The sequence below is a fragment of the Elephas maximus genome, chromosome 3, assembly GCF_024166365.1.
Source record: "Elephas maximus indicus isolate mEleMax1 chromosome 3, mEleMax1 primary haplotype, whole genome shotgun sequence".
NCBI classification, from domain to species: domain Eukaryota; kingdom Metazoa; phylum Chordata; class Mammalia; order Proboscidea; family Elephantidae; genus Elephas; species Elephas maximus.
This window is the reverse complement of record NC_064821.1, coordinates 89098124-89239408: the sequence shown is the minus strand read 5'-3', so window position 1 is coordinate 89239408 and position 141285 is coordinate 89098124. Positions and strand designations below refer to the sequence as shown.

General features: G+C 47.6%; 5 protein-coding genes across 15 annotated transcripts; 4 read left to right on the top strand and 1 right to left on the bottom strand.

Annotated features, from left to right (window-relative positions):
* The first annotated feature begins 21865 nt into the window (after positions 1 to 21865).
* On the top strand, positions 21866 to 32493 carry MOB3C (MOB kinase activator 3C). Of its 4 annotated transcripts, none has more exons than XM_049879199.1 (3): positions 21866 to 22001; positions 25606 to 26057; positions 29291 to 32493. In XM_049879199.1, exons 2-3 carry the CDS (start codon positions 25640 to 25642, stop codon positions 29551 to 29553), a joined length of 681 nt encoding a protein of 226 aa, XP_049735156.1. In that variant the 5' UTR covers positions 21866 to 22001; positions 25606 to 25639; the 3' UTR covers positions 29554 to 32493. The 4 variants fall into 4 exon arrangements, with proteins under 4 accessions (XP_049735156.1, XP_049735157.1, XP_049735154.1 ...); XM_049879200.1 differs by having other exon boundaries at positions 25603 to 26057; XM_049879198.1 differs by lacking the exon at positions 21866 to 22001 and adding an exon at positions 28650 to 28852 and having other exon boundaries at positions 22247 to 26057; positions 29291 to 29415.
* A 1517-nt stretch (positions 32494 to 34010) lies between these two features.
* On the top strand, positions 34011 to 89501 carry MKNK1 (MAPK interacting serine/threonine kinase 1). 7 transcript variants are annotated; one of them, XM_049879192.1, is made up of 15 exons: positions 34020 to 34116; positions 34553 to 34667; positions 36149 to 36385; positions 48382 to 48562; positions 62806 to 62907; positions 65531 to 65628; positions 70153 to 70232; positions 71808 to 71881; positions 74452 to 74556; positions 78875 to 78930; positions 81447 to 81542; positions 83100 to 83294; positions 85231 to 85395; positions 86611 to 86654; positions 88063 to 89501. In XM_049879192.1, the coding sequence occupies exons 5-15, from the start codon at positions 62808 to 62810 to the stop codon at positions 88304 to 88306; spliced, it is 1257 nt and encodes a 418-aa protein (XP_049735149.1). In that variant the 5' UTR covers positions 34020 to 34116; positions 34553 to 34667; positions 36149 to 36385; positions 48382 to 48562; positions 62806 to 62807; the 3' UTR covers positions 88307 to 89501. The 7 variants fall into 7 exon arrangements, with proteins under 7 accessions (XP_049735153.1, XP_049735147.1, XP_049735149.1 ...); XM_049879191.1 differs by lacking the exon at positions 36149 to 36385; XM_049879193.1 differs by lacking the exon at positions 34553 to 34667 and having other exon boundaries at positions 34027 to 34116.
* Positions 89502 to 94570: 5069 nt separating this feature from the next.
* KNCN (kinocilin) lies at positions 94571 to 100907 on the top strand. The gene is made up of 4 exons (XM_049875961.1): positions 94571 to 96116; positions 97266 to 97334; positions 98167 to 98241; positions 99112 to 100907. Exons 1-4 carry the CDS (start codon positions 95966 to 95968, stop codon positions 99189 to 99191), a joined length of 375 nt encoding a protein of 124 aa, XP_049731918.1. The 5' UTR covers positions 94571 to 95965; the 3' UTR covers positions 99192 to 100907.
* Positions 100908 to 110026: 9119 nt separating this feature from the next.
* Positions 110027 to 110560, top strand: TMEM275 (transmembrane protein 275). Its single transcript, XM_049876041.1, has one exon. The coding sequence runs from the start codon at positions 110027 to 110029 to the stop codon at positions 110558 to 110560; it is 534 nt and encodes a 177-aa protein (XP_049731998.1).
* Positions 110561 to 130413: 19853 nt separating this feature from the next.
* On the bottom strand, positions 130414 to 135688 carry DMBX1 (diencephalon/mesencephalon homeobox 1). 2 transcript variants are annotated; one of them, XM_049875960.1, is made up of 4 exons: positions 135526 to 135688; positions 132452 to 132630; positions 131822 to 132170; positions 130414 to 130865 (listed from the first exon to the last, which is right to left on the bottom strand). In XM_049875960.1, the coding sequence occupies exons 1-4, from the start codon at positions 135677 to 135679 to the stop codon at positions 130414 to 130416; spliced, it is 1134 nt and encodes a 377-aa protein (XP_049731917.1). In that variant the 5' UTR covers positions 135680 to 135688. The 2 variants fall into 2 exon arrangements, with proteins under 2 accessions (XP_049731917.1, XP_049731916.1); XM_049875959.1 differs by having other exon boundaries at positions 132452 to 132647; positions 135528 to 135679.
* Between the last annotated feature and the right edge of the window lie 5597 nt (positions 135689 to 141285).

Sequence of the window (141285 nt, the reverse complement as noted above, 5' to 3'; positions counted from 1 at the left end):
AGTAGAACTGCCCCATAGAGTTTCCAAGGAGCACCTGGCAGATTTGAACTGCTGACCTCTTGGTTAGCAGCCATAGCACTTAACCACTACGCCACCAGGGTTTCCACATTCCAACTAGAGAGTCAAAAATGCCCAAAAATTAGAGATCTTCCAAAGACTCTTACACCTCATCTTAGTGACATTGCCATGGAAACGGAGCCGGAACAGTGTTTATGTGATAACAGCTTACCCTAAAACAAAGCTTCTAGTCTGACCTTGGAGTTTCTGTTCCTTCAAACTGACCACACATAGATGGATAATTCTTCAAAAGAAACCCAATGCCTAAGGCAAGCTGATTTTTTACTAGTTTACCTAGACCATTCTTTGACTCCAAGGTGACTTTTAGGGGACCGTTTTCTTCAAGACTCAAGGTTCAAAAGGACACCTAAGGGCAATGGCCTAGTGGGTTACCCCAACCATGGATCCCAGAAATCTGGATTCCAGGAGAATTAAAACTGCTTCTCAGTGCTTTCTGTGCCAAGGGCTCCCGCCTGAGGTGGGTTGGGTCCAGGCAGCTGACGTTACTTCCTACAAAAGAAACGCAGGCCTTAGTTCACTCAGCCTTGGACAAAGCTGAGCTCTAATAGCAACTTCTTGAAAAAGCCCAAAATGCATCCTGATGCAGGTTCTAAGACAAACCAGAAAACAACTACTGGGAAATCACAGCCCATACTTGCTGAGTGCTTCAGACTCCACAAGGACCCACCCACTGCCTGGATTGCTGCTGCTTCTCTGCAGGGATACAATTTTCTCACCTCTCAGGTGAGGCCAAGATGGTACCTAGGGCGTCACCTCTCACAGGGAACTGTAGGGCAGAGTTTAGTGGAACCGTCCTCTCTTCCCCTTCCCTCTCTCCCTCTGAAAGTAAGGACAACTTAACTCTAGAAAGACAAACCTCCCTCCCTTGTAGGAAGAAATGAGAAAATACATCTCAAACACAGGCACATAGATGGGTCACTGAAGAGTATTTATTGTCATATTTATCATCGGGCCGATCCTTCCTCGTCCTGTGCCTCAGTTTTCCCACGTACTTCAAGGAGGTTAGTCTAAGTGATATCCAATGTGCCCTCCCTTCTGAGAGCCTTCTCACCCTGGCCCATTGCAGGCTAATGATCCTCTGTGGCCTCAGGTCTTCTGAGCTATGAAGTGGGACACCTGGAGCTGGTGGAAGTTTCTCAGAAGACTGAGGACTTTGTCATCATCGACACAGCAAGGGCAGGATCTGCATCTAGCCCATATACAGTGTCTGACACCTAATTAAAACAAACAAACCTGGTGCCATCGAGTCGATTCCGACTCTTAGCGACCCTATAGGACAGAGTGGAACTGCCCCACAGAGTTTCCAAGGAGCAGCTGGCGGATTTGAACTGCCAACCCTTTGGTTCGCAGCTGTAGCACTTAATCACTATGCCACCAGGGTAGTCCTCAATAAATACTGGATGAATGAATGAAATGGATGTGCTATCTCCACCATGCTGTCTCTCTCAGATGTTGAAACTATAATAATTTACTACTATTTAGATGACATCACCCCAGCTCTCTGGGAGGACTTCCATTTCACCCTACCCCACAAATGATATAGGAAACAGGCTCCTATAGAAAAAGGTTCTCGAATTTAGTGTGCTGTATAAATATCACCTGAGGAGCTCACTAAATAGCAGATTCCTGGGCTCACCCCCGAGATACTGAAACAGAATCTCCAAAAGTCCCAGAAATAAACCTTTTGTGTGTTTTCTTTATTAAACATTTTATTGTTGACATTTTCAAACATATACAAAAGTAGACCCAATAGTTTAATGAACTCCATATACCCATCACTCAGCTTCAAAAATTTTTTCAACATATGCCAATCTGATTTCGTTTATACACCACCTGCTTTCCCTCCAAATTCCAAACATCATATCATTTCATCCATACTTTGTTTTGTATCTCCAAAAAATAAATACATTTAAAAAATTCCTAAAATAATTAACAATAATTCCTTAATATTGTCAAATATCCAGTCAATATTCAGATTTGCCCAATTAGCTCATAATTTTTTTACTAGTTGATTTGTTCAAATCAGGATCCAAACAAGTTCCATACCATGCAATTGGTTGATTTGTCTCTTAAATCAGTTTTTAAAGAACTTTTTGAAATAATACTAGACTCACATAAAAAAAAAAAAAACTCACATAGAAGTTACAAAAATAATTCAGAGAGTTTCTGTGTATTTTTCACCTGGCTTCCCCCAATGATAACATCTTACATAACCCTAGTATAATTATCAAAACCAGACAATTGACGTTAGTACAATACTGTTAATTAAAACTACAGACCTTATTCACATTTCACCAGTTTTTATATGCACTCACTTATCATTCTTTTCCCTTTATATATAGTTCCATAAAAGTTTATCATATATAAAATTTACATAGAAAAACAAGAATGCTCCTTAGAAGTGAGGAAGGAAAGACTTCATCTTGCTTACTTTGGGTACATCATTAGGAAAGACCAATCACTAGAAAAAGACGTCATGTTTGGTAAGATAGAGAATCATTGAAAATGAAGGAAATCCTCAATGAGCTGGTTTGACACAATAGTCTCAACAACGGACTCAAACATACCAATGATTGTGAGGATGGAGCAGAGCCAGGCAATGTTTCATTCTGTTACATATAAGGTCACCATAAGTCGGAGCAGACTTGATGGTAACTATCTTAATTATCTAGTGCTGCTATAAGAGAGTAGGGCCCTGGTGGTGCAGTGGTTAAACGCTTGGCTGCTAACCAAAAGGTCAGCGGTTCAAATCCACTAGCCACTCCTTGGAAACTGTATGGGGCAGTTCTAATCTGTCCTATAGGGTGTCTATGAGTCAGAATCGACTCAATGGCAATGGATTTTTGGTTGACTATGAAAGAAATACCACAAGTGGATGGCTTTAAACAAAGAAAAATTTATTCTCTCACAGTTTAGGAGGCAAAAAGTCCAAATTCAGGATGCCTGCTCTAGGGGAAGGCTTTCTCTCTCTAATAGCTCTGGGAGAAGGTCCTTGTCATCAATCTACCCTGGTCTAAGAGCTTCTCAGCACAGGGACGCCAGGCCCAAACTACACACTCTACTCCTGTCTCTTCTTTCTTGGTGGTAGGAGGTCCTTCTCCTCTCTACTCAATACTCTCTTTTATATCTCAAAAGAGTTTGCTACAAAACACTACCTAATCCTGTAGATTATGTTCTGCCTCATTACCATCATAACCCAAAACAAACCCACTGCTGTCGAGTCAATTCCGACGCATAGCGACCCTAAAGGACAGAGTAGAGCTGCCTCATAGGATTTCCAAGGAGCAGCTGATAGATTCGAACTGCTGACCTTTTGGTTAGCAGCTGAGCTCTTAACCACTGTGCCACCAGGGCTCCTTTTAGAGGTTAGAATTTACAACACATAGGATTATCAGATCGCAAAATGGAGGACAACCATACAATACTGGGAATCATGGCCTAGCCAAGTTGACATACATATTTAGGGGACACAATTCAATCCATAACAGCAACTAACGACAACACTATAAGTTTGTATAACCACAATCGTGGTACAGAACTGTTAACCAAAGAAACTCTCTCGTGTTACCTCTTTATAGTCATGCCTTCCCCCACCTCCCCAACCCTAATACCTGGAAACCACTGATCCACTTTACATCACTATAATTTTGTCATTTCAAGAATGTTATATAAATGGAATCATATAGTATGTAACCTTTTAAGATTGGATTTTTTTTTCACTCAGCGTAATACCCTTGAGGCTTATTCAAGTTGTAGTGAGTATCAATAGTTTGTTCATTTTTGAGTAGTATTCCATTTTAAACCACTTTTAACCTATAGATTTTCCCTCCCCCTTTTATTTTCTTGCCATTTATTGTTGAGCCTTATAGAATTTTTCTCATTCTGGACTTTGCTGATTTCATCCCCCTAGTGTTTCACTTGTTCCATTCTATTCCCAGTACTTCCTGTAACTGCTAAGTAGAACTTGAGGCTTGGTCAGAATCAGATTGACAGGAACTCTGAAATGACCCTCCAACCCTGCTTGTGACTCAGGGAGGTGTTACTGAACACACTTGGAGAAACGATGCTGTGGAGGAAGGAAGAGAGAGCCATGGTGCCTGGAGCTGTCTGAGAGGCTTCCACAGGACAAAGGCTTTGGACTGGGTTAGTGCTCCAGACAGGCACCCCCAGAGGTTGAACTTGAGGCACTACAGCAGCAGAAGAGGAGTAGGATTGGAAAGAACTTTCTGTGCAGCCTTCTTGGAGGGTTCGATGGAAGGCTGAGCCTGGAATACTGGTGAAACCCCCCAGCTACCGCCTCTGCTCCTGGGGCACTCCTCAGCTGGGAGCTAACCCAAGCAATCAGAGGGTATTTGCCTGGAGGAGGGGATACCACCTATCAGGGTGGGCCATGTTGAGGGTCAGGTCAGGGGGCTGTGAAATTGCCCTAAGGCATTTTTACATACCGGGCTTTCACACACCCTTCAAAGGTCTCCTTCCCAAGATAGAAGACCCTAAACCTGGAGAGGTGAGGGAATGCCTGCATTCAGGGGTAGGAAAGTAAAAGGGGCCGCGGGGAGGACCTTGGAACAGAGAGCATTGGACTCTGGGGCTCTCAGAGTTAGGAAGGGACCATGTCTGCTTGCACATCTCCCCAGGGGTGAGTGTAACCTCTCCAGGCTGCATCCAGGCCCCATGGTTGAACAGCTCCGATATACCAAGTGTCTCCTCATATTGTCCTGGGTCTCTGCCCACTGCTCTCTAGGACCATGGAGAACAAGCTCAATCTCTCTTCTACACAAAAGCCTTCTCAGTGCATGAAGACAGCGTCTCCAAAATAGACTGGCCATAATCTTTTGCTGTTTACAAGGACTGTTACATATGATCCTCATAACACTTCTGTGGGGCAGATTTCTTTCCTCTATTTTAGAGAAGGAAAAATAAGCTTAGAGAGAATAAGTGTCATGTCCAAGGTCACACAGAATTTGAATGTACATCCTGTTCAACCTTTCAACCTTGTCTTCCCCTGTTATATTCCCTTGAACCTTGTCATCTTCAAGCTTAAGGAAGTTTAACCTCCATTTCTCTTACTGCCATAAGGATGTCCATGGCTCTGTCCTTGTTTTAGTCAGGGTTTTCTAGAGAAATAGAACCAGTAAGGTACACATGCGTGCGCACAAACACACACACATAGAGTCATCACGGGAGTTGGAATCAACGTGATGGCAACTGTCTTAGGCTAGGTTCTCTCAAGGAGCAAAACCAGTGAAGCGTATATATAAACATATATAGAGAGATTTATTTCAATGAAATGACTTATGCAATTGTGGAGGTTGACAAGTCCCAAATTCATGGGCCAGGCAGCAGGCTGGAGGCATCTCCTGACTCATGTGGTTGCAGGGGCTGGTGAACCCAAAATCTGTAGATCAGGTGGCAAGGTTGTGGGAGCTGGCAAATCCACAACCTCCAAGCCAGGCAGCAAGCTGAAGGATTCTCATGTCCCAGGAACCAGAGGTCAGAGGATGATACAACAAATTCAGGATCAAGAGAAAGCAAGCTCTGCCAGAATATTCCTTTTTATATCATGAATGTAGGCCACACACCCCAAGGAAACTCCTCTTCCAACTGATTGGCTGCTTACATCCAATCACAGAATGGGAGGTGATACCCGGTGTCTGCCAAACCACTGAGAATTGTAGCCTAGCCAAGTTGACACATAACATTAACCACAGCAAGTAATAGCATAATATAAGAAAGAAAGATTGAGATTTATTTTTTAAAAATTGGCTCACGCGGTTGTTGGGGGCTGGTAAGTCCAAAATCTGTAGGTCAGGCAACAGGCTGGAGATTCTTGCAATCTTGTGTCCCCAAATCAGTAAGTCAGATGATGGGAAGAGTGAAGAGTGGAGAACTTGCGGCAAGCTGTCTATTTATGGTATGAAGGCAGAATACACTCTATGGAAACTCCCTTTTTGCTCTTAAGGGCTTCAACTGATTGGATGAGGCCCATCACATTGTGGAGGGTAATCTGCTTTATTTAAAGCCAGCTGATTTAATCACATATAACTACTTCATAATAGCATAAAGACTAGTGTTTGGCCAAATAATGAGTACCATAGCTAAGCCAAGTGGACGCATAAAATTAACCATCACACTCATCCATGTGCCAGGTTGGAAGATCCAGGATGGGAGATCCTGCTTCCTGGGCAGGAAGGGAAAGGACCTGAAACAGACACTTGTTCAGGGAGAAATAGTGAGGAGAGGGTGGGCCATCAGACTGTAGCAGGTGCTGGCTGCCTGGTGGGGTCAGCTGGCGGTGTGGTAGTTTGTTGTGGGAGAAGTGTGCGGTCGAGGGCCTTTCCCAGCATAGGAGAGGCTGAGGAGTCCCCAGGGAGAAGACACAGTATCATTGGGTGCAGGCCTAACAGGGCAGGAAGCTGGCTCTGATAGGGCACTTAGAATGGTATGTATGGCTGGAAGATCCTTTTGTGGTACAGATAGAAAGATTGAGGCCCAGATAGGGGTAGAGACTTTCCCAGAGATAGGCAGCAGGACAGTGACAGAGTCAGGAAAGGAGCCCAGGTCCCCTGGCCCTGTATACCACCCCACTGCCACTCAGAGCTCCCGTAGGAGGTCATGAGCCTGATCCATGCAGTAGAAGAGGGTACATACTCTTTTAGGTCCTCACTGGCTCCTGGCTGGATATGTCTGTCTCCCTAGTACTCCTCCTTTTGCCAGGCTGCAGAAATGGGGCCCTTGTTTGAGCCCCTCCAGAGCAACTTGTCATTCTCAGGACATAGTAGTGGGTAGGGAACATGGCCTGTCCTGTGTAGGTGTTTAGTGCTATGGGGTTATAGGGTCCTGGCAGAGAGGCCAGGACTAACCTAAGGTCACACAGCTAACATGTAGCAAAGCCAAGCCCTTGTTCTCTAAGGTCTGGGTGTCTTCTTAACCCCAGGAGAGCCTCCTGGAAGAACACTGTCTCTAGCCTGTAAAGAGAGTGGCAGGAAGAGGATGCAAGTATTTGAGGGATCTGGGCTATCTTTTCGACAGCAGTGGATTGTAGTGGGTGGGCTATCTTTGGCCTTCCCCAACATTTCCCCCTGCCTTCCATCCCACCTGCCAGCCTGTCAGCTTGTATTGAGGCAGTCACCCAGGGACTCTGCAGGTGAGCTGGAACTTCTGAAGTCCCTTCAAAATGGATCGCCTACATTTCCCACAATGCAAGCTTCTGTGTTTTTTCTCTCTTCACAAGACAACTTCTGCCTATCCTGTAAAATCCAGCTCAGATATACAGAAATTGACCATGTCCAAAGCCACAGAGGAAATCACATCAAATTCTAAAGAATTTTACCACAGTGCCGCATAATCAGAAGCCAACAAGAAAATCATAAACCTCCCATAGTGTCATGGATTGAATTATGTCTCCCCAAAAATGTGTGTATCAGTTTGGCTGGGCCATGATTCCCGGTATTGTGTGATTTTCCTATATATTGTAAATCCTGCCTCTATGACGTTAATGCGGGAGGATGGGCGGCAGTTGTGTTAGTGAGGCAGGGCTCAATCTACAAGATTGGATTGTGTCTTGAGGCAATCTCTTGAGATATAAAAGAGAGAAGTGAGCATAGAGACAGGAGGACCTCAAACCACCAAGAAAGCAGTGCAGGGAGCAGAGCTTATCCTTTGGACCTGGGGTCCCTGTGCAGAGAAACTCCTAGCCTGGGGGAAGATTAATGAGAAGGTTGACAGAGAGAGAAAGCCTTCCTCTGGAGCTGACACCCTGAATTTGGACTTTTAGCCTACTTTACTGTGAGAAAATAAACTTCTCTTTGTTAAAGCCATCCACTTGTGGTGTTTCTGTTATAGCAGCACTAGATAACTAAGACACATAGGTTGAAAATCTAAAAAACACACTTCTAAATCATCCATGGGTTAGAGAGGAAATTATAAAATGTTTAGAGCTGAATGATAAGGAAAGTATAAGCAGTTCTTCTAAGTCATTTCCTCTAAAGTCAGCCCTGACCCCCACTGGGCCAAGGATCTTCCAATGTCCCTCTAGATGCACTCTTACCCTCCTCCACCTGCTCTAGGTCCCAGGAGGCCAACCTCCATGGACTATGACAACAGGTTCCCCTGTCCAGGCTGCTGACAGGATTCAGCCAATGGGGAAACCTGGCCAGATATCAGAACGGGGGAGAGTGAGGCCCTGTATTTACCCCCAATCCTTCCCTGTATGATTGCTGTGGGCTGCATGTGCCCTTGACCTTAGGCCACAGCTTTTGGTAGGCAGCCCTCTCCTCATAGCCTCTGCTTCCACCACTCCCTCCCCCTACTCCTCAGTTTAGAGGTGACAGCTACACACTGCTAGCACCAGATCCATGTGGTTTCCCTACGCCTTGAGTGAACCACTAGTTTTTTTTTCCATTGCCATCAAGTCAGTTCTGAATCATGGCAACCCTGTGTGTTACAGACTTGAACTGATCCATAGGGTTTTCTTGGCTATAATCTTTATGGAAGCATATCACCAGGCCTTTCTTCCACAATGCCACCGGATAGGTTCAAACCACCAACCTTTAGCTTAGTAGTCGAGCACAAACTGTTTATGCCATGCAGGGACCTTTAAATAATGCTTTCATTAAACTCTCCTCAAAATACCCAATTTGGGTGTTCCGTGTGTTTCCTGCAGGTAACCCCACTCTTACAAAGTGCTCAACCATTAATCCATAACCTCACTCTCACTTCTGGATGACTAACCTCTGACCTTGTGTGGTCTGTGAGTTTAGTATCCATCCATGCTGACCTCTCAGCTCCTGAGGTCAGCAACTGGGCTGGCTTTATCACCTGATCCCCTGCTCTCAGAATACAGAGTCATGGTTGATAAAGGAAATTGATTCCAAAACCAAACTTGTTGCCATTGAGTCATTCTGACTCATAGTGACCCTATATGACAGAATAGAACGGCCCCATAGGGTTTCCTAGGCTGTAATCTTTTTTTTTTTTTAATTGTGTTTTAGGTGAAAGTTTACAGTGCAAATTAGTTTCTCATTCAAAAATGTATACACAAATTGTTTTGTGACATTGATTTCAATCCCTACAATGTGTCAGCACTCTCCTTCTTTCTCTTTACACCCTGGGTTCCCCCTATCCATTCGTCCAGGTTTCCTGTCCCTTCCTGGCTTCTCATCCTTGCTTATGGACAGGTGTTGCCCATTTGGTTTGGTATACTTGATTGAACTAAGAATCACGTTCCTCACGTGTGTTATTGTTTGTTTTACAGGCCTGTCTAATTTTTGGCTGAAAAGTAGACTTCCGGAGTGGCTTCAGTTCTGAGTTAGCAAGGTGTCTGGGGGCCACGGTCTTGGGAGTTCCTCCAACTCTGTCAAAATTTTTTTCTACATTTTTCTGCCTCTCTGTGCGGAACCTTTTACTGTGATCTCTGTCAGAGCAGTAGGTGGTGGTAGCCTGGCATCATCTAGTTCTTCCGGACTCCAGCTGGTGGAGGCTGTCAAAATTGTGGTCCATTAATCCTTTGGATTGATGTTTTCCTTGTGTTTTTGGTTTTCTTCATTCTCCTTTGCTCTGAACATGATGGGACCAATAGATGTATTTTGGATGGCTGCTCCCAAGCTTTTAAGACCCCAGATGCTACTCACCAAAGTCGGATGTAGAACATTTTCTTTTGAATTATGTTATGCCAATTGACCTAGATGTCCCAATCTAGACCATGGTCCCCAGCCCTCAACCCCAGTAACTCAGCCCCTCAAAGTGTTTGAATGTGTCAAGTTGTGCTGACTTCCCTTGTATTGTCTTTCCTTCACCAAAGTTGGAGCCCTGGTGGCGCAGTGGTTAAGAGCTCAGCTGCTAACCAAAAAGTCAGCAGTTCGAATCCACCAGCTGCTCCTTGGAAACCCTATGGGGCAGTTCTACTCTGTCCTATAGGGTCGGTATGAGTTGGAATCAACTCGACAGCAATGGTTTTCATTTTTATTATTATTCTCTAGTTAGTAATTTCACCTCCCTTTCCCTCCCCTCTCTCATAACCGTCAAAGATTGTTTTTGTTTTTCTGTGTGTAAATCTTTTCTTGGGTTTTTATAATAGTAGTCTCATACAATATGTCCTTTTGTGATTGTCTTATTTCACTCAGCTTAATGCCCTCCAGATTCATCCAAGTCGTGAGATGTTTCAAGGATCCATCATTGTTCTATATTGTTTCATGGTATTCCATTGTGTGTATGGACGATAATTTGTTTACCCATTCATCTATTGATGGGCATTTAGGTTGTTTCCATCTTTTTCTGTTGTGAATAATGCTGCAGTGAACATGGGTGTGCATATGTCTATTAATGTGACAGCTCTTAGTTCTCTAGGATACATTCCGAGGTGTGGGATTGCTGGATCATGTGGTATTTCTATTTCTAGCTTTTTAAGGAGGCACCATATCATTTTCCATAGTGGCTGCACCATTTTACATTCCCACCAGCAGTGCATAAGAGTTCCAATCTCCCCACAACCTCTCCAACATTTGTTATTTTCTGTCTTTTTGATTAGTGCCAGTAATGTTGGAGTGAGATGGTATCCCATTGCAGTTTTGATTTATTTGCATTTCTCTAATGGCTAATTATCTCGAGCATTTCCTCATGTGCTTGTTAGCTGCCTCAATGTCTTCTTTGATGAAGTTTCTGTTCATATCCTTTGCCCATTTTTTAATTGATTATTTGTCTTTTTGTTATTAAGGTGTTGAAGTATTCTATAGGCTTTAGAGATTAGACCCTTGTTGGATACGACGAAGCCAAAATTTTTTTCCCAATCTCTAAGTTCTCTTTTGGTGAAGTCTTCTTATGAACATTGTTTAATTCTTTTTTGTTGTTGTTGTTCTTGGTGGTATGAGGTCCCCAAATCTCTGCTTACTTCCCTTTCTTTCTTTTTTCTTTTTATTTTTATTGTGCTTTAAGTGAAAGTTTACAAATCAAGTCATTCTCTCACACAAAAACTTCTATACACCTTGCTACATATTCCCAATTGCTCTCCCCCTAATGAGACATCCCGCTCCCTCCCTCCACTCTTCCTTTTCATGTCCATTTTGCCAGCTTCTAACCCCCTCTACCCTCTCATCTCTCCTCCAGGGAGGAGATGCCAACGTAGTCTCAAGTGTCCACCTGATCCAAGATGCTCACTCCTCACCAGCATCCATCTCCAACCAATTGTCCAGTCCAATCACTGACCGAAGAGTGGGCTTTCAGAATGGTTCCTGTCCTTGGCCAACAGAGGGTCTGGGGGCCACAACCACAGGGGTCCTTCTAGTCTCAGTCAGACCATTAAGTCTGGTCTTTTTACGAGAATTTGGGGTCTGCATCCCACTGCTCTCTTGCTCCCTCAGGGGATCTCTGTTGTGTTCCCTGTCAGGGCAATCATCAGTTGTAGCTGGGCACTATCTAGCTCTTCTGGTCTCAGGCTGACGTAGTCTCTGGTTTATGTGGCCCTTTCTGTCTCTTGGGCTCCTAATTACCTTGTGTCTTTGGTGTCCCTCATTCTCCTTTGATCCAGGTGGGTTGAGACCAATTGATGCATCTTAGATGGCCGCTTGCTAGCGTTTAAGACCACAGATGCCACTCTCCAAGGTGGAATGCTAAATGTTTTCTTAACAGATTTTATTATGCCAATTGACTTAGATGTCCCCTGAAACCATGGTCCCCAAACCCCCAACCCTGCTACACTGGCCTTCAAAGAATTCAGTATATTCAGGAAACTGCTTTTGGTTTAGTCCACTTGTGCTGACCTCGCCTGTATTGTGTGCTCTCTTTCCCATTGCATAAAGTAGTTCTTATCTACTATCTAATTAGTGAGTACCCCTCTCGCAATGCCCCTCACTCCCCGCTCTAGTAACCATCAAAGAATATTTTCTTCTCTGTTTAAACTATTTCTCCAGTTCTTATAATAGTGGTCTTATACAATATTTGTCCTTTTGCCACTGACTAATTTCACTCAGCATAATGCCATCCAGATTCCTCCATGTTATGAAATGTTTCACAGATTCATCACCATTCTTTATCGATGCATAGTATTCCATTGTGTGAATATAGCATAATTTATTTATCCTTTCGCCATTGATGAGCACCTTGGTTGCTTCCATCTTTTTGCTATCGTAAACAATGCTGCAATGAACACGGGTGTGCATGTATCTATTCGTGTAAAGGCTATTATTTCTCTAGGATATATTCCAAGGAGTGGGATTGCTGAATCATATGGTAGTTCTATTTCTAGCTTTTTAAGGAAGCACAAAATCGATTTCCAAAGTGGCTGTACCATTTGACATTCCCACCAGCAGTGTATAAGCGTTCCAGTCTCTCCACAGCCTCTCCAACATTTATTGTTTTGTGTTTTTTGTATCAGTGCCAGCCTTGTTGGAGTGAGATGAAATCTCATTGTAGTTTTGATCTGCATTTCTCTAATGGCTAATGATCGTGAACGTTTCCTCATGTATCTGTTAGCTACCTGAATGTCTTCTTTAGTGAAGTGCCCGTTCATATCTTTTGCCCATTTTTTAATTGGGTTATTTCTCTTTTTGTAGTTGAGTTTTTGCAGTATCATGTAGATTTTAGAGATCAGGCACTGAGCAGAAATGTCATAGCTAAAAACCTTTTCCCAGTCTGTAAGTGGTCTTTCTACTCTTTTGGTGAAGTCTTTGGATGAGCATAGGTGTTTGATTTTTAGGAGCTCCCAGTTATCTAGTTTTTCTTCTGCATTGTTAGTAATGTTTTGTATACAGTCTCCTAACATTGTCCTTATTTTTTCTTCCATGATCTTTATCGTTTTAGATTTTATATTTAGGTCTTTGATCCATTTTGAGCTCGTTTTTGTGAATGGAGTGAGGTATGAGTCTTGTTTCTTTTTTTTGCAGATGGATATCCAGTTATGTCAGCACCATTTGTTAAAAAGACTGTCTTTTCCCCATTAAACTGTTTCGTCAAATATCAACTGCTCATATTTGGATGGATTTATGTCTGGATTCTCAATTCTGCTCCATTGGTCTATGTATCTGTTGTTGTACAAGTACCAGACTGTTTTGACTACTGTAGCAGTACAATAGGTTCTAAAATTAGGCAGGGTAAGACCTCCCAATTTGTTCTTCCTTTTTAGTAATCCTTTACCTATCTGGGGCCTCTTTCCCTTCCATACGAAGTTGGTGATTTGTTTCTCCATGTCATTAAAGAATGTCATTAGAATTTGGATCAGAATTGCATTAAATGTATAGATTGCAGAAGTGTTTTGTAGTTTTCTTTGTATAAGTCTTTTACATCTCTGGTAAGATTTATCCCTAAGTATTTTATCTTCTTGGAGGCTACTGTAAATGGTATTGATTTGGTAATTTCCTCTTTGATGTTCTTTTTATTGGTATAGAGGAATCCAACCAATTTTTGTATGTTTATCTTGTACCCCAATGCTCTGCTGAACTCTTCTATTAGTTTCAGTAGTTTTCTTGAGGATTCCTTAAGGTTTTCTGTGTATAAGATCATGGCATCTGCAAATAGAGATAATTTTACTTCTTCTTGCCAATCTGGATGCCCTCTATTTCTTTATCTAGCTTAATTGATATAGCTAGGATCTCCAGCACAATGTTGAATAAGACAGGTGATAAAGGGCATCATTGTCTGATTTCCGATCTCAAGGGGCATGCTTTCAGGCTCTCTCCATTTAGGATGATGTTGGCTGTTGGGTTTGTATAACAAAAAAAACCAAACCCAGTGCCATCGAGTCGATTCCGACTCATAGCAACCCTATAGGACAGAGTAGAACTCCCCCATAGTGTTTCCAAGGAGCGCCTGGCGGATTCAAACTGCCAACGCTTTGGTTAGCAGCTGTAGCATTTAACCACTACGCTACCAGGGTTTCCTGGCTTTGTATAAATACCCTTTATTATGTTGAGGAATTTTCCTTCTATTCCTATTTTGCTGAGAGTTTTTATCATGAACGGGTGTTGAACTTTGTCAAATGCCTTTTCTGCATCAATTGGTAAAATCATGTGATTCTTTTTTTTAATTTATTTATGTGATTTAAAAAAACCCAGTGCCCTTGAATCACATTCATTGTTTTTCTAATATTGAACCATCCCTGCATACCTGGTATGAATCCCACTTGGTCATGGCGAATTATTTTTTTGATATGTTCTTGAATTCTATTGGCTAGAATTTTGTTGAGGATTTTTGCATCTAAGTTCATGAGGGATATAGGTCTGTAATTTTCTTTTTTCATGGTGTCTTTGCCTGGTTTTGGTATCAGGGATATGGTGGCTTCATAGAATGAGTTTGGGAGTATTCCATCCTTTGCTCTGCTCTGAAATACCTTCAGTAGTAGTGGTGTTAACTCTTCTCTGAAAGTTTTTTAGAACTCTGCAGTGAAGCCATCCAGGCCAGGGCTTTTTGTGTTAGGAGTTTTTTGATTACCTTTTCAACCTCTTCTTTTGTTATGGGTCTATTTAGTTGTTCTACCTCTGTTTTTCTTAGTTTAGGTAGGTAGTGTATTTCTAGGAATTCATCCATTTACTTCCAGGTTTTCAAATTGGTTAGAGTACAATTTTTCGTAATAATCTGATATGATTCTTTGAATTTCACTTGGGTCTGTTGTAATATCGCCCATCTCATTTCTTATTCAGATTATTTGCTTCCTCTTCTGTTTTTCTTTTGTGAGTTTGGCCAGTGGTTTCTCAATTTTGTTGATCTTTTCAAAGAACCAGCTTTTGGCCTTGTTAATTCTTTCAATTGTTTTTCTGTTTTCTATTTCATTTAGTTCTGCTCTAATTTTTATTATTTGTTTTCTTCTGGTGCCTGAGTGTTTCTTTTGTTGCTCTCTTTCTATTTGTTCAAGATCTAGGGATAATTCTTCGATTTTGGCCCTTTCTTGTTTTTGGGTGTGTGCACTTATTGATATAAATTGACCTCTGAGTACTGCTTTCGCGTTCCAAAGGTTCTGATAGGAAGTGTTTTCATTCTCATTGGATTCTCTGAATTTTGTTTATTTCATCCTTAATGTCTTCTATAATCTAGTCTTTTTTGAGCAGGGTATTGTTCAGTTTCCAAGTGTTTGATTTCTTTTCCCTGCTTTTTCTGTTATTGATTTCCATTTTTATGGCCTTATGGTCAGAGAAGATGCTTTATAATATTTCCATGTTTTGGATTCTGCTAAGGCTTGCTTTATGACCTAGTATGTGGTCTATTCTAGAGAATGTTCCATGTGCACTAGAAAGGAAAGTATACTTGGTTGCTGTTGGGTGGAGTGTTCTGTATATGTCTATGAGGTCAAGTTGGTTGATTGTGGCATTTAGGTCTCCCGTGTCTTTACTGACCTTCTTTCTGGATGTCCTGTCCTTCACCGAAAGTAATGTGTTGAAGTCTCCTACTATTATTGTGGAGCTGTCTATCTCACTTTTCAATGCTGATAGAGTTTGCTTTATGTATCTTGCAAGCCTCTCATTAAATGCATAAATATTTAATATGGTTATATCTTCTTGGTATATTGTCCCTGGATTTAACTTTAAAGTCTATTTTGTCAGAAATTGATATTGATATTGCTACTTCTGCTCTTTTTGCTTGATATATTTTTTTCCATCCTTTGAGTTTTTTTGGGTTTTTTTGAGTTTTAGTTTGTGTCTCTAAATCTAAGGTGTGTCTCTTGTAGGCAGCATATAGATGGATCATGTTTTTTAATCCATTCTGCCACTCTCTGTCTCTTTATTGGTGCATTTAGTCCATTTATATTCAGCGTAATTATGGATAGGTATGAATTTAGTGCTATCATTTTGATATCTTTTTTTGTGTGTTGTTGATGGTTTCTTTTTCCCACTTAATTTTATGTGCTGAGTAGATTATATATTGTCCTTTCCTCATATTTGTTGTTGTTGATTTTGTTTCTGCTGAGTCTCTATTTTTCTTTTTTTTGTATTTTATTTTGATGTGCAGGATAGTTTGTCTGCTTTGTGGTTACCTTATTATTTACCCCCATTTTTCTAAATTTAAACCTAAATTTTATTTCTTTGTATTGCCGTACCTTACTCTCCTCATGGAAGATCTATGACTACATTTCTTAGTCCCTCTTTATTGTTTTAATGTTGTCTTCTTTTATATAATAACATTGCTGTCACCCTGTTTTTAGCATTTTTTTTTCAATCTTGGTTTTTTTTTTGTTTTTTTTTCCCTGTTTGAATTGCCTTCTGATTGCTCTGCCCAGTGTTCTAGTCTTGGGTTGATACGTGATATTACTGATTTTCTAACCAAAGAACTCCCTTTAGTATTTCTTGTAGTTTTACTTTGGTTTTTACAAATACCCTAAACTTCTGTTTATCTGGAAATGTCCAAATTTCACTTTCATATTTAAGAGACAGTTTTGCTGGATATATGATTCTTGGCTGGCAGTTTTTTTCCTTCAATTTTTTAAATAAGTCATCCCATTGCCTTCTTGCCTGCATGGTTTCTACCGAGTAATCCGAGCTTATTTTTATTGACTCTCTTTTGTAGGTGACTTTTCGTTTATCCCTATCTGCTCTTAAAATTCTCTATTTATCTTTGGTTTTGGCAAGTTTGATTATAATACATCTTGGTGACTTTCTTTTAAGATCTACCTTACGTGGATTTCGATGAGCATCATGGATAGATATCTTCTCATCTTTCACGATATCAGGGAAGTTTTGTGCCAACAAATCTTCAACAATTCTCTGTGTATTTTCTGTCATCCCTCCATGTTCTGGTACCCCAATCACTCGTAGGTTATTTCTCTTGATAGAATCCCACATGATTCTTAGGGTTTCTTCAGTTTTTTTTAATTGTTTTATCTGATTTTTCTTCAAATATATTAGTGCCAAGTGATTTATCTTCAAGTTCTGAAATTCTGGCTTCTACCTGCTCAATTCTGCTCCTCTGACTTTCTATTGAGTTGTCTATTTCTGTAAATTTATTGTTAATCTTCTGAATTTCTGATTGCTGTCTATGGGTTTTTCCAGCTCATTAAATTTTCATTATGTTCCTGAATAATCTTTTTAATTTCTTCAATTGCTTTATCTGTGTGTTCCTTGGCTTGTTCTGCATATTGCCTCATTTTCTTCCTGATGTCTTGAAGGGTTCTGTATATTAATCATTTGTATTCTGCCTCTGGTAATTCCAGGAATGCACTTTCATCTAGAAGATTCCTTGATTCTTTGTTTTGAGAGCTTGTTGAGGTGGTCATGGTCTGTTTCTTTATGTGATTTGATATTGATTGTTGTCTCTGAGCCATCTATCAATAAGTTATTGTATTAGTTTATTTTACGTTTGCTTACTCTGTCGTAGTTTCTTGCTTTGTTTTGTTTTGATATGCCCAAATGGGTTGCTTAAGTGAGCTAGCTTGATTGCTTTTGCCTTTGGAGTTCTGATGTCCTGTCCCCACATGGCTAGAGCTGTTATCAGGTATATCAGTCTAGGAGTCCATTCACTTTTCTTATATGAATTCAGCTCAGGTGTCAGGTAGTTGATCATCAAGTGTGTGGTACAGGCTCTGTCCTGTAGTCTTAGAGGGTAGGGGTGATTGGTGTAGGTACCAGTATCTGGTTGCAGCAGGGGGTCACCCTCTGAAGAAGGCAGGGGGCTGACAAATATCCTCCACGTGCCTCTGAGGAAAGTGTGTCCCTGATCCCTAGAGCATACAGTTGGGTGAGTTCTGCAGAAGGACCATGGGCACCCAATGTTTCTAGTTGTAAGGACTGGGAGGTACCAGTTATCCCTGGACTCCTGTCGAGGGTGGCTGGGTGACCTGAGTGGAGCTACCAGTCGTTAGGCCCCTGATACATGTAGGTGAGGACCCTGTTTAATAGGCAAAGCAATGTCAAACATCAAACACCCACCTCTCCGCTGCACAGCTGAAATGGTTGGAGTCTGCCAACAAGGGCCTATTCTCCTGAAATAGGCCCACACAGGTCCATGCAGAGGGGAAATGTACTCAAAGTCCGGATCGTTTATGGCTGGACAGGAGCCGCTTCTGTCCTGAGCTCCCCCGGTTAGTGGAGCTGGAAAATTATCTTTTCCCCCAGTTGCAAATTTTTTCCTTCTCCAATGCTGGGAGGATGGCTCCAGGCGCTCAATAGGGCCTATCTCAGGCCCAGGGAATTCAACTGCTGAAGCCAGCTTGGGGGCGGGGTGGGGCGGGAGGCTGTAAAATATATGCAAGTACTTAGCTTTTGCTGAGAGCGCCATTCTTCTCTGGTTCCGGAGGTATGAGTAGGCTGTGTGGCTGGCTGCTTCTCCCTGAGGAAACTATGGCCGAAAGCTAGTAGCAGCGCGCCACCACCTGTCCTGGGAATGGTGCCTGAGGGCTCTGCGCGATTCAGGTCTGGTAACTCCTCTCCGCTTCTGGACCGTCTCTTCCTCCCCCTGCCCCTCAGTTCGTTTTCTGAGCTTGCCTTTGCTGCTCAGGGCTCCTAAAAAAAAAACAGGGCTCCTAGCTTGTCATAAATATACTCGTTTCACTTGTTTTTTGGGGTCTTTGTTGTAAAGAGGACTCACCAGAAGCATCTCTGTATTCCTCCATCTTGGCTCTGCCTCCACATTGTTTAATTTTTAGGAGCTCCCAGTTATCTAGTTTATCTTCTGGTGTTTGTACATTGTTAGTTATGGTTTGTATTGTATTTATGCCATGTATTAGGACCCCTAGTGTTGTCCCTACTTTTCTTCCATTATCTTTATTGTTGTAGGTTTTGTACTTAGGTCTTTGGAAGCCCTGGTGGCATAGGGGTTAAGTGCTATGGCTGCTAACCAAGAGGTCGCCAGTTCAAATCCACCAGGCACTCCTTGGAAACTCTATCGGGAAGTCAAAATCGACTCAATGGCAGTGGGTTTGGTTTGGGTTTTATTTAGGTCTTTGATCCATTTTGAGTTAGTTTTTGTGTATGGTGTGAGGTATGGGTCCTGTTTCATTTATTTATTTATAGACAGACATCCAGTTTTGTGAGAACCATTTGTTAAAAAGACTTTTCCCCATTTAATGGACTTTGGTTCTTTGTCAAAGATCAACTGACCATAGGTAGATGGATTTACGTCTGAGTTCTCAATTCTGTTCCATTGATCTATGTGTCTGTTATTGTATTAGTACCAGGTTGTTTTGACTGCCATGGCTGTATAGTAGGTTCTGAGATCAGGTAGTGTGAAGTCTCTTATTTTGTTCTTTTTTCTTCAATAATGCTTTGTTTATCCAGGACCTCTTTCTTTTCCATATAAAGGTGGTGATTAGTTTTTCCTTCTCATTAAAGAATGCTGTTCATATTTGAATTGGGATTGCATTATATCTGTAGGTTGCTTTGAGTAGACTTGACATTTTCACAGTGTTGAGTCTTCCTATCCATGAGCAAGGTATGTTTTTTCATTTATGTAGGTCTCTTTGGTTTCTTGCAATAATGTTTTCTAGTTTTCTTTGCTTAGGTCTTTTAAGTTCCTATAGGGTCACTATAAGCTGGAATTGACTTGACAGCAGTGAGTTTTACATCCATGGTTAGATTTATGCCTAAGTATTTTATCTTATTAGGGGCCATTGTAAGTGGTACTGTTTTCCTGATTTCCTTTTCAAAATTCTCATTGTTGGTGTGTAAGAATCCAACTGATTTTTGTATGTTCATCTTGTATCCTGTTACTGTGCTGAATCTATTAGTTCCAGTAGTTTTCTTGCGGAATCTTTGGAGTTCTCTATGTATAGGATTGTCTCATTGCAAATAGGGATACTTTTACTTCTTCTTTTCCAATTTGGATGCCCTTTATTTCTTTTTCTTGCCTAGGCTGTAATCTTTATAAGAGAAGATCACTATATATTTTCTCCCACGGAGCCACTGGTGGGTTTGATGCTTACCTTTTGGTTAGTAGCTGAGCACTTAACAGCTGTGCCACAGGGCTCCTTCCCATATACACTACAGCATCCGACTACTAGTTTATAGGTGACTAGGGGCAGAGCTAAGATTCACATATAAAAATGCAGAGAACTTTAGACTGGGGCCAAAATAGGTGCTCAGCAAAAGAATGGATCATCAGCTTTGAGAGCTTAGATTTTTAAGGATCAGGGTGATCTCATGCCATTAAGCAAACAGGAAGTCCAGACATAAGGGAAGCACGGTAAGGAACCTGTGCTATGGTTAGTGCCCCCCACCAACCCCCAGACTTCTCATTCTCCCACCTCCTTTCCTTCAGGATGGCTTCTGTAGCCAGCTTTCTTGCCTTAACCCTCCAGCCAAGAAAACCTCCAGTCTTCCCTTCCATTCAGGACAGAGCCAGCCAACTGATCCCTGGGCCTGGGGGTCACAGTGTACACTGAGTGCAGGGGTGGGTTATTTGCCTGCCCTCAGGGTAGGAACCCAGGTAGAAAAGTAGGGAGGGCAGATCAGGTCTTGAAGGGTTTGGATTTGGTTGGAAGGAAGGAGGGAAGAAGATATTCCAAAATGGGAATAGCCAGGACAAAAGCCTGAATATGGGAAATGGTGTGACTTTGAGTGAACAGGGCCCTGGGGAGAGGAGGGAGGAAGAAAAGTCTGGCAAGAAAACCCTATGGTGGTCTCTTACCATCTGGAGCAAAGGAAAGGAAACCAAAGACTCAAGGAAACAATAAGTCCAAAGAATGAATGAACCACAGCCTACGTGACCCAAGACCAGAAGAACTAGATGGTGCCCAGCTACCACTACCGACTGCTCTGACTTTAGAACAAAAAATCAAATTCACAAAAAAGACCAGACTTACTGGTGTGACAGAGACTGGAGCAACCCCCAAGGCTATGGCCCTAAGACATTCTTCTGAACTGGAACTGAAGCCATTCCCAGAGATCACCTTTCAGCCAAACCATAGACAGGCCCATAAAATAAACAATAACACCCGAGAGCAAGATACCTTAGAAAAATCAATTATAGGAGATCAAAAGGGCAACATTTGTCCGAAAGCAAAGATTAGAAGGCAGCAAGGGGTAGAAAACCAGGATAAAAGCAAACAGGGAATCCAGGAAGGAAATAGGGAGAGTGCTGACACATTATGGGGATTGAAACCAATGTCATGGAACACTTTATGTACAAACTATGGAATGGGAAATTAATTTGTGCCGTAAACTTTCACCTAATGCACAATAAAAAAAATTAAAAATAAAACCCTATGGGCAGTTCTACTCAGAAGTCTGTGATTCGAGCAGTCTTAGGGGCCAGTCGCCTCAGTGCTAGAGATGAGGCACTCAGCTCATGATGTCCAAGGCATTCATCCATCCACTCATTCTGGAAATGGGTATTGAGTACCTGCTGTGTGCCAGGCACTATGCCAGGAGCTGAGGGTTAGGAATGGACAGGGCAGACCCAATACCTCATTCAGCTCAGGGAAGTGAGACACATGATTCCAGGAGGGCAAGAAAAAGACCGTTTATCTAGTAGCTCTTTTGTTTCCGCTCCAGATGTTTTGTCACTTCATGTCCCTATCGCCCCCAAGAAGCTGCGCTTGTCCCCGCTTTGTCGTCCAGGAAGCTGAGGCTGACTCCTTGATAGTGCCCCCAAGGAGACACGAGAAGGCCTTCTGGTCAGTTAGTCCTTTGCCCAGAGAGAAGCTGGGAGCCAGATATAAAAACCAAAACCAAATCCGTTGCTGGGGAGTAGATTCTAATTCATAGCGACCCTGTACATGCTTTCCGGAAAGGCTGATGCGTGCGTGCGTTGTGTTGGAAGACGAAGGGGTTCCCATTTCTCCGCCCCCTCCCCGCCCCCTGGCCGCAGCGTGGCGGGGCCGGGATGGGCCGAGGCGGAGTCAACGTCGCCAAAGGGGTGGGAGGGCGTTTGCTGGGCCAGGCAGGGCGGCGGGCGGACCGGCTGGGGGACCGGCACTGACGACCGGCAGACAGAGGGCGACCCAGCGCGCTGGTGATGTGACCTCGTGGCCAGAGGAGGACTCGAATTGTCCCACCCCGGCGGACCCTGTGAGTGAGCGCCCGCACCCTTCTTCGCGCCCCCTGCGCCCCCGCTTCAGCCTTGCTTCCACTTTCATTTCCTGGGCTGCCCCAGTGTGGCACTGTCTCGAGGCGACCTCGGCCCGAAGGCAGTCTGGCCACAGTCCTCTGTCCGGGGTCTGTAGGGGAGTACTCCGAAAGTCAGGGTAGGGGGTGGCGGTGGGGGGCGTGTCCTCGGGAGCGGTAATGTTAGGCTAGCTCCTCTGGGTCCTAGGACCTGTCGGACCCTGACGCCTGGGCGGGGGAGGGAAGAGGTGGTGAGAGGGTCCCGTGGGAGATCGGGTGGCCGTGGGCGGAGGAGTCCCCCAGGGAAAAGCGTGGAGTCTCCGCCTATACCTTCTTCTTGGATCTCGGCCCGGTCCTGGGCGCCCACATCTCACAGCCCAGGCTGAATGCTGGGTTCTAACTGGGGCCATCCACTGGCCAAGACTCTGGGCCAGGACGAGGGAGTGGCAAGTGTGGCCCTGGAGGGGGTTAGTGTCAGAAGCACGGAGGGTCACCCTGTGGTGACCTTAGGGAAGCCCAGACGCCCATCTAGGAAGTGATCAAGTCACTGGCAACTCTAGGAATAAAAGAACACCCAGAAATAGAAACCAGGCTCAGAGGGGGACCAGCAGCAGTTCTGGGAGAGGAACAGAGGTTTGGTGAGGGACAAGAACTCACTTAGAGCGTGGGGGTGGGGGGAGGGGTGAGGGAAGAGAAGCTGCATGGATAGAAGGGCACCTGTGCTGCATCCACCCCCACCTGCCCCCAAATCTTACATATTCCTGGGAAGAAGACCAGGCCTCAACATTTCACAGCAGAAAGGTGGCCTATAACTCGATGGTCAGGGCATCCAAGTTGCTGTGGGAGTGGGGTGAGGAGGGATGAGGCTCAGTGTATTGGAGACACAGGAAGCAGTTTGGTCCCTTTGGTGGGGAAGATGCTTCCCCTTCCCTCCACTTACTTTCCTCGCCCCTTCTCCCCAGGTGACCAGCCCATGCAGGAAGATGGTCCCGTACTCATGAGACTGTGCCTTGTCCATCCTTGTCCCAGCTCTGCCTGTAACTTGTGTGACCTCAGGCTCTTCAGGTTCCCTTTCAGGGCTTCAGTCTCCCCTTCCGTGCAAGAAGTGGATTGGGCCAGCTGATTGCTCAGTGCTTTTCCAACTCTAAGATTCTAGGTTCAAAGTCTTCCTTGAAGCCTGAGCGTTGACTCTCCGCCAAGCCCTGACCTAGGTTCTGGTGCGGGGAGGCAGTGATGGCCAAAGAGCAGCCTCCCCTCAAAGGAAAGGAGATCTGGGCTCAGTAGAGGCACAGCCAGGCAGGTAACATTCAACCTGAAGAGTGTGTAGTCAGGCCAAGGAGTCAGAGGAAGAAAACATACAGAGACAGGAGAGTGTGCGATGTGTTCAGGGATCAGGAAGAATGCCAAGGTGGTTAGTGTAGCGAGGTGGGAAACAGGGCAGGAAGGGTAGGGTGAGGTGTTAAGTGCCAGAGTGAGGATTCGTTTGCAACTGTCAGTAAAAGGAATCACATAAAGGTGGGGAGCCCAGGAATCCCACCCAGCTGCTGTGTGAGTGATTTTGGAAGCACCTGCCACAAGCAGAGTTTAAAATGGAGGCTGCAAGTGAAGTGTGGAAATCTCCTCTTTGGTCAGAAAGCTCAGGTCTCACCCTGGGGACTTCTTCGGGGTGAGAAGTTAAGGAGGATGGATAAGATGACCTTTGGCATCTGTGGTTTTTATCAAGGTGACAAGATCCTGCTGGGAGACTCCCCAAATTACCTTTATTTTGCTTGATTGTCCCAATCCTGACCTGCCTGTTGTAAGTACAAGGAAGTACCTTGTTCCAAACATCTCCATCAGCTTAACTGGTACCTGGAGTGACACCCTCCTTTATGTGCTGTACCTTTGGTTAGCCCCAATTACAGGTTTTCCCCACTGTCCAAAAAGTAGAGCGTTCTATGAAACCTTTTGTAAGCTGAAATGGCATAAAGCAAAGAAGCAATTACCATTACATAATTTATATGGGAAAAAGTTTTGAACATTCCCAGACCCAAAAAATAACCTACCAAAGCATACCAAGTAACACATAAAACCTAAAATAACACTGACATATAGTAAAAGCAGGAATGCTGAGTGTAGTTCCCAGGGAAGGAGCTTGGTGATGCCACTCTCGCTGCGCTGCTCGGGGTGTGCGTAGCCTCTTTAATGACTTACAGCAAAACAAACGCTGAACGCTATTTCCACTTTTCACCTTTTTTCGTAAAAGCAAAAATCTTCATCAGATTTCTTTCAGTTAGCAAAAGCAGGTACTAATGTAGGTCCTTTGTAAAAGCGGAGTGGTGTAAATCAAACTTTCAACAAGTGGGGGATACCCGTATTGCCTTGTGCCCACCCTCCCTTCTTCGGTCCTTTCTTCAGTCCGCGCACTACCAGAGATATGAGGAAGAAAGATGCTCCAGAGTCAGCCAGTCAGTCTCAGACTTTGTGGCAGTATTTAAGCTCACTCTACGGTAAGGGTCAGGGCCAGAGTTCAGCCTGGGACCAGGGCTCAGAACTATATATACCCAGAGCCTCTACTCTGGCTTAGTGCTTATTGTGGGGTCAGGGTCAGTACACTCAGTTTGTGGCTAAATTCCAGTCTCGGCCAGTGGGTCTGCATTTCCCAGGAGCTCACAGGGGAGATTAGGTAACTACTCCAAGAGTCCCAGAAACATAGCTTCTATCTGAGTGACCCAAGATGCTGCATGGGCCAAATCCATGCCTGCTATAGGAGTCACCCAGCAAGTCAGTGGTAGAGCTAGGATTAGAACCCAGGACTACTGATTCCAAGGCTGGGACTCTGACTTCTGCTCCCAAAGTCTGTTATCCTTCAATTCTAAGACGCAAAGCAAATTTGTCTGAGCTCCAGTACCTGACACATAGTAGGTGCTCTAATGTCTACTAAGTGGTGAGTGAATGGGGTGGGGCCAGTGGCTTGTTGAGGTTTCGGGCTGAAGAGGTGGGTTTGGGGGGAAGAATTTCCAGCCACTGTCAGAGAAAGCAGAACCCTGCCACCCTCCCCTTCTGCTCCAGCACCGGCAGCCACTCTCTGAGATTGCTTAGCTGGCTACGTGAGGGCCCTTTCCTCTTTCAGGGTGAAAAAAGGAAAGGACATATTTGGTAGAAAAGTCCCTCTTGCTCCTTGGGAATCCCCGGTGGCTGGATGAACTACGGGATATCCCAGAGGAAGCTGAAGGTGTGGGGGGGGGGGGCACTCCCTCTCTCCCCAGCACAATGCAGCCCAGTTCTGCCAAACCACACTAGCTGGCTTATGGGGACCCCCAGAGGTCATCTCGTCCAAGCCCCTGCTCCTGGCAGTCCTACACTGAGCCTCTGCAGCCTCCCTAAGGGTCAGGAGCAAGTCTGACGAGCACCAGTTTGGAATCCAGGGCCAGCCATTTGTGAGACTGGATGAAAGCAGAGAGGAAACAAAACAAGATCAGAGGCACAGGATGCAAAAGTTGACCAAAGACTCAGGCAAGGGGGAAATGACTTGTTGGGAAATCCAAGCCCCTTTGGTTTTTCCTTCCCATGCCTTTGTCTCCAGCAGGTCAGTGCCCTGGACACCCAGCCCTAGTTGGGTCATGGCGCTGTGCCTGAAGCAGGTGTTCTCCAAAGACAAGACTTTTCGGCCCAGGAAGCGCTTCGAGCCCGGCACACAGCGCTTTGAGCTGTACAAGAAGGCACAGGCATCACTCAAGTCCGGCCTGGACCTGCGCAGTGTTGTGAGGCTGCCACCTGGTGAGAGCATCGATGACTGGATCGCAGTGCATGTCGTGGACTTCTTCAACCGCATCAACCTCATCTATGGCACCATGGCCGAGCACTGTAGTGAGACCAGCTGCCCAGTCATGGCAGGCGGGCCCCGCTATGAGTACCGCTGGCAAGATGAGCGCCAGTACCGGCGGCCAGCCAAGCTGTCAGCGCCACGCTATATGGCACTGCTCATGGACTGGATCGAGAGCCTCATCAACGATGAGGAAGTCTTTCCCACTCGTGTTGGTGAGCACCACCTGGCAAGCCCATTTCACAGATGTGGTATCTAGTTTGATAGGCAGTTCTGTGAAGGGGGACGTGATTTTGTAGAAGAAACTGAGGATTGTAGTGGTTAAGTGCCTTGCTTGAGCTAGGACTGCCTGACTCCCAATCTGGGGCTTTTCTTGTCCAAAGCTTGAGTGACTATCTAGGAGTCCCCCAGTACAGACACCCAGAAGGGGCAGGAGTTGAGTGGGCTGGGATGGTATCTCCACCTCACAATGAAGCTCTGAGGGCAGAATTTTTCCTTCTCAGATACAGGCCAGTGGCCTTTTCTTATCTCAGCTGGGCAGCCTGGGCAGGCGAGGAAGGGAGGGGAGGGGAGTGATGCCACCCTAGCTCTGCTTCCCCACCCCAGGGAGCAGGAGGAGGTGTCAGTCGAGGACTGAGCTGTGTTCATCACAGCTGCCCCACCTGTACACTGGGCCCCACCCTAACCAGGCCTCATGCTGATCCATAGTAAGGCTGTAGGAGGGGCTAGAATCAGAGATGGGTGGGGCAGGGTGGGCAAGCCCAGCGAGGAGAAGTCTGAATGCTGAGGGAAGCTGGGGACTGAGTCACAGGTCAATGCCCACAGCTCCTCCCGAGCCAGTGGCCTGCCATTTCCTGTACTGTCATGCCCAACAATGGGTACCTTCATTTTACATGGGAGGTAATTGAGGTTGAGAGAGGGAAAGTGGATTCAGAGCTAGAGCTCTGGTCTCTTGTTCAAGATGAGAAGGACCAGCCTGAGGAACCTAGGCTGGGCCTGGTAGGGCTCAAGGGCTCAAGAGCAGTGGAGTAGGGTGGACCAGGTATGGGCCTGAAGTGAGCTTTACTCCCTTCTAGCCTTAGCTTCCTGGGCCTGGGAGACCCCAGGTATCCATGATTTCATCCTGGGACAGCTCTGCCACAGCAAAGAAGGCATAGCCGCCAAGATTTCCACCTCGATAATGGGAGCTGTGCAGAAATTGTACTTTTTTTATGGATCCTGGAGCCTCCCATGGGCAGGAAAGCTGTACCATCTGTGACATTCATATCTGTTGTTGTTAGGTGCTGTTGAGTCAGTTCTGACTCATAGCGACCTTATGTGCAACAGAACGAAACACTGCCCGGCCCTGCACCGTCCTCACAATCACCTTTGTTATGTTTGAGCCTGTTGTTGCAGTCACTGTGTCAATCCATGTCGTTGAGGGTCTTCCTCTCTTTCATCGACCCTCTACTTTACCAAGCACAATGTCCTTCTCCAGGGACTGGTGCCCCCTCCCATGACATGTCCAAAGTATGTGAGACAAAGTCTCACCATCCTTGCCTTTAAGAAGAATTCTGGCTGTACTTCTTCCAAGACAGATGTGTTAGTTCTTTTGGCAGTCCATGGTATATTCAGTATTCTTCGCCAGCACCATAATTCAAAGGCGTCAATTTTCTTCAGTCTTCCTTATTCCCTGTTCAGCTTTCACGTGCATATGAAGTGATTGAAAACACCATGGCTTGGGTCAGGCATGCCTTAGTCCTTAAAACATTCATATCTGAGGGACTGAAATGTGGTGCAAAGAGGTTTTGAATCCTGTCTCCAGTCTTTACTGATTAACAGTTCTGTGACTTGGGGCAAGTGGTTATGTGCCTTGGTTTTATCACATCTAGAATAGCTATGGAAACCCTGATGGCATAGTGGTTAAGTGCTACGGCTGCTAACCAAAAAGTCAGCAGTTCGAATCCACCAGGCGCTCCTTGGAAACTCTACGGGGCAGTCCTACTCTGTCCTAAAAGGTCGCTATAAGTCGGAATTGACTCGACGGCACTGGGTTTGGTTTTTTTTTTTTTGTTTAGAATGGTTACGATTAAACCCATCAGCAGGATTGTTATAAGAATTAGAGTCAAAGATGCAGAGGGCCCAGCACAGGGCCTAGCTCATATGGAAGGCTCTTCATAAGTGTTATCGAATATTTGAAGGAATGAGGGGTATCTGAACTCTTTCTTGAAGAATGAATAATCTCAAGACTGGAGGTCTGAGGCCTGCTGTGTGAATGTTGAGAAGAGAAGGGACTCTGGATGGGGCTGGAGAGGGAAGGTCAGGGTCAGATCATGAAAGGCCTTGAGCAGGTATCGTGCAGCAGAGTTAGGACTTAATCTGGATAACCTTTAAAAAAAAAAAAATGGGCCCCATATGTTAATGAACTCCCCTTGGTTTCACATACAAGGATGTGATGTGAGCATACCTGCAGGTGTGCATATTTCTGGAGAGAGTGTTGGCCATTACTCTGATCATAGCTTAAGAAGGATTTATCAGTGCTCCCCGCCCCCCCCCACCACAAGGTTGCAAAGCCCTGCTTTAGGTGATAGGAAAATGTAGAAGATGGTTTGTATTTCAGTGGGGAAGAGGCACAGACGTGTGTTTCATTAAAAAAGAAAGTATGGGAGAAAGCAAACCACTATTTCTGTCTCCCAAAGGGAAGTGTGTTGAGAATTGGGTAAAGAGGCCATCTTGGGCAAAGCCTGTGTGTGGGTGGGCAAGGTTGGGCAGTGTTTCATCACCAGAATGCCAACTCCCTCCTTCTGCCCTCCGCAACCCCCTGCCAGGAGTTCCCTTCCCTAAGAACTTCCAGCAGGTCTGCACCAAGATCCTGACCCGCCTCTTCCGCGTCTTTGTCCATGTCTACATCCACCACTTCGACAGCATCCTCAGCATGGGGGCCGAGGCGCATGTCAACACCTGCTACAAGCACTTCTACTACTTCATCCAAGAGTTCAGTCTGGTGGATCAGCGGGAGTTGGAGCCTCTGGTGAGGCCAAACCCCCGCTGTCCCTCCGCACCTCCTCTACCTGGGCCAGCCTCTGTATGTTTTCAAGTCCAGAGCCTGCTTGCTTCAAGAAAGTCCCATATACAAGTTTCTGGCTCATATATTAAATAACATGGGTAAACTAGGGAAAGGCAATTTATTTAACTATAGATTCTCTACTTTCCTAAAGAACTTGGAGAGATTAGAAAAAAATTAACAATAGATCCTCTACTTTCGTAGAGAATTTATTCTAGTTTTACTTTACAAACCCAGATCTGCAGGCTGGAGTTCTGTGTGTGTTTAGTGGGGAGGATTCCCGGGGGAGTGCTGGTAGAGCGGGGGCAGAGTCAGGCAGAAGAACAGCTAAGCCCTGCAGTGTGGGAGGGGGTTGCCTGGAAGGTTGAGCTCTGACTAACCCCGCCCCACTTTGTATCTCTGCAGAGGGAGATGACAGAGCGGATCTGCCACTGAGCCCAGGCCTGGACATTGTTGGCTGTCAGATGGACCATCTGAACACAGTGTGGCCGGGGACCCTTAGGAGTCTGGTGCTAGAGGAACGTGAAGGTCCTGGGACTGCCTTCATACACCCAAAGCCCCTGGATTTCTGGTCCTCAGCAGTCTGCCCACATGTCCCTCTCACTACTTGTGAATGGAGAAGGAGGAAGGGCTTCAAGGTGGGCAATGAGAAGGAAAGGAGGAGTTAAACCTCTGGCAGTGAAGTCTGGGAGTAGGGTAGGCTAGAGGGTTTCTTCCCTGATGCTTGACCCCTCCATCGTGGTTCCCAAGCCCATTTTGGGTAATTGGATGTGACTAAGGTGATGATAAGAAAGGTGCAAGAGGGTGAGTACCCTGTGTGAGTGGGCACAGATGACAGTGAATGTTGTGTGTATGTGTGTGTGTGATTTTGACCCTTGGGTCACATAATACACCCTCCATAAATGTTAGATAAATGGTTGTATGAATGAATGAATTAATGAAGACTGGAATCGTCAAACCATGACCACTGTAGAAGTGATGGTAGGTCAGTATCCCTGCTTGGTGTAACTCACCATGTGTATAAGTACACAAATGTGGTTGTAGAAGTATCTCTATGTTTGAACTTTCCAGGCTACTGTCTTCTATCAGCATGAGTCCTAGGGAGCTAGGAGGAGGTGGAGCCTTGCCCTGATACCTAAACCTCTGGCCCACTACAGACACAGGTTCTGATTTTCTCAACCAGAGATGTTCATGAGCTTTCATTTTATTCATCCCTCTGTCTCCAGGAAGTCCTGATTATAAACAGCCTCCTGGGGGTTGGGGATGATCCCTCGGGTCCATAAAGGTCCCTTGGTCCTTAAATTGGGAATCATACACTCCAATATAGCTCCCAGAATCTACAGATCTGGCTCCCAGGATAATCACAAAATAATCCTCCAGCCCAAGTTGCCAATGGAAACTTGGGAAACTCCAGAGTCCTGTCACCCATCCTGGGGCATTGAGGAATAACATCGCTGGTGAATGGATTCTTCCAGGCCTGGGGAACCTATACCCCACAAGTACCTGCCTTCTTCCCAACCATGTCTAAGACATTCCAGCTGATTGGAGCTTAGATTACAGCCATCCACAAAGAGATTGGGATGTTCATTCAGCACTCCATTACTCTCACCCCCATGCCCAGAGCAACTGGTGGAGAAGCCAAGGCAGGAACATGGCCTTGCCATCCCAGAACCTCCATGCTGGGAGGCCAGGATGGAGAGCTAGAAGGGACCTGAGAATCATCCAGGCCCACTCTCCCAATGTACATAGGAGGAAACCCAAGGCCTCATAATGAGGCTTTCATGGAACTGGACTAGAAACCAGGGGTCCTGACTCCCAGCCCAGGACCTGTCAATTGCTGAATAGGAACATTAGATGCACATGGAAAGAGGGTTTTCTAGCCCTTCTCCAGGACACAACTGTTCTTGCTTTGAGCAAGAATTTCTAACCTAATACCAGAGTGCCCCACTACTCCTCAGGTCAGTTGGGGAGGTCTACTGAGCCAAATCTCCAAAATCATGTACCCAGAAGCTGCCTGCCCCCTAAGGAAACAGATGGGACTCCTGGGGCCAGCCTGCTGGTCCTGGGACTGCCGCCTCTGCTGCCTCCCGAGAAGTTCCCAAGGGAACTGTGCTGGCCTAGCAGCTTTGCCAGAGCCTCTGGAATGAGGGGGTCAGAGCTTCCCCCAGACTGTCTGTGGCTTGGAAGATGGATTCTAGGCTACGGCCAGAGCTGATTGTGGGGAGGGGGGCAGGGAAATCTATTTTTGTGAAACAGAGGGAAGATTTTATTGTATTTTTGGTAAAATAAAGGAGGCAAACTAAAGCGGCTGCTGGTGAGAATCTGTGGTCTCGGTGCCACATGGCTCCTGGGAAGGCTGTAAAAGGAGCCATGCCAGGATGGGGCAGGGAGGACTCTTTGTCCTGAGATCTGGGTCATGTGAGGGTTGCTAGTATGGTTGTATCTGGCCCAGCTCTACGGGTGGGGACACTGAGGTTTCTCCAGGGCTCTGGGACTTCTGGGCCAGGCTGGGCTAAGACCCTTGTGGAAGTGACAGCTGGCCCTTGCCTTCCTGAAGCTCAGACTGATGGGGGAGGTTTTTCCTTGTTTCAGCTCAGGTCATCTGGCACCAGCTGTCCTTGCCCTCCGCCTCTAGTCTGGGTGGTTTATTGGAGCTAATGGGTTAAGAGACAGGGAGGAAACACAGTCCCAATGCTAATCACAGCAGAGGAAGCTCTTCTCAAGAAACTGTTGAGTGCTGGCTGGAGCTCAAAGTCATAGTGGTAGGACATGGGACTGACTCCTGAGCTTGCTCCCCAGGAGTCTTTTCTTGGCTCAGGTCTTGCTGTTATTCCACTGCCTCTTACAAGCTGCCTGGACAGGAGTTGAAACAGCTTGGTTCTGAACAGTCAGCAAACGCCCACCTGGAGCCCTCCCCTCCACCTGTAATGGAGACAGCCTGGCTTTGTGCAAGAGTTCTCCTGGTAGGGAGGGACCTGGGTTCCAGTCCCAGTCCAGCCCTTGAGGTACCGTGGCAGCCCCCTTCTCCCTCTAAACCTCAATTATTCCATCTATTTCATGTTCAGGAGTGGGAGCAAAGGACTGATTGATCTCTAAGCCCTTTCATTACTTCCAGTCTGTGAGTCAGTCACGATAATAATAACAATAATAGCTAATGCTTACTGTGTTCCAACTATGTTTTGAGTGCTTGACATAGAATAGCTTGTTGAATCAAGTTTGTTTTGGGCCAGCTGCCTGGCTCCTCTCCAGATCCCCAGCACCCTCCTTTCACTTCTCCAGTATCTGAAAGGCCTTCCACTCTACTGCTCTTTTGTCTGGCTCACCAGAGGAGGCCTAGTCCTGCATTCTAAAAGATGGCTTTACTTGTACACCTCCTATGACAGGTCACTTACTACCTCCTCAAACATTGGACAGCTCAGACTGTTAGAAATTTCAGCCTTTGAACTCGTGGTTATTTTGAAACACCATGGCAGTAAGGGTCAATTTATCTCAGAGCTGTGTGGTCCAAGGCCTGTACCTTACATAGGAATGCCTGGGAATACATCAGGAAGCCTTCACAAAACTGCTTTGAAAGATTCAGAGAGGGATGCTTTAAAAAGAATAGACAGAGGTAGAGAGAAATGAAGGGAGAGAAGAGAGAGCTGAGGCTTCAGAGATGCAGAGCAAAGAGTCCCCCCGCCAAGCCAAAACCTGGCAGGAGAGAGTCCTGGGAAAGGCAATGTATTGAGGGTAGAGGGGCAGTGTGGTTGGGCAGCCAGGCTAGGGAAGGCATTGCTTCCTGTTGGCTAAGATCTGTAGAAATCTTTGAAGAAGGAACGAGGGTTCCATTCTTCCCACCCTGGGGCAGAGGATGCACTTGTTGAGTAAAGAATGCCCCACCACCCTTGGCCCCCAAGAACACTGCAGCCTCCTCATGGAGGTTTTCTGCTGCAATATTTTCACACCCCACTCAACCCCTGCACCAACAGAGCAGTAGAATCTGGCGAAGGGAGCCCTGAGCAGGCTGGAGCACCATCTGTTTTGGGAGGGCCCTCCTTGACCCTTCCCTCTTTGAGAATCACCCACAGCCCTCCTATCCAGTGTTAGCTGAACTTGGTTGCTGTGTGGGAAACAGCAACTTTATGAAACTGGATTGGAGTATAGGCCTGGGTGACTTAGGACCAGCTGTCGGTTGAGGCAGGGAAGAATAGGGAGGACAATGGGCCATCAAGGCCTCCAAGGACTTGAAGCTTTGATGGTCCTGGAAGATGATGGGCGGGAGAGGTCAGGATATACAGGGGTCTTCCGGCTGCCTGGGAGATTCTGTAAAGGACTGGACTAAGCACAGAAGTGTGGGAAGTATTCCCCCTCTCCAGCCTTCACTCAGGCTGGGAAATCTAGCGAATCATCCAGGCCTCCTTTCATCATACAGAAGACTGAGACCAGAAGGGCAAGGGAACAAATGTTTGTCAGGTGGAGAATTTCTAGCCAGACCCAGACAACAATCCTGAAACAGGCAGGGAAGGGATGTTTACTTCCATTTAACAAAAGAAGAAACTGACATTTTTAGTCAGGGCCTGAATTAAAATCCAAGTCGGCACTGTCATCCGCTCTTCACATCTGCAGCCCTGGGGAGGGACGAGGGCTGGTTGAGGTATTACTTTATTTGTAGTTGTTTCTCTCCAAGAAGTGAGCTTTTAAATTTTTTATTTTGAACTAATGAGGGCAATGCTTTGGCTCAAGGTGGAACACTCATGCGGAAATTATAGGCACTTGGATCTTTAAAGAAATTTTACAGGATTAGCCCCCCGTTTTAGAAAAGACTAGCAGCGTTTCCCCATATGTAAAAGGCATGCCCATATTCCTGGCATGCAGGAGCTCTCTGTAAATATTATTTACACCTGTCGCTGCCTGGCCACCTCCCTCTCAGCGTTTCCCTGGCAACCAGCCTCCGGACTCCGCAGAGACAGGATCAAAAGGAACTAAGCCCCACCCTTACATCAGCAATTTCCCCGCCCATTTCATCTCACTCCTGCGCAGTTTACTTAGCTTGGCTGTCTCGCCCCGCAGGAGTCATTAGGGCGCAGGCGCAGGCGCAGGCGCAGCCCCGCCCCGTCACGCCCCTCTGTGGTCGGGTCCTCCCCTCGGGTCTAGCACCGCCTCTTCCGCGTTCTGGGCAGAGCTATCTGCAAGTGGGGTTGCGCCCGACCGATCCCGCGGGGAGTCAGCTGTGGTGAAGGAGAGGCGGAAAGGTATCTCTCCGTGGAAAGTGGGGCCAGGGGTTTGTGAGTAAGTCTGTGTGCCCGGGACGGGCAATCAGGGCCTTCAGAGCGGCTCGAGGTCACGACCCGATTCTTTTGCGGAGGGACAGCCAAAGGGGACACTTCTTTAGGGTTCTTCTCAGGACTCCGTCTGTGAGGAAGTCAGAGCGCAGTGTGTGTCCTCCGTCGGGGCTCAGCCTGTGCCTAGGGTCGAGGTTTGGGTTGTGACAGGTCAGGGCTCGGTCCGTGTCCGAGGTTGGAGCTCAGTCAGTGGCTGGTTTGAGGCTCAGTCCCCACCAAGAATCAGGGTCCAGGCTATGGCTGGGACCCGTGTTCAGACAGCAGCAACATCATAGTTTTTCATTTGAGGCATTTACAATAATTTTATATTTTATTTTAAAGTTATCTGCTTTTATTTATTTTGCAGTATTTAAAATCTCCTACCACGCGCTAAAGGATCCTAGTGGCAGCAGTGGTTAAGCACTTGGGGGCCAACTGGAAGGTTGGCGGTTTGAACCCACCAGCCGCTCTGCAGGATAAAGGTGTGACAGTCTGCTTCAGTCTTGGAAACCCTGTGGGGCAGTTCTCTCTGTTACAGGGTGGCTATCTGTTTGACCATGTGCTGGTGACTGTACAGTGGGGAAAGGAATAGTGTCCCATGCAATCTCTGTTCTCAAGAGAACTTCCAGGCCAACTGTCATATGGTCAGTGGCAGATCAGAGTCCAGCACAGGTGACAGGAATGAAGTGTTGTTGGAGATGATTGGCGTTGGGGTATCTCACTTTTGCCACTTCCTATCAGTGTGTCAAGTCATTTCCCCTCTCAGAGCTTCAGTTTTTCCTCTGAAAAATGAACATAGTAGGGTCACTACGAAGGCTGAGTAGGATTACGTGTAAGTCAAGCAGTGTTGTGCTTGTCATGGAATGGGTGCTCGGTATGTGATAGCTGTGATTTCCAGGAACTAATAGATCATTTTGGACTGAGTACTCTAGAGAGGCCTTGGGGGAGTGGTTGATGTGGCTTGGGCTTTAAAGCCTGAGTGGGACTTACAGGTGGAACTGACTTTGCAGTATGGAAAGGGAACTGATACTCAGATTTACCAGGGCTTCAAACCAGTTCAGTTTGAACCTCTGCCGAGAATTTTTATTTCTACCCCCAGATATACTGAATCAGAATCTACATTTTAACAAGATCCCCAAGTGATTCTTAAGTATAACTTCCTGGGAACTTGTTAGAAATACAGGTTCTCAGCAGGGGTTCAAACCAGTTCAGATCCCTGCTACTTGCCCCTCTGTGTGTCAGGTACCCATGCTGGGCAGTTGGTAAGTATTGTCTCATTGAATCCTCAGCCATGAGCCAGGTGCATTTAGCCCACTACCTTTAACTTCAGCCCCTCTAAAGATATGAAAAGAATACCCAGGGTTGGGTTTTTATATGGAGTTGCGCCAGCTGGAGACTTTGGTGCACTCCCACCCTCTGCTGCTTCTTCTCCCTCAGTTCTTTCTTTCTGTGATCCAGAGGATTGGTTGGGTTCTTGGATTTGTCTGGAGGGCCTGTTACTCTAGTGCTCTAGCACTTTTTGTCGGTTGGGCCTGACAAGTGAGTACCTGTTAAGCTCAGACTGCATGAGCTAGACCATAGGAGAGAGGAGCTCTGAGAACAGGAGCTGTTGAATTCCAGCACTGCTTAGGAAGCCCATATGGTCTCCTGTTATGTGGTCCCATAGTAAAAGAGTAACTGGGTCCTTTTCTATCCTCTTCATGGGTGCCCATATGATCTTCTTGAAACAGTGATCTGATCATGTTATAACATTGAATAATCTCTGCTCAGAAACTTTGGGGTCTTCATTGCCCAGTATACAGAGTTTGGATTCATCAGCCTCGTAGACACATCTCCCCATGATCTGATCACAAACCTCTTTCCTGCCCTGTGTCCCTTTGTTTTTCAAGCCTGCACCCTGTGCCCCAGTCAAAATGAAACAAGTCTTTGTTCCTCAAACACACCCTGCATGTTCCTGTTCCAGCCTTTTTGGAGTTCCCTCCTCCTGCTCCTATGTGACCTGCCTGGTGAAGCTTCTCTGATTCCCATGCTGGATTAGTTGCTACCTTTCCATCTTCTGTAGCAGAAGCTGAACCTCGATCACAGAGCGTGGGGCCTGTTACCCCATATGTACTCTGAGTGCATTGATGGCATGGACCATACCTGTAGCATCTCTCCCCTGCCTGGAACATAGTCAGCGTCTGCAGCGTTTATTCAATGGGTCAGTGACATTTTTCATTTACTAACTTTGATCCTTGTTTTATGAGCTGGCCAGGTTTAGAGTGGGGCTTTGTGTTTCTCCTTTTTTCTATCTAAGGAGGGCCCTAGTTTAGATTAATGATATCCTGTTTACAGGCAAGAGAGTGCAGGAATTCTGCAGAAGACAGGATTCCTCTTTGCTGACATTATATTCAGGCTTCTGTCTTGCCTTTCGGTGAGTTTTATTGGGGTGGGCGAGAGAAGTGGTGCTCTGTTCAGAGACTATCACTGGTGTGATATAGTTCACCCAGGGGAAAGCTCACAGGTGGTTTACTAATCAATTGTTTTGCCCTTGGCCTTGGGAAACAGTGGTGCCTCCCATCTGGAGACCAGCAGCTAAGCATTCACATTTTTCCTTGCCAACAGCCTCAGCACATGGAACAGAAAGCTCTTTGTTGATCATAAACACATACATTGTTGAAGGTGGAACCATCTGATTCTACCACTTTCATTTTACAGGTGGGGAAAAGCCCAGAGAGGGGAAAGGACTTGATCAAGATTGCACAAGTTGTAGAGATAGCACTACAAGTGACACGTTCTGACTGTTTTTCCCAGTCTATTACATTGCTGATATCATTGTTGTTGTTGATCAGTGCCATTGAGTCGGTTTTGACTCATAGCGACCCTACGCACAACAGAACGAAACAGTGCCTGGTCCTGCGCCATCCTCATAATTGTTGCTGTGCTTGAGCCCATCGTTGCAGCCGCTGTGTCAGTCCATCTCATTGAGGGTCTTCCTCTTTTTCGCAGACCCTCCACCAAGCATGATGTCCTTCTCTAGGGACTGATGCCACCTGATGACATGTCCAAAGTATGTGACACGTGGTCTCGCCATACATGCTTCTAAGGAGCATTCTGGTTGTACTTCTTCCAAGACAGATTTGTTCGTTCTTTTGGCAGTCCATGTACATTCGGTATTCTTCACCAACTCACAATTAAAAGGCATCAATTCTTCTTCTGTCTTCTTTATTCATTTTCCAGCTTTCATATGCATATGAGACAATTGAAAACACCATGGCTTGGGTCAGGCACACTTAGGCTTCAAGGTGACATCTTTGCTTTTCAACACTTTAAAGAGTTCTATTGCAGCAGATTTACGCAATACAATGTATCTTTTGATTTCTTGACTGCTGCTTCCATGGGTGTTCATTGTGAATCCAAGTGAAATGAAATCCTTGACAACCTCAGTCTTCTCTCCATTTGTCATGATGTTGCTTATTGGTCCAGTTGTGAGGATTTTTGTTTTCTCTATGTTGAGGTGTAATCCATACTGAAGGCTCTGGTCCTTGATTTTCATCAGTAAGTGCTTCAAGTCCTCTTCACTTTCAGCAAGCAAGGTTCTGTCATCTGCATAACGCAGGTTGTTAATGAGTCTTCCACCAATCCTTATGCCCCGTTCTTCTTCATATAGTCCAGCTTCTCGGATTATTTGCTCAGCATACAGATTGAATAGGTATGGTGAAAGGATAAAACCCTGACTCACACCTTTCCTGACTTTAAACCACACAGCATCCCCTTGTTCTGTTCGAACTACTCTCTCGATATATGTACACATTCCTCATGAGCACAATAAAGTGTTCCAGAATTCCCATCTTCCACAGTGTTACCCATAATTTGTTATGATCCACACAGTCAAATGTCTTTGCATAGTCAATAAAACACAGGAACACCTTTCTGATATTCTCTGCTTTCAGCCAGGATCCATCTGACATCAGCAATAATATCCCTGGTTCCTCATCTTCTAAATCCAGCTTGAATTTCTGGCAATTCCCTGTCCATATACTGCTGCAGCCACTTTTAAATGATATTCAGCAAAAGTTTGCTTGCATGTGATATTAATGATATTGTTTGATAATTTCCACATTCAGCTGGATCACCTTTCTTGGAAATAGGCATAAATATGGATCTTTTCCAGTCGGTTGGCCAGGTAGCTGTCTTCCAAATTTCTTGGCATAGACCAGTGAGCACTTCCAGCGCTGCATCCATTTATTGAAACATCTCAATTGGTATTCCACCAATTCCCAGAGCCTTGTTTTTTGCAGCTCGAACTTCTTCCTTAGAAACCATCGGTTCCTGATCGTATATTGCCTCCTGAAAAGGTTGAATGTCGACCAATTCTTTTTGATATGGTGACTCTGTATATTCTTTCCATCTTCTTTTGATGCTTCCTGCATCATTTAATATTTTCCTCATAGAATCCTTCAGCATTGCAACTTGAGGCTTGAATTCTTTCTTCAGCTCTTTCAGCTTGAGAAATGCTGAGTGCATTTTTCCATTTTGGTTTTCTATCTCCAGGTCTTCGCACATGTCATCGTAATACTTTACTTTGTCTTTTCAAGCCACCATTTGAAATCTTCTGTCCAGCTCTTTTACTTCATCATTCTTTCCTTTTGGTTTAGCTACTGAACATTCAAGAGCAAGTTTCAGAGTCTCTTCTGTCATCCATTTAGGTCTTTTCTATTACATTCTTAATGTTATATCTAACATTTATTGAGTGATTACTATGTGCTGGACACTGTTTTGTTGCAGTGAAAATATATGCAACAAAACGCATACCAGTTCAACAATTTCTACATGTTATTCAATGACATTGATTACATTTTTCAAGTTGTGCAACCATTCTCACTATCTTTTCCCAAATTATTCTACACCGTTAATATAAACTCAACACCCCCTTAGCTGGAAACCCTGGTTGCATAGTGATTAAGTGCTACAGCTGTTAACGAAGAGATTGACAATTTGAATCCACCATGCGCTCCTTGGAAACTCTATGGGACAGTTCCACTCTGTCCTATAGGGTCACTACGAGTCAGAATTGACTTGATGGCACTGGGTTTGTTTTTTTTTTCTTCTTCTTCTTCTTCCCACCCCTGGTAACCACTGTCTTAGTTATCTCATACTGCTATAACAGAAATACCGCAAGTGGATGGCTTTAACAGAGATAAATTTTATTTCTTCACAGTAAAGTAGGTTAAAAGTCCAAATTCAGGGCGTCAGCACGAGGGGAAGGCTTTTTTTCTCTATAGGCTTTCTCATCGATCTTGCCCTGGACTAGGAGCTTCTCCAAGTAGGGACCCAAGATCCAAAGGATGCACTCTGCTCCTGGCACAGCTTTCCTGGTGGTATGAGATCCCTCTTCTCTGCTCACTTCCCTTTCCTTTTTATCTCTTGAGAGATAAAAGGAGGTGCAGGCCACACCCCAGGGAAACTCCCTTTACATTGGATCAGGGTTGTGACCTGGGTAAGGGTGTTACAATCCCACCCTAATCCCCTCTTACATAAAACTACAATCATAAAATGGAGGACAACCATACAATACTGGGAATCATGGCCTAACCAAGTTGACACGTTATTTTGGGGGGATACAATTCAATCCATGACAACGACTAATAATTTTTTTTTGTTTCTGTATGCTTGTTTATTTTATGTAAGTGGGAATTATACAGTGTTTTTCCTTTTACACTGACTTATTTTGCTCAGCATAATGTTTTTAGGGTTCATCCATGTTGTGGCATGCATCAGGACTTCATTTCTCTTTATGGCTGAGTAATATTCCATTGTATATACCCCATTTTGTTTATCCATGCATCTGTTGATGGAAATTTTGGTTGTTTCCACCTTTTGGCTATTGTGAAAAGTGCTGCAGTGAAAATTGGTGTACAGATTTCGGGGTATATACCTAGGATTGGGATTACTGGGCCATATGGTATGAGAACCGCCCAACTGTTTTCCACCAGACACTGTTTTAAGTGCTTTATATGTATCATCTCAAAACTCTATTTTATAGACATGAAAACTGAGACAGAGAGAAATTATTCAGATTTATTTTCTAATTCCACACACAGGTTTTTACTATAGCTTTAATGACAGTCATCTCCTCACCAGTGGTGGAACAGTTCCTTAAAAAAGCTTGCTCCTAGATCACTCTCTTCATGAGCAAGAGATGTCCTCTCAGCAATGTCTCACTGCATGCTGGAGAGATACCCCAAGAGGAGTCCAGGATATTGAAAATAGGTGAAGGAATGCAGAAGGCAACATGAATAACTAGTGGATCTTAGTTTAGGAGTCTTAATAAACCTCAAAAATTGTATGTATATCAAGTCAGGCAGTAAATACATGGTTTTAGAATAAACTCAGTCCAGAATCTTTCTGTAAAGATTCCCAGTCAAGAGTGGAAAGATTCAATTCAGTAAATATTCATTGAGCTCTTGCTGTGTACTGGTATTGAGGAGTATACACTGAGGAAAACAACACATTTCCTGCCCTCCTGTAAGTAATTGTCTTCTTAGAGCCTTCTCCCTGCAGTGTGGTTGGGAAAATAGGTAAGTACATAAATAACTGAAATCAGACTGACTAAGGTAAATGTAGTAAGGAATATAAACACAGTGGGAGTTTGGGAAAAGGAGAAATCAATCCCCACTCGACTAAAGGGGGTCTAGAGGAGAATTCCTGAAGGTAGAGAATTTATGCTGGGCCTTGGAGGAAGTTCATTCTTGGGAGAAGGAACAGCTTGAGCAATGGTGGCAATGCACAGGGGTGTATGGGGGTGGGGGTGGAGTTGGTGAGGAGGAGAGATAAACGGAAGTGGTGGATTGTGGTCAAAATGAAAAGAGAGGAGCGGGGAGAAGAATACCATTTATCAAGTGCCTGCTTTGTTTTGTGGCTTGCAGTATGCTAGGTGCTTTACACACTATAGTTTATTTAATCTTCACAATCCTTTAATATACGGATAGTTATCCCTTAGTTTAAGAAGCCTTGGTGGGTCAATGGTTAAGCGCTCAACTGCTAACCGAAAGGTCAGCGGTTCAAACCTACCAGTGGCTCCATGGGAGAAAAGACCTGGTAATCTGTTCCTGTAAAAATTATGGCCTAGGAAATCCTATGAGGCAGTTCAACTCTGTCATGTAGGGTCGCTATGAGTTGGAATCAACTCAGTGGCACAGAACAACAATCCCTTAGTATAAAGACGAAGAAACCAGATCTCAGAAAGACTATGGTGACTTGTTCAGGGTCATGCAGCTAGTAAGTGACAGAGCATAGTTCAAAGCTAGTAGAACCAGATTCAAAGGCCCATATTTGTTCCATTATGCAGCAGGGCTCCAAATTCCATGACTACGGCTGTGCTTACTCTGGCTGCAAGATGGAGGCTAGACTAGAGCAGAGAATGGGGACATCAATGAGGAGGCTATTGGAATAGTTCAGTTCAGGCTTAAACTGTGAACCATTGGTCTAATGTGGAAGCTGCCGGGTCTCGGTCTGCTTGATTGGTTTGATATGTGAGCTTTTTTGCAGCTCCTGCAGTACCATAAATCAGTATATTACCATCTTTAGCTAGTAGAATCTTAGAACCAGTTTACAGAGGCCGTTGGCACGCTTGTATTTCAGGCACAGGTTCTGATGGTAGATTGGCAGTTCATTGCTAAGTGTCTGCCTGGGGGGGTAGCTCCTTTGGCAGATACTGTCCCTTTGTTCTCATACCCTCATTCAACAAGAATCTATAATGGAGGAAGGAGCACTACACTTGGAGTCAAAAGGCTGGGATTCAAGTCCCAGTTCTGTTCATCATCATGTGTGAGTCCTCAATTGTAGCTGCTTTTCCTGTAATATAAGGGGGTATTTTGGTTCACTTCTGAGGTCTCTTCCTTGTTAATGTTGTATATTACTTTGTTCTTCTTGACCTGGGACAGTATAAGGAAGTGGCCAAGGCTGTAAACCTGGATTCAGAGAAACTAGGGTTTAAATTCTAGCCCTCTCATCCTTCTTACAGAGAAGCAGCAGTTAAGTTTATAGACTCTAGAGTTGGACTGCCTGAGTTTGAGTCCTGGCTTTGCCATTTGCTAGCTGTGTGACTTGGGCAAGTTATAGCACTTCCCCAAGTCTCAGTTTTGTCATCTGTAAATGGAGATATGAATATTACCTATCTCATAGGATTGTTATGGAGCCTGCCTGGTGGAAATGGTTAAGTGCTCGATCACCAACCAAAAACTGGTAGTCTGAATCCATCCAGAGGCACCTCAGAAGAAAGGCCTGGCAATCTACTTCCAAAAGATCACAGCCATTGAAAACCCTGTGGAGCTCAGTTGTACTCTGAAACACATGGAATCAACATGAGTCAGAATAACTCGATGGCACCTGGGTTTGTTTTTGGTTTAGAGTTGTTATGAGGACTGAGATAACATGTTAAATACTTGGCACAGTGCCTGGCACATAGTAGGTGCTCAGTGAATATTAGCTTTAATAGTAGTAATATTAACAATGAATATTAATGCCCAGTTAGGTATCATTTTGACAGAAAGTACATTTACGAGGGCTGTTTCCCCCACTGTTTTATTCTGATGCCCTTTCCTCTCTCTCTTTCCATTGCCCTACAGGGAAACTTTAAAATACCAGGTTCTTCCTTCACAGGGTTGTGAAGCATGATGTGACAGAAAGTGCATGTAGGAAAAGGGCTAAGAAAAAGTTAGTGACTCATTAAAAAACTTACCTGACTTGGGATCTCACCCACCTCTGGTAACCAGCAGTGAACAGGAACAGAACAGTGTATCTTATTCCCCTTTGCGCAGCCATTGACAAAAGTGCTAAGCAAAACTCCTCCAATCCGCTTGCCACAAAGTACAATAGCAGTATCTCTGGAAAAGTGGTGCCTGATTGGGTTCTTCTTTCTCCCCAGCTTAAGCCCCTCTGGCCTAAATTTAAGTCATTTCTTCTTGTTCCATTTTTCGTGAATGTGGAAAAGTTTCTTCTGATTATAAAAGGAGGATGAATCAAGATTTTCTCAGGAGAACCTTTTGTGTACTTAAAGCCAGAATCGAGTTAGGCCTTGTCTTCTCTTCCCCAGGCTAAAACAGCCTTAGTTTCTTTTACCTCATTCTTAAAACTTATTTTCCATTGCTTAGATCACATTCGTCATGCTTCTTTGCTTTCTCTTCAGTTTTGGAACCAAACCCACTGCCTTTGAGTTGATTCCAACTCATAGCGACCCTATGGGACAGAGCTCAGAACTTCCCCATAGGGCTTCTACAGCTGTAAATCTTTATGGAACAGACTGCCACATCTTTCTCCTGCGGAGCAGGTGGTGGGTTCCAACTGCCAACCTTTTGGTTAGAGCTGAGTGCTTTAACCAGTGCACCACCAGGGCTTCTTAGACTGTGCTCAGTCATCTTTTAAGTTTAAGGGAACTAAAGCAGTTTAAGGGAAGAATAACTTCAGGTGTTTTCATTCATTCAGTAAAGATTTACTGAGTGTTTACTCCTATGCCAGGCCCTGTGCTAAGTGTTGGGGACTTAGAGATGAATCAGCCTTCGTCTCCGCCTTGTCCTTAGCTCACAGTCTAGGGGCAGACGTGCAGTAAGATGTTATTGGTGCTGTGATAGAATTGTGCACAAGTGTGGAAAGCTGGAAATTGTTTAGGGTGATCGGTAGAAGAGGTCCACTTTAGCTGGACTGCCGGTTCAGGCTTCAGTACAGGAGTGGTAAGACATAATGCAGGTGTCTGGGCCCTGAGCGACAGGGGGTTGGTTATTCCAGAAGCAGTGGACACCCATTAGAGGTTTGGGAGCAAGGAAGTAACAGGCTATATCTGGCTTTTTGGACCAAGGATAGAGATTCCACAAGCCTTAGTCTAGTCTGTCCAACTGATGCTTCTCTGTCTTAAAAGTAATGTGGTGGATCCCTTGTTTTGGATACTTAGTTTTTTTGCTCTAAGACTTCTGTAGATGGTCTAGTTATTGAGCTCTGGAGAAATCTCATTCTTCATACGTCAGGGAATTTATGAGGAATTGAGAAAGAATTAGGGGGCCTGGCAGGGCCAGCCTATATAAGACCCAGCTGCAGGCCAGTCAGTGTAGGTTTGGTCTGGCCACATTCACCCTCCCCCAGCCCTATGCCAGGAAGAGGTTCAGGGATAAGAGAGAGCTCCAGGCTCCTCTGCGTGTTTGGTAAGGAATGCTAAGTGGGTTTTGGCAGTGTGAGACAGGAGTTCTTGCTGAGCAGGAGAAGTGGCACAATGAATTTGGGATGGTGCTAGAAGTAATCAGCCCTACCAGACACTTAGAATCCTGGGCCTCTGAATTCTTCCTCTCTGTACTTTGCTATCAGCTTTTTCCCTCCTGCTACCATTGTCCTTTGCTGAGTGGCCGGGCTGCTTTCAGAGCCACAGCTGATCTACAAGATGATCCACAAGCTAATAGCTACCATTTATTGAGTGCCTACCATATGCCAGGTACTGTGCCATGAGCTTTATATACATTATCTCATTTAGTTCTCACAGCAACCCTGTAATGTAGATGTCACCGCCCCTGTTTTATAGATGACACGGAAGCACAGAGAGGTTAAATATTATGTCCTAGGCCACCTCACTAGTAGATGGTAGGGCCAGGATCTGAATCTAGGCCTTAATAGCTTAAGAGGTCATGTGCATTCTACTTCCTCAGCATTCGAATGACTCTAAACAACAGAGTAGTACTCCATAAAACAAAAGTACAAAAGGTTTTCTGTGGTTTTTTATGATAGGTCAGTGGTTGGCAAACTATGGCCAATGGACCATACCCAGTTTGCCATCTGTTTTTTTATAGGGCCTATAAGCTAAGAGCAAACCCTGGTGGCGTAATGGTTAATAGCTATGGCTGCTAATCAAAGAGTCAGCAGTTCGAATCCATCAGGCACTCCTTGGAAACTCTATGGGGCAGGCAGTTCTATTCTGTCCTATAGGGTCGCTATGAGTCGGAATCGACTTGATGGCAACAGCTTTTTTTTTTGGTTATAAACTAAGAATGCTTTTTACATTTTTAAATGGTTAGGGGGAAAAAACCAAAAGATTAATATTTCATAACACATGAAAATTATATGAAACTCAGGTTCACTATCCATAAATAAAGCTTTATTGGAATATAGCAACCATCATTTGTTTACCTCTTATCTGTGGCTGCTTTCTGTCAACAAAGGCAGAAATGAGTAATTGTGACAGACTGTATGACATGCAAAGCCTAAAATATTTACTGTCTGGCTCTTTACAGAAAAAAATTTGCATGCCCTTACTATGGGAAACAAGAAGGGACCAAATGGAATTTAAACCTATGGAAAGACTAAAGGCAAAAAGCTCAAAGGGTCCAAGCTGTCCATGGAAGTATGGTGGCAGTAAGGAAAGGGATGTACCCTGAGCTTTCATGGGTCCTAGAGATAGTTCCATTAGGCCACAGAGATTTGTTTGGTAATGAAAATCACAGTAGGAAGGTCTAGTCTGTGCCAGGTGCTAAATTAGATGTTGGAAGTACAGATATGAAAAATATACGTTTCTGCCTTTGAGGAGCTTATGACCTAATGGGAGAACCACATAGACACGTGAATAGCGAGCTCTACGTGTTTGTAAAAATGGTGTCAGGGCATCGGACCTTCTTGTCTAAGTTCAGGAGGGGAAGGAACAAGAATCACCATCAGCATCAGCTCGTGGCTGATTCCTGGGAGGTAGAGGTCAAACATATCTCCACCCTCCAACATTTTTACCAGTCCGACACCAACTACCCCTACAGGGCACTCTACTTCTTTGATGGGTTTGATACTTTGTTGCAATGGCCACACAGAACTCAGAGTTATGGAGTTTATCAGGGATGTAACAGGTGACAGTTCAGAATCAGGAACCACTCAGGATACAGTTCTTCAATCCAGACAGCCTCTTCTCAGCCATGCCCATGGGCAGGCCTCTCTTTGGCCCTTGGCCCCTCAGCCTGTCCTTTGCCCTGCTGGGGCAAGTGTTACAAAGCTCTTTAGCTCCATCCATAAGTGCGCAGGGGCATCCCCCTCCGTCAGGAAGCCTCCTACTCAAAGGCAGTCAGCTTTCTCACTTGGTGGGTTGGCATGCCCACTGTAGCTGCCTAGCTCTGTGGGCCAGGAAGCCCACCGCGCCATCTTGCGTCAGTCTCCTGGTTCTGCTGCTGCCCCTTCCCTGCTGCTGCTTCTCGCTATCTTTTGCTATCTATGGTGTACAGCTCTCTCTCTCTCTCTCTGTCTCCTGGGTATAGGAGGTTCTCAGCACATGGACCCCAGGTCCAAAGGACGTGCTTCACTCCCATCTCTTCTTCTCGGTGGTAGTGAGGTCTCCTATTTCTGCCCCTGGGATGGCTCATCTTAAGCCTAGCGGGGTGGCAGAACTGACTGTCTTGGTCATCTAGTACTGCTACAACGAATACCACAAGTGGATGGCTTTAACAAAGAGAAGTTTATTCTCTCACAGTCTAGTAGGTTACAAGTCCAAATTCAGGGTGTCAGCTCCAGGGGAAGGCTTTCTCTCTCTGTCAGCTCTGGAGGAAGATTCCTTGTCATCAGTCTTCCCCTGGTTGAGGAGCTCCTCAGGCACAGGGAACCCAGGTCCAAAGGACGCACTCTGCTCCTAGTGCTGCTTTCTTGGTGGTTTGAGGTCCCCAACCCTCTGCTTGCTTCTGCTTTTATCTCTGAGAGATAAAAGGTGGTGCAGACCACACCCCAGGAAAACTCCCTTTACATTGGATAAGGGAGGTGACCTGGGTAAGGGTGGCGTTACAATCCCACCCTAATCCTTTTAACATAAAATTACAATCACAAAATGGAGGACAACCACACAACACTGGGAATCATGGCCTAACCAAATTGATACACACATTTTTTGAGGGACGTAATTCAATCCATGACACTGACCAATCCCCTCATTAGGGTTCCGTATACCTTTTTTGCATGGTTCTACCCCTACAAGGGTGCCATGCACCCTATTTGCATTATTAGCAAGCTGCCCAATCCTCTCGGTGGGCCACAAGCATCTTATTTGCATAGTTACACCCAATCATTTGGTGGACTTATAAGACCATGGCAAGAAAGTCCATGTAAAGGTGACCCATCACACCAAAGTGTTATAAATAGTGATGTACTGTGGGGTGGAGTAAATGCTGAGTGAAGTAGAAAAAAGAGTTGGGGGCTACTTTGCATGGGGAGCAATTTGCAATAAGCCTTGAAGGATAAATTGGAGTTATTATGCAAGAAACTACGTCCCAGATTGAGGGAACAGCGTGGTAACACCTGGCAGTGTGAGCATGTGGAGTTTATGAGGATGGCAGATGAAAGGATGTTAGAGATGACAGATTCTGTGACTGGGCAACTGGCAGGATGATGTAATCTGATAGAGAAGAAGAGAAATCAGAAGGAAAGAGGCAGTGGGTGAGGGCTGGGGGCAAGTCCAGTTTCAGAAATGTGATTTGAGGTAATGGTGAAACACATCTGACCTCCAGTTAGAAAGCCTTTTTAGAAATTTTGGCACAATGGTCCAGAATTCAGATTTAAGCTGCCTATTCAGGGCTTTTCCACTGGGAAAAGGGGAAGTACATATTTATTTCATAGAGAAGAAGTTGACAAAGCAACTTTGACATGTGATAGCTGGAGCCAAGGGATTAAAATAGCACACAGAAAATGAAGTCACCAGATTGAAAACTAGCAATAGTTATGCATTTGGCATAAAGCCCTGTTCCAATTCATGCAACTCACTGCTCTCAGCATCTACTTTATCTTTCTGGTTTTATTACTTCTTGCCTGTGAAACTTGGACCTGGCCACTAGTAGATGGAGCCAGAGCTCATTCATGTCTAAAAAACGTGGGCAGCAGAGAGGTTTCAGCTTTTGCCTTCTGCATGAGAGTCTCAAAGCGGACAGAGGTGTCCATCTCTGTCATTCAGGGCCAGTTTTGTCTTTTTGAGTCTGAAATTCCACAGTGGGAGCAGAATCTCAAAACTTTTACTCAAACTCTTGTTAAGTGATTTGAAACTTTAAAAATGCTCAAATGTCTGATTTGAAAGACTCGGGAAATCTGTGATTACCTTGCGTATATGTGCTTACTGGTGTAACACACAGGTTTGGGGAACACTTAAGTTGATATTTATCCTCTCTGGTCCTCTAAGAGAAGTCAGCATTTTTGTATCCTTTCTATTTCTACTTTTTGAAGAATACGCTGCCAGATATGATGAAGCAGAGGCAGATGAAAAACAGAAGAATATCTGCTACATACAGAGACCATTGAAACACTTCTGTAGCTGGAAGACACCAACCCCCGACAGAAGCATTATTTCATTTGGAATTTCAAGTTTATAGAACATTCATTTCCCAGAAGTTCAACGAACCTATAGGTAAGATTGGATGTACATTTTACTTTTCCTTTTAGATTGCTTCAAGTTGAAATTGACATATTTCCAGAGGAATGGAAGGGTCAGAGGTTGTTTAAGCAGGTCAAGGTTTTCAATATTTAGTTGGGCAGCTAGCATTAGCTGGGCTGCTTGGTGTGCCTAAAACAGTTGTATAGCAGGGAGGGAGGAGTACATTTCTATCAGAATAAAATTGCAGAGAGGGTCATAAGGAAAACCAGGTAGTAAGTAAAAGTATTTAATTACTTTTAATTACAAAGGTAAAACAACAACATTATAACAAAACAAAATATGACAAAAGTTTAGAAAGTAAAATCCTCGCACATGCCCAATCTCACTCTCCAGTGTAACCATTGTTAATAATTTGGAATATATCTCTTCAGGGTTTTGTTTTGTTTTTTTAACTTATATATATGACACATATGATAACATTTTGAAGTGTTCTGTGTTGCACATAACCTGAGATTTAGTCATGTCTGACAGGTTATAAATAATGTGCCATTTGTAGATTTGAGTCAGATGAGGGCTGGGTGAGAGTTGTTTTAACCTAATCTATGAGTCTGCACACTCCTTTGCTTCTGTTTATCACTCTTTGTCATCTGTAGCTTCCCAGTGGCACTGCTGTCTTCTCCTGCTTCCCATCCCCGAACCAGTTTTCCTTCCTTAATCCACCTCTTCTTTGATGGCAGTACTATTCTTATGGCCACCTGACTTTAGTTAATAAGCACGTACTTCATAGTGAGGTCTCCTTCTTTGCCTGGCCACATACTAGGCAGTAGAGTTTGAGAGAAGTTAGATACTGTCCCTTCTTTCAAGAAGGGTAGTAGTCTGTTTTCTCTACCATCTCTAGTCGTTTGGCAGGACTAGGACCAGTTCTGCCTCTGTGGCTCCATTCCCTTACTCTGACACCTCTCTCCTCTTTCTTTTCCTTCCTATCCCTGCTATCCTGCCTCAGTTATATGCCTTCCTTGCCTTCCTCCAGGCTCTTGCAGCAGCTTCACTCAGCCCTTTAGTCTCTCACCAGCCTCCAGCTTGTTCTGCACATCACAGCCAGATGGATGGCCCTAAACCATAGCCCCAGTCATCACAATGCCTCCCTACTGCCTATAGCAGTGGTTCACAGTGTGGGCTGCAGACTTGGGGAGCGGGGGTCCCTGAAGCCCTTTCAGGGGATCTGCAAGGTCAAAAGTATTTTCATTACAGTATTAAGATGTTGTTTGTTGTTACAAAGCAACGGTGGGCAAGTCAAGGCAGTGTCACCGAGCTGTACTAGTAGTCATTGTATTCTTCACTACAGTATATTCACCATTTTTTTTTAAATATACCATTTTCACTTAAGAATGTCCTTGATGAAGCTGTAAAAATTATTTGATTAAATCTCAGCCCTTCAGCACATATCTTTTTACTATTCTGTGTGACAAAATGGAAGTGCTCATAAAACATGCTGCATCCAAAGTACAGTGGTTATCTCAGGAAAAGTACTTGTGTCATTGTTTGAATTGTGAACTGAACTAGCTGCCGTTTTCATTTTTAAATAAAGAATGACTGATGGATAAACCATGGTTATTCATTCTTGAGTATTTAGCAGACATTTTCTTGAAAATGAAGGATATAAACCTATTGTACCAAGGGACACAAATGACAGCTGTCGTTGCCAATGATAAAAATTTGAGCTTTCAAGCAAAAATTAGAATTTTGAAAAATTTGTATCTGCCACTGTGAGCATGACAGCTTCCCAATACTTAAAGATTTTTCTGGTGAGATAGGTGGTTATATTAATGAATGTGATTTTTCAATATTTTTAATGAATTGTGCCAACATTTAGAAGATATCCACAATTAATTTTTCCAATATTTTCCATGTATCAATGCATTGTATTACAAAACTGTGCACAAGAAAAAGACCCATTCAAAGTACAAGATAGACCAATGGATTTTAATGTAACAGAGTATGCAGAGTTCATTGACATAGTTCCAGATTCCTTGCTGCAGACTTTTAAGATATTACCACTTGTTGAGTTTCGGTGTAGTATCAAAGAAGAATACCCACAGTTATCTGAAAAGGCTGTTAAAATATTCTTCTCTTCCCTACTACATATCTGTGTTATCCAGATTCTTCATATACTTCAACCAAAACAACCTATTTTGGCAGATTGAATTCAGAAACAAATATGAGAATCCAACTGTCCTCTATTAAGCCAGATAATTAGGGATTTGCAAAAATATAAAACAGTGCTATTTTTTGTTTTGTTTTGGAAAATAGTTATTTTTTATAAAAATATTGTTTACCTTAACGTGTAATGAGTTTATTGTTATTTTTAAGAAAGTTGATAAATACAAATTTAAGAATTTCTCTTTTGATTTTTAACAGTAAGTATTGATGAATATAACCCACATTTAAAAAAAAAATTCATTCACCTATGGTCAGCTGATCTTTGACAAAGGACAAAAGTTAATTAAATGGGGAAAAGACAGTATTTTCAACAAATAGTACTGGCGAAACTGAATGCCCATCTGTAGAAAAATGAAACAGGACCCATACCTCACACCATATACAAAAACTAACTCAAAATGGATCAAAGACCTGGATATAAAACCTAAAATGATAAAGATCATGGAAGAAAAAACAGGGACAATGCTAAGAGCCCTAATACATGGCATAGATACAATATAAATCATAACTAGTAATACAAAAACACCAGAAGAGAAACTAGATAACTTGGAGCTCCTAAAAATTAAACACTTAAGCTCATCAAAAGCCTTCACCAAAAGAGTAAAAAGAAAACCTGCGGACTGGGAAAAAAATTTTGGACTACGACATATCCAGCAAAGGTCTAATCTCTAAAATCTATAGAAAACTTCAACACCTCAACAACAAAAAGACAAATAATCAAATTAAAAAATGGGCAAAGAATATGAACAGAAACCTCACCAAAGAAAACATTCAGGCAGCTGACAAGCACATGAGGAAATCCTCTAGATCCTTAGCCATTAGAGAAATGCAAATCAAAACCTCAATGAGATACCATCTCATCCCAACGTTATTAGCACTAAAAAACAGAAAATAACATGTTGGAGAGGTTGTGGGGAGATTGGAACTCTTACGCACTGCTGGTGGGAATGTAAAATGGTACATCCACTATGGAAAATGATATGGTGCCTCCTTAAAAAGCTAGAAATAGAAATACCATATGATCCAGCAATCCCACTCCTAGGAATATATCCTAGAGAACTAAGAGCCGTCACACTAATAGACATATGCACACCCATGTTCACTGCAGCATTATTCACAATAGAAAAAGATGAAAACAACCTAAATGCCCATCAATAGATGAATGGGTAAACAAATTATGGTACATACACAATGGAATACCACGAAACAATAAAGAACAATGATGAATTCTTGAAACATCTCATGACTTGGATGAATCTGGAGGGCATTATGCTAGGTAAAATAAGTCAGTCACAAAAGGACAAATACTGTACGAGACCACTATTATAAAAACCAAAGAAAAGGCTTACACACACACACACACACACAAAATCTTTAATGGTAAGAAGGAAGGGGAGGTGAGGAGAGGAAATCACTAACTAGATAATAGACAAGTGTTAACTTTGGTGAAGGGAAAGGCAATACACAATACAGGGGAGGTCAGCACAGTTTGACCAAGGCGAAGCCATAGAAGCTTCCTAGACACATCTAAACACCTTGAGGGACCAAGTTGCTGGGGTTGAGGGCTGGGGACCATAGTCTCAGGAGGCATCTAGGTTAACTGGCATAATTGTTCATAAAGAAAAAGTCCTACATCCTACTTTGGTGAGTAGCATCTGGGGTCTTAAAAGCTTGTGAGTGGCCAGCTAAAATACATCTGTTGATCCTATCTTGTTTGGAGCAGAGAAGAATGAAGAAAACCAAAGACACAAGGAAAATAAAAGTCCAAAGGACTAATGGACCACATGAACCACAGCCTCTACTAGCCTGAGCCCAGAAGAACTGAATGGTGCCCGGCTACTACCACGAACCACTCTGACAGGGATCACAACAGAGGATCCCAGACAGAGCAGAAGAAAAATGAAGAACAAAATTCCAATTCACAAAAAAAGGCCAGACTTACTGGTCTGACAGTGACTGGAGGAGCCCCTAAGACTATGGCCCTGGACACCCTTCAAAGTCAGAACTGAAGCCACTCCTGAAGTCTACCTTTCAGCCAAAAATTAGACAGGTCTATTTTTTTTTATATAAAATAGAGTGTTGACACATTGGGAGGATTGGAACCAATGTCACAAAACAATTTGTGTATAAATTTTCAAATGAGAAACTAATATGTACTGTAAACTTCTACCTAAAACATAATAAATTTAAAAAATAAAAGAATTTGCCCCATGTACAACAGTATTAAGGGGTTCTAGTGGTTCACTGGCTAAGCACTCAGCTGCTAACCAAAAGATCAGCAGTTCAAACCCACCAGCCTCTCTGCAGGAGAAGGATGTGGCAGTCTGCTTGTGTAAAGATTATAGCTTTGTAAACCCTGGGGGCCAGTTCTGCTCTGTTACATGGGGTTGTTATGAGTCAAAAGTGACTGGACAGCAATGGGTCAGCGGGGTTCCAACAATATCATCAAGTTTATAGACCCTGGTACAAAAGTTTTAGGATTAGAGAGTGTAAAATGGCAGGACTTTTTTTTTACAAAATATATTTTTAAATAAATCCTTCCTCCTTTTTCTTCCAGATAAGATTCATGAAATTTTTTTTTAAAAAGTTTCTTTGGGTTCTTGGTAATTTTTAAGAGTGTAGGAATCCTGGGACCAAGAAGTTTGAGACCAATGGTATATAGGATGATATCCTGGCATTTAAGCCCTCATTCCCGAATGTTAATTCATTCCTTTACAGGTATTCAGTGAGTGCCTACTTTGTGTCAGGCTCTGTGCTAGCAAAGTGCTGGGAATTTAGACATGAAGGTGATGTAATTCCCTTCCTTAATGAATCTAATGAAGGAAAGAAACATAATCGGATAATCATAAGTGTTAGAATATGCACAAGATATGGGAACACAGAGGCGGAAAGAACTAACCCAATTGGACTTGAGGGGGAAGGTAGTCAAAGAAGACTTCCCAACGCAGATGAAGCCTGGTCTGAAAATTAGAGGTAACGATGTGGTGTTTGAAGAGAACTATGAGAGGAACCAAGTTTCTGAAGTATTATGTAATAGGCACAGGAGTGTTGGTTGTTGAGGCTGGAAGCAGAAAGGCGTTAGAATGCCTTGTAAATTGCATTAATGAGCTTGAGTGACCTGACCTCAGCCAGCTTTTTCAGGTATGTGTACTATACTCCTTATGCTAATCTAATCCTTTACTCTTGCTTGCTATTTAGCATACACTTACTTTTCCCCCCTCCAGGACCTTTCTTTTGTCGTTCCTTTCGTTTTTCGTCCAAAATTCCTTCTCCACATTTCCGCCTGGGAAAATCCTATCCAGTTCAGGGCCACCTCTTTTATGACGCTTTCCAAGATTTTTGAACTAAAAAGGATCTCTCCTTTCTCTGAGCTTCATAAACTTTATGCTCCTTTTAGGACAGTTATCACCCTACTTTGTGTGTACTTACATCAGCCTCCATACTAGACTGTAAGCTTTTTGAAGGTGGGCGTGCGTCTCATTCATCTTCCTTTAACTCCTCCTGAATTTTATGACCACCTATCAGCAATTATATTTCATGTTCCCAGGATATTTCTTGAAAAGTTATCTCCTGGATAAGGAGTTGAGTTTCCTCCATGTTCATCAGTTATCTCAGCCTAAATCTCTCTCCCTGGTTGTGAGCACATGTTTGGGGAAGGAATGAGCATATATTCTTATGTATAGTGTGTTGCTAATCAATCTGGAGCCCCTATTAATGAGAAGTTTCTTACCACACTAGCCTCTCATTAATTGGAAAAGGAGGTTTCCAAAGTCTTGGTTATTTTGCTTTGCGATCCACAGTAAACTGAAGCCAGGATCTCAGCTGCTTTGGCCCAGTGATGCCCTGAGTGCCCTGAACATCCCAACATTGATTCTGACTCCGTCCTCACTTGACGGATTTTCTTTCCTTCTCTGGGTACAGCCCAACTTGCCCGTGGCATCCTTGGTGGAGACTGGGAACAGAACCATCTCTCCTAGCCCATCACTTTGCTGCCCCAAGATCATCAGAATCTTGAAGTTTTGTCATAAGGCTCCTCTTGGCCAGTTAGAGGGGCTTTTGGTCCCATCTAGAGTAGAGAATCCCCCCAGTCCTGCCTATGCAGTTGTCAGTATGGCCAAGATGACCCAAGAAGTGGGGCCCAAAATAAGTACTGTGATTGGTCCCCAATTCCCAAGTGAGTTTCTTCAGTTTGGGCCAGGACCCTCAGAGTCAGAAGCCCATTCTGCAACTCCCTGGAACAGTTATTGGAGCAGCAAGCTTCTTTCCCCTGGTTGCTTGCTCTAAAGTGTGGCCTGGGGCCTGCTGAGCCATGCCAGCAAACTCCAGTAATGTTGCCTCATTGCACCTTCTCTCTTTGACTTCAAGATTTAAGGATATTCTGTCTGTGTTTTTCATATTGCTGTTTTGAATGGTTTGAGGATCCAGTATGCATCCTTCAAAAAGTTAAGAGGTGATGGCCCTTTCTTCATTTGGAGACAGGTTCCCCCTGCATACAGAGAAATATGTTTTTAGCTAAATGGGTTTTCAGGACACTATCACTCCAGGCATGGTTTTAGTGGCAACTCCTTAGACTGTGATCTGATTTTCAACTGGACAGGACCAAAAACTTGATTTGAGTAGTGTGTCCCTCAGGGAGACTGACCAGTGTGCAACCCCAATGCCAGCTTATTAATTTATCATAGAAATGGATGGGCTTAAGAAATAGGAGCAGTTTTTTTCCTTCATTTAAAAAAATTTTTCTTTAACTTTTATGCATGTTTGAAATTTTTCATGATAAACTATAGAGAGTAGTATAATGAATTCCCATGTATCTATCACCCAGATTGAACAATTATCAATTTTATGAGGACCAATCTTCTGTATGGACATTTTTTCCTAAGCCAGGGGTAGGGGACATGATAGAGGCCCCCCGGAGATACAGTGACGGTTGTGAAGGCTGCTTGTGAGCTCAGAATCAGAGTAGAGGGAGAAGATGAGCCTGAAGTCTAGACCCTTTGCCTCCTTGAAACTTACTATCCCAGCCTACGCTTTTGGGGTCTGTTGTGAATCACCATCCTGCTAGCATCCTAGCCAGCCTCAGGCTTCAAGTTTTCACTATAGTTGTGTGAGACACTGCAGTCTTCCTAACGCTGCCCAGCCTTACCGCACAAGGACTCGTGGGAAAAACCTGTGAAAAACTTCAGTCCCTTGGCATGACATTTACAGACAGATTGCCCTTTGGGCGAACTGATTTCACAAGTGTCTCCTTTCATCCATCATGTGTTAAATTTGACTATCTTCTGTTTGACAGTACCCTTTTCCTGACCTTGTCTCCTTGCCTCCCACATAGTAATGATACCATCAGAAACCAAATCAGCCAACAAATGAGTCAGGCAGAATAATGTAGCCTTATACTTTGATACCAGAACTGCCATGAAATAATGTGGTTGGACTTTGGTTTGTAGCTTATCTTTCATAAGATGGCAAAACAGAAACTACAAGTCTATCTCAGAGCAAGAAGAAGAGACTTCTGATAAATTAGAGTTTAGATTAATATAATAATGACAGTGTGGTAGTAATGCCCTTGTATTTATATCAGCTACAGCAGTATTGCCCAGCCTTTTTGACATCATAGCATATATAGGAAGTGATACTGTTCAGCACACTTGAGTGAACAGTGAGCCCAGGAACTAGAGGGCTGATGAGGGGATCAATATCTCATTCACAGCACATCAGCAGGGAAGCTCTGTGCTAAGGTTTCTAAATAAAAACATTCTTAGTGGTACGTGGCTGATTTTTACTGGCTACCCCCTTCTGCCTTTCACCATTAATGTTTAAATATAGTGGAATGGTTGAATCCTAAACCAGACTTAAATCCTAGCTTTGCCATTTACTAGCCCATGTGACTGTAGACAAATCACTTCATCTCTTTGTATCTCAGTTTCTTCATTTGTAAAATGTAGATAATAATTATACCTACCTCATAGAGTTGTAAAGAATAAAGAAGTTAGTGTACGTAAAAAGTAGTATTTTTGAAGTGCTTAGGACATTTCCTAGCATATAGCAAGGGCCATATAAATTTGTGTATACTATAACTGCTCCAGAGGCCTCTTCTCCTTCCCCCTCCTCATTTCTTTGACCTGATCTCCTCCCTCAGAAGTAAAGGCCCCACTTCTTTTCATTCCCTCAGTGTCCTTTCATTTTCTCAGCTCTGCATTTGTTTTGGGGCTGAGGAGACACTGAATTGGTAATTATAAACATCGGTTTGCTCTCGTTGATATTCCTTCCCTAGAAAGCTCTTGTGGCTGAGGGAAAATAACTTACAAGTTAGGAAGAAGAGAGGAGTGAGTCATAGACCCTGAAAAAAACTCAAGTGGTTGGGAGGAATATGAGCTAAGCTTGCAGAGCTGCGTTAGCCAGCAAAGTCATGTTGTTAGAGGGAAGGCTTATCTTTGTTATCATGTACAAGATGTCAGAGCTGGCAAGTTCTCTGTAGCCTCTATCAAATATAGATCTGGTGACTTTGGGGACAATGTGGTTCATAATACTTTATGGAGAAAAGGAACAGTTCTTTAAGAAGGTGGCCTTGGACCCACCTTGGTGGGAGAACAGTAGATGGGTGCTCGAAGTCGGCCCCTCCTCATCTGCTCTGTGAGTTCTCCAGGTCCCTCTCCCCATGCAGGAGCCAGATTGATTCTTGGATCTCTATCCTTAACACCTACTACACTTCTAGTACAATCAATACTTGTTAACTAGCAGGTTTTGCAAAGAAAGAGCATGTATCCCTGCCCTTATTTTAATGGAGAAAACAGGATAAACATATGCCTAGGAACAGAAACATTGATTATTACTGAGGATGATAACGATACTATGATGACGAGACTCTACTTATGATCTGCCCCTGCCTACCCCTTCAGCAGATTTGTCATCACTGCCCCACACAGACTCTGTGCTCCAGCCAGCCCAAACGATTTGCAATGACACTAACTGGCCATACTGCCTCTCCTTCAGGCCTTAGCACTTGCTCTTCCTCTGTCTGGGACATTCCCCAGCCCTCACCCTGGCCGGCTCCTACTCCTCCTTCAGGTGTCAGTGTAGGTGTCCCTTTCTCTAGTTACCAACTGGGTTAGATGCCACTTTTCCACACCACAACAGCTGGTACTACCCTGTCATGGCACTTGTCCTCCAGTGTTGAAGTTGTCTTACATGTCAGTAGATTTAAATTCCACAGGGGCAGACACTGTGTCTTCTCTTGTATTCTCACTGTCTCACACTGGTCAATTAGTATGTGCCCAGTAAATAGTTATTTGTTGAATGAATATGTCAGCAGTGCTTTCATGTCTAGTTTCTTATTTGCTCCTCACAATAGGAGCAAATGTGACATGGAAAGTCTAGCCCTTACTTTTTCTTTTTAATTGTGGTAAGTATATAGGTAACAGAGCATTTGCCATTTCTACAATCTTCACATGCAGAGTTCAGTGACATTAGTTATGTTCGTCATGTTGTTCAGCCATCACCATTAACCGTTCCCGAATTTTCCCATCACTCTTAACAGAAGCTCAGTGTTCCCTAAGTGTTGTATCTTCCTTTCTCTCTCCCTCTTACTCACCCCTGATAACCACTGATCAATTTTGGTCTCTATTCATTTGCTAGGCCTTACGCTTATTCTCATTTTATCTTTAAAGAAACTGATACTCAGAGAAGCTAAGCAACTTGGCCAAAGTTCATATAGGGGTGGAGAGCCAGGATTTAAACTTGAATTTATCAGGCTCAAATGTTCAGTGTATTTTTTGGTTTTGTTTTCACAAAGCATTGCCTTTTAGGAGCGCTAGTGGCACAGTGTTTAAGCACACAGCTGCTAACCAAAAGGTTGGTGGTTCGAATCCACCAGCCACTCCACGGAAGAAAGATGTGGCATTCTGCTTCCATAAAGATTACAGCCTTGGAAACCCTATGGGACAGTTCTGCTCTCTCCCTACAGGATCACTATGAGTCGGAATCAACTCAACGGCTTTGGGTTAATTGCCTTTTAAAAATAGGATTTAGAAAAAGATAAAAACAAAAACAGTATTTATTATTTTTCATGATCATAAAAATAATAAATTTCATTGTATACAATTTGGAGAATACTGAAAAATATAAAGAAGAAACTAAAATCACCCATTACACACAGAAAACTACTATAGATTAGAAATAGCCTGGACTTGAAAGGGCAGCATTGAGTTTGAATCGCAGTCAAACCAGTAACTAGATGTTTGACATTTGGTAGGCTATTTAACCTCTGAGCCTCAGTTTCCTCACATGAAATATGGCAAAAATATTCACCTTATGGGATTATTGCAAGAATTAGAGATAATGTATGTAAAATACCTAACTACATTGCCTAGCCCATAGTAGACACTCTTGAAAATTATAGCAGTATTAACGTTTTTGTGTATGTCCTTCCAATCTTCCTACTGTGTGTGTGTTCATGTGCACACGCATAAGTTTTTTGAATCATATTCATGTTAAGTACATTATGGTGCCCTCACAGTAAACCTGTGAGAGGGCAGGGCAGGTATTATCTTAAAACTTATAGATTAGGAAACTGAGACACTAAGAGACAAAGTAACTTGGCCTTGGTGATGTGTCTGGTAATATCTGAGTAGGACTTTGACCTTAGTCTCCAGATTCCAAGCCCAGTGTGCTCTCTATCAGCAGTCCTCTACAGCTCCTCCTCCACCTGTAGACACATGTGGGCTGCTGAGTGCTGAGCTGCTGAGCGCAGCCCAAGAGGGAGGCAAGGGCTGGAAGCAGCGGAAGTGCTGGGAGCCTCCAGAGAAGTTGGAGTCTGTCTGAAAGCTTAGAAGAAGTGTTCATTTCCTTCTGTGGAACAACAGACACGTGGCCTAGTCCTGTAGCCAGAGCCAGGCTCCTGGGCAGAAAGTTAGGGGTCTTTTAGGCCCTACAGCTTTTTTTGAGAGGGAGTTTGTCAGGGACTTCGTAGAACTGAAGTCTCTGCATTGTCTGCTTTACTCTGCATTGTCTGCAGGGCAAAGGTGTACCCACATGTCTTTCAGTGTGTGCACTAGGCACTTAAAGGCTGGTGTGACATGCAGTGTACCTAACACTTCATATGTGCTTCGTTTTGTATAATTTTCATCTCAGTGCACATCTTCTGGTGGCTGATATGTGTCTAACATCATGCCACAACTTGTGGGAGAGACAGAGGTGAACAGGGGACAGCCTGACCTTTAGGAACACTGGGGAGAGCTCAAGGCCAAATAAAATCAGTGCTTCTGATAGGTCTTGGGAGCAGAGGATGGAGCACTAGCCCTGGTTCTGCACAGTAATACCATATAGTTGCTTAAAGCCTAACTGGTTTCCAAAGTGTTTGCACAAACCTTGACTCATTTAGAGTTATCAGGGACCTTCAAAGGGGAGGGGACTTTTGAGCTGGGTTTTGATGGCTGAGAAGAATTCCTAGGCCCAGGGAAGTGGGTGGGCCAAGGTCCAGCTTGATTGTGGGACCTTGCACCCTGAGGAAGCATTTATCAAATGATTGCATGCATAAATGAATTAAGGTGCCGCAGACCCTACAAGTGGACTATGATGGGATAGTGTGTGTGGACAGGCTCCAGATGGGGAACTGTCAACCCCTGGGTAAGATTTTGACACCTTGCCCGCATCACTCCCTGCCTTCCATTGTAAACAGGAAAGTCAAAGCATGTTTCTTTCCTTCACTGTCTTCCTACCTTTTTCCTTCCTATTTTCAAAAACAACTCTCCGACAGCTCTGTTTCCAAGGAAAGCCTTAACCATTTGTCCCTTCTGGCACACCCTCTTCCATTGAACTCCATGCAGAATAGACCAGGTACTCTATCTTTGTGTGTGTGAAGCTATAAAATCTAATATTGAGTGTGCAGCCATGCCCAGAGGTATGCTTCTTCCACAAGAGGCTCCCCCAGCCCAGCTGTGGTAAAAAACCAAGTATAAATTGCCGCTAACAAGGCTTTCTAGCTAGAGTTGTAAGTATGTCTGTGTAACCTCTGTGAATTATAATGCCGCCAGCTCTCTTGCTGCTCCTCAACCTTGCCTGCCTTTTGGCTATTTAGCTTGTCCTTAGGCCCTCCATCAGATTGTGGACAGGGGAAGGAGAAAGAGAGGTGAAACCAAAATCTGTCCTCTGTGCTCAGCTTACAGTACCGATGGGAAAATAGATGGGGACGAGATCGACGCCAAACAGCAAACAAGGACAGGGCAAGCAGGATGGTACTGCTGGAGGGGGTTTTGGGCCACCTTCTTCTCAGCCTGCTGCTCCAACAGCCAGTGTCACCTCCCAGAGCTCCTGAAGATGAGTGACCCTGTGTTTTCTCTCTGTAGAATTTCTCACTGTGTTCAGCATTTGGGCAGCCTTTTTCATTTTAATTTAACTTGGCGAGGGGGTGTTTGGGTGCTGGTGTTTAGATATAATTATTAATATTCATAGGGTGTCGCAGTCCCCAGGTATATCTTGTCCTTGAAGCTGTTAGTTGGAGTAATACTTTGAGATTCTCTGTGGATTCCTTTTATCCATTTGTTTATCTGTTCTCTATTCTAAAGTATAATTGAAAATCTGTTGTAAGATCCCAAAAATGGAAGGAAGAATGCACCCAAATTAAGCTGTCAGACACTTGGCTGCTTAACTGTGCTTTCTGGGTTATGATGTTGAGAAGTGCCATTCTGGGTGCTTTCTCCTAACTGGCTGTTGTGTACTTGCTTCTGAGAACAGTGCATAGACATTTGTCTGTGTTCATCAATCTTCCTGGGCAGGCTTGCCATTTCTCTGATCGCGTTCAGCCATGGATGGCCCTCTGAGAAGAGTGTGGGTCTTTCCCCTCAATGGACAAAAAGCCAGCTTCCATTTTAAAATCTCTCAAAAAAAAAAAAAAAAATCCAGCAACCCAGAGCCTGTGTTTATTGAAGGTTGGTCGAAAAGTCTCTCACACTGAATGCCTCATCAGTGCTCGAGTGCCTCTATCTTAGAAGGATGTAAAGGTTTAATCACCCTGGTGGGGATTTAGACCCAGAGACTTCAGAGAAATCTTATTATTTCTAACTGCAGGCAAAGAGTATTAAGGCTCCACTCTGGATCAGGGGCATGACATGTTCTATAAGTAATTTATCTTTAACAGGGGAAGGCCCTTACTAGAGTGTCTTAGAAATAGCCCTATGATTGGGCGCTGGCTCATTATTCTTCCTTTTCTCTTTCCCCATATCAGCCTCCTGCTTATTCTTTCTGTTTGTACCTTTTCCTGCCCAATCTGTCCAGTGTCTGAATGTCTGCCTCACAAATACACCCTTTAAGATGGGGGGCCGTGTGCTTGCCAATGAGGGATAATAATGCTTTTGCAATAAGCAGCTTCATCCAACAGCTTGGCCTAGACCTGTCACCGACAACCTTCCGGGTGAGCACAATCTGCATCCTCTCAAATGAAGGTGTTGAGGAGGGAGAGAATTTTGGGGGCTCCACAGGGACTCAAGTCTGTGCTCTTGGACATGGTGTAATTTGGGGTCATTCTCAACCCATCTCCAGCCCTTATTGTTACTTTAACATAGACAGCCTCCACTGAAGGCCTTTGCATCCCTGTGCACATCCAGCATGTATTACTGAGTGTATGATTTCATCTCCATGAACCCCCCCACCCCTTCTTGCTTAGCTCCCTGGACCCTGCCTTTCTGGTGCTGAGGCTAGAGGATGTCACAGGTCGATTCTGCTTATGGATTTATTGTTCTATTTAGGGAATACAGTTTGTCTCATGGCAGATCTAAATCCATGTGCTAATGAGCTTGGTTAAAGCAGGCTTCTGCTAACCCAGCCAGTGCCGTATCGTCTTTTAATCTAGCCCACCTGTCTGAGTTCCTGTCCACTGTTAATGATCTCCTATAATGGTTTTGCCTTTAGTTTTGTCTCCTGGGTTAAAACAAATCAATAGTCCTCACTGATATTTAAAAACCATCAGTGTAAGGCTCCTAATTTCCTTTTTTTTTTTTTTCTGGGTAAACTTATAGCTTGACCAGTACCGTAATGGATCTCTTACATCTTGTCTTATTTCCCAGAGATGGGCAGCAGTGAGCCCTTTCCCATTGCAGAAAGCGACAAGAGGAAGAAGAAAAAGCGGAAGGTCCGGGCCACTGACTCCTTGCCAGGAAAGTTTGAAGGTTGGTTATGCAACTCTCCTAGATCTGGGCCTGTGGCCCCCCAAGTATGGCAGGAACATCCTGGTAGCCCATGGGGCTAGATCATAGGCTGAATCATCTGAGAGCCAGCTCATGGTTATCTCTGTGATATGTCATGAAGGGTAAGAGTTGAGAGGGTTTACACACAAGAGTGACACACAGAGAGAGATTGAAAGCAAACTCTCAGATGATGCACAGGCCTCCCTTGAATGACCTGACCACCTCATAGTGGGCAGAAAGACCAGTCTATCAGATGTGTACACGGAGTGAGATTGCCTGGTGTGTTTCGCTCCTTTTCATATGTGATCTTTCCCTCAGCTGTTCTGGAGGGGCTGCTGAGTGGTAGAACAACCATGTAAGAGAAGGGAAACCCACAAAAGGCCATGGCTACAAATGAAACTTTAATTTTCTACAAGGAAAGAATTTAACTCCTAAAGACTGCAACTACTTGGGCTGTATATGTTTGACTCTATTTTAAAGGGTGCATGTTGTACTCAGGGACACGATGTTGGATCACCAAACAATTTTGAACAGTGTGTGGGAGGCACCAGGCTCAGTGCCAGTCCTCTCATCACTGGGTATGTGATGGGGTGAAATTCACTGGGCACTTCTGCAAAGGCCTGAAGGATCAGTAGCTACTCCTAGGAGTAAAACGTCCCCCTTCATCTATTTTGTTTTCTTCATTGCGAGACGTGAAATAGCGTTCCCTCACAACCCCTTTCCATCATTGCAGATACATTAGTGAATTGTTTTGTAGAGTGGTTCTAACAACAAGCCCTTTATGAGTCAGCAATATCAGACCTCCAACCACCTATATATCCTGACATGTGTAAAGGGTTAATGCCAAAGTATCCATTGTGAGAGAAGCAAGTTATTTAAAATACTTGCAAACAACTGTGTGCCATCTGTTCTTACAAACAGCTGCAAGGCCAAGCCATGATGGAGCCAGGAAAGTACTTAGTGCAGGGTTGTGTTTTTTGTTTGTTTTATTTTGTTGTTACTGTTTGTTTTGTTTTGCTTTTGCCTTTGACTCAAACAGATAAGGGGGGCACGAAAGTCTCAAGGTTTTTAGAATAGTTTCCAAATCAACAGGTCTTGCTCTTTTCAATGAACATAAGAGAGCATTTCCTGTTATTCAAGGATGGCTTGTGCAATTACTGGGCTTCTCATGACTGATAAAATCTAGTTTCATAGATTTGCTCAGTCTGTGGGTTTAAATGCTAGGCTGCTCAAGAGGAAAAAGCTGAAGAATGGAGGCTGGGGAGGAGGAGCCCAGCTCGACAGAGGCCACAATGGACGTGTGGCTTCCTTTGGAAGGAGCTCAAAGAGCTCATGCTTAGTTGTGAGTTTTGGCAGGTCACCTCAATGTTGCTTTCAACCCAGGCGTATTACTCAGAATCACTCTGACTCAGTATCCTAAAAACCTCGAGGCTTCCGTTTGCGTCCTACTTCTGTCTCTTATTTCCTGTGGGTGACTTCTAGAAACTTCTCAAAAATCTCTAATCATTTCCATTGTATGTGGTATAAAATAAAACAGTATTTTATTCTCCTTTGTATCATCATTGTCCATTACAGAGCTTGGCACATAGCAGGTGTTCATTAAAGAGTAAATGAATGAATGATACCCCTTCAAATGACATCCCTTCTATTAGGATCTCCCAGATTTCTTGAGCAGATTTAATCTTTCCCTTCACTGCTTTTTTTTTGGTTTTGTTTTTTAACTGTATCTTGTCTCTCTCTGATGATACTTGCCACTGCCTGGTTTATTCTGGAGTCACTTGTGTATGTACCTGTCTTCCTTCCCCATTGGACTGTGGATTTTAGAGGGTAGCGACTTGTATTCGTTTCTTAGGGCTGCTATAACAAAGTACCACAATGTAGGTGACTTAAAACAACAGAAATTTATACCCATAGTTCTGGAAGCTAGAAGTCTGAATTCAGGATGTTGGCAGGGCCATATTCCCTCTAGAGGAAGCTCCTTCCTTGTCTCTTCCAGCTTCTGGTAGCCCCAAGCATTCCTTGGCTTGTGGCAGCCTAACTCTAATCTCTGCTGTCTTCACATGACCGTCTTGCCTCTGAGTCTGTCTGTGTCTCTCTCTTTTTATAAGGACACCAGTCTTATTAGATTAGGGCCTGCCCTAAAATGCATATGACCTCATTTTAACTTAACCAATTACATGTGCAAAGACCCTAGTTCCAAATAAAGTCACATTCATAGGTACTCGAGGTTAGAATTTGAACTTGTCTTTGTGGGGGACAACAATTCAACCCATAACAGAACTGTCTCATTCTTCACTCTGTCCCTATTATGAGCCAGTATGCTGTCTGGCACATAGTAGGTGTGCTGAATTGAAACTCTTTCATCTCATCTCTGAAATGAGAAATAGGATGCCTTCTTTGTGGTCTTATTGTTGGCAAACTGAGACCTGAGATGGCTGGCAAAGCTATAGGTCTCATTTTCACTGAGTGCCACAGAGTCATCGTGTGCCTGTTCTGCCCGTGTTGTTGTCAGGCCAGGGAAGCTGAGTGACAGAGCTCTTCTTTCCATCTTAGCTTGCAAAGGGGTGACTCATCTTGTTGTTCCTTTCATCCCTTTCACCTCTAGATGTATACAAGCTGACCTCCGAGTTGCTGGGAGAGGGAGCCTATGCCAAAGTTCAATGTGCCGTGAGTCTGCAGAATGGCAAAGAGTATGCTGTCAAAGTGAGTGTTTCATCCGGGGCCAGGCTTACTTTGCAAATAGCCATTCCTAGCTTGTCCTAAACAAATAAATTTTATTTCTGCAATACAATGGCTGAATAAGAATGGGGGCTCCAGAGCTGTATTAGCTAGATCCAAATCTTGATTTCTCTATTTCCTTGTCACTTCGGGCATGTTACTTAATCTCTCCTCCTTAGTTTCCTCATCTGTAAAATGGGTGTAATAATAGAACCTATGTAGAATTGTCACGAGGATTAAATAAATTAATATGTGCCCTGCTGGCACAGTGGTTAAGCATTCAGCAACTAACCAAAAGTACAGCAGTTTGAATCCACCAGCCACAACTTGGAAACCCTATGGGGCAGTTCTACTCTGTCCTGTAGAGTCGCTATGAGTCAGGATCAACTCAACAGCAGTGAGTTTTGTGGGTTAAAGTGCTTAGAACAGTGCCTGACCCTTAGTAAGTTACTGCTTCTTATTTTGGTAAATAAAGTGTCAGAGAGTAGGCAACTAGATTTGGAATTATGTTTGGAATAGCCGTTAACAATGGACTGAAATATACCAATGATCATGAAGATGGTATAGGGCCAGGTAATGTTTCATTCTGTTATACATAGAGTCATCATGAGTCGGAAATGACTTAATGGCAGCTAACAACAACAACCTGAATCTGTTTTGACAAACTGCTACCGTGAGCCTTTAGGCAAGTCACTGAACCTCCATGAGCCTTAGTTCCTACCTGTCTAAAATGAAGACAATAATACCTACCCTTCCTGTCTTTGGGGTGGTTATGAAAATCAAAATAAAACTGATAGACGTAGAAACATTTTACAAATTACAAAATCACAATACAAGTGATGAACATTACCATGATGATGAGGATAAAGACTGAAGTGACTGAGCTCTCAGCCTAGGGCAGGACATGTGCCTTTAATTACCACCATGGCCTCGGAGTAGTTCACTTAACCCCTCTACGCTTCCACTTGCCTGCTCTGCATGGAAGAAGGGCTGAATCTAGGGCAAGGCTTCTCAGAGTGTGGGTCCTACAGCAGCAACGTCAGCATCACCTGGGAATGTGTAGCAATGCAAATTAGGTGTCCCTACCCCTGACATGGAAACCCTGGTGGCGTAGTAGTTAAGAGCTATGGCTGCTAACCGAAAGGTTGGCAGTTCAAATCCACCAGGTGACATACTGAATCAGAAACTAGGGATGGAACCCAGCAGTATGAGTTTTAGAAGCAATCCAGGTGATTCTGATACTCAACTAAAGTTTGAGAACCACTGATGTGAGGCCATTTTAAACATTAGCATGTATCTGAATCACCTAGAGAGCTAGTAAAGCACACAGGAGATCCGGATTTCTTGATAGAGGAGAGGGCCTGCGTCTTTGTATTTTTACCAGCTTCCCCAGGTGATTGTGATACCCACTGAAGTTCAAGAACCACTGATCTAGAGCAAAGGTCTTAATTAAATCCAAGGGAACAATTTAAACTTATTTCAAATCTTCCACCTGAGCCACCAGATGTAAGGGCTGCCTCATACTGACAGGTCCAGCCAAGCTGGCTCATGAAAGAAGCGTTTTCTTGTCTTTTAACCTACTGTCCCAGTCCCAGCTGTGGATTATAACAGAGAAGACTTTTGATGGGCCATGTTTCTTTATGCTAGAGCGTTGCTTCACATGGTAACAAAAGAGCTACCTTGATTCCTTTTTAGAAATGGATGAGTATTAATTGTAAGTAATTTTTTAAAGTATGGCTAAAAGTGCTAAGTGTGTTAAAAACTACAAATATAAATTGATTTTCAAAGGTCTGAATACATTTATAGATAACAGATCTATTTCTTCAAGGTTGGTTCACAGAAGGAACACCTGGCCCTTCCTCCGTGCTCCTTGGCTTCATTGGGCAAACACTGGACCCTGGCTTGGCAATTCTTTTGTTTTGGCAGTTCTGCCCATGTCCCTTGTCTCCCTACTTGTTGAAAACTCCCTAGAGATGGGCTGCTTCTCCCAGCATGGCTCCACAGTGCTTTCTTTTATTAGGGCTTTCCCCACAAACATCCAACTGATGAATCTTAGAGTCTCAGAATTAGAATTGAATTTCAAGATAATCTGATCCGGAATTTCCTCTATAACTTCCTCAAATAGTTGTCCAGGTTCTCCTCTCACATCTTTAGTAGCCAGCGCACACTACCTTCTCAGAGAAACTATGCCATTGCTGGCTAGCTTGCCCGCTAGAAAGTTCTTTCTGACTTTGATCTGGGATGCTTGGTGAATGAATGAATTGAATAGCTTCTGTTCTTCACACTGCATTTCTCTGACTGTTCAGAAAATGAGTCAACAGCAGTTTACTAACAGACATGGACTTATTTGCACATATTCCTCACTTATCGACTATTTCATTATCTGAAATGTTGCATTTACGACAATAGTCAAAAAATCTATCCAACTATTTTGCACATTAATGAGGCTGCATGGCTGCAACAGCTGTGGCTGCGGAGCATCCCCACCCTTGATGAGGGTCTCCAGGTGGCCTCCGGGAAGCTGGGCTGCACTGCTTGCAACCTCTGCTCCCTCCTGCCAGCAGGGTGCTGCGTCCAGCTACTGCACAAGGCCACAGCCCCGGGGTGGATGCACAGGGAGCACGGAGCCAGCAGATGCCTACCAGTTCTGGGTTCCCAGCTCCTATGTGGCCAGAGGCCCTCAAAATCGCTATGGGGTGGGAAGGGATGAAAGAAAGAGGCATCAGAGAGGGTGTTTGGAAGAAATGCATGCAAGTTTAATGACATCTCAAAGTGAGCCTAACTGGGCCTGAAGCCTCTGCCTCAGTGGGGCCTGGTGTGTGTGGCCAGTTTCCCAGCAGCCTCGCAGGAATCTCCGAGCTTCAGTGACTCGCCAGGCCCACAGGGCTTGCAAAGGTGGAACTGGAGCCTTGGAGGCAGCTCCATGAGGGAAGCTTTAACCCAGCACAGGCAAAGGTAAAGTGGTGAAGCCATGGGTCTGCCAGTCACACAGCCCGGCTTTATCCAGCTTTGTCTCCTCCAAGCTTCCTCTGCAAAGGAATAATCCATAACTGGACTCGTCACAGTGATGAGCACATCATTAATCCTTAGCTGTTATTATTTCTATGATCGTATTTTCTAAGTAAAAAAAAAAAAATCAGAAAAATGGGTGGTCTGAAAGCCAGAAGAAAAAAAAAATCCTCCATTTTCACCTAATGCCAGTTTTTGTGTAACCACCTGGTTTTTGGAACCAAACCATGCCAGTTAGTGAGGAGTATCAAACCCAAAACCAAGCCTGTTGCCATCAAGTCGATGGCAACTCATAGCAACCCTATAGGACAGAGTAGAACTGTCCCATAGGGTTTCCAACGAGCAACTGATGGATTCAAACTGCTGACCTTTTGGTTAACAGCTGTGCTGTTAACCACTGTGCCACCAGGGTTCCAAGTGAGGAGTGGGTGTAGAAAATTAAAGTTGGTCATGGATGCTCCTGTGGCAGCATTATCAGAGCAGTTTGAAGTGTTCTACACAGCAGTCTTTGAACGCAGGAGCAGCATGAATCATTTGTTCTGCCTACTTTGCACTTGGGAGCTGTAAGACAGAGCCAGGCTCTGTAGAGGACTTGCCCACAGGCGCCACTTGCAATGGTTTTAGGTTCCCAGTGGGTCCATAGATCTTTCCAGAGTCATCCAGTCCCTGCATAAACCACCTGCTTATCTATCGGCTCATCCATTCATTCCTTCAGTCAGTATTTGCCAAGGACCTCCAAGTACAGGGTAGAGGAGGGGGTCAGCCCACAATAGGGTAGGAGGGACAAAGCTTCTAGGTGCTCTTAAGGGAAGCTGTATAGGGTATAAGCACATATAGGACAGCAAAGTCTTTGGTGTCAGCTCTGGGCCAGAATGCCAGCCGTGTCACTTATCAGAGCTGTGAGCAAAATGTGTAAACTCTTCCAATTTTTGGGGATGGTTGTAAGGGTTAACTGAGATGATACATGTAATGTAGTGTCCTGAATGCCCTTAATACAGTGTCTGCCAAAGAATAAGTTCTAAGAAGAAGAGGAGCTTACTTCTGCCTGGGGGAATTGTGGAGGTGGCATTTGAGATGGGCCTTAAAGCTTTAGTTCCTCTCCAACTGTGTCCGTCATCTGCCTTACTCTTCCTTCAGGAGAGGTTTTAAATTCTTCCTCTTAAGGCAGAAAGAAATACCCTTCAGGGACAGAATCTGGGTAGAGATAACTCTTTGTCTTGCTGGCTGCCTCAGTCTCCCCTGGGCAGCTGGGGGCAGCAGCCTCATAGATTTCCTTGGTGTTGTGCTTGGCCAGAGTCAAACAGGCCCAGCTGGACTGGAAAGCCCTCAGGCCAGTCTGTTGCTTTGTTGACAGTGTCTGTGTCACCGAGGCCTACTCCAGACTTCTGCTTGAAACTGGATTTGGACTGAATTTGGCCTTGCATTCTCCCAGAGGTCTCCTGCTGAGGGGGTGGTTCGAGGTCATGTGGGTGTACAGGACAGACTTTATTCTTCCCACAGATCATCGAAAAACAAGCAGGGCACAGTCGGAGTAGAGTATTTCGAGAGGTGGAGACTCTGTATCAGTGTCAAGGAAACAAGTGAGTATAGTGTTGGGTTACTTGCTGCTTCTCTAGGGGGGTGCTTGGCCACAGAAAAAGCAATTATTTCTTACCGTCTCCTGACCCCAGCATTTGGCTCTCACTCCTCCCATACAACTGCTTATAGCTCTTTCTGTCTTTCAGTGTTGAAAAGAGAAGGGGGGCGGGTGGGGGGTCGGGGTGGGAAACAGCAGCAAAGAAGCCTATCTTCTGTTTAGGCTGAAATAGTACAAATATCAATAATTCGGGCAAGTTAGAAGAGTGAATGATCTAAATCAGTGGCTGTTTGAGGAAAAATGGAGTTTTCTTTCTTTCAAGTGCCTGTGGTAGTTGCCTGGTAGAAATCCTTAGGGACCCGCTCTGGTAAATAGAGGATAATGAGAACTGTTAAGAATACTTGCTGCTGTTTTTACTGTTCCTAGCATGTTCACATTTGCACAGATACACTGAGGGTCCTAAGCCTTGATTTATATGCTTTGCTTAATAAGTGGGACAAGGTAATGTCTAGCCCTGTCTTAGTCCTCTCACCACCAACTCCAAATGAGTGGCTCTCCCACCGTGGCTGTAAATCAGGGTCACCTCTAAGACTCCGCTTCCCCCTCTCTCCCTGCATGGCCAGGTCAGCAGGGAGCCAGTGGCCTGGTATTGATAGCTTTGTCATTAAGCTCGGAGGATGGGGGCTGCTGTTGATTTAACTCCAGGCACTGCCTCTACAGTCTTCTTTCAAATGAGGCCATTTTGGCCATCTTATTTGGACGCCTTCACACTAGTAAAAGCCTGCTGTCTCCCAAAGTGGCAGCATTTTTTTATGAGGGACAGATTTTTATTTTCAACCCTGCAGCCTCTTAGTTCAGCATTAGAGACTCTACTTGGTTTATTTCGTTCTTTAAAAGAAAAAAAGCCCCCAACACCTCCAATATCCAAGCTGGTGGCTTCCCTACTGAGTTACAAGACGACCTTGTTGGCAGAGCACTGTAATACTCGGGCAGACAGAGAGTGCTCACCGGGGAAGGCCACAAGTGCTACAGTGGCCAGGAACGCGGCCGTTTCATTAAGCAGCGCTTAGCAGTTAGGGTCTAGCAGTGCCCACGTTAGGCCCCAAGTCTATTTGACAGATGTTTCCATTTTCTCCAGGCAATGTAAATACTGCCCCGTGATTTATGGGCAAGAGGGAGGGCAAGTAATTATTTGCTGCTTGCCTCCAGGACACACACCTACTATTCAGTGTTATTAGCCGCAATTGCTTCCAGTCGGCTGCAGATTTTATTCAGTTTAATGTGACCGGGACTTTTTTATAACTCTACCTAGTGGGTTTTAGGGTTGGGGTTTGACAGCACAGACTTGGTGAAAACACCAGAGACTAAACATTATGGAAAGATAAGGTGACCTGAATCTTGCTAACACCACTGGCTACTTCTCAAACATAGGTCTTTAATAAGCATTCTGATTTCAAGTTGATTTCTGCCCTACTACAGGGCATTGTATATATTTTTTGTTGTATATTTGTAAGTGGATGTTAATATATAATGCCCTTTCCCCCCTTTTTCCCTCTTCCCCTGTTTTTTCCTATTTAAGGAACATTTTGGAGCTGATTGAGTTCTTTGAAGATGACACAAGGTTTTACTTGGTCTTTGAGAAATTGCAAGGAGGTACTTACTGCTGAGTATGTGTTTGGACTTCTGATTAAGACCCAGGGTGGTGATCATCCATCATGAATCCCAGAGACTTCTAAAACGAGTCAAGCTAATAAAAAGGATGAAGGACTTAAAAACTGCCCTTGGTTTGGGAGAAGGGAGGCCGGAGGGGAGGATGATAATTAGCATTTTGCGGAGCTTAGAATGTCACCTGTGTGGGCATTCTATAAATGCTTTTTCATTATAATAGAAGTCATATATAGATACATTTAGTCACCAATTCATCAGTCCCCTATTTTGACATGTTCACTATTTAAATTAATTATGGGGTAGAAGATCTTACATATATTGTGAAAGCTAGAAAGGCTCACCAGAAGGAGGAGGGTCCCATTGTTTGGGATGCAGACCCAGGATAGAGAGATGGCCTGAGAATGTGCCACCCTTCCAGTGGAAAGATTCTACTCTTGACTACTACCACTGCTGCCATCACCCCACACACATGATCACTGGGATGTATATTTTAAGTTGCTCTTCTAACATGGAGAAGGGAATAGAGAACCACTTTGCCTCTCCATCACTCGCCCTACCCCAGGACACACTTGCAAGGCAAAGGTTGTGGGGGTGGGGGATGTCTAGAGCTGAGTAGAGGGCTACATGGAAGGGCTTGGTGGTTTAAGGTTTGTTCTTTAGAAACCAACAAAGCTAGGTTTAAGTCTAACTCCATCATTTATTAGCCATGTGACCTTGGGAAAATCATTTAACCTTTCCAAACAGGTTTTTTATCTGTAAAATAGGGATAATAATAGTACCTACCTCACTGGGTCCCTGCAAAGGTTAAATGAGACAATCCACGTGAAGTGTTTAGCACAGTGCCTGTGGGCACTACCAGTACCAGTACCAGTTGCCATCAAGTTGATTTCAACTCATGCAACCCCGTATGTGTCAGAGTAGAACTGTGCTCCATTGGGTTTCAGGCCTTTCTTCTGAGGTACCTCTGGGTGGGCTCAAACTACAAACCTTTTTGTTAGCAGCGAAGAGCGTTAACCATTTCAGTAAGCTGTTATTATTAAAATAATTGGGTGTGCCGGGTTTGCTATGAGTTGGAATGGACTGGATGGCAACAGGTTTTTTGGGGGGGGGCTATCTTAAATGTATGTAGAATATTACTCTCCTCCTTCCCTTTTAAAACAGGCTCACTATAGTAGAGCAAACTAGCAACCTGGTCAAGAGCCTTTTTTCTGAGAATGTACCCTAGCATGTTAAGGTCTTTTAATTGTTCAATCTAGTAAGTGAAATATCTTTGGCCATTCTTCCCTTTCCTCTCTCACCCCCTCCCCATGCCAAAAAACAGAGATAAGTAAGCATGTGCCATTTTTAGGACATAGAGATGACACCTTCAGCCTAGAAACACTGACTTCCAATAGTAAGTGTAGATCACATGGAGCCAAGCCGTATGTTCATGCCTCTGTCTGCCCCTGAATTACATGTTTGAAATGTTAGATGCAGTGGGGGATCGTCTGTAGGCATATCGCTTAGAGTGTAGCTCTCTTGAGGATAGACCCAGTGGGTTAAGAGAGCGTGGTTGACTCAGGGCAACCCAACCTCACAGCAGGCAGACCGCAAGTCCTACAGCTGGGAAGTCTGCACAGGCTCAGACTTACTCAGCTTAAGTCCAGGCTCCTCCACAGACTGGCAATGATCTTGGGCAAGTTGCTTAAAACATTCTTGGCTTCTCTTTCTCTATTTATAAAATAAGGGTAACTATACTACCCATTTTGTACAATTGTGGTAAGTGTAAGATTATTTAGAGAGTATCATGTAGTGCTTGACACATTGTAACTACTCAATAAATGTTAGCCATTTTTAATAAAAATGTTAACAATAAATGGGTAAATTTAGGGGAAAAAACAGCCCTTTTCCCTTTTTCCAGATGTTTACATATCTGGTGAAGGTGTGGTATTTCCATTTGAAGACTTGTGTCCTCTTTGACTCTGAGGTCAGAGGCAGATGAGGACATGTCCCTACAGAGAGCCCCCCTCAGCCCCTTGTGGATTCAGTTCTAGTTCCTTTTGATTTCAGAAGGCAAATTAGCACCAATGGCATTAGTGCTTTTTGGGCATTTAAATAGTTCTCTCTCCCTTCTGTACTCATCATATGTAGGTCCAGGAGATAGGAGTCCAGTTTTATTCAACAGACATTTGCTAGTACCTCCTCTGTGCCAGGCATTATACTTGGTGCTGGACAGTTGTTGTTGTTGTTAGGTGCTGTCAAGTCAATTCCAACTCATAGTGACCCCATGTGACAGAGTAGAACTGCCCCATAGGGTTTTCTTGGCTGTAATCTTTATGGAAGTAGATCGCCAGGTCTTTCTCCCACAGAGTCACTGGGTGGGTTCAAACCGCCAACCTTTCAGTAAGTAGTCGAGTGCTTAACTGTGCTACAGGGGCTCCTTGCTGGACAGTCAGTAGTAAATAAGCCTATGTCCCCACCCTCAGGAAGCTCCCAAACTTGTGTAAACTTAGCCTCTAAGAAGTTAGACTTACTAGAGCCTCACAAGTCTTTCCTGTGTCCTCTTTGTTCCCTAGGCTCCATCCTGACCCACATCCAGAGACAGAAGCACTTCAATGAGCGAGAAGCCAGCCGAGTGGTGCGGGATGTTGCTGTTGCCCTTGACTTCCTGCATACCAAAGGTGAACCATGACTTTTCCTTGGTGGGTGGGTTGGGCTAGCCAGCTGGACTGGGCTGACTGGCCAGCCTCTGGGTCCCAAGGCATAGGAGACAGGCCAGGCAAAGAGCTTAGTCCAGGAGATAGTACAGCTGGTATGCCTGCTTGACATTTGAACATGCCCACTCATGAGGGTGAAGGAACAGTCTAGGATGAGTCCTAGGCTTCTGGCTTGAATGTTAAGTAGATGGTAGAGCTGTTAACCAGGGTAGGGATACAGGAGGAAGAGCAGGAGGGAAAAGAATAAATTTCATGCTGGACAAGATATGGTGAGTATGTATATATGTGAATGTGGATGATACCCCTTTTTCCTAATGAAGTATGTAAAGCCTATGTGTAATACTACCATTCTATTATAAATATTTTAGTGTTATTCTTTCTAGTCTTTTTAAATACATCATTTGTGTCTCTTTTCAAAATTGGCAGATAATATACACGTAGTTGTATATCTTGCTCTTAATAAATGAAAAATGCATTTTTCTATTACCGTGGTAAGTCTGAGGTGTCGGTTGAATATCACTGTGGTAAAGAGCAGACTGCTATGGTTTGAATATACTTCAGTTTACAGTTCCATTCCAAGGACTGATTATTTAAGAACTTTTGTAGTGAATTAAATCTCTTTGCAAATTGTTTTTTTATTTCCATAAATATATTTGAATATTACGTACATTTTTTTTATTTGCTTAAGCTAACTGCAGTGCAGTGCCATGGAAGAAATGAATTCTGGCTTCACCTTTTTTCCAGCTGTCTCAGTAATAATGCCTACCCCATAGAGTCATGGTGAGAAGTAAGAGAGATAATAGCAACAGTTTTGAACACTATATAGCAGTTATCATGTGCTAGGCACTATTCTGGAGCCCTGGTGGCACAGCGGTTAAGAGCTCAGCTGCCAATGAAAAGGCTGGCAGATTGAATCTACCATTTGCTCCTTGGAAACCCTATGGGACAGCTGTACTCTGTCCTGTAGGGTCACTATGAGTCAGAATCGGCACAACAGCAATGAGTTTGGTTTTTTTTTTTTTTAGGCACTATTCTAAGCCTTTTATGTATATTAACTCACTTATGTAATTGTGTGTGCGTGTGTTTATATGTATAGCATAGATGGAGCATACGGAGCCCTGGTGGCATAATGGTTAAGCACTCAGCTGCTGACTGAAAGGTTGGCAGTTTGAATCCATCTAGCAGCTCTGCTGGAGAAAGACCTAGCAATCTGCTTCTGTAAAGATTACAATCAAGAAAACCCTTCAGGCCAGCATAGCAGGGGTGGGGATTTGGGGACCACGGTTTCAGGGGACATCTAAGTCAATTGGCATAATAAAATCTATTAAGAAAACATTCTGCATCCCACTTTGGGGAGTGGCATCTGGGGTCTTCAATGCTAGCAAGCGGCCATCTAAGATACATAAATTGGTCTCAACCCACCTGGAGCAAAGGAGAATGAAGAACACCAAAGGCAAAAGATAATTATGAGCCCAAGAGACAGAAAGGGCCACATAAAGCAGAGACTACATCAGCCTGAGACTAAAAGAACTAGATGGTGTCCAGCTACAACCGATCGACTGCCCTGACAGGGAACACAACAAAACCCCTGAGGGAGCAGGAGAACAGCGGGATGCAGGTCTCAAATTCTCATAAAAAGACCAGACTTAATGGTCTGACTGAGACTAGGAGAACCCTGGAGGTCATGGTCCCCAGACCTTCTGTTAGCCCAAGACAGGAACCTTTCCCAAAGCCAACTTTTCAGACAGGGATTGGACTGGACTATGGGATAGAAAATTATACTGGTGAAGAGTAAGCTTCTTGAATCAAGTAGACACATGAGACTATGTAAGCAGTTCCTGTCTGGAGGGGAGATGAGAAGGAAGAGGGAGACAGAAGCTGGCCTAATGGACACGAAAATAGAGCGTAGAGGAAAGGAGTGTGCTGTCTCATTAGGCGGAGAGCAACTAGGACTATATAGTAAGGCGTATATAAATTTTTATATGAGACACTGACTTGATTTGTAAACTTAAAGCACAATTAAAGAAAAGAAAACCCTTCAGGGCAGTTCTGCTTTGTCACATGGGGTCACTGTGATTCAAAATCAACTTGACGACACCCAACAACAACATAGATGATAGTGCCTGGCACATAGTGGTTCCTCGATAAATACTACTTCCTCCACTTTTATCCCCTACCAGATGGAAGGCATTTTTATTCCTTATATTAATTCCCTTGAAGAAAACCATTCTGTCTGGTGGGGAGTGGGGGGGAGGAAATAGCAATCTGTGACTTGGCTCCATTCCCTTGACTGTTGTGGATATTAGCCAGCCACATTGGTGGTAAGTGCTTAGGACTATTTGTAGGCCTGCAGTTTATACATCCCTCTTGGTGCCAGCAGCACAGCGTGGCAAAATGCAGGCTGGTGTGCATGTGTGGGGAGGCTCAGTGTCATTGATTCCTCCAGTGGCTGAAAAGAGATCTCCATATTGACAGTGCCCATGTTGGGGGCCTGACTTGCACCTGGGATGAAAATTCTTAGAAGGGGGGTGTCTGTACTTTCCACAGCATGATGAATAGCAGCAGTTCTGTTTCTGAAAGCTGGGATGCATGTAGGTAACACCTGCCTGACAGAGATTTACAACTGCTCCCCAAGCTGCCTCTGTAGATTGCAAAACTGGGTCACTCTTTTTACAAGGGCCATACCTTGGAAGGGGTAAAGACGGTTTTATTTTTTTTATATAAGAATGCACTAAAGGGAGTGAAGGCTGGTGGTGTCCTAGGAGTTCTGAAGTGCTTGTTAACATCTAGCTGGGCAGCTGCCCATGTGGCTAGAAGTTGGAGGGAATGAAAAACGATTTCCAGCTGAACTTGGTTGTTTTCTAAATAACTTCATGCTGGGAAGATGAATTGGGCAAGAATGGGTCAGCCCTGAAACAAGTTCCATACTTTTAAATACTGGACACACTGCCGCTTAACCTCTGGGAAATGAACCGGAGCAGCTCGATGGCTGATGTGCTCACACAGGCAGGCCCGTTATTACAGCATGGCTGTCTTGAGTTCTCGGGCTGGGGGACGAGTGGGCCATTGCCACCTATTTGGAGAGTAAGGCTCCACGTGTGGCTCGTGACCCTTCTGTGGGAACACTTGCTGTAATGGAAAATATCTTTCACTTTTAGTACAGTGAGCTGTAGCCCGACTCAATTTGTGCAGCCAGGGCTGAGTTGCTCTGGGTTCTCATTCAATTAGGTGACTGATGAAGTTACTTAGCCTGCCAGAGCTCAGGTTTTTCCTCTCGAGTGAAGTGCCGCAGGTGGGCTGAGCCTTCATCACCTAGTAGGAAATTAGAGGCTGCCTAATGTGATTATTGAGAGTTTCAGTAAAGCAGATTCTGCTTTTCCCCCCTACACTCGTTACCCTGAGAATCCTCTGTGCTTCCCAGGACTTCCAAGCAGTAGCCGTCTGGCTCTTGCTTGACACTCCAGCCCTTCTCTCTCTGCATTGTGCATTCTGCCGGAGGAAAGAGAAATGAGAGGTTTCTGAGTTGGCCTCCAGAATGCCATGGCCCTGTGAGTTGGTTCTTTGTCCCTGCTGTCTTCTAGAAGGTGGTGTTCCCCAGGTGCCATCTTGGCCAGGTCAGCAGCCTTTAACTCCTAGTCTCCTTCAGGAGAGAGGTCCTGGCCAAAAGGCAAGGGCGGCCTCTCTTAAGAACAGCACCCTGGGGCCACAGCAGCCTTTGCTTTGCTTCCGGTGAGGCTCTTGGCCACACAGAGCAGGCAAGAAGGGAACTGGACAAGCTTTGGGAGATTTGTTAGCTAACACTTGATCCCCTGAACATCCAGGGAGTCCCACTGAAAGAATTTTTTTTTTTAAATCAGCCACACAAGAAGAAATGAAGTAGAGCAGTCCAAGCCTCCTGAGAGGCTCTGAAACAAGGCACTAATTATTTCTGCGTTGCTGTTCCCTGCACTGACTTTGCAGAGCTCTTTGCTCTGCTTTGCATTAGGCTTTCTTACTCTTGTTGTCACTGCAGTGCTGAAAGGTAGGCTGGCTGGGATTCATTTAGCCCTTCTTATCCCTGCCATACTTCTAAAGCCCCCTCTTCAAAAGAACTTGCAGAATCAATTGTGCTTTTGGTCTGTGTGTCTGATTGCTTCTGCCTCCTGCAGCTCGTTGATTTTTTAATGTACCATAATTGGGAATTAATCTGCGAACAACAGCATTTGGAAAAAATTAATTGTGTGTGGAATGTTTGATAATTATGTGCATGTGTTAACCATTTCTTTGCCCCTTATCATTTCAGGCATTGCTCACCGTGATCTGAAGCCGGAAAATATATTGTGTGAGTCTACAGAAAAGGTACTTGGGGCCTGGTTTGGACCTTACAGTTTATACTGATTTGGGGAAGCCCACTTTGCTTTCAATAGACATGGTTGGTCGTCTTCTCAGCCTCAGATACCAACTTGAACTGTGTTATACCTAGTATGCAATGGTCCTGCGTTCTAAGTTGGGTAATCTTTGTCCCTTGCGCTTTATCGTCAGTGTTGTTAACTTAAGCCTGAGAGTTTGTAAACTACATGAGACCTGCACAAAATTAATGTTTTCCAATCCAATGCCCCCACCTTCAGAGCAGATGATGCGAGCCGCAAACAACTCAATTTCATATGAAGCATGTCTCTGCCTAAATGATGTTTATGTTATATATGCCAGCTGGAATAACTAGCAAATTCTTGAAAAGTATTTGTTTCCATTTTTATTTCCAAAGGTGACCATTAAAAAGAAAACATTCATGCTTGGTGTTAAACAAATGCAACCTATTTTAAACTTTTCCCTAACTCAGTCTACTAGTAAATGGAAATATTTGCATTTCCAAAGTGTGTATGAATTTGCCAAATTTGGGAACTGGTGGTTTGGGTGACCCATGTTCACGCCTCTGTGTTTGTGGACATGCTCGTGTGTGAGCACAGGTGACTTGGATTGGGCTAAACCGTCGCTGATAAATAAGGAATGGCTGTTAGCAAACATGTGAGTCAGCCTACTTCCTGCCCCTTTGTGGCGAATAGTAATGCATTAGTTCAAATAAGATCTTACGTCTTCCCATCAATGATTCTGGCACAGAACTTTATAAGTTATTAATAATAATTATAGTTAACCTCTGTTGAGTGTTTGCATTGTGCCAGGCACTGTGCTAAGAACCTTATTTCATTTGTTGTTGCTGTTATTAGGGGCCGTCAAGTTCAGTTTTGACTCATAGCAACTCCATGTACAAAAGAACAAAACACTGCCCGGCCCTGCGCCATCCTCACAGTCATTGCTATGTTTGTGCCCATTGTTTCAGCCACTGTGTCAATCCATCTCCTAGAGAGTCGTCTTCTTTTTTGCTGACTCTACTTTACCAGGCATGATGTCCTATTCCAGGGACTGGTCCGTCCTGATAACGTGTCCAAAGTATGTGAGATGAAGTCTCACCATTTCATTTCTAAGGAGCATTCTGGCTGTATTTCTTCCAAGACAGACTTGTTCATTCTTCTGACAGTCCATGGTATATTCAATATTCTTTGCCAACACCATAATTGAAAGGCATCTGTTCTTCTTTAGTCTTCCTTATTTTTTATTTCATTTAGTATTTATAAAATCTCATTGAGGTAGATACTATTATCCTCATTTTATAGATGAAGAAACCAAAGCTCAGAGAGATGAAGAAACTTGCTCAGGGTCACTCAGCTAGTAAGTAGTAGAGCCTAGATTAATACTAAGGTAGCCTGACCCCGTAACTCCATGGCTGCTCTGAACTCCCCTGTTACGGTGCTTCTGGTTTACAATGTACTTTGTTTCATTTAATCTTCATGGTACAGGTTTGTTGCCCTTTTTTACGACTGAAAAAACTAAAATTAAGAAAAGCGAGAAAGAAAGGAAGAGAAGTTGAGACTCTCCTAGACTGCCCTATGTGGGTAAATGGCTGACCCGGGACTCACAGAACCAGCCTTTTCATCCCCTTAAGCATACTCACTGTGCTGCTTCCACCATGTAGGACACTGTCATGCACACAACAGACTGCCAGCCTGGTCAGCACCAGATGTGAATCACCCTGGCTGTGGTCTCAGGCATGGCATCCAATTATGGTGGGTTTGGCTGCTATGTTACTCCACCTAGGGTGACCAACCATCCTAGTTTTCCCAGGACTGACGGGTTTCCAGGATGCAAGACTTTCAGTCCTAAAACCAACAAAGTCCCAGGCAAGCAAACCAGGACAAGTTGGTCACCCTACACCCCCTGAGGTGCCCAAAGGTTTTACTCAAAGTTCCCTTGTTCTCCACTGAATGAGGGACAAGAAATCAGGAGTACATATTAACTTCTCTAGCTTCTATGCTGCAACCTGTACCATCGTTTGCTGCCAAGTGTTCTGTCGGTTTACTACTTATTTTATATTAAGCTCAAAACAATCCAACAGAATAGTAGGGAAATAAGTAAAGGGTGGAGTTCCGGGTGATACAAACCGTTTAGGCACTCTGCTACTCGGTGAAGGTTAGTAGTTCAACCCCACTTGGAGATGCTTGAGAAGGCAGGCCTGGTGATCTGTTTGCAAAATGTCACAGCCTTGAGAAGGCTATGGAGCAGCTCTACTTGGCACACAAGGGTTTGCCATGAGTCGATGGCAACTAACAACAACAAGGAAAGAGCATGGAAAAGAGGACACATTAGGATAAATCCTCAGGTGATTTCTAGTTAACGCAAGGCAAATAAACACAACCTGATAGAAAAGGCTGGGCTTCAGTGTAACAGCCATACAACTATGCCCCCATTTAGTCCTGTCATCTCCTCATGCCCTTCAGTGTGTTGTATTTGTAACCTTTGGTTTCTGTCTTCCTTTTCAGGTGTCTCCAGTGAAAATCTGTGACTTTGACTTGGGTAGTGGGGTGAAACTGAACAACTCCTGCACCCCCATAACCACACCAGAGCTGACCACTCCAGTACGTATGGCTGGGCACATTGTGCCACTCCCTTCCAGGTGCCTGTACATTTGGAGTAGCCTCTGACCCAAAGCAGTGAAGTCCAGAACAGAGAGCTAAGGAAGGGGAAACCAAATATACCTGTACCATTTTCTGCTGCCTGGCTTGTCATTTGGCTCACTGCTTTGCATTAGCCCAGCAGAGCTAGTGCTTAGTTGCTAATGAAACTGACGTTAGAGTTTTTAGTTTTGGGTAGGTCTTCTCTGCTAATGAAGAGACAAAGGCTTGTATGTGTAGCACGAACTGAGCCCTGACTCCTGACCTAGGTAAAGACAGACACTACTCCCTCTCAGATGTGGGCACAGGGATAGCTCTGTGAGTCCCTTCCCACTGCTGATGTCATAGCATATCCATCTTTACTGATGAAGTTTGGGAGCTGTCCTTCCCCACAGTGGAGGATGGATAGTCTCTCTGCAGTGAGAATTGCGAGGCTTCGGGCTATATGCGTTAGGGTTGCTTGGCTAAGTTATCTGTTGCTTTCTGACTTCACATTTCACACCCAGATGGTGCTGTTGGGAGCTACTTCATAAGACATCTCTTGTACATACTTGATATCCTATAATTTTTATGATTCTTTTGAGATTTACATGCTTCATAAGTGAAATTTTCTATTAACCCTTTTCTAAGACATTCATTTAAATATGCCTATATTGTGTCTTATTCTAAGCAACACTATTAAGAGTGTTTCTGTATTAGCTTCTAATACACTGGGCTACCTTGTTCTCAAAGTCATTAGCTCTAATTGCCAATAACAAAGAAAATATCCTTTCTTCGATTACCATCTTCCCATCAAATTAGTTTTGTGTGTGTGTTGGTGAACCTGAAATAACATGGAGGGGAGCAAAAAAGAATTTGTTTTATTCCTATCAGCAGTTTTCTGTGCAAGTGGGAGGGAGGAATCCTGGATTCTGCCCTGGGGCTGCCACTGCTGTGCTTGGACAAATCCCTGTCCCATCCTAGACCTTGGTTTTTCCACCTATAGATGGTAGGGGGGATTGGATTTGTTCTAAGAGCTCTTCCAGCTTTGGTGGTCTTCTAAATTCTTACACTTCCTTGCTCTGAGCTAGCAGGGCAGTTTGATGGGACTTCACTTTAAGAAATCCTTGTTTTCTGACATTGGGTCTCCACAGATTCCCCTCCCAGAGTACATGTAAGGACTTGAACATTAAGTGTCTGTTTATAGAGAGCTGGGGCAAGGAGAGATTTCTGGAGCTTATTGACCAAGGGTATCTGCGTCCTGGAGAAGGACCTAAAAGATAAGGTGGCTTAGAACTGATCCTGTGGGTCATGAGGGATTATAGGACTCGGTTTACAGATGTTCACTTGGCCTATGTTTTCTCAGTGCTTCGGTGGTATCAAGTGAGCTCTCCGGCTGGCTTTCATGATAACTTCCTGCTCTATAACTCCACCCTCTTGTTCAGTTCCCATTATATTCTGCTCTTTGCCATCACCTCTCTTGTGACTAAGCCTCTCTTCTTCTTCTGCCTTTTCCCCCTCCCGCAACCTTGGCCCCCACAGTGTGGCTCTGCAGAATACATGGCCCCCGAGGTGGTGGAAGTCTTCACAGACGAGGCTACTTTTTATGACAAGCGCTGTGACCTGTGGAGCCTGGGTGTGGTCCTCTACATTATGCTGAGCGGCTACCCCCCCTTCGTAGGCCACTGCGGGGCAGACTGCGGCTGGGACCGGGGAGAGGTCTGCAAGGTGTGCCAGGTGAGCCCAGCCCCAGGGACCCACCCCCTTGGCCTTACTGAGAGGGTCAGTGTGGTTGTGGGGATGCCAAGCAGGACTGGCTTGGGGATTGTTCCTGGTCTGGGTGGAGTTTTATAATGCCCCTTTCCTCCCTTATCCAAGGGCAGTGATTCCAAGAGATAGTGGGAAAAGAGGAACGTAAGAACCAGGGATTGGAGGCCAAAACTACTAAAGGCCCTAAAGTGAAGGAAGAGTTCTTCCTAGCCCACTTTCCCATTCTACTGATGAGCACACCGAGGCAAGCCTCACCCCTGTGGCTCCTGGTATACAGGACAGAGCACTGGGCTATGAATGAGAAGATAGGGGCTCAAGCCCTGCTCTGCCACTGGCACTGGTGGGAGTTCACCTTTCTGGGCATCTGTTCCCTCATCTGCCAAAGTGGGTAACGATACCCATCCTATCAGTCTCTGAGAGCTGTTGGGAAGTTCTGTTGGAACACAGAGAGAGCCCTGCAGAGATGAGCAAGTGAGGAACTGGTCAGGGCAGCCATCCCAGCCAGGGGTCTAGCAGTCATTAGCCTGAGACCATTTCTCTGCTGGAGAACATTCCACTGTCTGCTTGACAGGGTCAGACATGTCACCTGCATGGACAAACTCCATTTTCTATTTTCTGAGCATACAAATTGAAATGGGAAACATGCTCGAGGCAGCTGGATAGTTGGTGTGAGAGGGCACCAGGTTGGGGTGAGACCCAGACTCTAGGCCCTGTACCAGCCACTCATGTCACCCCTGGCAAGTTCCTTCCCTTGTCTTTGTGGGAAGTGGACAAAGTGAGCTAGAGGTAGCTAGGATTTTGCTTATTGCAACAAGTGTTCACTGAGTGCTGGTTCTGGGCCAGACCCAGAGTTGGTCAGGCTGCCAGGGTGTGTGAGACATAATCTCTGCCCTCAAGGAACTCATGGCTTATGCAGGGACTCTCAGCTTCCACGCTACTGACATTGAAGACTGGATGATTCTTCATTGTGGGGGCTGGCTGTCCTGTGCATTAGAGGATGTTTAACAGCACCCCGGGCCTCTACCTACTAGATGCCCGTAGCTCCCCTGCCGGTTGTGACAACCAAAAGTGTCTCCAGACATTGCCATATGTCCCCTTGGGGGCAAAATCATCCGAACTGAGAACCACTGGTCTAGTGGGTGAAAAGGATAAGTAAATTGATAATTTCAATAGAACAAGGTAAAACAGAAAAGCTGTTCTCAGCTCAGCCTGATGTCAGGGGAGGATTGTTAGAGAAGATGATATCTAAGCTGAGTCTTAAAGGATGAGAAAAAGTTCCCTAGGGAGTCCCTGGGTGGTGCAAGTGGTTAAGTGCTGGACTACTAACTGAAAGTTTGGCAGTTCGAACCCACTCAGAGACTCCTCAGGAGACAGGCCGAGCGATCTGCTTCCAAAAAGTCAACAGCCTTGAAAACCCTATGAAACAGTTCTGCTCTGCACACATGGGGTTACCATGAGTCAAAACCGACTTGACAGCAACTAACAACAACAACAAAAGTTCCTTAGGGGAAGGAGGGAGGGAAGAAATAAAAGTGGAAGGGACAGGACAAACAAAGACATGGAGGTAGGAAACAGCTGGGCATGTGTGTGCAAGGAAGACCAGTGGAAGTGTGAGGCTGATGATGGTGGCAGGTGAGACTGAAGAGACTGCCAGGAGTCAGTTCCTGGGGGCCCTGTATGAAGGGCCAAAGTATCTGGGCTTTGTTCTGTATAGGTGATATTCCCCATTTAACCCTTTAGCATGGCCACCCTGGCCAGCCAAAGGTGTTCTGTGTAATAATGATTTAGCCACGAGCCGCAACTTCAACTGAGGTCTGTTGGATCCAGGGTGATCACACTGATGACAGGAACCTCCTGTCCGTGTCCTGGCCACTGAGACCTCAGAGGACTCTTCCTTCCCTAGAACAAGCTGTTTGAGAGCATCCAAGAAGGCAAGTATGAGTTTCCTGACAAGGACTGGGCGCATATCTCCAATGAGGCCAAAGACCTCATCTCCAAGCTCCTGGTTCGAGATGCAAAGCAGAGACTCAGCGCTGCCCAGGTTCTGCAGCATCCATGGGTGCAGGGGGTGAGTGACTCCAGGGAGGGGTGGCATTCCACCTCCACAGGCCTGCAGCATGGCCATGAGGAAGCTCTCACAGCAGCAGGTACTAAACACCAGCCCCGGTGGCTGACGTTGGGATAGCAGCTTCAGTCCCTATGTATGCAGAGTAAATCGACTACTAACTTAGTCCCAGACTGATCCCCTTTCGCAGGTCAGAGACCAAGCCCCTAGCTGACCCATGCCTCTCTTGAGTGAACAGAGACTTCTGGGGGTTTGGCACATACATCCCACTATTGACCAACACACAGCCCAGGAAGCAGTGTGGCATTGTCATTTGGGGCCTGTAGTACTATCCCCTTATGTAAAAATGTCATCCAGAAGCAAGGCCTTGCTACCTACTTGCTGTGTAACAGCATTGGGGACAAATAAGTTCTCCTCATGGTCCTGGGTGTCTGGGTACAGCTGGCCTGAAAGGCAAATGACAGTGCTTTCTCTCAGGCTAAGGATTCGGCCTTCACTAGAATCATTTTTGAAATCTTCCTTACTTAGTCATGATACCTGACTTCTGCCACTGCATGAGATCTGCCAGGCCCACCTGTGAGTGACTGTGTGTCCTTGATCTGCCAAGCCCTAGCCAGCTGCAGTGACCCAGCCAGTGGAAGGAGACGAGAAGTTGCTAGCCCCATGTTACAGACAGGGATCCAATCCAAGGCACAGAGTCTCTAAGTGGCTAAGAGTTACAGTCTTTAACTGAGCACCTGGCACATGCCAGATATTGGCAGTACAGGGATGAGTAAGACCCAGTCCTTGTCATCTAGTGGGGAGAGGTAGATAGGAATAAATGACACAATGGTGTAATGAATGCTTATAAAAAGCAGTGGAAGCACAAAGGGACAAGGATCTGCCTCTGCTTGAACTGGGGTAGGGGGGTGGCAGAGAAGGTGAAATTTCACCCGGGAAGTGACCTTTGAGTGGGGTCTTGAAGGATGATCAGGACTTTGCCAGGCAGAGGAGAGGGGGGCTGCCCATGCAGGGGGAGCTGTATTGAGGGCTGTGACTTCAGATCATACCTTTCTTGCTCTCTCCTTGGAAGGGCTGACCCTGCAGGCAAGCACCACCAAGTCCCCATTCTGGGCTGAGAGCCTGTAGCAACCTCCCCACTCTGTGCTGGCTTGGGTAGGGGCAGCTCTTGGAAGGAGGGAGCAGCGCTTACCCACACATCTGTCCTTCCCATTCTAGCAAGCTCCAGAAAGGGGACTCCCCACGCCGCAAGTCCTCCAGAGGTAAACTAAATGCAACCACACCCAATGTCCTTTCTGGGCTTTGACTTTCCCTCAAGCTCTCAGATGTGGTGCGGGTGGGGGTCAGGGAGCCCATCTCAATGCTCAGGCGTCATCCTCCTCAAGGGGCTCTTGGGCCCCCATTTCCCTACTGCACCCTTTCTCCCTCTACTGTATATCTACTTCCTCCCTTCTCTTCCTCCACCAGCATGGCTTCCCCTGCCCTCCAACACCTTTCAAACCCCTACTCGCACTGCTTATAAGAGAAATACCTGTTTTGCATATCCACTTGAATCCACAGAACTAGGCTTACCTATAACTGGAAGTCAGCGTTTACAGGCCGTAGACAGACCCTACCTTGGTCGTCTTCTGCAGCCACGTGTTGGTAAAAGTAGCAGGTGTCGGGAGCTCTATAAGGTTGCGGGACCAATTGTCACACATCCTAACAGATGTACAGTAATAGCAATGGCCACCAGGCACCAAATATTTGCCACATGCCAGACATGGTGCTAAGGGCTTTACAAATATCATATCCATAATTTTCATGATAAATTTAAAAGATAGGTACTACTATTATCCCCATTTTATAGATGAGAAAACAAGAATAAAGTTAACTTGCCCAAAGCCACACAGTAGCCTTGGGAACTGGACTTTAAACCTGGATCTGTTTGACTCTAGAGCCTTTTTAACAACTAGATTGTGTTCCTAGTGAGCACTGCTCTACTCCCAAAGCAGCCAGGGTTAAAGCACTGAGGGAAACCCCTTTGAGAACAAACCTCATGGCCAGTGTAGGAGTTACATGCAAAAGCCTCTCTTATACCTGTATAGTCTCAATTGATTTTGACCCAAGATACTTGTGCCCAGCTTGGGTTCCTACCTTATTCTGTAATAGTGCCTCTAGATCCCCCTGGCTAGTTTCAAACCTCAGATCCACCTTAGAAGATTTATTCAGCAAACCCAAAATGCCCGTTATATGCTAGCCATGGGCTGGGTTCTCCAGACACAGGCCTAAGACGTACAGCCCCTGCTCTTGGCGCTGCTGCCATGACGGGGAGAGGGATCTACACAGTGAGTCTGATCCGCTGTGGCCCTTGCTCCAGGAAAGTTATGTGCAGAGTTGTGGGAGCTCAGAGGAGAGGCTTCTGAATAGAAGGTGGCATTTGCCCCAACTGTGAAGTCCAGGACCGTTCTTGAGCCTGAGAAGCCATTCCCAAAGAAGCCAAGGCAGCCTTGGTGAAGTAAGATTACAAACTCAAGCAAGAACTACTTTGGAGAGAGTAGCTCACACTGGCTCTGAAAAATCTGGTAGGAGTCTAGAACTGCAGCAGCTAATGGGAGCATCCAGGAGCTGGCGTGGCTGACCCTGATTGAGTCCTGCCTCCTTCTCCTCTGTGCCTTTGCCCTGCCCCAGCAGAAATAGCAGCACCATGGACCTGACTCTCTTCGCTGCTGAGGCCATCGCCCTGAACCGCCAGCTGTCTCAGCACGAGGAAAACGAGAACCAGCTGGCTGAAGAGTCCGAGGCACTGGCTGAGGGCCTTTGCTTGGTGAAGCTTTCCCCTCCCTCCAAGTCACGCCTGGCCCGCCGGCGGGCCCTGGCCCAGGCAGGCCGCAGTGCAGATGCCAGACGGTGCCCAGCACCCACAGCACTCTGACCCACACAGTACCCCCTTCTAGGCCCTAGGTCTGTCAGGTATTACCCCTGGAAAGCTGTGAGGTCATTGTATGCAGAGCAAGCCAAGGGACCTTCTCTGTAGCCCCATTCAGGCCTTCCCCTCCACAAAGGCCCTGAGGTTCCCACCCAGCCCCCCAGTTCCCCAGGGTCCTTGAGGAAAAAGCTTTTTCGAAAGGGGTTGTCATTGAAAAGGAAAGCAATCACTTGTCACTTTGTATAATCACCAGTGGTGATGGGGACAGCTCTTTGCTAGGCTCCTGCCCACCTGCTCACTGCCTACAGATCCAGCGTGCTCTCCTGACGGCCAGTGGCTGGGGCTGCAGCCTTCAGGAAGCGAGCTTTGAGAAACGTCAGTTGACAGAGGCCGCCGATGTGTGCCTCTTCCCTTTCTGCACAGTCACCCTGCTCTGGCGGTCCTTGCCACCTTCCTCTGTCCTCCGGACAGACGTCCTGTTTGCCCGTCCTCTCCCTTGACTGAGCAGAGCCATCCCCCCAAGTCAGGGGAGGACAGGGAGCCTTCTGCATTAGGCAAACCAGAGCAGTCTTCCAGCCTGTAGCACAGAGAAGCATATAATCTTTCTTTGCCGTGACCGAAATGTGTCCCTCATTTATCATCCTCTTCCTTGTTTGTGGTTGCTGCTAAAGTCAGTATTATTTCATTTTAAAAGGGGTGGGGGGGGGTGTTTTTATTAAATTGTGCTTTTCCAGCGAAGATGGGACTTTAAATTCCCACTGCAAGCCCATAGACTTTCCAGAGTGTGTAATGGCTTGCTTTTCTTCCCTGAATGTCCGTGCGTTTGGGTTTTAATCTGCTTTTTCTTATTATTCTAACTGGTTTTAAGCTGTTACTATCATAGGCAACTGAGAGACAGTCCCAGTGTCAGCAGCAGCTGCAGTGCCCCTCAGGTATGGTATGGAGGTGGCACAGGCCTGGGCAGTTCAGTGGTGCTGGGTGCCTGCCTGATGTGGAGCCAGAGGAGAGGCCAGTCGGCCTGTGTCAGAGGCGGCCGCTGCCCTGGTCTAACACCATGGTGCCTATTGCCAGAGAACTTGAAGGTTCATCCATTGCCAAATAAGCCGAGCTTTTGAATTACATAAAGAAAATAGATTTGCACATGTCAGACAAATAGTGATGCTATTATATATTGTGTGTTTTAATAAAACTTTCAATTTTACCCATGGTACTCTTTTCTTCAGCTGTAGTCCTGAGAAGGACACAGGCCTTCTGGACTGGGGCTGAGTCCAGCCAGCTGGGAGAAGGCACCCCTTGTCAGGACCTTTAAAGGTAGCATCTCATTTGATCCACAAACAGGATGAAGGCAATAGCATTGCTTTGCTTTTTTAGGGGGAAGAAATTAATCAAACATTGATCAGTTACCTACTCTGCTCCACGACCCAAAGATGAGTCAGAACAGCCTCTGCTTTTCAGGACCCCCCATCAAATGAAAGAAGTGCTGTCAGCATCCATCACACCAACATCAAAAAGTGCTTTAGTAGATGTCCTCTGTATCTGCCTGGCCCATCCACCCCAAGCAGGAGCAAATGTGCCCTCTGCCCTCTGTCAGGAAGCACTGCTGAGGTTTGGCTGAAAACCTGTTGTGTGCCCAGGACTGTGCTTGTCTGCCAGAGTTGGCAACAAAGAAAAATGGTACCACATCCACAGCCTTCACGTACATCATGCAAAGGATTTTCGTGTGCGTTGTCCCATTTAATCCTCAGAGCCAGTCTGGAGAGGGCAGAGGGCGGCTGGATTGGGAAGGACCTTTATATGTTCCCAGAGAGGTGGCAAGGGTAGGTCTAAGGGTCCGGAGCTGACTGGGTGCTCCTGGGAGCTTTTCTTCCTGGAGAGAGAAGAGAGGGGAGATGGGGTTAGGGGCTCTTCAGTCTAGCTGCAGGGGATGGGCCAGGCTACCAGCTGTTTTATACCGGAATACTTGGCGTATTGAGGAGAACACACCTTTTGTTGAGAGTCTTGCTTTATGCTCACCCTCACATCCCTCCTTCATCTACCCGGTGCGGGATTAGCTAGAAAAGCAGGCCTTTTGCCCTGCGTCCCAGCCCCTGAGGGCCCAGAACCAGGGTATAAGTTCTACCTCCAGACGCCAGCCCCAACCTGGATCAGCTCTTGTCCAGCTTGGCCCCACAGGGATGTGACTTCGAGGGGCTTCCTGGAGCAAGCTGCCTCTACCCCTCACCCCTGGCCAGCCTGCAGCTGCAGCCCTGTCTCGTGTTTCCATGCCTTTGCTCAGGCTGCACCCTCTACCCTGCCCCCCTCCCACCCTGGTCTACTTGGCAGAGCCCTTCTCACTCTTCGTGGCCCTGCTTATGTACCACGCTGCCTGCTTTGGTTTTGTTTTTAACTAGCTTTATTGTGCACTTACTAAGTAACAGGTACTTTCTAAGACATTTACAGGCATCATCTCATTTAATTCTCACAGCAGTCCCATGAGATGGGTACTATTATACCACTTAACATGGAAACCCTAGTGGCATAATGGTTAAGTGCTATGCCTGCTAACCAAAAGGTCAGCAGTTCGAATCCACCAGAAGCTCCTTGTTAACTCTATGGGGCAGTTCTACTCTGTCCTATAGAGTGGCTATGAGTTGGAATCGACTCAAAGACAACAGGTTTTGGTGGTTTTAACATGAAAAAGCAGAGAAAGGAAGAATAACCTGCCCAAGGCAGTACATCTAGGAGTGGTGGAACAGGAATCCCTGACTAAGCCTGGGTAACCCCAGAGCCCCACTACCTGGGTTTAAATCCCAGCTTCACCACTAGGCTTTGCCAAGGCTGTGGGCTTTGGACAAGTCCTTAATCTTGAGGGTCTTGGTTTTCTCATAAATTGGGGGTGATAGTGCCTACCTCATGGTGCTGCTGTGAATTAATAAATGTTAAGTATTTAGAGCAGTTCTAGACACATGTAGTAAATGCTCAACAAATGTTAGCTATTATAATTTGTTATTTTTATTGTCTGCTTGGGAAGAATTATTCAATTCATGGTCCCATTGATGGATACGAGGTTTCTCCCTTTCTTTGCCTCAGAGAACCCACTACAGAAGGGCTTATGTGTTGCGGAGATGGACCTGGGGCTTTCAAGGTGGGCCAGGCCACAGGCTCTCTGCAGGATCCACCTGCTGACAGGCTGCCCTGGCCTTCTGGGTTGGAGTTCCTGTCCCAGAGGGGCAGCTGTGGTACCAGGGGAAGAGCCTGAAGTTGGGGACCAGGGCCCTGGGTTCTAGCCCTGCCTCTGCCACTATTTGCTAGGTGACCTTGGGAAGTCCCTAGCCCTTTCTGAGCCCCAGGGCGTGTGCCTGGCTCTGCTGGTAGGGGCAGATGTGTCAGACACCGGGACCTCAGAGCCCCTTCCAGACATGGAAACCGGAACTGTGGAAGCCAGTTCCCCAGCTCTAGGGCTGATGCTTGGGTGGGCCTTAGAAGGAGAGAGCTGGTCCCAGCCAACCGAGCATCTCAGGCCTCTTTTCTCAGAATCCAGTTAGCTGGCCATGGCCCCAGCCCCAGTCCTGGTTCAGCCAGACCCTGAGGACTCATGGGCATGAGGATTATCCAGTCTTTCTCCCTCAACATGTCCACCTGCCTAAGCTCTGGACCCTCCTCCCTCCTGGCTGACTGCCCCTCCCCCGACCCAGCTCCATGACTGTCAGGGCCTTGGTCCCATGACAACTGTCCAGCTGCTTCAGGTCTGGAGGGGGCCGAAAGAACAAATCCCCCCAAGGCTGGCCCTCTTGTTACTATGGTAGCCGTTGCCTTAGAAGCTGCTTCCCTGATTTCAGTTTCCAAACAGTCCAGGAAAGCTTCTCGTCCCCCCAGGGGGTTGGTGAATGAATCACACTCTTTTCCAGAGTTCTGACCCCTTGCGGAAAATAAACAGGACTAAATCAAGCTGGAGCCTTTTCTCCCACTCTTCCTCCCCACCCCCACGCCACATTTTGCTCTGGTGCCTCTGAGAAGGAGAGAGCATGAGCACACACTCCAGCCCTTCCTGCACAAGGAGACAAAGAGGAGCAATCTTGTGGTGGAACTCAGAAATGTGCCCTGGCCTGGCTGCCCCTGACCCAAGCCACACCTGAGTCCCATAGCCTCCAGAAGCTCCCAGGCTTCAGCAAAGGGGACCAGATGCTTGTGAGGGGTGGGGAGTGAATGAGGGTGCTCAGGCTCTAGTGCCTTGGGCTTCTGTTTCAGAGAGAGGAAGGCCCTTGAACTCATTTACCTATTATAGCAAGCACATCACCCAAGGACAAACATGTGTCTTCTTTTTCATAGTTGATAGAGCCCAAATCCATGTTGAGGAAAGAATTGGTAAATTTCCTCTCTAAATTTATAATCCATGGAGGAGCAGGCATCCAAAAAAAAAGTTTTAATAGCCCTTAATGATTCTCTCAGAGCCCTGGTGCCACAGTGGTTAAGAGCTACGGCAAGCTATGGCTGCTACCTAAAATCTCGGCATTTGGAATCCACCAGCCACTTCTTGGAAACCCTATGGGCCAGTTCTACTCAGTCCTATACGGTTGCTATGAGTTGGAATCAACTCGACAGCAACAGGCTTTTGGTTTTTGTTTTAATGATGCTTTCTTTGTCGTGGGCTTGCTTGGCTGATTCTTTTGAATACATGTCTCCCTCTGATGGTGGGGTTGCCAATTACTCCCACCTCAAGACAAGGCAGAAATGCGGGGCAGAGATGTACTAGAGTACTCCTAGCTGAGAAGGAAATCTGGACACCTAGGTTCCATCAAGGACTCTGGGGGAATCTCTCTACCTCCCCATGTCTCAGTTTCCCCATCTGCTCAATAAAGAAGCTGGGATGGCTTGTGGTTCTGTGATTTTCTAACTCTTAAAGGCTTATGTGTCTTTCCTCCAGATTCCCTCCCCTGACTCTGTGCTCTGAGAGATTTACAATGTCAAAGGAAAACTCTAATTTAGAATTTGGTCTCCATTTTTTGGAGGTCAGTGTGATCTTCCAGAATCCACGCAGATATCCCCAAATTCAGCCTCTGCCACCCCCATCCCCATTCACCAGATGAGGAAAGCAGGGTTTAGTGCAGTAGAATTGGCTTGTCCAAGTCCCACATTGTGTAGGTTGCTTGATACCATGGCTCGGAGGAGCCTCTGTCTTGCTGCTGGTGTGGGAGAGCTGCCCTCAACCCTAGATGTTGAAAGGGGCCTGCACAAGCCTTGCCCTCCGTCTAGTCCAGAGTTATACAAACACTTAATGGGGATAGAGAGCGCTGTGGAGGGTGTTTAGATTCCCAAAGCCCAACATCTCGGGAACATGTTTTCATGGACAATTATTTTGGCGATTCCTTCTAAAACTAGTCAACAGAGGATCAATTACGTGTGACAAGACATGGGCTGTCATTTGATGCCTAATTAGAGGAATAATCAGACCTCGTTCTGGCAGGAGGCATGGGGGATATTGGCAGCAGGCAGCTGTAGCTAGGGAATGCCCCACTCCAGGGGCTTCTTTTGGGGGGCCAGGAACATGGCCCAAGGGCCCATCCATGCTCTACAGTCACCGTTCTCTCCAGATACCTTCTGGGTTCACTGCTGTCCTCACCCGGGCCTCTCTCCAGCTTCCTGGCAATGCCATCCTTCAGCTGAAGCTCAGCTCAGGTGACCATGGCCTTCTTAGGCCCCCACCACACCCAAGGAAAGCCTCTTGTTAGAGACAGAGGCTCCGTGGTGCCTGCAGCCCTCCTCTTTGCTGACTGAGGTGGCTGTGCAGGTCCCAGCCCTCCCTTGAGCTCTGTCCTTATGTCCACAGGCCAACTGTGTTCTCTGGTCCTCTCCAGCTGTGATATCCTATGGAACTCAGAGGCCTCCTCAAACACTCCCTGAAGTTGCCCACGAGGGGCTCACAGCCTACAGGGGGAATAGAGAAAACAAGGCCAGAATGTAGGCACTTAGAGCGGGGGCCTGGGAGCAATGGTGGCAGCCCTGCCACTCAGGGTGACCAGGGAAGGCTTCACAGAGCTGGGGCTGGCCAAGCAGGGTCCTGGGGATGAGGAGGTATTCTCCAGGCTGTAGGGGCCAGGCAGCCACTCAGAGCAGGGAGGGCAGCAGAGGAAAGGGGAGGGGTAAGGGTTTAGGGGGAGCAGTTTGGAGGGAGGTGGAAGCAGAAGACGCTGAGGCTGGCTATGTCAGACTGCAGATGTGGTGGGGAGCAAGGGTGAGCCAGGAAGAGGCCAGTGGGGCAGGTGAGAGGACTCTGGGCAGGGGTCTCCGGGAACTGTGCCTAAGCACAGGACTAGGGCTAACCCATATTCTAGGACTGGGGAGACCCTATTCTGCACAGGGCTAGAGAATGCAACTAATGATCAACGCTGGAACTAGGGGCAGAGACAGGGCTCAGGGCTGGCTGGGTTGGATTACCACTGCTGGATCCTGCAAGTGGGTCGAATAGGCTGGATTAGAGGTGCTCCATCCAGGAGGCCAAGAGTCTCCTTCGCCTGGCCTCCCAACACCCACCCTGCCAACTACCCTTCCCAACCCTTCCCAGTACCTATTTTCCTCCTGCTCCATGCTCACCACCACCACTGCACTTCCCTGTCAGCCCCTAGCCAGGGATCGGAGGTGGGGTGGGGAGAGCTGGGATCTCAACCCACTGGCTGCTAAAAGGGGAGCAGCTACCAAGCCTACCTGAGGAGGAGTGGGTCTCCTGAGATCAAGTCTCAAACCAGGACCCTCAGCCCTGCCTGGGAGCCCAGAGGTTGACAGGATGGTGGAATATGGGAGGCAGACAGGGAGAGGTATGAGCAGCGGTACAGAGTGGACCAGATACTCTTTCGGTCCCAGTCTCTGTTCCATTTCTTGAGCATTATCTATGTCTCCTTCCACGTCTCAATCTCCGAGTCCCCAAGCACAGGACCCAGGTGTACCTCCAGGCCAGGTGTGAGAACACAGCAGAGTGAGTACTGACCACGTGACCAGAAAGTTTCCTCACATCCCTGGCCTCTGGACCCCATTTGAAGGCACTAGCTCATCCTGCCCCTCAGGAACCAACAGTGGAACCTAGGCTGGCTGCCCCAGCGGGCCTCCAGGACCCAGGCAGCAGCTCACATTGCAACCTCATGAATAACTCAGTACCTCCCTGCTGCCTACAGCTATGAGGAGCCTTGTCCCCTGGACCACCACTCCTCCTCCACCCCTCCCACCTCAACACTTTAAACTTTAATTGGCCAATGCTCAGTGGCAACTGAGCAGGCTCTAGAGAGCAGAGACAGGATGTTCTGGGCAGGGGGAGCTTGGTCTGAGCTCTCCTGGGAGGAGGCTGACAGGGGAGCACCCTGTGGGGAAGGCCCAGCTCCCCAGAACTCTGGGAGCCAAGGTAGAAATGTGGCCAGGCAGGAACCCCAAGAGTGACCTGCACCTTGAGAGGTCTTTAGGGGAGGAAGAGTAGGCTGAGGGTGATCTGGTCAAGGTGGGGCTGGTAGGCCCCTAGAGAGCTGTGGGATAGGGTTACAGATAAACCCAAGGGTTACCAGCCCAGACAGAATCTTACTGCCCAGAAACTCCCACCCTGAAGGTGAAGCTCCAACAAAGGGACATCCAAGAGGACAGACCTCTAGGACTTGTCTGGGGACAGGACCCACTGGCTGGAGGTGGTGCCCTGGGCAAGCTTGCATGGACATCCCCATCAGCAGCAGAGACTTCCGCTGCCTGCAGCTGGCCTGTGTGGCCCTCGGCCTGGTGGCCGGCAGCATCATCATTGGTGTCTCTGTGTCCAAAGCTGCAGCTGCCATGGGTGGTGTCTTCATTGGCGCGGCTGGTCTGGGTGAGTGAGTGCTGGGCTGGGCTGGGCTAGGGAGGAGGAGATGCTGGAGAGGGACAGGGGCATGGTTAAGTGACCAAGAAATGGAAGAAGGGCTGGGTCACCAGGCATTGAGTTGGGGGGAATGGGAGGTAGATGTGTGAGTGAGGCAGTCATCAGGGACACAGGGAGGGAGAGGAAGGTTGGGGTGAAATTCCTTGTCATGGGCTGCTGGGTGAGGGGCTGTGGAGGAGGGAGCTGGATGTCACACTCCTCTCTGGATCCTCCCCCTCCGGCATCTCAGCCCCCAAGCTCCAGACTCTTGGGTTTGTGATGAGATTCACAAGCCTGTTTGGGATGGAGGTCATGGGGGTCAGGTAAAAGGTGACAGAGTCCCCGGTGGGACCCTCTGGGCCAAGATGGAATCCAACTCACAGAAAGTTTTCTTTCCCTGTTTGTCTCAGCGGCAGATTTGCCTGGCCAGCCATCTGTCCATCTGTCTAGGCCAGTCCCACTGATATCCTCACAATGATGCTGAGCTCCGTCCCTCACCCCACCCTACCACCACGGGCCAAAAGCAAAATCAGAGGCTCCAGGCTGAGTGGGCTCTGGGCATCTGTCCCTGTGAATCCCAGCCAAGGGCCACAGGCACTTGGGTCTGGAGTCAAAGTGGGAGTGGACAGGACAGGGCCCACTCTTCTGCCACCCCCTCCCCAGATCTGGGTGGGGAGGAGTATGCTGAGGAGCCCTCAGCCTAACTGCAGTCCTGTCCTGGGGGCCCCAGAGGAGGGTGGGGCAGGGAAGAGTTGGTGGTGATAGTGTCAGCTGTGCCCATTGCTTGCCGGCTGAGAGGGAAAGGAAACCAATCTTCACCTGGGCAGGGTGAGCCAGGAACCTGGGGCCCCCTCAGATCGGCACTGCACCTCCAACTCTTCCTGGGACTGGGTGTTGGGACCAGGAACAGAAGGCCCTGGACAACCTCTAAGGCACAGGGGCCACAGGGAGCTGCACCACACACTCACGTGCTGACATTTACACACCCACAGACCCAGTCCTGCACACTTGTGCTCCTCCCATGCATGTCCAAAGCACCCCCAGGCTCACATCCCACCACAGCCTCCCGTACCTCATAGCGACTCCCATCACAGAACCTCTCTTTGTCCCTCTTCTCAGGGCTCCTCCTATTCTCCTACCCCTTCCTGAAGGCTCGGTTCAACCTGGACCACATCCTGCCTGCAATAGGTGAGTCTTCTCCCTGCCCCCAGCAGACCCTCTGCCAAGGACTGGGCAAGACACTTTGTGTTATGTCTGTGACCCACTATGCAGCCGAGCCAAGCCCACATGTGTGATTTCCCCTGGCTGTGTGTGCTGGAGAGAGAGAGAGAGAGAGAGAGAGAGAGAGAGAGAGAGAGAGAGAGAGAGAGAGAGAGAGAGAGAGAGAGAGAGAGAGTGTGTGTGTGTGTGTGTGTGTGTGTGTGTGTGTGTGTGTGTGTGTGTGTGTGTGTGTGTGTGTGTGTGTGTGTGTGTCCCTTGAGAGATTCTCCATCTCCCTCAAAGCCCCCAAGATCTCCGGATAACCTTCTTCATTCCTGAGCCCCCACATAGACCCTCTGTGTCTCCATCTCCCCTAAGACCACTGGAAACTTGTATAGCTTCCCCACTTTATCTCAGTTCCCCACATAGACTCCCATCCCCATCAATCTGTGGGGTTTTATGTATCCATAAGTTCTCCCCAGGCGCTCCTTGGAAACCCTATGGGGCAGTTCTACTCTGTCCTATAGGGTCACTATGAGTCGGAATTGACTCGATGGCAATGGTTTTGTTTTTTTTTTTTAAAGTTCTCCCCAGGACCCTCACCTCCTTTAAAACCCTGCCATCTTCTCCTTCAGGAGGCCATTTCCTCCCCCCCAAACCCAAAATGATCAGCCCACATCATGTGGGGGAACCTAAGGGAATTTAGTAAGAGCAAAGACAGCAGCAGGGATGGAGATTAGAGAGCAGGAAAGACTTCTTTTGGGCTTGATTTGGGAATAACTTGGTAACCAGGGGACTTGGTGGGGGGCTTATCCTGCAGGGAGCCTGAGAATCCACCCCCATCCAAGGCCAGACCATAGGGAGGGAGGATCCAGCGCCAATGGCAATAAGGAGGGTAAGTGCCAGAAATTCCAGTCCATCTTTCATGTTCCCTCTCTGGCTGAGCAGCACCGAGGTACCCAGGGAAAAGACTTGGGGATGCAGAAGGGGCTTCCCCAATCTCAGGGATTCAGCATAGTTGGGTAGTTCTTCCATGTGTTTAATCAAAACCCTTCTTGCTCCAAGCTGACCTGATTTCCTCTTGTTGGTCCTCAAGTCTTCTCTATCATGCCTGACATGGACTCTGGGGCACAGGGCACCTCACTGCCTCTTCCCCTCCCCTAGGTCCCATGCCCCAGTTTATTTTCCCACTAACCTCTTCCATTGTGGAATTTGAGTCTCCGAGCTGGTACATGAAACTGAGTATCTTCTTGATCCCCCATCCCCACATACTGGAAAATTCCAGGGCAGGAGTTTCTCAAAGGTGACCTCAGCCCACAGTTTCTGCTGCCAGTGGCAGGATGCCTAATACTCAGCAAGAGGTCCCATTCCAGACACCATTCTAAGCACTTTACAGATATCAGCTCATTTAAATCTCACAGCAACCATACGACGAGATACTAGAATTAGCCCCATTTTATAAGTGGAACAACTGAGGCACAGATTAAGGAAAATGCCCACAATCACACAGCTAGGAAGTGGTGGAGCCAGAACTGAAACCCAGGCAGTCGGCCCCAGCGTCTTGCCTCTAAGCCCCACACTATGCTGCTTCACCTCTTGAAGGGCTGTTTTGTCCATCCAAATCTCCTTATACTGGGTTGGCCTTCTCTCCCCCATTCTATCCCAGCTCTGCTCTGGGGTTACCAGGCACTCCCACTCCCTCTGACCCCAACAACTGTATGGGGATCTGTCTACTCTGTCAGCCCCTGTCCTGGTCTCTCCCCAGGAACCCGCAGCAGCCTATCCACCGTAAGCAGGGCCCTGGAGAAGCTGAAGCCAGGGGGCCAGGGCACTGAGGAGGGCTGAAGAGGGCTGAGGGGCTGGGTCCTTGCCCCCTGCCCTCCTACCCTGCCTGCCATCCCACTTCAGAGCCCTCCAGTTAGAAGATCCAAACCAGAAGTGAACCAAGTCCTGGAGAAGCCAGATGAAGCCAAGACTCTTCTGAATGGACTCCGTGTGGCAAGGGGCAGAGCCTGACATGGGTGTCCCAGGAGGCCCCACAGGGCTCCCTTGTTTCAGGCTCTTCACCTAGTTTTTTTCTCTGGACTGCAGCCCAGCTTCCTTCCCTTTTTGATCTACTGAATGGTTTCTTTGGAATTTGGGGCCATGGGCCCTGTCGACAACCAGGAATGCCCAAGTCCCTTGCTTCATCTTGGCCACAGAAGTGGACCACAGACCCACAAAGACCACAGATAGGGGCCCTAGCTGAGCCCCTCAGTACCCCCTGGCCCTGGGTCTCTAGAACTCACCAGATAGAGGGCTGGACCAGATTCCACAATATCAAAAACTCCCTGGCAATTCCTCGGGGACAGACAGCAGCATTGAACATGATGGGGCATGTCCTTGAGGGGCTCCTGGTCCCAGAGGAGAGAGACTCACAGAGGGGCAGTCACAAACAAAATGACCACTGCTGTGACAGGGGGCAGACAGCACAGGAGCCCAGATGAGGCACCTGACTGGCCTGGGGTCAAGGAGTCTTCCAGAAGGTGGTGACTCCTGAGCTGAGCCCTACCCTGAGGCTCTTGATGTTTAACTCCACCATGTGAGGCTTTTTGTGATCCGGCTCCCCCAAGACCTCCAGCCCTCCCTCTTCTCCCCTATCCTCTCCCTGCTCCCTGAACAATCTAAACATGTTCCACCCTCCAAGCCTTTGCTGTGTTTTCCTGGAGGGCCTACCTCGCTCCTTTCTATCAAAATTCCCCATTTTTAAAGGTCCAGTTCCAAGAATCCCCTTAACTGCAGTGCTTTCCTTGTCGGCTTTGGCAGCCTGTGTCACCTGTTCTCCTGACACCCTCTAGGCATAGAGATATGGAGACTATTTTTCACAAAACAGTTATTAAGCACCTACTGCCTGTTGGCTCTTTTCCAGTCCCTAGCACAGGGCACAGCACTGGTAGGTGCTCAATAAATATTAGTGGCATAAATTGCATGGAAAAACAATTCCCTAAGCTTTCCCTGGAGAGCCACTTCAAGGTCTCGTCGGGGTTTGGGGCAGAGGAGGACCTGGCCCAGGTGTGTGTGGGTGTGCAGTAAACGTTGTTCCTCTCCCCACCCTGCTCCTCATACACCTGCATCTCAAGGTGGAGCAGAGCTGGTTGACCTCTACAGAGAGAACTGCTCCATGTGGCCTCTGCCCTGGTTTGGTAAGCAGAAGACAAGCTAGGAATAGTCTCATTCTTCATGATCAGTGTAGATGGCACCTCCTCTTGGACACCTCCCCTGACTTTGCTGCTCCCACAGCCTCAGGACTTCCCTCTGTCACAGCACAAATCACTCTGAGTGGCTGTCATCTATTTCCCCTTTCAAATGTGGGGACACAGGGCTGGGCCCTCAGAAGGCACTCAGTGAATGCTGGAAAACCAGACCAAGAGTGGAAGAGATCATCTCACTGTTCAGATGGAAAAGCAGAGTCCCTGCTGGTAAAAGGACTCATGCAAGTCCCACAGTGAAAGGCCGTGTTCCAGGGACGTGCTCTCTCACTTCTGAGCACCTCCAGAACCCTCTGATATTTCAGCACAGGAGGGTGATTCAAGCAGGGACAGTTCCTTGGACCCGGCTCTTCCAGTGGCATATTCCATGAATAAAATCAGTTAACTGCCCTGCTGTGACACCTGCATTGTGGCTGCGCCTGGCCCTGGGCTGGATACTGAGAACCCAGCAGTGACACAAACGTGGAAAGGGTTCTAGGCAGCCTCCTTAAAGTCACATCCCTGCTGGACCAGCCTGGAGGAGGACTGAAAAAGAGTCTGGAACTGAAGACTCACATCCTGATTCTGCCCCCACAGGGGCTGGGGCAAGAAGCTGTGGGGTCTTGAGCCTCAGTTTCCTCATCTGCAAACTGGGGATGATTGTAGCACCTCCCTCACAGGGCCACTGTCAGGATAAAGTGCCTGGCACATAGATCAGAGGGTTCATGAATGAATGAGTAAATGAATGGAGAGATTGGAGATACTCTTTCAACTGAACTCCTCCAGGGTCTGCAGAGTCACCACTTTGGAATCCCACCCCAGTCCTCTCTAACATAGTCCAACCTTCTGCCTACCACTCCTTCCCCATCCCTCACCCCAACACACTTTTAAAATCCCACCATGAGATAGAGCCAATTCCCTATAAAGGGCTTCCAGCCACATCCTTTCTAGGGTGTAGGACTGATGAAGGTTGAGGACTGAGTGCTGAAAACAAACCCCATCCCTGGGGAAATCTCCTTGCACACCACCCCCCCCCACCCTGCCCCATCTCCACCTCCAGGGAAGTGAGGAATCCCTTGAGGCTGAAGGCAGGGCTAGCCCGACCTACGCCCCTCGAGACGAGTTACAACGAATCATCCGGACTTGTCAATTCCAGGCTGGAGACTGTACGGGCCGGCGAGGAGTTATATGCAAGGGTGCTCGAAAGCCGGAAAACCTAGAGGAGAGAAGGGGAGAAGGGCGGTGCGGAGCTGGAACCCGGAGGATACTTAGAACGCCACTCCTCCAGGCTAAAGAGGAGCCGAGGCTCTGCCACAGACGTCCAGAGAGAGGCAGGGGCTGCGGTGGGGGGCGGCTCCGAACAGGCTCTCCCCAGGCTCTGGCCGTCTCCCGCCCGCACAGCCCCGAGGGACGGGGCCGGTGTGGGGGTGGCTCAGAAAAAGCCACAGCAGGTCTGCGCGTCTCCCCCAGGCGCCCATCGCGGGCACCGCCCCCCTCCCTGCCCTTGGCGCAGCGACAGGCAGCCCCGCGCGGCTGCCCCAACCTCTCAGCCTGATCCGGGATCTCCAAGCGGCTCAGCCCACCGACCCCGCCAAGGAGGACAACCCCTCCCGCCGCAGCCCACCTCCCCACCTCCCTGCATCCTCGAAGTTGGCGGAGAGTGAGGGGGTCTGGCTCTCGGGCGCTCGCCTGGCTACAGTGCTGTCGCCGAATCTTTTCCTCCGGCTAGCCCAGGGTGCTCAGAAGTGTCAGCCGGGTCAGGACAGGCAGGGAAGTGTTCACCTTCCTCAGGCAAGTGGAAGCTACAGGAGTCTGGGGCGGGGGACGTGGGTGGTGGCTGGGGGAAGGGGGAGCGGGACGGGTTGGAGGAAAGGGGAAGAGAGGGAGAAGGCGGATGAGAAGGGGATGCTTTAAGGAATGGAGGAGAGAGTGCTTAGCCCAGCTCTGAACTCAGTGGGTAAAAGCGTAGTGCCAAGACAAGGAGTCAGGGACCTGTAGCCTTGAGACAGAGTTCTCAGTAACCAAAGAGGAGGACAGAGAGGAAACAGGGGAAGAGGAAACACAGCCTGGAGTGGCTGCCTTGGGCACCTTCTTCTCTACTTTAATCCCTGACCCTCTTTGACTCAGTAAGAATCTGCCTTAGAGTTCACCTCCAGTCACCACCCAGCTAGCCACACCCTCCCCAAGGCCCAAAGTGTGGAGGGAATTAGAAAGAAGTGGGCTCTGAGCAGCCAAGAGACAGAGGTAAAGCCAGAAAGGCAGGAGACAGACATGGACCCCTCTGATTAACTCCTCCCCCCACCAAAAACCCACTTCCGCTAGTCGATTTTGTCTCATAGTGACCCTATAGGACAGAGTAGAGCTGTCCCATAGGGTTTCCAAGGAACAGCTGGTGGATTTGAGCTGCTGACGTTTTGGTTAGCAGCAACCGAGCTCTTAACCACTGCACCACCAAGGCTCCCCATCCTCCCCTTCCCCCAACCATTTATTTAATGTTATTCAGTGAGCACTTGGGAAGAATCAAGCACTCCATTGGAGATACAGCAATAAATAAGGTAGACAGAATCCTGGTCCTCAAGGAAGACTTCAGGGGATGCAGACCTGAATACAGGGAGTCACAGTGCTGTTAGGGAGTAAGGAGGTTGGGGACCCTGGTTTGGGAAGTTAAGGAAGGCTTCCTGAAGGAAATTGTGCCTCAGCTGCAACCTGCAAGTTGAACTGGAGTTAGCCAGATGAAGATAAAGTAGACACATGATTCAAGCACCAAATTACCAGTTGCCGTCATTTCTGACTCATGGTGACCACATGTGTGCCAGAATAGAACTGTGCACTATAGGGTTTCAATGGCTGATTTTTTGGAGGATCACTAGGCCTTTCTTCTGAGGCACCTCTGGGTAAACTTGAGCCTCCAACCTTTCTGTTAGCAGCCAAGTGCATTAACTATTTGTACCACCCAGAGACTCCTGTTCAGGCACAGGGAGCAGCATGTTCACTGGACCACTCTTGCTGAGTTCAGCTCAACTAGAGCAAAATACAAAGGGGGCCACCAGGAGGAAGCCAGGGTGGGACATCAGCAATAGGGAGCCAAGGAGAGTTTTTAACCTGTAGGGAGAGATGACCTGGCATGCAGGGCAGGGTATAGCAGTAGGACTAGAGAGAAAGGGATGGATTCTAGAGATACTTAGAGGGAAGAATCTTCAGGACTTGGTGATGGATTTGAAGTGTGGAGGGAGGCCTGAGGGAGAGGAAGGAGAGAAGGATGAATCCCAGGTTTCTGGCTTGGGAGTCTGGGCTTTGTGGGGGAAGATGGAGATTAAGATTCCTATTTCTAAGAGGAAGAGAGTATTTCCAGGCAGGAGGGTTCCCCAGGGCCAAGCCTGTGGAGAGGTCCGGTGAGCTAAGGACAGAACAGTGTTCAATGAACTCAGCGACAGCAAGCAGCTGGTGGCCTTAATGAGAAAAGAATCAGTAGCATGATGGGCCAGATGCCAGACTGGAGTGGTTTGGCTCTTGAGAAGGAAATGAAGCGGGGAGCGTAGACAGCTCTTTCAGGAAGGGAAGAGAGTATTAGCTGAGGCAGTTGCGGGGTTGGTTGAAGGAAAGGTTTTAAGTTGGGAGGGGCATGAGTATGTACAGGAGGAGGTGTTATCACTATAAGGGGTGGTAAGCACTGACTGGGAAGAGGGAGGTTTCTGGGGAGCCTTGAGGGCCCCAGTGATGCTGGAGGTATGGAGGCACAGGGCCCCGCTGCCCAGGTGGTTATGCCTACTAGGCTTAGCAATTTGGGCATAGACTTGGAGGAGGCAGAAAGCTAAATGAGTGCAAGGCTGAGGTTTTGCTGGGCAGCTTTGGCAGAAAGGCAAAAGGACAAGTTAAGGGTGTTGCAAGACAGTAACTGAAGTTAGACAGTGTGGGTCTCTGATGGATGCAGGGAGAAGCAGAGGCAAGAGGCTGATGGGGAAAATATAGAGTTCCAGGGATTTCGTGGTGTCAGAGAACAGTTACAGCAAGAGGCCATGTGGAGTTGTGATGAAGAGCACAGAATACATATAGCCTAGGTTTGAATCCCACCCCTGCCTTGGGCAAGTCATTTTACCCCTCTGGGCCTCTGTTCCCTCATCTGTAAAATGGGGATGGGTAATAGCATCTGCCTGACAGGGTTGTTGTGGGGTTTAAATGAGTTAATAGATATAAAGGGCTTAGAAGTGTTTGGCACATAGTAGGTGCTGTGCGAGTGTTTGAATCGTAGTGCAATGGGCTTATAGTCGAGAGTGGGATGTCTGAGTTTCTCAGAGGGAGTGGTTGAAGGCAATGACAAGAACGATTAGGTCCCAGGTGTGGTGGAGGGGAGGGGTAGCTGAGGTGGAATGGAGGAGTTGGGCATTGAAAATAAGGAGTCAAGGTACCAAGAGGGCAGAGAGGGTTGGGTGGTTGTGCACAAGATGCTGAGGTCCCTTGGGGGAGGCAGGACTTAAGCCGAGGAGAAAGTGGAGCTCATAGCAAAGCCTTGGAAAGAGGAGGGACAAGAGGGGCAGTTCCCACTCCAGCCAGTCTAAAGTCCACTCCCTCTGCCCCTCCTGCTGGCTCCAGACTGAGACTGGAGACCCAGGTCTGGCCACAGATATGACCCCTGCTGGGAGCTGTGGTCTGCGGAGGCTGGTGGGCAGATCTGAGAGCCCCAGGGAAGACTAGAAGGGAACGCCTTTGCTAGATGGATGCCAGGGAAGTCTGATGAGCGCAATGTGATCTCTGCAGAGATTGCCGCTGAGCTTTGTGTTGCTGGGACCCTCAGCTGTGCCTGAAGTCAGAGTCTACAGGGTCTGCAGAGACCAGCTAGACCAAACTCCCATTTTATAGATGGCAAAATTGAATCTCCAGGCATGGAGACCTGTTTCAAATGAGAGGGCACCATCAGGGTGTCAGGCAGAGGGGCATGAGGGCTGAACTCATATTCTCCTTATCCCTCAATGAGGTCTCCTTCTCATCTCACTACCAAAGCATGTCCCCTCCACCCCTCACTCCCAGGCAGTGAGAAGCCTCCAGAGGTTCCTCTGCTGGGCAGCAGCTCATCTCCATCAGATAGGCAGGCATCTGAGAGTGTCTCTGTGTATCTGTCTGTCTATGTGGTAAGCTGTGTCTGCAACACTCAGTGTGTAGTGTGCCAGTGTTTGCATTTCTGGGTATGTCTAGTAAGAGTGTGTGTCTGTGTTTGCCCACGCATGCATACTCAGGGATGAGGATGATGGGGCCCAAGAGTCAGACAGAGGAGCTGGGAAGCTACCTTTGGGCTTCATCTTCAAGCCTTATTTCTAGCTTAGGGGATGAGTGTGTGTGTGTGTGTGCACAAATAATACAGCCACCACCTTGTCCCTGCTTCACACCTGGGGTGGGGAAGGGCTGTGGGACTTGCTAGGTTGGGGTAGTGGCAGTTCTTTGGGCTCAGGAGAAGCAGGATCAGTTGGCAGACACAGAGCTTCCAGGGTAGTGAATAAGTCCCAGCAGGCATTGAGTAATGGTGATGCGGAAGGTTCCCTGAGAGTGGGGGTGCTAGTGGAGAGGGGAGGGTGTTGGGGAAAGAGAGGGCACTGGGGCTGGGGGGGGACCTGGGGAGCAGAGGGGTTCCCAGTTAGGGGTGAGAGCTCAGAGGGAGCAAAGGAGGGCATTGCTCACATATGGAGGACAGTGGACTGGGACCAGTGACTGGTGTCTGGACCAGCAGCTGCAGCCCCCTCCCCCAGAGGCTCTTGGGCCCTTGGAGTAGGGACTTTGGGCCAGGAGGCCCATCAGCTGCCCCCATCAAGCTACTGCTTTTGTGTAATTTAAACACCCTGAAACTGTGGATTAGGTGGGGTGGGATAGGCTACTTGGAGGGGTTTTAGGAGACCTCCCTCCCCAGGAGCTCCTGCCTCCACTACTGAGAACCACCGCCCTTGAGCCCCATGCTTGTTGCTGATTCCCCAGATAATAATCAATTGTTAGGTTTTTTAACAATCAAACATCTGTATACCTTCCAGTAAGCAGAAATTCTGGTGAAGCAGAAACAACATGGGCTTTTCAGTCTGACAGAGCTGGGTTCGAATTCCAGCTTTACCTATTATAGCTGAGTAAACCAAAGCAAGTCCCTTCACCTCTCTAAGCCTCAGTTTCCTTGCTGTGAACTGGGGACAGGACTGCCCAGCACAGTGTTGTAGTGAGGATTAAATGTGTTAGCATAGGGAAGTGCTTAGCATAGAGTCAGTGTTCAATACAAGTACCTATAACCCCACACAGCAGGCAACTTCTTATGGAAATAGCTTAATCCCAACCCAAAGCAAAGAATTTGGGCATCTCAATGAGCAAGTATAGCAATTATTACATATAAATGTACTATTTTATGAGGCCATTTGATATATTGACAATTATGCTTGAGCAAGTTCCCATTTCCATTGTCACAAACCTCAGGTAGTTGAAGATGGACAAGGGACCTCAAGTTTAACAAGGGACCTCAGTTTGGGGACAATAATCTGGTTAAACTCCTCTCTTTACACTCAGGCAGCTGAGGCCCAGAAAGGAGTCCTAGCCTTCCCTAGTTGCCCAACCAGACCAAGGTCAAGAACCCTGATCATCTGAAACCCAAATTCTTCTGACCTAGACTCACAAATGGAGACCTCACGTGCTTCCCTGCCAGAGGTAAAGCAGCAGGGAGAGTGAACTGCCTGGCCAGGGTCATGGGCAGCTGAATGGCACTGGTCAGAGCCATGGCTAGGTGGGGGAAGGCATGGTTTTAGTCTGGCTCAGCCACAGACTCCCTCCATGACCTTCTCCACCCCAAGCCTCAGTTTCCCCCATCTGTAAATGGAGGGATTGGCCTAGGTAACCTCTACAGGCTCAGCAGCTTGGAGTTCTCATTAAAGTGAAGGAAGGTCTCTTCCAGCTCTAAGAACTCAAGATTCAGAACAATGACCTTCCCTCCTGCTCAAGCAGTGAGATTGAGGGCTGGGCTTGGACTGAAGTGGGAAGGGGTTGGAGGGTTTGGATTAGCAATAGCTCAACTTGGAGGGTCCTGCTTTAGTAATTAAATATTCCAGCCTGGATGTGACGTATGTCTTAATCCATTGGCCAGAACTAGTCACATGGTCCCACCTAATCACAAAGTGTCCAGGAAGTGCAAACTTACCAAATGTGTCCAGAAGAAGGGAGAACCAAAAATATTTAGTGAAAAGCACTGACGACACCCCACAACAGAGCTAGCCAGAACACAACCAAACAGGACCGACCACTGCAACAGCGGTAACTGGAAGGCCAGTCTCCCAGATGAAAATGGTGGTGCGAGTTGAGTTGCAACAGCTGGATCACCTCAACTGACCTCACCCCTGCATGCCCCGGATCCCAGCTAACCAGGAAATAAGCCTACCTTTAGTCCTTTCTCTGCCAGGGTAGAGACTCTGGGAGTTGTTTTTCTTAAAGATTCAGCTCTGGCTCCCGGGAGCAGATAAGAATCATTCATTGACTGTTAGCACCTGAGAGGGGAGAGCCTGAGCAGGAATTTGCTTTCCTTGAACTGACTGTGATAAACCAAGGAAGGGGCAAAGTGAGTTTACCTTTCTGGAGAGACCTCGAAGACACACCCTGATCTCCTGTGCTGTTTAACCTTTGAACAATGTAAGTTACAGGAGCTTACTACGGGGGCTCTGAGGAGAGTCCTGTGGTTCAGTCATTGAACAAACATTTATTCAGGCACTGCACTAGGTTCATAGCGTAAGAACCAAGCCTTTGGGGTCAGGACACCAAGCTCCAAATTCTGACACCACCACTGCCATTGAGTGGTCTTGGGTGAGTTTATTTAACCTTTTAGTACATCAATTTCATCATCCAGAAGGTGGGAATATAATAAAACCAAGACCAAATCAAACCTATTGCCATCTAGTTGATTCTGACTCATGGTGGCCCTGTGTATGCAGAGTAGAAGCACTTCCTTTGGCTGAAGGCATTCAATTCTCATTATGCCCTGTGGGGCAGGTGCTATTATTAGCTCCACATTCCAGGTGATAACACTGAAGCATAGGGAGTCAGGGTATTTGTCCAGGTCACTCCCTGTTCTTCACTCTGCATGTTCTGCCTCCACCTGTGGTACCATCTGACTTCTCCCCGCCCATCTTCACTCCAGGCCCTTTCTGACTTGTTTTCACAATTCTAGCACAGTCCAATAGCTATGATCTCATCTTTTGAGGGCCTTTATACCTTTGATTTCATGTTATAGAACAGAATCCTCCATAGAAGCCATAAATCTCTAGACTCTTAATTATGTTACCCTTGCTTCTGCATGCATTCCCAGAATTCTAGAATCCAGATCCCAGAACCAGATACAACTACAGAATCCTAGAAAGGAACTCTAATACCCAGGTTCAACGGTAGAATCCTGGGCGTTGGGAGTGGGCTTGGAATCTAAAATAATAGAATGTTCAGGCTAGAAAGGGGCCCAGGGACCTTGGGTCTGCTCCAGCCCAACCCAGTCCATGTGAGTGCTGCCTCCTCTCCATGGCCACTCACAGCATCAGGAGCTCCTCACCCCCAGGTGGTCACTCACTCTAGGGCCTCATTTGATGTTTTGGAAAGTGAATGTCACTGCTGTGCCGACTGGAGCCTAGTGTGAGGATGCCTAGGCCAGGCAGCAGGTCACTTAGGTACTGGTCCTTGCACTGGGCAAATTGCTGGACCCTCTGAGCTTGTTTCCGCCTCTGAACAAGGAGGGCTGGACCAGATGGTCTCTAAGGCCTCTCCAATTGGGGGAGAAAACCAAACCAAACCCATTACCATGGAGTCAATTCCAACTCATAGCCACCCTATAGAACAAAATAGAACTGACCCCTAGGGTTTCCAAAGAGCAGCTGGTGGATTCCAACTGCTGACTTTTTGGTTAGCAGCCAAGCTCTTAACCACTTCACCACCAGGGCTCCAAACTGAGGGAGAGGGTTGTCTAAATCCCCAAAGCTGCCTCCTGCCCACTCTCTAATTAGGGCAACTGCTGCTGCTGCTGCTGCTGAGGGTCATTTAATGAGCACCTAGAATTGGCTAGACACTGTGTTGAGCACTTTACAGCCATTCACTGGGTTAATGTAATTAGCCTAGGAAGGCTTCCTGGAGGCGAGGGGCTGAAGGGCTGTGTCTGACAAGAGGACTAGAAGAAGTGGGGAGGGTCAGAGGATGTGCAGGTTAGCCAGGAGGGACTCCAGGGACTGCGTGGGGAAACAATGGGCAGATTCTGCCCATCTTGGGTGGGCTCTTGCTTCCCAGAGGAAGGGGACAGGCCTAGGTGACCTCTGCTCTCACAGGCACTGAACAGAGTCAGGCCCTGCTGACTCCTCCCTCTTGCTCTGTGCCCGCAGGAGAACTGTGAGCCCTGCCCGTGGCAGGTGGGCTAGTCGGGGCCGGCAGCAGGAGGGAGCTTGATGCGCGCCTGGCGTCCCCAGGCTGATGCCGCCCCCAGAGAAGAGCGCGGGCCCCTCATCATCCGCCCCCGCGGGCCGCGCTCTGGGTCGGCTGCAGGGGCTGCCGTCGCCGGCGCTGTGCTGCGCCTGCGGTCTGTGCGTGCTGCTGGCCGGCGTGAACGTGACGCTGGTGGGAGCCTTCGCCTCCTTCCTGCCTGGGCACAACGTGCCACTCATCATGGGGCCGGCGCTGCTGGTACTAGCGCTCGGCTTCTTTGCTGCCTGCTGCGTATGTAGCCGCCGGGGTCCCGCGGCCGGTGCGCGCTCGGCGGCGGCCGCCGGCAGGAGTCAGGGCGGCGGCCGCGCCGGGCCTGTGGCTCTGGAGATGGAGAGTAGCGAGCGCACGGCGCAGGACACCACCGCGGTGCAGCTGAGCCCGGCCGCTTCGGCTGCGTCCTCTGGTCGCTCCAGCCCCGGCCCCGGCCCCTTCGCCGTGGAAGCCCCGGCTCCCGCTGCTGTCTACGCACCGCGCTCCGAAGGGGTCCAGCTCAACCTGCCCCGGGAGCGGACCACCCCTTAGCGGACCAGACCCGCTGGTCCTGGTTTTCCCAACTGGGTTCCCTCCCTCCGTCCAGTGCCATTCAAGCCAACCAAGGAAAAAAAAAAATTTTTTTTTCTTTTATAAAGCTCCCGCGCTGGGCACAAATGGCCCCATTTGTTCTCTCTCCAAAACTTCTGGCGGGGGGCGGGGGGGAGAATGTGGTGATGGTGTTGGGGCACACCCCTGTAGGAGGGAGCAGAGTCTTGGCCCCTCAGATGGGGCCTACTGGGCCGTACTTCACCTCTACCCCCAGGTTTGAGGAAGCTGGGTCTCTGGACCTTTGAGCCCTGAGGGGGCCCTCCACTCCAATGATATTTGGGCACTGTGAACCCAGAAGCATCTACTTGGAGAGGGGCTAACTATCAGCAAAGCCTGGGCCCCTATGGAGAAGGGGAAAGGGGGAGGAAGGAGGAATGTCGGCCTGGGCTATTGCCCCTTTTGGCACACTGAAAGGCCCTCAGCTCCCCCCACCCCAACATCTCCACTCTCCTTGCCTCTACTCCTTGACCTTTTGGGATTTATTTGGGAGAGGGTCTGCCTTGAGCCAGGGTAGCCCCTAGGGCAGAGCTGGATAGAGTGCATCTCACCATTTCTGCCTGACTGGTCGCAGCAGGAGCTGAGACTGGGCTCAGGCTTCTCAAAACCCGAAAAGAAAATCGGTGTGATTGTCACTGCCAACAGCGCCGCCAATGCCCACCCATGCCAGTGCTACAATGTGCGTTCCTGCTGTGCTTCCATCCTCAATAAAGCACCTTTGGGGTCAGTCCTCTGCGGTGGTGCAGGCTGGGGGAACGGGCTCTCTGGGGTCTCCAGATGAGCACCCTGGATTCTGGGGCCCTCCCAGCCCGTGGCCAAGTGCTTCAACATTCTAGCACCAGCCCATCTTGGAAACCTAGAAGGGATCCTAGGGAAGAAGAGTGTGTGACTGTGAACAAAAGACTGTATCTGAGACTTTGCGTGCCTGTGAATGTCTGTGGGAACAGGTGTGTCAGATGAATATATGAATGTGACTATGGGTGACTGCCTGGGTACCTGGATGAGTGGGGAGTGTGGGGGTATTTGGGTGACACTATGTCTGAGATCACACATGCATGAGGGAGTGTGTGGGGGGGAAGGAGATGTAGTGGTTAAGGGTGGGTCACCCACTGGGGTTGGTGATGGAAGAAGGGCTTCCAGGGCTGTGCAGCACCCAGACCTCTCTCCTGGACTGGCTGGGCTTGCAGGGTATGGGCTGAGCCTGTGTCTGTCCAGGTGGGTGGGGTATCTGGTGGGAGATGGGGGTACACTGCAGGAGGAAACTAAGGGACTGAGCCCAGCCCCTCCCCTCCCTGCAGAGACCCAGGCGAGCAATGCCCAGGGACAGTGGCATACACTGGGCTCGACTCCCTGCCCATCCACCCCTGGCTCCATCAGCCTCTCTTTCTCTTTCCAGGGTGGGCTCTGCTGCTCTTGTGCCACAGCCTGGACACTTCCTGCCAGCCTTGGGGCTCTGTCTCCCTCCTCTGCCCCCATCTCTGCCCCTCCTAATGTCCCCCCACAATCAACCTGGAGAGGAGGAAATCCATCTCAGTAGGTGCAGAGCAGATCATCATTAATTTGTGTGAATTGATGGACCTAACCTTTGAAGCATCCAGCCCATGGAGCCAATGGCCTCTTCTCAGAGCATCTCTCCACCGTGTGTGTGTGCGCACGCGCGTGTGTGTGCGTGCACGTGTGTGCATGTGTGCGTGTGTTCACATGTGTGCCTGTGTGCGCGTGTGTGTGCAGACTCCAGTCCTATCTCTCCTGGTTCTTTGGTCTGCAGCCTCAGACGCCACCTGCTGCCCTGGTGGAGTAGGAGACAAGAGGGGCCACAGCCAATGCTGCCTTGGGGTATGGTCTGTGCCACCCTTCTCCTACCACCTCCTTGGGAGGACCCACCGCCTCCTTGGGAGAAAAAGGCACCCCATATTCTAGTCCTGAAACACTAGGCCCAGTCCAAATCCCTCTTCCACCTGCTGGCAGATTACTGAAATTACACCATCATGACTCCTTTCTCCTTCCCTCCATATGACCCAGAAGACTTCCAGATCCTGTTCTAGAAGACTAGCTGCTGGCAAGGAAGAGGAATATGTGATAAAGGCTAGAGGTAGTGGCCCACGGAGCCAGGGTGTGCGTGAGTAGACTGAGTGTGTGTGAGTAGACTGAGTGTGTGTGTGTGTGTGCATGCGCGTGTGCGGAGGAAGGTGTTGGCTCCATGAAGCTCCTTCCGCTGCCACCCCCCTGCACCATATCTCTGCCATACAGGGGGGCCTCTCCCCTCACACCCCTGCCTGGACGGGCCCCTCTAGGGTAGCATGGCCATCTAGGAGCCGGCAAGGCCTGAGAGCCACGTCACTGTGCTGCACTGAGGCTGGAGAACGTGCTCTTGTCCCCACATCTCGGTAGGCTCCTCCCCAAGGCTCTGAGGATCGAGGCACCGGGGTCTGCCATCAGAGGTCCAGGACTGCAGTGGAGGACACACAGCTAGTCCTGTGAAAGGAGGGCAGCTCCCCAGTGCCTGGGGGAGCTCTGGGGTGACACAGTGAGCCTACCTCCTAGAGGGAGCTACTGCTAGGCCTGTGCAAGGGACCCACTAAAGGGCTGGGAACTCAGGTCCCCTTCCACTCTTCCCATTAGGAGAAATAAGGGCAGTTGCTTAGAACCATTTTTTGCTAATTATTTCAACAAATAATCCCTGAACCCTACTATGTACCAGGCACTGGGAATATGGTGGTGAGCAAGCCCTCATGGAGTATACATTCTACTTGGGGCAGATAGGTAATAAATAAGCAAACAAGACAAAAAAAAATTGCTCTAGTGAGCAATGCTGTGCAGGAAATTACCATAGGAAGGTATGATAGAGGGCCTTAGTGGTTAGAGAACTCTTCTTTGGGGAAGTGACAAGCTGAGCTCTGAATGACAAGAATCAATGACGCACAGGCCTAGAGCAAGAACAGTTTTTAAATTTTTATTTTGTTGTTGAGAATATACAGAGCAAATCATACACCAATTCAACAGTTTCTACATGTGCTATTCAGTGACATTGATTACATTCTTCGAGTTGTGCAACAATTCTCACCCTCCTTTTCTGAGTTGTCCCTCCTCCATTAGCATAAACTCACTGCCCCGAAGGAAGGTTCTTGTCTAATCTTTCCAGTTGCTGTTGTCAATTTGATCCCATATGTATAGTTTTTAAAAGAGCATAATGCTCAAGGCAGACCTTTTTTTCTAGTTAAGCTAAACTATTGTTTGGCTTTAAGAAGACTTCAGGGATATTTTTGGTTTAAGGTTTAAAGATTATCTCAGGGCAATAGTTTCAGGGTTTCATCCAGCCTCCAAGGCTCTGGGAAGTCTGAAGTCCATGAGAATTTGAAATTTTGTTCTTCATTTTCCCCTTTTGGTCAGGATTCTTCCATAGAATCTTTGATCAAAATGTTCACAGGGCAAGAATATTTCAGACTCAGGAAACAGCCAGGTGAGAATGAACTTTGCTTGTTTGGGGAGCAGAAATAAGGGTCACAGAGATGGGTAAGAGGTGAAGTTGGAGACATAGAGGTGGGAGGAGGGCATTCAGATCATGTAAAGTTTGGTAAGCCAGGGTGAGGAGTTGGGGTTTTATTCTCAGTGAGATGGGAGCCACTGGAGGGTTTTAAGCGGGAAAGTGACATGGTCTGATCCATGTTTGTTAAGATCGCTTTGCCTGCTGTGTGGAAAATGGACTGTTGAGGAGCAGGAAGGAAAACAAGGGGTGGGTTAGGAGATTTCTGCCATGAGATGTGGCAGGACTGGGACTAGGCTGGTGGCTGTGGAACGGACAGATTCTATACCTGTTTTCAAGGTATAATGGACAGGTCTCCCTGTTGAGGAAATTTAGGCGGAGTGAAAGAGAGGAATCCTGGAGGAAGTTCTAGAATTTCGGTTTGAGCCCCTGGGTTTATGGTGGAGGAATGGGTTTTGGGGGAAAAGTACAGGTCCTGGCAGGGCGGAAGTCCTGTCAGCCCAGTGGAGCTGTCCTGAGGGAGCTGGAGCCACAGCATGAGATCTGGAGAGAGGAAAGCATTGGGGATGCAGATCGAGGAGCCATTAGCATGTGGATGGTGGTTAAGCCATGGGCTCAAATGAGGCTTTTGAGGAGGGATGTACACAGAGAACCGAGAACCTAGAGTAGTCTAACCTTTGAATCTAGCAAAGAGATGGGGGCCCAAGTTATCCAGTTCTGAACCTCGCCCAACCTTCTTCTGATACCAAGACCTTTCTGATGAGAGATGTGGACTAGAAGATGGGGATTAGGGAGAAGTAAGTGGAATATGAGCTCTAAGAGGTTGGGACTTCTGTTTTGTTCACTGCTGTACCGTTAGTTCCTTGCACAGTGCCTGGTACAAGGTAGGTACTCAATAAATATTTGTCGAACGAATGAATGAATAAAAGGGGTGAATCTCATCACACAGCTGAGACTCCAGGTCCCCAGTAACAGGGATTTATCAAGATGCCTGACTCTGGGCAAGAAAAAAAAGAAGCTCGTTCTGTGTATGGAAGAAACAAGTTCATCTTTGAATTCTCTAGATGGGAGGTCTTCACAGAGTTCCCCTAGCCAATTCCTTGGTTTTCTACTTCTTTGGAGGAGGGGTAGTCATGGGAAAGTGGGAGGGTCTGGGAGGAGCAGGAATGTAGAGCTGGCTAGATGGGTGTCAATGGATCGTCTGAGAGCCAGGCTCCCAGAGCAGGGATGGCTAGATGAGCTGAGGAATTGGATCTGCTAAGGAGTGCCAGCAGAGGGCACCCTGGGCACATGGCAGGGGATAGAGGCGGCTCAGATTGCACTATTTTGCCTCTTCTCCTCTGAGACAGGGCTTCAAAGCCAGTTGTTTGTATAATGAATCAGAATCTACATTTTAGCAAAATCCCTGGGTGATTCTTACTACAACTTCTAGGAAACTTTTTAGAAATGCAAATTCTCAGCAGGGAACTTGTTAGAAATGCAAATTCTCAGCAGGGGTTTAAAGCCCTGCTTTGAGGGCCCAGGCTCTGGGGGAATACAGTGGGTGACAGTGAAGTCATTCAAATTTACTAACCTCCAATCCTGGAGACTGACCTTATCACAGAGGGAGCCCTGACCCTGGACAGAGACTGAGCCTTTATCAAGGTCATCGACAAGTCCTGAGTCTGGTCGTAGACTGAACCCTGACCTTGATCATAGACTGAGCTTGACCCTGGTTACTCTCTGAGTTCTGGCCCTACCTGGTCCTATACTGAGCCCTGACCTTTATCACAAACTGAGCTCTGACCTTGCTCTATATACTGACCCCTGATCCTGATCTTAGACTGAGCCCTGATCCTGGTCCACACCCTGATCCTGATCTTAGGCTGAGCTCTGACCCCAGTCCATAAACTGAACCCTGACCTTTGTCATAGATTGAACCCCAGCTTGAACACAGACTGAGCCCTGACCTTGATCATAAACTGAGTCCCAACTCTGGGAACAGACAACCTGACCCTGGTCATTGAGTCCTGACTGTTCACAGACTGAGTCTGACCCTGGTTACAGACAAAGCCCTGAATCTGGCCCCAGACTGAACCCTGACCCTTGACAAAGACAGAGCCTTTATCTTGGCCACAGGCTGAGCCTTGATGCCTAAGACTTGCACCCCCTCTACCACCCTTTGACATAAGGACCTTCCAGATGAGGCTCCTGTGTCACCACAAGGTTCAGCCCCAGAAGGAAGTAACTCCTGAAACAACTTTTATGGGGAGAAAGAATACTGGGTCTCTGAATGATCCTGAAACTCCTAGTCATCGGACCCCTGAGAGGCCAGGCAGAGAAAGGCTGGTTATAGACTATCCAGGACATGAGGGAGGAAGGGTAGCTGGCCTTCTCCAGGTATCCCTGAAGCTCCAGGGGTGGGGCCTTTCTGCTGCCTGTCTATGTGGGAGGTCTTCAAACTGGGAGCATCTTCAATCTGCACTTCTGACTCCCATGGAAACTTGAGCAGGTCCCTTCTGCTCACTGGACTGTACTCCCCTCCTTGTTACCTTTCGGGGAAAGTGAGGAGGAGGTGGCATTCTGTGTGAAGAGAGTGGGCCCAGGCCATGACTGAGTCCCCCTGTGCAGTGGCAAGAAGAGAAGACCCTTCACTCTGGGAGCTCACTTTGCCTGGCAAGAAAAAGTGAACTGTGCTCAAGCGTGGCACTAGCCAGGCCTCAGGTTGGCAGCGGGCGCTGAGACAGGAGAAACGAGGAGGAGGAGGTGTGGCTCAGGAAGCAGGAAGCCTAGGTCACAGCAGTCTCTATATTCCTGAGGTCTGGTGTATGAGAGGGGCAGAAGGTCCCCAGAGGATCACAGGGCCCCTTCCCAGGGAACATTGACCAATTCCGTTTCTGCCTCACCCAGGGTTCAGCCCTGGTGCTTTGCCTCTGGGGGTCCAAGCTGACCTCTGCCAGGCACATGGGCCTCCTGCTCACCTTGAGAGGCACTGAGAGCAGGGGTGGGGTGAGGGGTGGGGGTGAGCCAGGCAGGAGCTGGGGCGGGGGAGGGGGTGGCTCCAGTCAAAAAACGCTGACGACGAAGACAATGAGCTCTCCGAGACTGAGGCAACTCATTTGGTCCCGGCCACGCTTTATTAAATTCTCATAAACCTGTCAGGGGGGACAGGGCTCGCTTCAGTTTACCTCATTAGCCCGACACAATGACAGTGGGGGGGGGATAGAGGGAGGGGGTGGCAAGGGGAGGCCTGTGCGCAGCACTGAGAACCGAGCCAGCCGGGAAGATAATTGAATTAAGTGGCTTTTGTTAATGGTTTTTAAGACTCCGAAGTGTAAATAACATTTAGGAGCTTTCTTTTAATGGGCTGGGGTTTTAGAGACCCCGGGAGCATAGAGGAGGCCCTGCTCAGTCCGACCCTTCTCCTTGACCCCAAAGGAGGTTGGGAGGGGAGGGCCTGCATTGAAGTTAGACTGAAGGGGATTGAGGGGACTTCCCCAAGGGGTGGGTAAGGACACTTCGGAGCCAAAGAAGGTAAGACAACTTCCTTGTGGGTCTTGGAACAAAGAGAGAACATAAAGGCAGGGAGCTGACTGCAATGCCCTGTCCAGTCCTGGAATGTCACCATTGGACAACATGGTCAGGGATGTCTCTGGGATGTTTCTGGAGGCATGACTTGGGAGTGTTCAGGGACCTGGCCTACTGGGGTGACCAGTGTCCATCAGTCCCCATGGACAGGCCAGGGAGAGTAGAAGGCGAAGCCTCTAAGGTTCTGACTTCATTGCTGGGTCACTACCCTGGGAGGTAGTGTGCTCCACATCACAGGATGTGTGGGAAGGCTGTGAGTTGGGGTTTTCAGCCTGCTAGCAGTGTGGTGTAGACTAGACCCCAGGCTTCCTGAAGGAGACTGGTCTTGAGCTGAGCTATGAGATGAACCTGCAGATGGGGGTGGGGAGCTCACTTCTCTGGGGGCACAGGGCCTAGGGGAGCTGTGTGCAAGGGAGCAAGGCCTAGACAGAAGCTGTCTTAGAATCCCTGCCCAACTTCCCTCCATGACAGCTTCCTCCCTTTCTGTAGACTTGACCAGGACCTGGAGTTGTTTGGGTTGGAGGTGAAGGGATCTGGGCCAGGTACCCAGGGGCTGAAAGTGGGATGGGCCACGGCTGCCCCAAGGCCAGCCCACAAAGGGTTAAGGCGCTAATCGCCCTGCATGCGACAAAGGGAAGTGGGTTTTCTGATCCAGAAAGGATCAGTCCCCAGGACGCCCCATCAGGCCTTTCAGCGTGAAATTACACCCCAGCAGGGGTGCTCCCCCTCCCCCAACACACACACACACACACACACAACTCGCCTAGGCCTGGCATGGGATTAGGGCCCAGAGTCACCAATTTAATAGATCCCACCTCCCCTGCCTGCCCTCCTCTCCCGAGCAGTCTTCAGTCCTGCCTCTAGGCCTGGGCTGTCTCTTGTTGCCTCACCGTCTGTCCACCCGCTGTTAGTCTGTCCGCCCGGCTGGTCGATCTGTGTGGTTATCTCTGGCCTCACTCTTGGTCTAGTCATACTATCTGTCTCTTCCGCTGAACCCAAATCCCAGCCATGCACTGAGCTCTGGACCCTACTCTCTAGCTTCTGCATAATCTTTAATTAGCCCCTAAAATATTTCTTTTATTGTTTACCTATTTATCTCCCCACAAGCACATAAAGTCCTTGGAAGCAGGAACTCTGTCTTGCTCAGCACTGTATCCCCATTGCCTGGGATGTATCTGCTACATAGATGGTGTTCAGTAAACATTAGTTGACTGAGCCCTCTCCCACCCACCTCACGAAGACCCAGGTGTGGCCCCTAAACTCCAGACATTGGTGCTCAGGGCTAAGAGGAAGGAGCCCATGCCAAGATAAGACCATGTCCTCTGGAAAGGGCAAGGGGCTGTGGTATGGTCTCCATCTCAGGCCCAACTTTATCCCTTAAGGATGCCATGAATAAGACAGGACAGAGAAGGGGGAGGCCCTTCACGGCCAGAGGGTGCTCACTCGCCCATGGGTTCCATCCCAGGAGACCATCTCACCCCATTCCCTCAGGCCACTGCTGGGCGTTTTCTAAGCGAGTGCCTCTAAGCCCCATTTGCACCCACAGCCTAGGAAGAATCCTGAGTGGAGCAGTTGAGGAGACTAGGGGGTGGAAGTCACATGGAAGAGAAAACCCAGAAACAGAGGCTGTCTGAGGCAGGCAGCTTATGTAGACTACCCTCTCCAACCTCTACATAGAAAACAGAGGCCAAGAGCTAGGGCCAACCCAAAGCCACACTGCATGACTATGGCAAAGCAGAATAGCAACCAGAGAGCTTGTCCCTAACACCATACTCCTCCAATCCAATTCCACGAGTATGGTATTGACTGAACACTGGCTCTGAGCCAGGCTCTGTGCCATGCCAATTCCTGCATGGGGAGCTCACCACCTGGTAGTAGATAAGACCTGTACCAGGTAGCCAAGGAGCTGTCCAGAGAGGAAAGAGGCATCCTCCTTCCCTGGAGTAATCAGGTAAGGCTTCCTGGAGGGGGTGGCCTGTGGATAGATTCTAAAGGGTGAATAGACTTTCCTAAGGAAGAGGGACTGGCAGGAGCAAATACGTGATCTAGTTTGGTTGGACGTCCAGGACAGTGTGAATAGCCATGTTCTGTGTGGGCCCCAGGCTAGGTTAGGCCTAACGGGAAGGCTACTGGGTGGCAGGTTTCAGCTCAATATGAGGAAGAACTTCCCAACAGTCAGAATTGAAGTTGGCTGCCCTGAAAGGTAGTGAGCTCCCTGTCCCTGCAAGTTTGTGGCAGAGGCTACATGTTAGTGACTCCTGCCCTAGATTGAGGCTGAACTAGAGACCCCTAAGAATGTCTAGTCTGAGAACCTGTAGCAAGAATCCTCAGACCATCAGCAGGCCTCACCCTCCACTAGGCAGCCTCCTACCTCCATCCTTGTCCACTCCCCTGGGCTCGGCAGGATCCCAGTGACTCCACTGGGGAAGAGTGGGGTGGGGAGGCAGGCAGAACCACTTTTGCAGTTCCAGCTACTCAAGGTCCTGCTAGTGTACCTGCAGCTCCTACCCTGTTCAGTTCGGGGGACTTAAGTCAGGGTCGGCATTTGCCTTTGAGCCCAAGTCCAAGCTCCAACTTCCAAACAGGGACTGAGGCTCAGAGAGGACATTTTCCAGTATCACACAGCAAGAGGCAAGCTGGGTGCTTTCTCTAGGTGGCTTCTCAAGAGCAGATTGAAAGTAAGCTTGCATGAGAGAAGTCTTTCAGGCCATCTTGCTCACCCTGCTTCCAGAGGGGCTGTGTATTCTGGGTGGGGGCCCCAGGGGCAGAGGGATGCCTGCCCCTTCTAAAATAACCCCAGTCTACATCATCCTGAGACCAGAAGAACTAGATGGTGCCTGGCCACAACCGATGACTGCCCTGACAGGGAGCAAAACAGAGAACCCCTGAGGGAGCAGGAGAGCAGTGAGATGCAGACCCCAGATTCTCATAAAAAGACCAGACTTAATGGTCTGAATGAGACTAGAAGAATCCCGGCAGTCATGGTCCCCAAACCTTCTGTTGGTCCAGGACAGGAACCAACCCCAAAGACAACTCATCAGACATGGAAGGGACTGGACAATGGGTTGGAGAGAGATGCTGATGAAGAGTGAGCTACTTGTATCAGGTGGACACTTGAGACTGTGTTGGCATCTCCCGTCTGGAGGGGAGATGGGAGGGTAGAGGGGGTTAGAAGCTGGCAAAACAGTCACGAAAGGAGAGACTGGAAGGAGGGAGCAGGCTGACTCATTGGGGGAGAGTAAATGGGAGTATGTAGTAAGGTGTATATAAATTTATATGTGACAGACTGACTTGATTTGTAAACTTTCACTTAAAGCACAATAAAAATTATTTAAAAAAACAATAATAACCCCAGTCTCCCTTTCATCTCTCCTCTGCTGTCAGGCATCCACCTCAGCCTAACCTGGATTCTCCCTAAGGCATTGGAGCACCTGTTTCCTGGAGTTCTTGCCTCTAGCAGAATGTTAAGGTAAAAAAAAGTCCCTCCCTCCTGCTGCCCAGTGCAGGCTGTGCAGGGGCTGGGGGACCGATAGGGTGACCTGTGAAGGACCCAGGCTTGCAGATCTGCAGCCTGACTCAGGTGGGGAAGGCCACAAAGAGCGGCTTTGTGCGCTCACGCTCACACGCACCCTCACACGCCCCACACGAGCTCTTTCCAAGAACAGCTCCTCCAGCCTGGTTGCCAAGATAAAGGAGCCACTGGTCGGTCAGCCCCCAGGAGGAAATATCACTGTTGTGGCCTTTGTTGTTCAAAGGGCTTTGTGAAATCTCCAAACTCCTCTTGGAAAGGATCCCGGACTGAGGTGGTGTTTCCTGCAGCTGGAGACTAACTGTGAAAGCCAGCGCAGCCTCCCTGGCCTGGAGGAGGTAAGGTAGAAGGACGGAAAGAGAGCCCCAGGGGGCTGACTTGGAGTCATTACCAACAGGGAGCAGCTTAATCCCTCACTGCCATTATTAGCTCACTCAGTTCCCACAAACTTGGGGGCAGGCAGATATTGCCCCACTTTACAGATGGAAAAATGGAGGTTCACAGAAGCCTAGCAGTCTACTGAAATGTCTACAATGAGTCAGTGCTAGAAACGAAACTGATTTGGCACCAGTCACAGGTTTGGCCCAGCTCTGCTTCAGATGGAGCCCTGCTCTGGCCCCATTCTGAGCCCCAACTCTGACCTTTACTTGAGCTGTGACTTGCCCTAGTATGAGTCCTGCTCCTGCCCCATACTGATTCCTGATCCCAGCCACAAAAACCCAATCCATGGCTGTCGAGTGAATTCTGACTCATGGCAACCCTATAGGACAGAGTAGAATTGCTCCATAGGGTTTCCAGGGAGTGCCTCGTGGATTTGAACTGCCAACCTTTTGGTTAGCAGCTGTAGCTCTTAACCACTACACCACCAGGGTTTCCAATCCCAGCCACGGACAGAGCCTTAATCCTGGCCCCATTTTGAGCCCCAACTCTGGTCCCTAACTGAGCTGTGACCTGTTCCAGACTGATCCCTGATCCTAGCCCCAGGTTGCCTCTCCTGTTGGCTATGATCCCTGTGAAGTCAGGTATGTGTGCTTCTCATTCACCCCCACTCCGTTACATCTGTGGGTGTGTGATTATTGGAGTAATCTCTGTTTTACACACTAGACTGTATTTTTTTCTGAGGGCCAGGGAGCTGAGTCTATTTTTGTTTGCCAGCACTTAGGACAGTATAATAAGAGTCATAAGTCTCAGACTTTGTGCTAAGTGCTTTATAGGTGTTATCTCATTTAATCTTCACGAAGAACTCTGAAGTAGGTGTTATCATTAGCCCAGTTTTACAGATGAGAACACTGAGCCCCAAGGTCACATTAGGAGGAAGTGTGTAGAGATACAGTATGCTTCTAGCAGTTCCCTCCACCCATCACACTCGGATAGAAGAGCCTCAACTGGAAGAGAAAGTGAGAGTATTTGGGCAGGTGGAAGAAGCTGAGGGCTTTTTGGAGACCCTGGGTTTCTGAAGCCACAGAGGGTAGGGTGAGTCAGGATGGGGGCTGTGAAGGAGTGTCTGGAGACTGAGGGAGACTGTGATGAGGGAATGAGACCAGCTACATAATTTATGGGGTCCAGTGCAAAATGAAAACTCAGGGCCCTTGGTTAAAAGATTATTAAGGATTTCAAGATGGCGACAGTAGGGCATTACAGAGGCCCTTTTTTTCTGAGCCTGGGGCCCTGTGGACTGCACAGGTCACATGCCCATGAAGCCAACCCTTGGAGGGAGTACAGTGTAGGGGGAGGTGGGCTTGGGGCACCCCTTGGATGAAGATGTGGGTCAGTGAATGTGGGTGTCCCAGTGGAGGCTGGTGCTGGTGTCTGACTGGCCTGTGGGAATTTGGGCTGTGTCTTCAGCAGGCCCAGGGCAGCGATCACTGCGCATCTGTGCGGCACCAAATTGGCAGTGTGGATATAGAAGCCTATAAAAAAGAGGGGTCCCTATGGGGCAGCCAACAATAACATCTGCAATTGTGACTCCGATGGCTAAGCGTTTAAATACTAACCAAAAGGTTAGAGGTTCAAAACCACTCACAGGCACCTCAGAAGAAAGGCCTGGTGATCTGCTTTCAAAAGATCACAGCCTTGAACACCCTATGGAGCAGTTCTACTCTGCACACATGGGTCACTGTGAGTGGGACTTGGTTTGGTAAAGAGAGGAGCTGGTGGCAAGCTGGGAAGAATGCTTGTCTGGGGGTGGGCAGATGCCACCATGTACCGGTGTGTCTGACGGACCTGGGGAGGAAGGTGCAGGGCATCCGGGTGAGGGACTGTGGGCTGTGTGTGTCTGAGGGTTGGGATGAGGGGTATGTGTGTACATGTGTGAGAGACAGAGAGACAGACACCTGGGATTGTGTGTTCTAGTGCAGAAAGCAGCAAGTCCTGTGTGTATGAGAGAGAATATATGTGTGAGCATGTGTGATTGTGAACATGTGGAGAGTACATGTGTGTAATTATGACTGTGTGTGACCACGTATGCCTCCTCCACCCGCCCTACTGCGTGCTGGCCCATGCTGCCTTTCCTGTTGTGAGGGGCTCCAAGGCAAAGATGCCCCCCAGCCTGCCCCAACCTGGCCCCCAGGCCTTTGTGGGGACACATTCCTGCCTGTCATAGGATGGGCAGAGCCACAGAGCTGCCTTCTGGGCTGCTGGAGTGATCCTGGGCCAGTGGTGTCAGGTTCCCGGGTGCCGGCCCTCCCTCTGCAGCCCTTTGAGGGCCTTTGTTGGAAGTTCAGACAAACTTGTCAGGAGGGTGGGCAGAAGGCCGCCTCCTAATCGGCTTTCCCAGAAGTGAGAGGAGAATGAAAGATTCCAGGGGGTGGAGGGGCTGCAGCCCCAGGCAGCTCTGTGGGAAAGGGACAGTATGTGTGGGGGGGTGCCTGGCCCTAAAGGGATCCATTCCCCAGGTACCCCTTCTTAGGGCCCTTAAAGAATCAGGTCCCTGGGCTGAAAGAACACTGAGGCCAAGGCACAAGAAAAGGGATATGGGGAGACGCTTAAGGAAGCCCCCTGCCCTTCCCATCTCACCCACCAAGGGCTGCCTGAGCACCGACTGCAGGCCAGGCACACAGCTGCCCAGCCCCTCGGCTCCCCGAAAGTCTCCTCATTTTGTCACATGAGTCTTCCAGGAAGCAGGCTGGATGTAGTTAATGGTTCCCATTCAACAGAAGAGGAAACTGAGAGCCAGACAGGGGCAGTGATTTGCACACAGTAAACAGCAAGGCAGGAACAGCTTGCCCCCACCTCCTCAGTAGAATCCTCTTTGCTTCATAGTCAACTGTTTTTGAGGTCCACCCTCAGCTTCTTCCCCTATGATCTCATTTGCCACCTCTTTGTGGGCAACCCCCAAGGTTAAAAGCATGGATTCTGAGGTCACCCAGGTTCATACCTTGGTGCCTCCATTACTAGATATGTGGTCCTGGGCAAGTTATTTAATCTCTCTATGCCTCAGTTTCTTCATCTGTAAAATGGGGAAATAATAGTACTCACCTCATAGGGCTGTGTGAGGATTAAGTGGTTTATTATTTGTAAAGTGCCTGGCATAGAGAAAGTGCTCTATAAGTGTTTGCTAAATAAATTAAAATCGAAGTCTGCAGCACAGGCAGACCCCTCTCTTGAGCTCTGATCCAATGCTCCCCAACATCTCCGCTTGAATAGACTGTAGGCTCCTCAAATGAAGCAAACAGGTGCCCAATCTGAGCTCAGGATCATTTCTCCATGCTCACCCCACTCTAGGGGTCCCTGTCTACCCTGTTGCCAAGCCAGAGACTTGGGGGCACTCTGACCCCTCCAGTGCCTGCAGTCACCATGGTAATTTTACCTCCTAAATCTCTCATGAATCTGCGGCCTTCTCCTCCTTTCCCCCTACCCCCAGGTCGCTGCCACCCACTTCTTACAGGGACATGACAGTGGCCCTCTCTGCTCTCCCTGCCTCTAGCTTCTTCCCATGAAATGACCATGTGGCAAAGGCATGTGTGTGTGTGTGTGCGTGTGTGTATGGGGGTGGGGGAGGGATTTTCTAAAATGTAAGTCTGATCACCTCACTCCCCCACTGGGAATAGCTCCCAGTGCCCCCCGCCCCATCCCCCGGCCCTCGTCGGGCTTGGGCTTGAGTCCAAGCTCCAGGCTTCCCTTTTCATTCTTAGCCCCTGACACTATCCCCGACGTCCTCGGACCGCACTCAAACAGGCCCCTTGCTCTTCCGGGGCTCTCAGCCAGCACAGTCTTGCAGTTCCTTGTGTGTTGTGCCCTTTCCTGATGCCCTTCTCTCCTGCCCTCTTGGTGAGCACTGGACCTGTGGGACTCAGCTCAAAAGTCCCCCTCCCAAGTGGCATTTCTGACAACCCCAGGCTGAGTTAGGGCGTCTTCTGTGACCCCACAGTTCTCTGTCTTTTGAATCCCAAATCACACCGCATTGTAATTGTCTTCAGAGCAGGACCCTGTTTTCCTTGTGTGTGTCTATGTATGCAGTGTCCAGCACAGAACCGGGCATAGGGCAGCCGCTCAGCAAGTGCTGAATGGTCATTCAAATGGATGCCAGGGAAGGTGTGTACCTCAGGGCTGAGGTATGTAGGAGGCAGGCCATGGCTGGGGCAGGGAGGGAGCAGTAGGAGATCGGGGCAGACATTTGATCTGTCAGCCCTTCCCCAGGCAGCAAGGTGGGGGGCATGCTCCCAGCCCTAATCCTCAGCCCCACTGGGGAGAAAAGAATGCATCTCCTGGGGTCAGCAGCCCCCTGGGAAGTGGGGAGATCAGGGTCTTTCTGGGGCCACTTGTCCTGGGGTCCCTGCCCCCAAGAAGCCCCATAGGCAGCTCCCCTCACACTGCTCAGATCTGCCAGCCTTCTGTCAGGAACTCCCAGACAGAGGATCCTCTCCTCCTCCTGATCCCCAGCCTGTTGAGCTCCCCCTCTTCCGGCTCTGGGGCCCTGTGTGGACATTCTGGCAGGGGTGAGCCAGAGTGAGGAGGGCTGAGTGGAGAGATCATGTCACCTTTTTCTTGAAATGCAGCAGGAAGGACCCAGATTTCCCAGCAACAACTCCTTGGTTGTGCACTTTTTCTGCAATTATTGCTTACATATACAGTCTCATAGGCTCTCTCTCCCATACACACACACACACACACACACACACACACACACACACACACACACACACACACACCAAGCAGACACTTGTAAATTCATGGCACAGGCTCTTATACATAGAGACAGACTTATAATAACCCACACACATACATCAGGCCCCGGAGCTAGAACCAAAAAAAAGTCACATGGAGTTGATTTCAACTTACAGTGACCCTATAGGACAGAGCAGAAATGCCCTATGGGGTTTCCAAGGCTGTAAATATTTACAGAAACAGACTGCCACATCTTACTCCCACGGTTTCAAATGGCCAACCTTTCTGTTAGCAGCCAAGCACTAACCACTGCACTACTAAGGCTTGAGTCCCAGAGCTAGAAGGACCTTCAAAAATCTCTAATCCAACCTGCCACCCATAGCAGAAATCCCTTCTTTATCTTTTGCTTGCACACCTCTGAGGACAAGGAGCTCACTTCCTCCTAAGGCTGCATATTCTATTGGAGAGCAGCTCTGGGCTTAGATCCAAATGTGCCTTCCTCTGGCATTTCCCTTTGACCCCGGCTCACTTAGTTTCCCCCAGAACACCCTGCCCCTCTCTGTCCTGCAGGCCCACCCTCCTGGGGCTGCTTTTTTGCTGGGCTGAATGCCCACCCCCTGGTGTCCCCTGCCCCAGGCTGCCCTGGGTGAGGTCCAATCAGCCCAGAGAAGATGCAGCCACCCCCTCAACTTGGCCTTCTGCTCACCTAAGACCACTCCACAGTGGCATGCCAGCCACAGATGGGCAAGGGCCATGGAGAGAGCTACCAGGTCGGTGCAGGAGTGCCCGAGCATGAGGCAGGCCTGCCTCCCTCTCCCACTCTTACCGGGCTGGAGAGGCAGTAAGCAGACCTGGAGACACCACCTGTGCAGGCCACGGCAGTTCCCTCCTTTGGGAATGAACATGGCTCGGGGTCTGTGCTGCCAGATTCTCTTTTATTAGCCATGTAGGACAAAGAACAGGTCACAACGTCACAGGAAGGCAGACAGACAGATGGACATATACACGGAACAGAGTCATGCTGCACTACGGAGGGGGCAGGGCAGAGGAGGGGGGGTGGTTTGAGTCTTGTTTTTCCAACTAACAGAATAAATAAATACAGTACACAATGTTTTTGCCACGGGCTGGCACAACCTCTAAGCACAAATGGTCACAAAACAGCTGGTTTGGAAAGCAGCCAACCAGCTGCAGAGTCGGGGTGGGGGCCCAGGCCCCTGGACCATGCTCTGGGGAAGTGAGGAAGCAGGGAAAGGGAGACCTCAAATAGGAGGGAGAGGCAGGTGAGGAATGAGGTTTTCCGGGAAGGGACAGTCAGAGCTGGAACCTCAGGGTGGCCCGGCAGGTCTGAGGGAGGCTTCAGCTTCTGTCTTAGGTGCACTGGGCCCACACAAATCCATGCCTTTTAGGAGACTCTTGGTACCACCAGGAGTACCCTTTCCTCTTGCTGTCTAGCTGCTTTCAATACCTGAGGCTGGCTCCTAAACTAGGCTGAGATTTGCCCAGGGTCAGGGACCACATACAGCCCTTCTCTGTCCTCTCTGGACAACAGACTTGTGGAACTGGGTCAGCTGAATGGGAGAAGTGTTGACAAAGATCTGAGGGAAGCTGGGCTGAGCCTGAGATTGGCCTGGCTCCAGCCATCACAAAACATAGCTCCAGGTGGACTTGTCCCTTAGGAGGTCAGGGAGGTTTCCTAGTGATGTTGGGTTCCAAGGCCCAGTGGCAGCCACTTATACCCAGGGATAGGCAAAAAACTTCAACCCCCATGCCTGGTCCAGATGAGATTTTTTTGTTTATTTTAGAAAAACACCCCAAGCCAAAAACCCCTTCTGTGTCTCCCGGAGTCTCCACCAACCTCTCCCAGGAGAGCATCTCCTCCTCTGAGGCTCCCATGGCTGCTGGATTTATCTTCCAAATCTCAGATCCCAGCAAATACCCCCAGAGGGTTCAAAAACCCTCAACTGCCTGTCTTGGTGCTTGCCACATCAAGGTGAGGTCTTTAGCCTGGATACAAGACCTCTAAGCCCCACCTTTCACGAAGCCAGCTCCCCACCCCATCCTCCACATAGTCTCACCTCCATTCCTCTGCTTAAACAATTTTCCTGGCCCAGGCCACCACCCCTCACTTATTTCCTATCTGAAACCTTCTCCATCCGCCCCAGCCCAGTCCAATCCTCCAAAGATGATGGGCATTGACTGCTCTGCAAACCAATCCTACCGAGGCACCTTAGGCCCCTCACTTCCTACTGAGAAAAGTTTTCAGATGCAACTTCTCTGAGCAGAGGGTGGAGGGTCCAGTGGTGAGCCACAGAGGGTTGAGGGTAATGACCATTCCCTTCCCCTGCCCAGAGCCCCCGAGACCATCCCAGGACATGGAGATGGGGTGACCACAGAGGCTGGACTAGAACTCAAGTAAATAAAGCAGGATAAAATCCAGACTGTCTGAAGTAGAAAAAGGACCCATTTATACTTATTGGGAAACTGAGGCCCAGAGATTGGCAGCACCACAGACAGGCTTGTGTCTGCAACACCTATTGCCCCACAAAAAGGAAACAGTAATTTTCTAATTCATACATTGTGCTTCTGAGAGCCTTCTGTCCTGCAAGGCCAGGATGCAGAATGTTAGAGCCAGAAAGAGCTTTACAGGTCACCTATCCAGATGGCAAAACGGGCCCAGGGAGGCTACCAGCTTGCCCAAGATCACACCATTTTGAAAGGGAGTTTGCTGAGCTGGGCTTCCTGGCCGTAAGCAGGAGCACCCCTCTCCATGCCAGTTACTAGCGAGACAGAAGCCCTGACTTCCACCATGGCCTGAGACCACACGTTGGTGGTTAGTTTGCACTCACTGTGATGGGAGCCAGAATTCCACCTTCAGTCCTGGCTCAGGCGCACTCCTGGAATGCGCAATACAAGCTAAACCTGGAGGCTGGGGTCGTGGGAGAAGAGGACCTGCTCTCCAGCCGCACCCCTTCCCGTGCTGCCTCCTACCAAGCAGGGAAGTCTCACCAAAGAGCAGTCTAGAGCCCTGTGGTCAGGGTGGAAGGGCACGCTGCTGGGTTAACCTGAGCAGTCCTGGATGAACACTGGCACAAGACCCCTGTCCTCTTGGCCCCAACCTGACTCTGCCTCCATTTCCCTCCTCTGAATCTTGGGAACTGGCACCTCAAAGCTGAACAGAGGGAAGAGAAAGTGACTCACCACCCTTTCTAGATGTCAGGCCTGGGGAAGGGCAGTGTAGGGGCTAGTGCCATCTCCTACCTGCAGCTCCAGGGGCTCCGGCTAGGACTTTCCTACCTTTACTGGAGAATAGCTGCCTGGAAGGGAGGGGGAAAGGAGACAGGCAGGCAGGGGACAAGTGGGGAGGGAGAAGAGAAAGAGAAGAATAGGAAGAAGCAAAAGTACTAAAACCAAAAAACCACAGCCCCAAACAAAGCACTGCTTGGGAATTGACAACAACACAGCCAGCACCAAAGGAAGAAAGCAGAGGCAGGGGGAAGAGATGGGAGAGAGCTCAAGAGTGGGGAAGACTGGATGGGGAGACAGAGGGGAGGGGAACAGGGCAGAGACAGGGAGAAGAGCTCAAGGGAAGAAGAAAAGGAGAGAGAGAAAGAAAGAGAGGAGTCAGAGGGAGATGCGGAAGAAGAAGGTAGAGGCAGGGTGGTGGTGGCGAAGAAAAAGATCAGGATGGGAGCAGGCAGGGGGCCTGGGGGAGACAGGTGCCTGAAAATATAGCTTTATATATTTATATTTATATCTCACATTCCACACATCAACTTACTAGAGGGCAGGAGGGGAAGGAGGAGAAGGAGGAGGGGACACTGGGGTGGGGATCTGGCCAGTGAGAGCCTCTCGCTCCCCCCAGGGAAAAGCCAGAGACATCTCAGCTTCTCTCCTCCACCCCATTGGCCTCCATGGGGTCCAAGCAGGGCCATGCAGAGGGTGTAGTAGGTGTGGGCTTCACCTCAGGCTGGGACTCTTGGGATGGGGAAAGGGGAGCAGCACCCCAGGCCCCAGGATCCCTGGGCTCTTAGAGTTAACTCCTTGTGAGCCATCTGGGGATACCATGGGGCTGGGGGACCCAAGACCCCTGGCTAGGTTGGGGCCAGGCAGTCAGTTGGGCAATGTATCGAGTCCCAGGGAGGCGGCATGCTGCTTGGCCCGAAGCCGCAGGTTCTCGATGCTCGTGGTTTTACTGTTCAGGGCAGCCGAGGCAGGTGCCAGGCCTGCAGGGGGCGCAGGCAGCAGTGGGGACCCCCACACGCCCTGGTGGGCAGCGGCAGCTGCTGACAGGGACTGGTAGTACGACTGGCAGTGCAGTGAGCCCAGTGGGGCCATGTTGACGCCCAGGTAGGGCACAGCAGCGGCAGCGGCGGCGGCAGCAGGGGCCGGGCCCCCCACTTCGAAGGACGAGTAGTGCACCAGGTTGTTGGTGGCTGCCATATGCTGGCGGAATTGCTCCTGCAGGCGGAAGAGGCTCAGCGGGGAGGAGGAGTAGGAGTGGGAAGGGCCCAGCAAGCCGCCCCCAGGGGCTGCAGGAGCTATGGCCAGGCTGCCTGGGGAGTCTGCAAGCAGAGAACCAAGAACCAAGCACTCAGGACAAGGGGACTGGCCTGCCAGGAGGGGCTTCCTCTGCTGTCCCACTCCATTGGCGCTGCAGACAAGGCCTTGGCTAAAACCCACCCACCCAGGCTCAGCCAGGGCATCCTGTGAAGGAGCAGCCCAGACTTCTGGGGGAGCTCCAGGGACCTTACCAAAGCCCCCAGGTCTGACCTCTTTGGGAGCTGCTTTTTCGTTTCTAGGTATCACCTCCCCTTTCCCATCTTCTGCCCATGATTCCCATTTCTTCCCTCCAGTTCTCAGCTCACAGTTCTGTCCCCGCCCTGCCTGGGCTTGGGGTTTGTGTCTGAGATTTGCCTCCTGCCAGAGCTCTGTCCCTTCAGAAACACAGCTCCATGTCCGTTCACCCAATGTGCTCTGGTATATCTGTCCTGGTTGCCAAAATCCTGAAATATTTCCACAAAACAAAAAAAACCTTTTGCCGTTGAGTCACTTCCAACTCATAGTGACCCCATGTGTTACAGAGTAGAACTGTTCCATAGGGTTCTCTTGGCTGTAATCTTCATGGACGCAAATTGCCAAGCCTTTCTTCTGCAGCACCGCTGGATGGGTTCTAACTGCCAACCTTTGGGTGGTAGTTGAGTGCAAATTGTTGGCACCACCCAAGATGATCAATAGCTTTTGCCTTGAGCATACCTGTGCCCCTCCCCTGCCATTCAGCTCTTCCCTCAGAGTCCCCTAAACTTTCCTATGATTCAGCAATTAAAGGGTGAACCCCTGGCACAGGCCCCCAGGACCCTGCTATGGCCAAATATTCTCTAATGGGTCATGCCACTGAGTGCTAGTTTTTAAAGGTTTTCATTCTTCCCCTTGCTCTGACCCACTTCAGATACCCAGGCCCCTGTTGGGACAGGACCCTAGCTGTTTTCCCCCAGTCCACCCATAGACCCCCAGGCCTCACCTGCCTTGGGGCTGCCCCGCTTGCAGCCCAGCCCCTTGCTCTCGGCCCCAGGGCTCTTCTCAGTTTTGGGATCCTCGGCTGCTGCCCGGGGCTCCTCCTCCCGGTCCAGCAGGTCCTCGGGGGCTGACTCACTGGCCGACTGCTCAGACAGGCTCAGGTGAAGCTCAGCAGGGGGGTTGCCACTGGGCAGGCTGGGGGGCTTGTCAGTCTCTAGCTGGGTGTCCAGGGCTGGGGCCTCAGTCTTGCCTTCCCCTTGGGAGCCTTCAGCCTCCTTCTGCTTCTGCAGCTGCTCTTTTTGCAGGCTGCGCTGCTTTTTCCGGAACTTGGCCCTGCGGTTCTTGAACCACACCTGGGGGTAGGGGTAACGGATGGGGACAAAGGGTATGAAAGAAAAGTGGAGCCGTGTAGCAGGGTGCTCTGGGGGGATGTATGTGATAACACTGCTGCCTACCTTTAGGAAACGTATGCCTGCAATCTCTTCCAAAATTCCCCTCCTATCACTTAGGGCATTCATGGTGGCATCGGTCGCACCTCGCACTGAGGGCTGAAATTTCAGCTCCTGGGCAGTGGGAAGCCAGACCAGGGGACAGGTGCTCGTCTGCAAGGTCTAGTTAGGAAGCTGAGCCCTACCTGCACCCGGGCCTCAGGCAGGTTGGTGCACATGGCCAGCCTCTCACGCATCACCACGTCTGGGTAGTGAGTCTTCTGGAAGGTCTTCTCCAGGGCCTCGAGCTGCTGGGCAGTGAAGGCCGTGCGGCTGCGACGCTGTTTGCGGTGCTGGGAGCCATAGCGGGCCTCCAAGATGATGTCTTGAAATGTACAGCCGTTGGAGGGCAAGGAGAGGGGGCCCATTTAATTACGGGAAATAGGTTTTGAATATTCTGCTCTGGTCCACTCGGACACCCAGACTCCTGCCAGAGCTGGTCCCTGGAAATCACCCATCCCCTCTCTATATGACTGGGTTTTCAGGATCTCTCCACCCCATCACCCACTGTCAGGACCACAGGGGTCTAATTCATCACCATGAATGGCCATCAAGAACACGATTGAGGAAATCTTCCTTATTTGACATTTTAAGGACCCAAGATCCTTAAAGTCCCGGGATACTATGAATATAATATTTTGAGATTATACAATGTTAATAAACTGTAAATCCGGTCACAAAAGTTCTAATACCCTCTGGCCCTTAGATTCTGGGTACTAAGACCTCCTTAGCATCAGACTACTGACCCCTGACCAGTAAGAAGCCAGGCTGCGGGCTGGTACTTATCTTCAAGGTCTAGTTAGGGGAGGTCTGATTGGATGGACGGAATGCACAGAATTGAAGAGCTGGCACTTGAATCTATGTCTTCTCGGTGTGAACCTTGTCACTCGCCTCAGTTGGCCTATGAGTCTCTGATGGCAGCTCCTGCCCTTGTGTCTCCTGAACAGAAAGCTCTGGCAGGGATCTCAGAGCTCAGGAAAGCTTTGTTGCATCTAGTCTCAACCCTTCTAGCTGCTTCCCCAAGGAAGGAAGGTCAGAGAGACCAGGTTCCAGCTACTGAGGCTTGGAGGGGGCACAGGGCGGGTGGACCATTGATTCCACAGTCTGGTAACACGAAAGCCATCCAGGATAGACATCTGCCTAGTGTTAGTGTCTAGCTTCCAGCCCTTCTGTATGTCTAATCCCCAGAGAGTGGACAGTAACCTCTCTCCTCACTGCCTGCCACCACCACACAAGTAGATCCTGGATTATCTGTGCTTAAGGCTGTGTCTCAGCCCTTCTACAGAGCTGCTGGAGTCCAGGTATTGAGGAGTCTCCCACATCATCTTAAAAGGGGAAGAGAGGGGCAACTGGGTGTCCAAGAAGCCTCAGACTTTGAGTTTCCTTGGCTACTTCTTCAGTTTAAAGAGGGAGTCCTGAATCCCTCACACACTGGCCCTAATCCCAGCCTGGACTGAGCCCTAATCTGTGCCACCCACAAAGCTCTTGCTGGGCACTGGGGGGCAGGAAAGGGAGTGGGAAATGCTCAGTTAGCGGGGTGGATGCTGGCTGAGAGACCAGGCTGTCTACACCATTAGCAAAACCTCCCGCTAGAAGGCAAGGCCTCCATATAAAAGCCCACCTGGAGCTCATGTCCCTCCTTCCTAAGAATTACAGAATTGAGGGGTGAGCTGAATACCCAAGTTCCTCTGTCCCCACCAGTGGAGGTGAGTCTTCCTCTCTGACTTCTTCCCTTTGGGCTCTGGGTCCTTGGGTTCTGGAACACTGTCCGGAATCGATGTTACCACCGGGCTGGGCACAGGAAATTCACTCCACACAGGGGAGGCAGCCATAACTGGGGTAGGACTGTACCCACAATCCCTGAGCTCCAGACTAATGCCCATGCTGATCTAGAGGAGCTGATGCGGCCTCAGGTTTATCCACCAAGCTCCCCCCAGGCCTTGGCAGAGGCTAGGGGAGCAGAAGTGGCAGAGTCCTTTGTCTGATCCCACTCCTGTGCCTTTGCACATGCTGTCCCACACTCCTTGCCCTGCCTTGTTAAGGCCTGGCTCCAGCCCCATGGTCACAGGAAGCCCTCCTGGACTGCAGCTGATCCTGCTGCCCTGAGCTGCTGTGTCTTTTGTGGCTGTCCTACCATTTGCCCCTAGCCATGTTCCTTCTGTCGTGCCCACCTATGGTTCTATGGGGACCTGGTCTCCCTGGGAGTATGCTAAAGTCCTCTGAGGACTGCCTGGCACTGGGCTGGGCCCACCAGCTACTCAAGGCTTGGCCTGGGACAGGATGGGGTGGGTGGCATCACCACCCAAGAAATCAAACTCCCCACCCTATACTGTCAAATCCTTATCACACGCAAAGAGATGCCATCAGGGCAGGGCAACAAGCAGTTGAACCAGCAGTGGGGGGCCCAGGCTGCAGCTCCCTTGTGGGCACTGACCCTGGGCCTTGGGTAATAGTGGCTTCTGAGTACCTACTGCATGCCAGGATCTGTGCGGAACGCTTTGCATAAATGTTATCTCAAATAATCATCCAACCATCCTACGGGATGGCAGCTGTCACTGTCTTCTTTTTATAAACGGAGAAACTGAGGCTGAGAGAAGATAGGCAAGTGTGCAGCCCTTCACTGACTCCAAATCTCATATTCTTAGCAATAACATCACGTTCCTTCTCCCCCATTCCACCCTGGCCCAGAAGTAACCTCTCTGAGCCTAAGTTTCTTTGTTCATAAAACAGAGATAATAACCTCCCCTCATTGGGATGATGCAGGAATTGAATGATACAGAGGTACAGAGAGCCTCACATGGTGCCTGGCACACAATAGATGCTCAATACCTGGAGCTGTTATTATTTATACGATGCTCCGTGCCTGAATTATCCTCCCCTGGGCACTCCGGCCCTCCTCTAGCTACTTCCTAGCTCTAATACCCTGAGCAAGTCACTTACCTTCCTACCTCAGTTTCCTCATCTGTGAGATGGGGTGAACGAATGCCTCCCTCACGGGGTTGTTAGAATTTGCAGGCACGGGGCAGCTCTACTGACCAAAACAGTGCTGGCATGTCCAGGCATGGATTTGAATTGGCATCTGTCTGCCTTGCTAAGTGACGTGGATCTTTCTAAGCCTCCCAGAGTAAACCTTCCCCGTGCCCAGTGCTCCCTCTTCTAGCCTCTTTCACCAGACTTCTCCCCATTCCCAGCCCCCAGGGGCTGTCCCCAGGGCCCTTACCAGCCAGGCGCTCAGCCAGCGTAAGTGCGTGCACAGAAGGCCGGTAGTCAGGGGCGTGCTGGGCCTGCTGGGCCGCCTGCTGGTGCAGGTTGTACATGGCGCTGAGCGAGTTCATGGCATGCAGCGAGTAGCCGTTCACCCCGTAGTGCTGCATCGCGGCACCCGTCTGCAGACAGGGAAAGGGGAGAGGACATGAAGCAGGCTGCCAAACTCCACCCTGGCAGGAGACTCCAGCCACATCCACCTCACCCCCAACAGCTTCTATCTGTCTGTCTGTCTGTCAGAAAGTGGCCTATCTTGACAGCAGTTTGAGTGTGAGGGCTCCTGCATTTATTCATTTATTCAGCCACTCATTCATTGATTCACTCAGCAGGACCAGTGTAGGGTTTAATGCCTTAGGCTCTGCAATCAGATTGCCTGACTGGAATCTAAACCCTGCTACTAAGGAGCTGTGTGGCCTTGGGCAAGTCACTTAACCTCTCTGACCCTCAGGTTCTCCATCTGCAAAATGAGGATAGTTCATAAGGTCGCTATGAGTCGGAACTGACTCAACAGCTAAGGGTTTGGTTTGATTCTTAGTTCATGGTGTTCCTGCAAGGATTAAGAGAAACTTTTAGAATTTTTTTTAGAATAGGGCTTGGCACACAGTTAAAAAAAAAAAAAAATCCATTGCCATCCAGTCGATTCCGACTCATAGCGACCCTATAGGACAGAGCAGAACTGCCCCATAGAGTTTCCAAGGAGCGCCTGGCGGATTCGAACTGCCGACCTTTTGGTTAGTAGCAGTAGGTCTTAATCACTGCGCCACCATAGGTGCCCAAAAATGTTAGTCATTGTGATTTGCCGACTCATTGGCTGTTTCATGCGGCCATCTCTTTATTCAATCGCCCGGGCACTTGTTCATATGTACATTCACTGGTTCACTCACACACTTCATTCACTCATTCAACTAACACCCATTGAGGTTCACTAGGAGCCAAGCCCCGGGCTGGACTGGGGCCATTAGCCACTCACCCTGAGTGGATTAAAGCCATACTTACTGTGCTGCGCAGGCATAAGAGCTCTATTGCCATGACTGTGGACATACATTCACCACCATTACTCACTCTATTCTCACCATATTCCCAAGAAGCAAGCAGGCCAGGAGCAACAAGCCTCATTTACAGATGAGTCTACTGAGACTTAGAGAAAGAGCCGTGACATGTTAAGGCCACATAGCAAACCCAGGGCCTGTCTCACATTTCTGTGGCCTCATTGTTTGGTGGCAAATTGCTTCAAGGAAAACATCCATTCGTCAGAGCATTCTAGCAGCCTCAACCCTGTGGGCCGCATGTCCCTTCTACTGAGATGTCTCAGGCCAGCACAAGGCCACCAAGGTCCCATTAGCTCCAGGTCCTTGTCTGAGTCTCCATCCCCCATTGGCCTAAATTGTCACCATTGAAGCCAATTCTGGAATGTGGTCCAATGTCTGCAAGGTCCCAAAGACATACAGGTGTTTCTTGTTTCCTGAGTCAGGAGGGTGGAAGAGGACGTATGAAAGGCCCATTGGATAAGAGGAAGAATGTCTCTTCCTCTTATCAGGTGTCTCAGCTCCCCACTCACCCAGAAATAGACACAGGCTACACATACCCAAATACCACAGCATGCACACACACATACACACACTCCCAGGCAAGCACACACACACATTTCACGCACACACACATGCAGACATCCTCGGCCAGGCACACTGACACACAAACTTAGTAACATTCACAAATTCAACGTCATTATTCTGACAGTTCCAACACACAGATGCTCTCACATGTATCTATTCATGTAGTCAATGCAGCTACATACACACACTCACACAGTCATAATATTACACATATTCATTCAACGAATATTTTATTAAGCGCCCACCAAGTGCAAAAAAAAAAAATTTTTTTTTTTTTTTAAGTGCCAAAGTCTCTGCTTCATGGAATTTACATTCCACAGGAGGGGGGACATAGAACAATGAATAAATAAATAATAATGTCCGACAGGAACAGGCACTCCAAAGGAAAATTAGGCATGGGAGGAGGACAAAAAGTGGGGATGGGTAGGATATCTTAGAGCGTGTGGTCAGTAAAGGGCTCTCTGATATTTAAGCGAAAACTTGAAGTGAGCTGTGCGGAGCTCTGGAGGAAAGGCTTTTAGGCAGAGGGCACAGCAAGGACAAAGGCCCTGAGCCATGAACAAGCTTGATGTGTGTGTGTGTGCATGTTTGTGTACAATGGCATGTGTGTGTAGGATGGTGTGTGTGTTGTGTGTATGTATGCGTGTGTATAGTGTGGTGTGTGTCTGTGTATGATGTTGTATATGTGTGGGTGATGGTGTGTGTGTTGTATGCGTATGCATGGTGTGGTATGTGTATGTATGGTGTGGTATATGTATGTGTGTTGTGTGTGGTTTGGTGTACATTGGGATATGTGTGTTTGTGTATGACAGTGTGTGTTTATGTATGATGGTGTGTGTGTTGTGTTTATGTGTGTGTATAGTGTGATATGTATGTGTGTATGGAATGATGTGTGTGGTATGTTGTGTGGTGTGTGTGGGTTTGTGTGTGGTGTGTGGGGTATGTGGTGTGTGTGGTTTGGTGTATGTGTGTGTGCTGTGTATACGTGTATGTGTGTGGTTGTGGAGGCTGTGTGGTGTGTATGGGGGTGTGGTATGAGTGTGCATGGTATGTGTGTGACATGTGGTATGGTATGGTGTGGTGTGTGTGTGTATGCATGCGTGTGTGTGTGTGTGTGTGTGTGTGGCTAGAGCACCATGAGGGTGGGAGCAAGTGGAGGAGGTGAGGTTACAGAGAGAGGAGAGGCCCAGATCCTGGAGGACTTCAGGGCCCACTGTAAAGAGTTTGGATTTTATTCTGAGCATAATGGGAAGCCCCTAGAGTGTCTTGAACAGGGAAGTAACATGACAGGATTTGTTTTTAAGAGCTCAGTTTGGCTGCTGCCTGGAGAAGAGATCGAAGAGGGGCAAAAAGGAAAGCAGAGAGACCAAACGGCTGCGACACTCAGGCTAGCAGCCACGGTGGCTTCACCAGGGCAGGAGACGTGGAGGTAGTAAGGAACAGTCAGGTTCAAGGCATGTTCTGAAGGCAGAATCAACAGGATTGCTGATGGGTTAGTTATAAGATATGAGGAAAACATGGGGAAACAGATTAAGGTTTTTTTTTTTTTATCTGAACAACTGAGTGAAGATGGGTCTTTTCCCGAATCAGGTGCACTGAGGGAGGACTGGCTTTGGGGGTAAGTGGGAAGCTAGGGTTTTTTGGGAACAGGGTGATTGTGAGATGTGGATCTGACTTCCCAGTCAGGATGTGGAATTAGCAGTTGAATCGTGAGCCTGGTGCTCAGGGCCGGATTTACAGAAGCCTGAGTGGACACTCAAACATTAACGCCTACCAACAACGCTCACTTACAGAGGCCCGTTCTACGCACTGTAAGCACAACCCCGAAGGCGGAAATCTAAGAGAAAAGACTGCTGGACATGTAACATCAAGTGTTTAAACTTCCATCTAACAGAAAGCTAAAAGGCAAACAACAAACCCAGAAAACTATTTGCAAAATTGATAAAAACAAATAGCACACACACAAAAAAAAATAGAAACTATCTATAATATATAAAGAACTCTTACACAACAATAAAAAGATAGTCACCTTAATAAAAGATGGTCTAAGTAAATGAAGAGACAACTTATTAAGAGAGAAACACAAATAGCCAACTGATATTTGACAAAAAGCCTAGCCTTGCTTGAAATCAAAGAAATACAGATAGGAACAATAAGATACCATTTTTCACCGATCAGATTGGCAAATATGAAGAAGAGTTATCACCCAGGGTTATCTAGGCGAGTGGGAAATGGCCATTCTCCTGCCCTGCTGATGAAAGCACTCCTTTCTTCCCCGCATCAAAAGCCTTTAGAGAGTGCATCATCTTTGACTCAACAATTCCATTTCCAGAAATTTATCCAGAGATAGGTGTACAGGAATATTTATCACAGCGCTGCTTATGATAGCAAACAATTCGGAACCTAACTGCCATCGAGAGAGAGGATTAGTTCAGTAAATGAGGGTACGGTCATGCCGGTCATGCCCACAATGGAATGCAGTGCCGCCATTTAAAACAATGATGTGTATATATGTGCTGATGTTCACAACGTATTGTTCAGTGGAAGAAATAGGTAACGAAACACTATGCATGATGTGATCTCATTTTTGTAATGTATATATAAATATGCATAGAAAAAAGTCTGGAAGCTTATACCCCTGAAATGTTAACAGAGGTCATCTCTGGGAGATAGCAGATGGGATTACAAGTAATTTTCACATTTATATGCTTTCTTTCCTTTTTTAGAGGGCGGAGAGAAGGGTTGCCATGTGCTCCAAAGGATGTGGGGATGGAGCCAGGTGTTGGCTTGCCTCCAAAATGAGTCACAAGCTCCAGGTGGGGATGGGGAAACAGAGTCTAGAAGTCATTTTGTCCATGCCCCCTGCCCCCACCCCTGCAGTACTGGAATGCCCCTCCCCCACCAAATCCAGGGGCTTTGTTGCTTTAAACCTGCTGCTTTTAATGTGGTAAGTGACATTTGAATTGACTTAATTACTGCTGATCTCGCAGGTTTTGATGCACAACACGTCTTTATTAACTGAAACTAGGAGAGGTACCTCTCTGGGGGACCACACGACTGCCCCAGCCCACTGGCCTCTGAAAGCCTCCAAGACCTTCCCAGTCTGGCTCCACCCACCCCTCTGGCCTGATGCCCTCCCCTTCCCCAACACCCAGCAATACCAGACTGCTTGCCACTCTCTTGTCACCTCCATGCCTTTACTCCTGCTGAGCCCTCCACCTGAAAAGCCCTTCTCATTCCTCCCTCTTCACCTAACAAACTCCTCCCTCTTCATCAAGGCCCAAAAAAAAAAAACCAGTTTTGAGTAGATTCTGACTCATGGTGACCCCATGTGTTTCAGAGAAGAACTGCACTCCACTGAATTTTTATGGCTATGACCTTCAAGGAGCAGATCGCCAGGCTTTTTTCTGAGGCACCCCTGGTGGATTTGAACTGCCAACCTTTTGGTTATTAGCCAAGCACTTAACCATTTGTGCCACCCCGTGGACACTCATCAAGGCCTCACACACACACACACACTCAGTACCGTCTAGTCAATTCTGACTCATAGCGACCCTATAGGACAGAGTAGAACTGCCCCATAGAGTGTCCAAGGAGCACCTGGTGGATTCGAACTGCCGACCCCTTGGTTAGCAGCCATAGCACTTAACCACCATGCCACCAGGGTTTCCCATCAAGGCCTAGCTCCTCCTAAGTAGGGCCTTCCCCAGCTCACCCCTGAGAAAACATCTCTCCTCTCTCCAGTCTCCTGAAAGAAATGATGGTGACAGCGACAACAATGCAGATGACATCAACAACAATAATAATAGCTACCAATTACTCTCAGTGAACCTTACATGGGTTTTCTCAATTATAGCACCTGGATTACAGTACTCTGTCTCCCCAACTAGACTGAGCTCCTTGAGGACAGAAAGTGTATCTCATGCATTTCTGGACACCCACCTGCACCCTAGCCTAGACCACAAGGTCTGGCACAAAGACCAGCCTCAGGAAATGAGAATCAGATGAATGAATTATTAGTAGCAACTACTTCTTAAGTGCCTCTGATACATCAACTATCTCTATCAATCCTCCCAATGCCCTAAAAACAAACAAATACATTG

Coding starts and splice junctions, on each gene's coding strand:
- MOB3C (XM_049879197.1), top strand. CDS start 25,508: ATGCAAAAGTTGACCAAAGACTCAGGCAAGGGGGAAATGACTTGTTGG. Junction 26,058..29,290: donor AGTCTTTCCCACTCGTGTTG/GTGAGCACCACC, acceptor GTATCTCTGCAG/AGGGAGATGACAGAGCGGAT.
- MKNK1 (XM_049879190.1), top strand. CDS start 62,808: ATGGGCAGCAGTGAGCCCTTTCCCATTGCAGAAAGCGACAAGAGGAAG. Junction 74,557..78,874: donor TGACTTCCTGCATACCAAAG/GTGAACCATGAC, acceptor TTATCATTTCAG/GCATTGCTCACCGTGATCTG. Junction 78,931..81,446: donor TGTGTGAGTCTACAGAAAAG/GTACTTGGGGCC, acceptor CTTCCTTTTCAG/GTGTCTCCAGTGAAAATCTG.
- KNCN (XM_049875961.1), top strand. CDS start 95,966: ATGGACATCCCCATCAGCAGCAGAGACTTCCGCTGCCTGCAGCTGGCC. Junction 97,335..98,166: donor CCACATCCTGCCTGCAATAG/GTGAGTCTTCTC, acceptor CTTATCCTGCAG/GGAGCCTGAGAATCCACCCC. Junction 98,242..99,111: donor CGCCAATGGCAATAAGGAGG/GTAAGTGCCAGA, acceptor GTCTCTCCCCAG/GAACCCGCAGCAGCCTATCC.
- TMEM275 (XM_049876041.1), top strand. CDS start 110,027: ATGCCGCCCCCAGAGAAGAGCGCGGGCCCCTCATCATCCGCCCCCGCG.
- DMBX1 (XM_049875959.1), bottom strand. CDS start 135,679: ATGCAGCACTACGGGGTGAACGGCTACTCGCTGCATGCCATGAACTCG. Junction 132,171..132,451: donor TGCCTGAGGCCCGGGTGCAG/GTAGGGCTCAGC, acceptor CCCTACCCCCAG/GTGTGGTTCAAGAACCGCAG. Junction 130,866..131,821: donor GCGGGGCAGCCCCAAGGCAG/GTGAGGCCTGGG, acceptor CTCTGCTTGCAG/ACTCCCCAGGCAGCCTGGCC.